Source organism: Pleurodeles waltl, chromosome 2_2 (genome assembly GCF_031143425.1).
Source record: "Pleurodeles waltl isolate 20211129_DDA chromosome 2_2, aPleWal1.hap1.20221129, whole genome shotgun sequence".
NCBI lineage: Eukaryota > Metazoa > Chordata > Amphibia > Caudata > Salamandridae > Pleurodeles > Pleurodeles waltl.
The window spans coordinates 490,422,841-490,567,019 of NC_090439.1; positions in this window are offsets into that span (position 1 = coordinate 490,422,841).

Here is a 144,179-nt window from a genome sequence, read left to right on the forward strand (position 1 = left end):
ATATGCTATTTACCATCAAACCATGCATTTTTTTGTACATAATTATAGATTGTTTTTTAAAGTTTACTTTTTATAGCTATATTTAGATTGTATTTCCTAATTTTTCACCATGTATTGTTTGTTACCTATAATAGTTTTGTATAGTTGTTAATGCTATAGGTAATATTTTTATTGTTTTATAATTATATACATTTTATTCATTTGGAGTTAGTATACTGAACATGATAATTGCAATAGGTTAAAGCTTCTATAAAATGGTGTAGACCGTAGTGGGGCTAGAGAATTAGATCCCTGCAATGTTTGAAACCTTCACCAAAATGGTCTAGATTGGAGTCAAAATAGTAATTTTGACCATTCAGTGTCAATCACTTTCACCAAAATGCTTTAGATTTGGGCAAGAGGAGTAGTGCTGACCCTTTCATAGTACAACACTTTGCCGAATTTGATGTAGGGTGGAGTGGGAATAGTAAATTTGATGCTTTCAGTGTCCAAAATATTTACAAAAGTGGTTTAGATTGCAGTGGGAATGGTAAATGCAACCCCTTCAGTGTCCAAAAGCTTCCCCAAGTAGGTTTAGATTAGGGTTTGAATAGTTATTGTGACCCCTTCATTATCCGTATCCCTCACATTCCCCAAAGTGATTTAGATTGGACTGTGAGTAGTAAATTTGAGCTTTTCAGTGTCCACCACACTCTCCAAATTGTTCAGATTGGAGTGTGAATGGTAAATCTGATCCATTCAGTATCCAACACATTCCCCAAAGTGGTTTAGATTACAAAAGGGAATATTACATTTAACTTGTTTAGTGTCTAACAGGTTCCCCATAGTGGTTTATATTGGAGTTGGAGAGGTAAATCTGACACCCTTGGTATACAATACATTCTTTAAAGTGGTTTAGATTGTAAGGGGAATAGTACATTTGACCATTTCAGTGTCCAACATATTCCCCAAAGTTGTTTGTATTGGAGTGGGAATGGTATGTCTCATCCCTTCAATGTGCAACACGTAATCCAAGGTTGCTCAGATTGGAGTATGAATAGTAAATTAGCAGATTGCGAAGGTGGCTACTTTAAACTGAGGCAAGGGAACATGTCAAATTTGGAAGGTCTTCTAGTTTATCGCTCAGCAGGGCACAAGAAGCAATTCTTGAAGAACTAGTTTCAAATCACTGAACCTTTAACTTCGATTGACCACTGCTTAATCCTTGGGGACTTCAACTTGCATTTGGAGGACAATAGAGATAGGGACACCCAAACCGTCCTGGACTTTATGTTCTGTTTTGGATAGAGTCAAATGGTCACCTCAGGCACTCACATAGCAGGGCACATTTTGGGTGGCATTTTCCACACACAGGAATTTATTACTGTTGGGGAGTGCCTGCAATTAGACTGGTCAGGTCATAGTCTTGTTCCTGTTTAAATTAAATGCAGGAGACAGAAGGACCACAGGCAGGTTTCTACCCCTCACAGCAGAAACTGGGGTTGTACCAAGAAGGACAATATTTTTCTTGCCCTAGAGGGGAATCGTGGGAGGTTAGAGGGAGGATAAGGATTGTGGGTGGAGAATTCTGATTCCTGTGTAAGGGAAGCAATTGAGGCAGTAGCCCCTTTGAGGGAAGTCAAGTTGAAGACTGACAAAAGAGTATGAGCCCCATGGTATACTAAACATCTTAAGGCACTCCAGAGGTCATGCAGAAGGCAGTAAAGAAAATGGAAACTACCCTGGACCCCTAGAAAAAGCAAAGCTCAGGGAACTATTGGGAACATACAATTGTGCTATTCAAGCTGCTAAGTCAAGCTTCTAGTCCCAGAAAATTAGAAGTGCAGGCAATGTCTCCAAAGAATTGTTCAAAGTGGTAAATGCCTCAGCTGCACCTACCCCTTCTCAGGAGCTTGAAAGTTCACAGACTTTCAGTGACAAAGTAGCAGAGTTGGTCTGAGACAAATTCTTAAAGATTCACTCAGAGTTTTCATCCCCATGTATAGATCTGGGGGAGCAGATGGTGGAGCAGTTGGGGGCCCATCCTTAGCAAAGTTTGCACTTCTAGGGACTAATAAAATTAAATCCCTTCTATTGAGGATTCACTCGGGGTCCCCAAATGACCCCCTTGCACCAAGAATGTTGCAAACTGTAAGCAATTCTATTGCAATGCCACTGGAGATGATGTTTGCAGAGGTGATGGAATCAGGGGTGTTCCTGGCCACTTGGAAAGAGACAATAGTTATTCCCATCAAAAAAATACAAAATGGGAGAGGACCCAGGTGATCTAAAAACGTATTGCTCTCCTGCCCATGCTTGCCAAGATTCTGGAAAAACAGATCACTCAAGATCTTGCCCCCCTTTTTTCTGGTACATGACTGTTTGGATACCTTCCAACATGGATTCCAGAAAAAACACAGTACTGAGCCTTCCCTGATAGCCACTACAGATATGGTTAGGAAACAGGGAGGTGGTGATATCTCAATCCTATTAGAATTATGGGTGGCATTCAACACCATTTCACCCTAGATTTTGGAACATCACTTATATCAGGCAGGTCTGAGGGACTCAACTTTGAGCATCTTGGAGTCATTCCTCGAAGATAGAACACTATGTGTGGGGATTTTAGCTCAGCTTCATTTCAGCCCCCCTGTGGAGTTCCCCAGGGATCTTCTCTCAGTTCGACCCTTTTTAATTCCTGTGTGGCCCCCATGCCTAAATTGGTGCAATCCTTCAATTTTCAGGTGTCCTCGTACGCTGGTGACACACAATTCATTGTTTCCATTCGAGACAATGTGCACATTGCAGCAGACAGATGTCAAACCTGTATGAGAGAAGTCAGTAACGTGATGAGCCAAAATTGGCTGAAAATGAATGGGGACAAAACTGAGGTGATCATCTTTGTGGCAAATACCTCTATCTGGAATCAAAACTGGTGGCCCGAGACTTGTGGGACCCTACCCATTCCCATCTCCGTTGCCAAGAACCTTTGGGTTATATGTGACTCCGCTCTAACCTTTGATGTCCAGATAAATAAGAGTCACCAATGCCTGTCTCTGGGTGATGAAAATCCTAAAAAGAGTTCTGCCAGTTATACCACAAAAACTAGGGGCGACAGGGCTTCCGGCCCTTATCATATCCAGATTGAACTACTGTAATACCTCATACCTAAACATAAACCAATAATCCCTGGACAAGCAGCTGCCTTACTCAAAATGCAGCTGCCCAGCTGGTGCTAGGGCTACCCAAGTTTGCCTCCACTAAGGAGGGCATGAGGGAATTGCATTGGTACCCATTGAGAAGCGCATCATTTTTAAGGCATTGTGTCTGACCCAAAAAGCCAATCACTCTCAGCGTTCAGGATACTTGCAAGCAGCTATTAATTGGTATGCGGCCAGTCGACCATTAAGATTGGCAGATCTTAGTTTGGCACAAACTCTGAGGAGTAAAAGAGTAAAATGGGGAGACAGGGCCTTCTAAGTGGCAGCTGTCAAGTTATGGAACTCACTACCAGTTAAAATTAGGGGTGCTGTACCCCTCCTGCCATTTTGAAAGCAACTAAAGACTTGGTTGTTTCACTGTAGTTCTCTGAACTGCATCAGCCTCTCTTACCTGCCTAGTGCTTCGATACCTCTGGTCTGAATGCACCTGGTAAGTAACACAAATAAATAACACTAATAAATCAATCGGACTATTTCAGTGTCCAACACCTTCTCTGGGATGCAGGAAGCTGCAAGCAAAGGGACTTCGAGTCCCTGAACCACTCTGCTGCCATTACTGATGTGACGGCTAGGGGAGGCGGGGCCCACAACTGACTCACACTTCAAAAGAGCTGGGCCATCTTCCGCAGCATGGGATTCAAGCAGCTGCAAGCAAAGGAACTTCAAGTCCCAGAACTGCTCTGCCGCCCTTGCTTCTGTGTCGACCAGGAGGGAGGGATAGGGGCCCGCAACTGACTCATGCTTCAAAAGTGCTGGGACATCTGCAGCGTGGGATGCACCAGAAGGAAACTCAGACCAGAGACAGGTCGGCCTGTACCCTTAAGCACCGGAAGAGGCAAGCAAGGACCAATACCCTTGGCTGTGCGCAAGGTTACCCTCCGACTGGTATGAGCTCTCCCACTGTTTAGGCCTACACCTCTACACTACAGCATTGACATTTTTACGTACTGTCTGCCAGTAGGCCATGTACCCTGGGTCCCAGAGTCTTTATATGTTGTTGCGTGAGGGTCTGTGTGGCGCAGAATATGGTTGTTCATCCTTGTTCATTCATTTAAGATCTTGCTTGAGTCCAGGCTTTTGGTGCTGGGTGCCTCTTGCCTCCATTCCCATTGCAAATTGGTTGGGGTAATCCAGAGGACAGTGTTGGTTCTGTTATGGAATGCTTTGGATAACGTTCAAACCTCCAGAGCTAGGATCAGGTGCTGCTCTTACTTCTCTGTGGGTTGGGGGACCCCAATAATGAGCGCAAAATGACTGCTCTGATTGGGTCCCAGTTAGCTTGCCTTATTTGGCCATTTTGTCTTCAGTTACAGGGTCTGGTAAATAAATTGAGAGGCTTTCCCCCACATGAACACCCTGCAGAAGAAATTCAGACTACGTTTTTTTACGGCATCATGGGTAAGAGACAAGGGGAGGCACAAAATGGCACAGAAAAATGCCCCTGAAAAAAACACACAATCTTGTCTTTCTGAAATAACACAGTGGGGGTGCTCACAGAAGAAATCTCTTGCGTGGAAGAGCAAATCATCCAAACCCAAAGGCTGACGGACTCTCTTGCAATAGTAGAGAAACCTGACCCTAAGGACTCAGTCATTGTTTCTCCTTCTGCAGCTCAGATCCCTTCCCAACCTCCCACCCCCATCACCAAGGAGGCTATGGAGATATCTGCTACTACCACCTCACATGTCCAAGGGGCATCTCAGAAATTAACTAAAGCTAGTGGAGAGGTCGGGGCAAGGCCAAAAAGAAAAAAGGGGCCATCTTCACATAATCTGACAGAAGGCAATAGAATTCAAATTTGGCCCAAAAGGCGGTCTTGGACAATTGAGAGTACCACACAGGAATTTCTACTGAAGATGGAAATTTTGTGCCTCCCCTTGTCTCTTACCCATGATGCCGTAAAAAAACGTAGTCTGAATTTCTTCTGCAGGGTGTTCATGTGGGGGAAAGCCTCTCAATTTATTTCCCAGACCCTGTAACTGAAGACAAAATGGCCAAAGAAGGCAAGCTAACTGGGACCCAATCAGAGCAGTCATTTTGCATTTGATGAATTTAGCCAAAGAACTGCCAATCTGGAGGTGACAGTGGGGACCTTTGGTACTTCATTGCGGACCATGCGGGAGCAGGTGCAAACTATTCTGTTAAAGTGTTCCCTTTCAGTAAGACCTAATTTGGGACCCTGTGTGCCATAACATCAACTGGGAAGGAGTGTAATAATTTGCCGCACCCACTAGATCACCCTGGGGGACCCAAGCTTGTGGTTAATAACACCACTGTCCCTAGCTGCCCCTCACCTACCATAATGACTTCCCAAGCGAACGGTAACAAAGCGCTTTCATGGCAGCAAAAAGATAAGTCCCTCCTGGCTTCTCAGGACAGGTGTCTGTAGACACATGCAGCAGGCGTGCACCCCCCCCCAAGATAAAACAATTTCAGGCCTCATTCACTGTGATGCCACCATTCAACTACCCCCAGCCTGTGACCACATGTTTTGGTCCTGGTCAATGTCACCCCATTAAAACAATCCGAAACAGAATCCTATGAACAACTTAAATATATTGGCACACTGGTTAGTGGGGAAGTTTCCCAACATAGTGAGACAGCAGAGGTTTGGGGAGATCATAATGATCAGAAGGGTGGGCTGGATTGGGAATATTTCAAAGGCACAGGAAGGGGACTGCATTGTGTGTTAACTTTTCCAACGCATACTGGGCTGGTTCCATTCTAAATGCGTCTTTGTTCCATCCAATCCCTCCAAGTAAGATTATGTTGCTACCTCTTGTTTTGTTTTTTAAATAATCCATTGAGGGGAGGATCTTCAGGGGAGCCAATTTAATTTTACAGGGGGGGGGATGTTCTATATAGCTGATATTCAGGGTCACCAGATACCTTTGAGCAACAGGTCTGAGCCCTTGAGCGGGCTGAATGAGCAAGACTGACTGGGCACACATTCTAATCCCACCATTTCTGGTTGTAACAATAGTAAAAAAGAGGGAGCTCAAAGTTTTAAGGTAGGACATAGCAAGTGTGCAGGGAAAATTGGGAGACCCTGATTGTCTTAAGGTATTTTGTCAGATGATATTAGTAACCTGCAGGAAACATGAAATTCCAGAAGAGACGTAAACCTAGATGGCTATGCATCCTTCCGCATAAAGCAGATTCCATCATCAAGTGGGAGAACCAGAGGGGAGTCGAGTTAACTTGGTTAAATTAAGCCTGGATTGTAAACCCAAAATTATGGCTTCAGATTCCCCTTTTCTCCTCAGCATTTTATTAACATTTGATTGCAAAGCCAGCAATCTTTGTAGAAATGTTTACAAGGCCATTAATGGGAAAGAAACTGGAGATGCAATGGAGGAGCTTGCTACTTTTTAAAACATTTTTACTACCTATCATCCCCCTCAGTATACAGCACTAATGATAACTGGGTATTTTACTCTTCATCCATGTAGTAATTGCTTTCAGTATGATCCTAAGGATGCTAAGGATGCTGAAAATGAGCAGGTACACATCAAGCATACCACACAAGGGAATCATTTGAATGACATGGTTGCAGACTTTATTTTGATAAACAGTTTTTATTGTTTTCAGGGGAAAGGGTAAGGGGAGAAAAAGGGTACAGAGCAGAGGACACATGCATCATATGGGATACCATCATGCGCTTGTTTCCAGTAGTAGTATTAACAATCGACAGCACTACGGACCACAGAGCGTACAACAGTTCAGGACCCATTACAACATTCTTTTCTGTGTTCATCTTCCGGTCTATATCAATAATTCTAGCCATCTTCCCCATATTTTCTCATATTTCTGTGGACAACCCCTGGATTCAAATACCAATTTTTCTTGATTAGCACACCAATCTACCCCCTTTTTCCACTTCCGGAGTGATGGGCCTTCGGGGGAAATCCAGGCCGCAGCAATATCTCTCTTGGCAACCAGCAGAGCTGTGGCAGCCAGGGCTCGCTTTGGGCGTGTTCCCCCCATCCCTTCCATAACTCCTAGTAGGACTAATTTAGCAGATTTTTGTACTTCTTGTCCCAGGGCCCTTTCCAGTTCTTGGAACACTTTATCCCAGTATTTCTGTATCACTTGGCAGGACCATACTGTTGGACCTGGCTCTTTGACAGGGACATCCCCAAACTTTTTGCCTCCTTCCTCCTATTTTTTCTGACCTGTTGTTGTTGGCTTTTGACCTCTGGGCACTTTACCGCTGCTAACCAGTGCTAAAGTGCATATGCTCTCTGTGTAAATTGTACTACTGATTGGTTTATCCATGATTGACTATTTAATTTACTTGTAAGTCCCTGGTAGAGTGCACTACATGTGCCTAGGGCAGGTAGAGTAAATGCTACTAGTGGGCCTGCAGCACTGATTGTGCCACCCACTTCAGTAGCCCCTTAACCCTGTCTCAGGCCTGCCATTGCAAGGCCTGTGTGTGCAGTTTCACTGCCACTTCGACTTGGCATTTAAAAGTACTTGCCAAGCCTAGAACTCCCCTTTTTCTACCTATAAGTCATCCCTAATGTGTGCCCTAGGTAACCCCTAGAGCAGGGTGCTGTGTGGGTAAAAGGCAGGACATGTACCTGTGTAGTTATATGTCCTGGTAGTGTAAAACTCCTAAATTCGTTTTTACACTACTGTGAGGCCTGCTCCCTTCATAGGCTAACATTGGGGCTGCCCTCATACACTGTTGAAGTGGCAGCTGCTGATCTGAAAGGAGCAGGAAGGTCATATTTAGTATGGCCAGAATGGTAATATAAAGTCCTGCTGACTGGTGAAGTCGGATTTAATATTACTATTCTAGAAATGCCACTTTTAGAAAGTGAGCATTTCTTTGCACTAAAATCTTGTTGTGCCCTTCAATCCACGTCTGGCTAGGTTTAGTTGACAGCTCCTTGTACATTCACTCAGACACACCCCAAACACAGGGTACTCAGCCTCACTTGCATACATCTGCATTTTGAATGGGTCTTCCTGGGCTGGGAGGGTGGAGGGCCTGCCCTCACACAAAGGACTGCCACACCCCCTACTGGGACTCTGGCAGACAGGATTGAACTGAAAGGGGGCTTGGTGCATTTCTTAGAGACTCTTTGAAGTCACCCCCACTTCAAAGGCACAACTCAGTATAAAACAGGGCCTCTGCCCTACCTCATCAGACACTTGCTGGAGAAGAAACCTGAACCAGAAACTACATCCTGCCAAGAAGAACTGCCTGGCTGCTCAAAGGACTCACCTGTCTCCTTTCTACAAAGGACTGCTGCCTTGCTGTTGCCCTGCTGCCTTGCTGAACTCTTGTCTGGCTGTAAAAGTGCTCTCCAAGGGCTTGGATAGAGCTTGCCTCCTGTTCCTTGAAGTCTCAGGGCCAAAAAGACTTCTCTCTTTTACTTGGACGCTCCGTGCGCCGAAAATTTCGACGCACAGCTTGTTCGGCGGTGAGAAAAACGCCGCACACCGACGCTGATCGACGCAACGCTCTTGGGACGATCGAAAATCCGACACACGGCCTCGCAAGTACAACGCCGCCCGACCTCTAGAGGAGAAATCGACGCGACGCCTGCCGTGAGATCGTAATTTCAACGCGCAGCCCCGCAGATCAACATCCGGAGGAGAAATCGACGCAACGTCTGCCGTGAGATCGTAATTTCAACGCGCAGCCCCGCAGATCGACATCCAGAGGAGAAATCGACGCGACGCCTGCCGTGAGATCGTAATTTCGACGCGCAGCCCCGCAGACCGACGCGCAGCCGGAGAACAAGCAGGAAAATCCACGCACAGACCCGGGACATCTGGTAATCCCCGCGATCCACAGAAAGAGACAGTCCGCGCGCCGGAAAACGACGCCGGCTTCCCCGCGTGGAAATTAACGACGCAAGTCCGTGTGTGCTGGGGAGAAATCGACGCACACACCCTTTTTCCACGCACCTCTTCTCTTGTGGCCCTCTGAGGAGATTTTTCCACGCTAAACCAGGTACTTGTGCTTGAAAGAGACTTTGTTAATATTCTAAAGACTTAAGACACTTTATATCACTTTTCAGTGATATCTTTACAAATTCGTATTGCAACTTAGATCATTTTGACCTGAAGATACCCAGATAAATATTATATATTTTTCTAAATACTGTGTGGTGTATTTTTGGGGTGTTATGCTATGGTGTTGTATGATTTATTGCACAAATGCTTTACACATTGCCTTCTAAGTTAAGCCTGACTGCTCGTGCCAAGCTACCGGAGGGTGAGCACAGGCTGATTTTGGATTGTGTGTGACTTACCCTGACTAGAGTGAGGGTTCTTGCTTGGACAGAGGGCAACCTGATGCCAACCAAAAACCCCATTTCTAACATTGGTGATCAGCGGTGAGGATAGGACTTGTGTTTGTGCAGTGACATACAGTAGCTAAGTATTTCACTACCTACCCACAGTTGAAGGTCAACTTGATTTTTCATCTTTTTCGCTTTTGGTTCTCTGATGTCCTCCAGGATATACTATTGATATTTTGGACTTGGGATTTTGGTTCTTGCTGGTAAAATCTTATCAGAATGGGATTGTGTACCTACTCATTCTTTGTTCGTACTGACCACCTCACTAAGCTTGACCTAAGAAAGCTTTGCAGAAAATGGGGCCTTCCTGTAGCAAGGAGATCTACTAAGGCGGAGATGCTACATCACTGCATAGTCTGGGGGGAGGAAAGATGGGCAGAGAGAGAGGCAGCAAGAAACCAAATGACTAAGTACCCCTCAGATGAGGAGGAGGACTACTCACACGAGGAGGAAGACTGCTCACATGAGGAGGAAGACTACTCAGATGAGGAAAGAGAACTAGTGGGAGATGAAGGGCTCCTAGCTCTACAACGGTGTATGGAAGAGCTAGATGAGTTTCTTGAAAGGGCTGAGGCAGCAAGTCTCTTAGCCCTGGAAGAAGAAAAGATTGCAGCTCAAGAGCTGAGCTGTAAAGAGCTGAAACTGGAGGCCGGATTGGCTGAATCCAGTTCAGATGGTGGCAGCAAAAATCTTGCATCCAGTACTGCTGAAGAAGGGCACAAGCCCAGAGATGTGGTGCCCAACTTGAAGAAGGTAGTTGACACACCCCAGGCGGTTCAAGGGTATGAGGTAGTTCCCGTTATGCACAGGGTCCCTGAGAAGGATTGGGGAACTGGCACAGGGAGTCATATTCCTACTGGGGGAAGGGACACTTTACTGACTCTAGCAGAGAGTGACAGAGAAAAGGGTTCCCCCCTGGTGGACGTCCTGGATATAGAGTGTAGAGACATCCCAGAAGAGTATGGGTTGAGTGTCAGGGACAGGCAGATACTGTCTCACCAGTCTCAAGAGGGTGATGTAGAGTGCTTTTCCAAGGCTGAGTCACTGGGTGGTTGGGTGAAGGGTACTGTGGTTAATACATGTGAAGGGCAGAGTGATGTAATTGCTGGAGAGCATATGTCTGGTCCTTATTTTCCAGAGGTACGCCAACACCAGGTGGAGTGTGAGTTCTCTGACCCCAGGGAACTTACAATGGAGGCAGACTTCTGGGTGAGTACCAGAGAGTCTGAAGAGGCATTTGGGGGTGCTCCTGAAGGGAGTGGTCTAGGTGGTTCCCGACCAAGTGAGGTGGGAGAGGATTGTAATGTCCCAGGTAGGTCTCAGAGCCTAACCTGTACCGTAGGGCCACCTTTTGAGGGAAGCCCCGCAGTGTCAGAAGAACTTGGGGGGATGACTGTAGACAGCATCGCAACAGTTCTGGTGTCTGGCAGTACCACTCCTAGTGAGGGAGTGCAGAAGTCCAGACATAGGGTTGAGAGGGGGTGGCAGACCCCAGTGGAAGATCTTGAGAATCAGGGGTCAGCTCTGAGAGCAGAGCCCCCCAGGAATGACCCAGGTGAGACCGTTTCTGGTTTGGGGGAAACCCAGACTCTGCCGGATGGGCAGAGGTCGGGAGACCTGCGCCAACCAGACTCTTGTGTGGCCCTTGGGGACGGTGTGTCCCTTGTGGGGGGGTAGGTGTGCCCCCCAGGAAGTCCTGGGATGCCAGGCAATGGTTCAACCTCAGAGTGGTGACTCTGGGTTGGATACCCCGGTTCAGAGGTTAAACTCTGACTGGGTGGGAGGTAGGTGTGCCTCCCAAGAAGTCCTGCTGTGCCAGGCAATTGTCCAACCTCAGGGTGTTGACGCTGGGTTGGATGGCCAGGTTCAGAGGTTAAACTCTGACCTGGTGGGGGGTAGGTGTGCCCCCCTGAAAGTCCTGGCGTGCCAGGCAGTTGTCCAACCTCAGGGTGTTGACTCTGGGTTGGATGACCAGGTTCAGAGGTTAAACTCTGACCTGGTGGGAGGTAGGTGTGCCTCCCAGAAAGTTCTGGGGTGCCAGGCAATTGCCCAACCTCAGGGTGGTAACTCTGGGTTGGCTAACCAGGTTCAGAGGTTAAACTCTGACCTGGTGGGGGGTAGGTGTGCCCCCCAGAAAGTCCTGGCGTGCCAGGCAATTGTTCAACCTCAGGGTGGTGACCCTGGGTTGGAGAACCAGGTTCAGAGGTTAACCTCTGATCTGGTGGGAGGTAGGCGTGCCTCCCAGAAAGTCCTGGTGTACCAGGCAGTGGTCCAACCTCAGAGTGCTGACTCTGGGTTGGATAACCGGGTTCAGAGGTTAAACTCTGACCTGGTGGGGGGTAGGTGTGCCCCCCAGAAAGTCCTGGCGTGCCAGGCAATTGTTCAACCTCAGGGTGGTGACCCTGGGTTGGAGAACCCGGTTCAGAGGTTAACCTCTGACCTGGTGGGAGGTAGGCGTGCCTCCCAGAAAGTCCTGGTGTGCCAGGCAGTTGCCCAACCTCAGGGTGATGACTCTGGGTTGGATACCCAGGTTCAGAGGTTAAACTCTGACCTGGTGGGAGGTAGGTGTGCCTCCCAAGAAGTCCTGGCGTGCCAGGCAATTGCCCAACCTCAGGGTGGTGACCCTGGGTTGGGGAACCAGGCTCGGAGGTTAAACTCTGACCTGGTGGGAGGTAGGTGTGCCTCCCAGAAAGTCCTGGTGCGCCAGGCAATTGTTCAACTTCAGGGTGGTGACTCTGAGTTGAATGGCCCAGTTCAGAGGTTAAACTCTGGCCTGGTGGAGGGTCTGTGTGCCCTCCAGGAAGTCCTGGCGTGCCAGGCAATTGTTCAACTTCAGGGTGGTGACTCTGAGTTGAACGGTCAGGTGCAGAGGTTAAACTCTGACCTGGTGGGGGGTAGGTGTGCCTCCCAGGAAGTCCTGGTTTGCCAGGCAGTGATCCAGTCTGAGGGTACAGACCCTAGGCTGGAAGACCAGGTTCAGGGTGTCCCCCCAGACCTGGAGGGAGGGGCTACTGATAACAGTGCCCCTACCCTGTTGTCTTCTGAGGAGGCCACTCCTAGTTGGAGGGTGCTGGACCCCAGAAGGGAGGGCAGGGGGAGGGAAGCCTCACCCCGGGCCCTAGTCCAACCTGAAGGTACAGACCCCAGGTTGGAGGTCCAGTTGCAGGTTAACAGCCCTGCACTGGTGGAGGAATGGTACAGGGCGACTTCTGTAAGCACCCTGACCATTTTAGACTCTGGGGGTACCGCTCCAGGAGGGAGGGTACAGAGCCCCAGAGGGGAGGACCAGGTTCAGGCTGTCATCCCTGACCTGGTGAAGGGGAGAGTGGTTGAAGGGTGCCCAGCACCTGGGGCTCCCGCCCCCCACTCTCCACAGCCACAGTGGTTGGAGAGCTTTGAGAGGCCTGGGGCCTGGCTCTCATCCCTGGCAGCTGTCAGTAATCACTGTGGCTTGCTGTCCGGGTGGACAGAGTTATCCCTGGGGAGGGGACAAGTGTCACACCCCGGGGGTAGAGTGGGCAACACCACTGTGTTGGTCATGGTGGTACTATCCTGCTCCTGGGATACATCTGTGAGCAAAGTAAGGTTAGGTGCTGCACAGATGGGATCCGCAGGTAAGGAGAAAGGTTCCCCATGGGTTGGCTTAGTGGGCCCTGAGAGTATGGACAGAGGGATCCAATTGGAGTCAGGAAGGCGAAGAACTGGAGCATGCCCCTGCTGTTGTGGGCCTGGGTCCTTGTTCTGTCGCCTCAAACAGGGAAGTACATCAGGATAGTGATTGTTCTCCCCTGGCTTTAGGCTGGTAGGGGGTCATGTTGGACCTGGCTTTTTGACAGGGACATCCCCATACTTTTTGCCTCCTTCCTCCTATTTTTTCTGACCTGTTGTTGTTGGCTTTTGACCTCTGGGCACTTTACCGCTGCTAACCAGTGCTAAAGTGCATATGCTCTCTGTGTAAATTGTACTACTGATTGGTTTATCCATGATTGACTATTTAATTTATTTGTAAGTCCCTGGTAGAGTGCACTACATGTGCCTAGGGCAGGTAGAGTAAATGCTACTAGTGGGCCTGCAGCACCGATTGTGCCACCCACTTCAGTAGCCCCTTAACCCTGTCTCAGGCCTGCCATTGCAAGGCATGTGTGTGCAGTTTCACTGCCACTTCGACTTGGCATTTAAAAGTACTTGCCAAGCCTAGAACTCCCCTTTTTCTACCTATAAGTCATCCCTAATGTGTGCCCTAGGTAACCCCTAGAGCAGGGTGCTGTGTGGGTAAAAGGCAGGACATGTACCTGTGTAGTTATATGTCCTGGTATTGTAAAACTCCTAAATTCGTTTTTACAGTACTGTGAGGCCTGCTCCCTTCATAGGCTAACATTGGGGCTGCCCTCATACACTGTTGAAGTGGCAGCTGCTGATCTGAAAGGAGCAGGAAGGTCATATTTAGTATGGCCAGGATGGTAATATAAAGTCCTGCTGACTGGTGAATGCGGATTTAATATTACTATTCTAGAAATGCCACTTTTAGAAAGTGAGCATTTCTTTGCACTAAAATCTTGTTGTGCCCTTCAATCCACGTCTGGCTAGGTTTAGTTGACAGCTCCTTGTGCATTCACTCAGACACACCCCAAACACAGGGTACTCAGCCTCACTTGCATACATCTGCATTTTGAATGGGTCTTCCTGGGCTGGGAGGGTGGAGGGCCTGCCCTCACACAAAGGACTGCCACACCCCCTACTGGGACTCTGGCAGACAGGATTGAACTGAAAGGGGGCTTGGTGCATTTCTTAGAGACTCTTTGAAGTCACCCCCACTTCAAAGGCACAACTCAGTATAAAACAAGGCCTCTGCCCTACCTCATCAGACACTTGCTGGAGAAGAAACCTGAACCAGAAACTACATCCTGCCAAGAAGAACTGCCTGGCTGCTCAAAGGACTCACCTGACTGCTTTCTACAAAGGACTGCAGCCTTGCTGTTGCCCTGCTGCCTTGCTGAACTCTTGTCTGGCTGTAAAAGTGCTCTCCAAGGGCTTGGATAGAGCTTGCCTCCTGTTCCTTGAAGTCTCAGGGCCAAAAAGACTTCTCTCTTTTACTTGGACGCTCCGTGCGCCGAACATTTCGACGCACAGCTTGTTCGGCGGCGAGAAAAACGCCGCACACCGACGCTGATCGACGCAACGCTCTTGGGACGATCGAAAATCCGACGCACGGCCTCGCAAGGACAACGCCGCCCGACCTCTAGAGGAGAAATCGACGCGACGCCTGCCGTGAGATCGTAATTTCAACGCGCAGCCCCGCAGATCGACATCCGGAGGAGAAATCGACGCGACGCCTGCCGTGAGATCGTAATTTCAACGCGCAGCCCCGCAGATCGACATCCAGAGGAGAAATCGACGCGACGCCTGCCATGAGATCATAATTTCGCCGCGCAGCCGGAGAACAAGCAGGAAAATCCACGCACAGACCCGGGACATCTGGTAATCCCCACGATCCACAGAAAGAGACAGTCCGCGCGCCAGAAAACGACGCCGGCTTCCCCGCGTGGAAAATAACGACGCAAGTCCGTGTGTGCTGGGGAGAAATCGACGCACACACCCTTTTTCCACGCACCTCTTCTCTTGTGGTCCTCTGAGGAGATTTTTCCACGCTAAACCAGGTACTTGTGCTTGAAAGAGACTTTGTTAATATTCTAAAGACTTAAGACACTTTGGCCCTCATTCTGACCCTGGCGGTCTTTGACCGCCAGGGCGGAGGACCGCGGGAGCACCGCCGACAAGCCGGCGGTGCTCCAATGGGGATTCCGACCGCGGCGGTAAAGCCGCGGTCGGACCGGCACCACTGGCGGGGTCCCGCCAGTGTACCGCGGCCCCATTGAATCCTCCGCGGCGGCGCAGCTTGCTGCACCGCCGCAGGGATTCTGACCCCCCCTACCGCCATCCAGATCCCGGCGGTCGGACCGCCGAGATCCGGATGGCGGTAGGGGGGGTCGCGGGGCCCCTGGGGGCCCCTGCAGTGCCCATGCCACTGGCATGGGCATTACAGGGGCCCCCGTAAGAGGGCCCCTACATGTATTTCACTGTCTGCTGCGCAGACAGTGAAATACGCGACGGGTGCAACTGCACCCGTCGCACAGCTTCCACTCCGCCGGCTCGATTCCGAGCCGGCTTCATCGTGGAAGCCTCTTTCCCGCTGGGCTGGCTGGCGGTCTGAAGGAGACCGCCCGCCAGCCCAGCGGGAAAGTCAGAATTACCGCCGCGGTCTTTCGACCGCGGAACGGTAACCTGACGGCGGGACTTTGGCGGGCGGCCTCCGCCGCCCGCCAAGGTCAGAATGAGGGCCTTTATATCACTTTTCAGTGATATCTTTACAAATTCGCATTGCAACTTAGATCATTTTGACCTGAAGATACCCAGATAAATATTATATATTTTTCTAAATACTGTGTGGTGTATTTTTGGGGTGTTATGCTATGGTGTTGTATGATTTATTGCACAAATGCTTTACACATTGCCTTCTAAATTAAGCCTGACTGCTCGTGCCAAGCTACCGGAGGCTGAGCACAGGATGATTTTGGATTGTGTGTGACTTACCCTGACTAGAGTGAGGGTTCTTGCTTGGACAGAGGGCAACCTGATGCCAACCAAAAACCCCATTTCTAACACATACCATGTGGAAATAGTTAGCTGGTTCTCTCGGGCATCGTGGACATTTAGTGGAGGGGCGGAGTCCCACCCTGTGTAGTCTGGACGGCGTCAGGTAAGCTCTGTATAAATATTAGAATTGCACTACACAAAGTCTAGCCGACACCGCCAGCACCCTGGGCGCCATCAAGGCCTCCCTATATTCCGTCTCTTCCAGGGCCCCAATCCATGACTCCCACCTGGTCCTGACTGAGCTTAAGCTACAGGGGGCGTTATTAATTAGCGTTTTGTAGATTTGAGAGATACCCTTCCCTTCTAGGTTCCCCATAAGCAGTTTGGCTTCGAGAGGATTAAATTCTGGTATGGGTCCCGCCGTGGGTAGATGCACCTTCAGGGCATGTCTTAATTTGAGGTATCTGAAGAATTGTGTCTGGTGTAGCTGGAAGTCTACCAGTAGGTCTTGAAATGATTTCATGGTTCCCCCCTTCCATATGTCTCCCACCAGGGAAATGCCTAGTAGGTCCCACTCTGCGAATCCTTCCAGTGCTGCAGGGGCGCTCAACCATTTACCCCTCCACAAAGGGGTCTGAAGGGTGACAACGGCGTTCCATTGGGTATACCGCAGAGCGGCACACCACACCACAAAAAACGCCCTAGTTGTTTCTTCCATGTCGCGGGAAGTGGTGATCCGTACAGGTCCAGGATACGCGGGAAACCTAAAATCCCCAGTTCCGTCCGATAAGCCGGGTCGTCCCAACCCCCAGCGAACCAGTCGTGGATCACAATCAGTTGGGTGGCTAAATAATATAGGTAGGGGTCCGAGGCGCCCAAGCCCCCGTCATACACCCCCCTTTGGCAGTGTTGTGTTTCTACTCGGTGACTGGCACCTCTCCAAAGGAACCTTCCCATGACGCTTTCAAGATTTCTGAACCAGGAGTGCGGGATTGGGAGGGGGAAGTTCTGGAAAATGTATAAGAGCCTTGGCAAGATCATCATCTTATATAGGGCTACTCGGCCCATCACATTTAGTGGTAAGGTTTGCCATCTCAGCAAGTCTGTTTTGACGCGTGTTAGCAACGGGAACAGATTTTTGGCCCACGTCATTTCAGGTAGGAGAGATATCCAGATGCCCAGGTATTTAAAAATGAGCCTGCGTAGGGGTATCGTATTTTGCCAATCAAAGCGGTCGCGTTGTCTCGCCAGCAGGATCAGGGCTGACTTGGTGGAGGTCATCTTGAGCCCCGACACCTGTTCATATTGCCGTTGGAGGCAGAGACTTCTCGGTCCCATTATACTGGGTTCTTCCATATACAACAGAACGTTATCGGAGTACAGCGCTATTCTATCTTCTCGGGAGGGGCCCCGTTTCCAGCCATGATATAATGAGTCTGTTCTAATCATCTGGTCCAGAGGTTCAATGGCTAGGGTGAATAGAAGGGGGGACCAGGGGCATCCCTGTCGTGTGCCTCTGCGAACCTCGAAAGTGGAGGCTAAAACCCTGTTGACCTGTACGCAGGCCGTAGGGTTGGTGTATAACGCCTGGACTAGACAGCAGAATCTCAGAACCATACCCACGCGTTGGAGCACCAAGAATAGGAACCCCCAATCAACTGAATCAAAGGCTTTTTCAAAGTCAATAAGTAAGAAGGCAAGATCTCTGGGTATTCAGTGTCTTTCCGCTAGGGTCACATGCAATCGACAGATACAGTGCCGTGTACTGCGGGTAGCCATAAACCCACATTGGTCTGGATTAATTAGTTGGGGTAGGACTCTCTTGAGGCAGGCTAGCGAGGATGGAGGCAATTTTTTTTATTTTGGTATTAATCAATTATATCAGCCTGTAATCTGCGCAGTGTAATGAGAGGGGTTGGGTTTTGGGAAGCACTACGATCGTGGCGGTGTCTAGCTCTCAGGGGAAGCATCTGTCTTTCTCTACTTCTGCAAAGGGGCACAGCAAGTGTGGAGTTAAGTCCTCCTTAAATGCTTTATAATACTCTGAGGGGAATCCATCGGGTCCGGGAGTCTTGCCCATACCTAAAGAAGAGACAGCTACCCCAATTTCCTCTATGCTGATGGGTTCTTCTAGGATCTGTATTTCTGCTGCGGGTAGTGATGTGAGGGAAATTTAGTCTAGTAGTCGGCGGGCCTGATAAAGGTCTATTTGTGTAGATGCCTGGTATAGTGTGCGGTAGTAACTGGCAAAGGTGTTTGCAATTTCGGGGTGGCTTGTAACAAGGTTCTCTTCCCCGTCATAAATTTTGGGGACAATCCTTGAGGCATGATGCCAGGAGACCAGCCAGTATAGCATTTTCCCAGTCTTGTTCCCCCACCCGTAGATTTTCCACATGCTGGCTCTCCATATGTGTTTCGCAGCCTCTAGGGATTGATCCCGGATTTCTTCCTGGATTAGGAGGAGTTGGTGTGCCACCCCCTCTCTTGGGTTTATTGCGCTCTTTTCTTCAAGGCATATTGCTCGAAGCTCTAGCTGTGCAATTTGCTGGGTTTTGGTACATTCTTGGATTTGTATCAGATTTTTGGCTGTGCCTCATAACACTGCCTTGCCCGCTGCCCATAGCATGCCTATTGAGGTCACTGACCCTTCGTTTAGTGAAAGTATTCTCTTTGTGCCTTTTGCAGCTGTTCTGTGTAGTTTTTATCTTGGAGGTACCACGCATTTAGCCGCCAGATAGGACAGGACCTAGACCGAGTGGGGCCCATGATAAACTGGAGTGGGGCGTGGTCAGAGACTCCTCTGGCAAGTATTTCAATGTGAGAAAGGGCGGTACAGTTTGTGCTTTGGAGCAGCACCAGGTCTATTAAGGATTGTGAGCCATGGGCCACCGAAGTGTGAGTAAATTGTCACCACCTCTGGTGCCAAACCCGCCAGGCATCACAGAGACCCGTCATGGAGAGCCATTCAGTGATTCCTGTTGCTGATGTATGTCTATATGTGGAGAGTGGACCGGTTACATCTAAGGTCGGGTCTGGGGTCGCGTTGAAGTCACCTCCCAGCATAGTGATTCCTGGGGGTAGGTCTGAAAGTAGTTTGGTTAGGGCCTGGAGAGTTCCACTGATTAAGGAGGGAGGAGCATATACACTAACTATGTTGATCGTGGCCCCCTCGACTTTGCCAGTGATCGCCACATAACGTCCCTGGCTGTCTCTCCATATCTGGATGTGTGTCATGGGGAATGTACGGTGTAGTAATATGGCTACCCCTTGTGATCCGCGCGTCAACCCAGCGTGATATACCCTATCAAATCCCCGGTGGGCTAAAAAGGGGCAGTTTTCTCCTAGAAGATGTGTTTCTTGCAGCAGGAGAATATCTGGTCAGTATCTATGTATAAAGGCGAACTCTGCGGTACGTTTAATCTAATCAAGGAGACCATTGACGTTCCATGAGATAACCTGTGTTTGATTAATGTGGGTGTGTGATCCGGAAAAAGATTTTTATAGTGGATATCACACCTCCTCATTGTTAGGCCTAGAAACATTTGGAATGTCTGTCTTTTGCCTTTGCCGTCTTGGAGTGTGTGTCCCCAGTGTGTCGACTGTGTCTCTGCGTCCCCTGCTCTGTGAACTAACAAACAAGTATAAACATTGTATTAGCATAAAATACATAACATTGGCCTCTGAAACTCGGCCTGAACTCCCTTGCCCCCCAACTCCCGCCCCTCCCCTTACTTCCCCCCAGAAGAAGCATCTGTCACCCATATGTGCTAGCTCACCCTTAGAACTGGTGAGGTGAACTGCCAACTGGTAGGGCAGTGGTAGTGGTGGTGGACCCCTCCATTGTATCAGATCAAATGTGAATACTCTGTAAGCAGTAAGCAGTTGGAGATGGCATAGCGTTTGCTCTCCCGATAGTCTGTTTCTTGTCTAGAAAAGTTACTCATTTGCAGGATCACAAAACCAGGCTATTGGACAAGTCTGTGTCTTCCAGTGGCCCCGGGTGAGCCCGGGTCGCATTCTGTGGGCCTTGGCCTTCTGGAGTGGTTTTGAGTTCATTGAGGACTGAGGGTCTCGCAATACCATCTGGCGGGCCTCCGAAGGGGATTCTGAACGAGATCCGTGCCACCCCCTTCTTCTCCGAGAGCGCGTACGCTGGCGCCGGTCTGATTGATGCCTTCCTTGGCGACTTGGCAGCGCCTTGGGCAATGATCCTGATCCCTGCCTGTATGAGCCCAGCGGGATCTCTTCTGTTAGCCAAGTCCACGCCTCGGCCGACTGTTCAAAGAAGTGGGTTTTATTACCATAGATCACCCAGAGTCTTGCTAGAAATAGGAGGCGATATTGAATGTCCATTGTTCTCAGTTTTTGTTTCACCTCTGTGAATGAGTCACGCTGCTGTTGCACTTCATACGTGTAGTCAGGGAAGAGGAGGACCTTCGCCCCGTTGCAGAGAAGGTCTCCTTTGGAGCACGCTTCTTGCAGCACCGCATCTCTGTCTCTAAAATTGAAGAGGTGAATTATTACTGGCCTGGGCGGGGAAACGGGCGGGGGTCTGGCCCGCAGCGACCTGTGGGTTCGCTCAATCGCCAACCATGGTGTGAGGCGGTCCACCGGTATCCAGGACTGGAACCAGTCTTCCAGGTATGTGGCCAAGGACAATTCCGCGGTGGTTTCAGGGAGACCCACCATGCGAAGGTTGTTGCACCTGGACCTGTTTTCGGCATCTTCGGCTCTCCGATGCAGCTCCGATGTGCGAGTGGTCAGCGCCAAGACTTGGGCCTTCAGAGTAGTCACCTCATCTTCCACCGTGGAGATTCTGGATTCGGCTTCTGTAATCCGGGCCGTGGCGTTGCGAAGATCTTGCCAGACTAAGGCCACGTACACCCTGACCTCTCCTATCTTGGATTCGACAGCCGCCTGGGAAGCCTGGATCGCTCGGAGGATCGCCGCCAAATCTCTAGATGTCGTCCGTGGTTCACTTCCCCCATTTGGGGCAGGGTCTTCTATCCGGGACCCAGCTGCGCCTGTGGTGAACTGGTCTATGCGTGTCTGAGCTGTCGCTTGTTTTGCTGACTTATCTTTGCCCATGGTGTCTGTCCACTGTTCCAGCATTACAAGAGAGGGGGGAGAAGGAAGAGGGCCAGTCCCTCGCCTTCAGCGGTGTGGCGTTCTCCAAGGTCAGAGGGGAGGAGGGAGAAGATCGCTAGGGTGTCTCCTCTTCTTTAATGGCACTGACCCCGTATCTCATGTCCAGGCGGCTGTCTCAGTCCACGACCCGTCTCTATTTAATGTTGTTCAGCGGTTTGGTCTTTAGTGGCACCCGGTTTTTCTCACTCTCAGCAGGCCAACAGGCGCGTTAGTCACGGTGGTGCCCTGTGCACTCCCGTGCCCCGTGACGAGGCACTTTCAAGACCGCGGGATTAGGGTTCTAACAGCTCTGGATCGTTGTTGCGTGGTCCACGTCTGGGTCACAGGTTGGATGCTTTCCTCGTCCCCCCTCTCCCTTCCGTCCCCGAGGCCTCGGGGGGAAGAAGGGGAAGAAGAAGAAGAGTAAAAAAGGGGGGAGGGGAGTGATATGGTTGTAGAATCTGGCCTTTTCAGGCCGATCTTTATCGCAGCATGTCCTCAGCCATGAGGCGCACCGCTCCGCTTGTGCCGAAGCGCCTCTGCCGCCCCTCAGCTTCCAGTAATTCACGCCTCACACCGGATCTCCTGTTGTTGTCCCATTCAGTCTCCAGCGGCAGCTCAGCTCCCTACCTTTCGGCAGCTCAGAGAGCATCCGCGCGACCCAGTGGTGTCCCGCCGTCTCTGCACCTCATGGGGAGGCATATATTCCTGGCCTGTGTCTCGGGCCTTGTCGTCCCCGGATTGCTGTTTGGCCCGTTTCAGGGCTTCGGTCGGAAGGAGTTTCCTTTCCTCTCTTCCGGGGGGGGAGAGGAAGCGATGAGGCCGCAAGTCCTTGGGCCCTTGTGGGCCGGTTTTGTCTGCAGCGCACCTCTGGCTGTGAGGCGTGCCGTCACCGCACCAAAGAGCCGCGGCGAGGCACGTGGGCGCACCCGGCTCCCACCACGGCCTGGCTCTCACAGCTCACCGGGCGCCTGTCAGTTTCAGCGATGCCCCGCTCTCTCCGCTTTCGGTGGGGAGGCACTTATGTGTAGCCCGGATTCCGGTCTCGGCACTCCTTGCTCGGCACGCTTCAGGGCTTCGGCTCAGGGGAATCTCCTCTCTTCCCCCCTGGCTCCCGACCCGGGGGGGGGGGGGAAGGGAGGCTACGAGGCCACAGATCTTCTGGCCCTCCGGGACCCATATCAGTTGTCGCACGCCTCCGATCATGAGGTGCGGCGCACCGGCGAGCTGCGTTCAGGCACGCGGACACCCCCGATTACCGCTGTATTATGGCCCTCAGCCATCCGCATCTTACCTTCATTTTCTGGGTGCCATCTTGGCCTGATCTGTTCGTTTTCAGCCAGGAGGGTCGGGAAGTTCACCACTTATTCTCTGATGGGGTTACAGAGTCCCGGGAGAGCAGTGACAGTGCCAATGGGAGCAGATGATGCTCCTTACAGGAGGTGGATGACGAAGGGGTCCGGAGCACTATAAAAGTGCGACCGCCATCTTGACGCCTTGGCCACGCCCCGGTTGCAGACTTTAAGCTAATTAACTTGCTCAGTGAAAGCACTTTATAGCTGGCGGATGTCGTCCCAACATACAAAGGGCCATGGGATGGCTCAATTATTGGCTATATTTATGTGTTCAGGAGTTTCCTTTCTACTTTATCTACTTTCATTTCTGAATAGAATGTTTATAGTGACTAATCCTTTGACTGCTACCTTTTCATGGGAGAGAAACCGGGCAGATAAGTATGTCTTATATAAGGCCTCTGGCATGTCCAAAGACAAAGGACGAATACTCAAATGGGAAAAGATTGCCCCAGAGACCTTTAACGCCGATATTATTCGATCGGGGCCTGCCAGGCAGATTTTAATATCTGTTTAAATTTAAGGCTCCGGATGATAGTATCCTAAAGGTGTTTGACGATATTTGCGGTTACATCAATTCAGCCCTTACTAAGTCTGGTGGGGCTCAGTAGCCCAGGCTTTGCAGATGGTTTGACAAGAGCAGCACAAAAACCGGGATGGTGGCTTCGAAAAAAACTCCACAGGTCAGGGAGGAGGTCAGAAGGTATAGACAAGCCTATAGAGTTGCATTCAGGGACAGGTTGTTTCAGTTAAGGAATGACTTGTGGGAAAAATTAGGGTCAGGGAGCAGTCTGAAGGGACAGCATCTCGTTCTGGAGGATTTTAAACCATTTATTTTTTAAAGATGCTCAGCTTTCCGACCAGGTGGCTACTGTCGTCGTGCAGGCCTGGGTAGACCACTTGACAGCCCTTTATGACTGTGTACGCCGAGAGCCTTCTACCCAGCCCACCACAGCCGATGATAAGCTCACATTTAGCTGGGACGACATAAGAGATGCCATTCTTTCCTTACATGGGGTCACAGATCTGTTGAAGCCTTTAGTGGAAATGTGGGCCCCACTCATAACATTGCACTTTAATGCAGCTTTTTGCGGCTCATTCCCTGAATGCTGCTGCCAATCAGTAATAGTTACAGTGCATAACAAGCATTTGCAATGCAATGGATCTCGCGTTTGCTCGAGGTAGAGCTATTAGTGTTGTAATTTCCTAACTAGACTTTTCTTGTTCTTTAGATTGAAAATAAAAAGTAAAAGTTGACATAAGTGAGTCGATTCAAAGCGCTGTGGCCACCATGAGCATAAGCGTGAAGGAGAGACACAAAAAGAAAAAGTTCGCTAGCAGTCAAACGTATCGGCAATTGTGCAATTATCAACGCAACGGGGTGTCTCCAAGGCGGTAACAAAACCACCCTAAGGAGGGACAAACGTAAAGCATTTACCAATTATATCAAATGATTTTTTAAAGGCAAGCCCAGGAACAAGTGAAAATGATGGGCGTACAGTGGGTGTGGTTGAAAGCCAACAATACTTAGAACAGGTCAAAGTACTTGCGCGCTCGACCTAAAAATGCCATCAGCGTAATTTATAGGCATACATTTGTAATGATGCATGCGCGCACCTACAAAATGATGTGAACACTTCGGCCAAGTCATTGCACCTTTTTTCTGTCTTTTATTTAATTTTGGCCATGCTGCACAGCATTTTGGCCATTACCAAAAGGCGTTGGTAAAGCCTACAGTCCCCCCACCCCCAAAAAAACTGACGTATTGGATTTGCTAATGCGTGTGCATAACGTGGCCTTGTGCAGAACCTCAAACCAGGCTCAAATCCCAACCACTTGTATGATCTGTGAAGGGTGCATGCGCCATAAAGGTATAACTACAAGGACAGGCATCTAACACCCAACTAAATTAAAAAGCAGAAGGGTTAAATAAAAGGAAGAGCAGCAGCGTTTTGGCTGCCAAACACATCCCTCCACCTCGATCGGCCACCTCGAAGCTTTCACAGGCAGATTAATTCCAACAGTTTTGGCCAACAGGGTCCAGCAGCTTGCTGCGCAAGCGCACTTCACTCAGCATCGAATAACACATCACACTAAATTAGGATAAATCAAATCTCGTAGGCGAAAACCTGCACATCAAACACGCTTTTCGTTTTACGTCTGCATTCCAGCATCTTACAATAGGCACAAAGTAAAACAGACCATAAAGCACAGCTGTCTCCCTACTTCACTTAGAATTGCAAGAAACTGCACACGCTGTAAAACAAAGATTTGATTTATTGATGTTTAAAAATATCCTGTAAGTAGGAAAGCACGTTCTTTTTTTACACCATATTACTGCTGCAGTTGAATTATGGTTTCTTTATGTGTTTTAGCAGTGGGGTAGTTTCATACATGAATTTAGCCATCAGTCGCACTGGTTTGTGCTACTTCCCCACAATGCCAATTGGATACTATTTCTTCTTCCTCTGACCCAAAGCCCACTCTCATATGCACGTTGTAAACCTTTACATACATTTTGGTAAGCGGGGAGGGGGTGCTAATTCTTTCAAATGAGGTAACTGTATTGCTGCATCAGGGTATTTGCCCCCGAAAACGCACCACGCAACAAAATAGCATGTTTTCATAGGGAACAGCAGAAAATCTAGCCTATGGCAGTTATAGCGACTCCAACCTTTGCTCATAAAGACTGTGACGCAGAATCTGAGCACTATTCAACTGCCGTTCACGGTAGTCAGCACTAACCCTTTTCTGTTATAATCAATCGCTGCAGTACTGAAAAATGGGAAAAAAGAGCGCAATCACGCTGCTACAGTTCACTCGTAGTGAAACCTATCGGCAAAAGTGCATAACATGGTCGATGTCATGCAAAGCGCTGGACTTCTACCAAGTGAGATTGCGCTGCGAAAAAACGATAAAAAGTAGTCCACAAACCTGACGGGAAACAGCGAGCCTTGCATGTTTTCAGTACTTGGTCGCTGCGCTCGAGGAGGGCTAACCACCGGAAAAGGCATGACATATGCTTGCCTTCCACTAATGAAAGCAAGCAGATTTTGAAAGGTAAGCTCACGAACCAATGAAAGACCCTGACGTGACTTGGACGGGGCTCCTAGCCCTTTTCTATCTACTAAAGCATCTCGCAAGTGAAAAGCAAGCGCATGCGACGCAGGCTCGACTCTAAAAAAGAAGTCAGAAGCAACCCGGCCTGTTACAGGCCAAATTCTCTCGTAGCTGTTGAAGTGAAAATCACTGGGAGAGTCATTCTGGAGAGATTGTGTAGTTGGACCGACAAGAATAATGTTTTATCCATGTTGCCATATGGGTTCAGGCCTGTAGTGGAACAGTGGAGCAGAATTTAAACCTGTATCTCCTGATCTCCAACTATACTAATACTAGATGGGGTTCTGTCCACTTGGCTGGGCTGGGGCCTATAGGGATTGATGCAGCTCCGATTATCTTTCTGAAGGATCTTTATACCAACTTGACTGGTGTGGTTAGATTTGGGTCTGATGGAGAACGTGCCCAGCCCTTAAAAAGAGGTGTGCATCAGGGCTGTATACTTGCTCCTTTTTTATTTATTAGGTACATTAACTGTTTGGAAGGGACATTGTCTAAGAGCGCCTAGATGTTTCTAAAGTAGATTCTAATAGTAATTGTATTTATCTGGTGCTTACTACCCCTGACGAGGAGTTGAATCGCTTTTCAGCAAGTAGTATGCTACTCCAGAACTTAAGAGGAATTAGTGGTGGATTAGTATAGGGAAATATGAGTACAGTATTAGTATTAGTATGAGTTAATTTCAGCAGAGAATCTGTAAGTTTGTTAGTTAAATTGACTAAAGTAATGGAGGGATAGAGGAGGGAAGAATCCAGAAGTGTTAATTCGGAGTTTAGAGTAATAGGATGAGGCTTGGGATGAGTAGAGGAAATATGGAGGAGGGGGAAGTCTGTGGAAAGGGGTTACGGAGATCATAGTAGCAGAAGGTGTTTTGGATGACTCAAAGATGAGATAAAGGATGGAGAATTTAGTAGGGTTGTCTGGGAGATCATAGTAGTACACTGAAAGCCAATGGCTTCTGTCCCTGAGGGTAGCTACATCCTTCCTGTGTCCACTCCCTTTGGGGAGGGGGACACAGACCTAACCCTATTGGACCCTGTCCGCCAAACCAAGATTGAGGATTTTGCAAGGAGGGGGTCACCTCACCTTAGGGGTGGTCCCAGATGAGGTGGTCACTCCTTGTTTTCCCTAATTTTCCAGCCAGACTTGCTGCCAACAGTGGGGCTTTGTCCGGAGGGCAGACGTCTCCACTAGTTGGAGTGCCCTGGGGCACTGGGACAGGAGGGCTGAGCCTTTGAGGGTCACCGCCAGGTGTTACAGTTCCTGTAGGGGAGAGGTGGGAAGCACCTCCACCCAGGACAGACTTTGTTTCTGGCCAGAGAGCACAAAGGCTCTCACCCCATGTGGTCAGAAACTCATCTGAAAGTGGCAGGCTGGCACAGACTGGTCAGTCCTGCGCTAGCAGTTTGGCTAACATACAGGGGGCTCCCTGGGTGCATTTCTCAATAAATCCAACACTGGCATCAGTGTGGGTTTATTGTGCTGAAAAGTTTGATACCAAACTTCCCAGGTTTCAGTGAAACCATCATGGAGCTGTGGAGTTCGTTATGACAGACTCCCAGCCCATGTCCTATATATGGTTACACTACACTTACAATGTCTAAGAATGGACTTTGACTCTGTAGGGGCACATTGCTCATGCAGCTATGCCATCACCTGTGGTATAGTGCATCCTGCTTTAGGGCTGTAAGACCTTCTAGAGGGGTGACTTACCTATGCCACAGGCAGTGGTTGGTGGGCATGGCACACTCTGAGTGGTGCCATGTCGACTTTGCCTTTTTCTCCCCACCAGCACACACAAGCTGTAATGGCCACAGGGTCCTTGATACCCTGGGTACCTTTCACAAGGGACTTAACTGGGTGCCAGGGGTGTGCCAATTGTGGGAACAATATTAAAATTTTTGTGAAAGAACACTGGTGCTGGGGCCTGGTTAGCAGGATCCCAGCACACTCTCAGTCAAGTTGGCATCAATGTCAGGCAAAAAATGGGGGGGGGAGTAGCCATGCCAACAAGAGCACTTTCCTACAGATGTTACCTAGAAAAGCCATAGAAGCACCCTTTTCCTAGTGGAGTGTGCTCTAGGGGTGGCAGGTAACTATTCGCTTTAGCATAGCAAATTTTAATATTTATCTCTCTTGCTATACCATTTGTTGATTTAGGGATGCCTTTGTGAGGCTTTGAAAATGCTACAGGAAGTTGTTTAGATTTACTAAACTGTTTGACTCTGCCAATATAATACTGAGAGCCCTTTAAACATCTAGGCCCTCATTACGACTTTGGCTGTCCTCGGGCAAGACTGCGATGCGAAATGCCTCCACCATACTGCCAGTGGTGGCAGTACAGCGACCTCCGTATTACGAGTCACAAAGAATAAACCGCCCAAATTCAGCCAACACCGCCAGGCCGACCAACACCCAAACAGTGACTGTTCTACTTCGGCCATTCCACGCTGACACCATTCTGACCGCCCTATTACGAGTCAGTTTTCAGCACAGTGGCACATACACAGCAGTAAACCATTGGTGGATCGCACTGTGGCTGTACAAAAAGGCACCACCAATAGTAGCCAACACCACATTGGACTGTTCGAGTACCCCACACCTGAAACATATATCCACACCACACACACCTGCTAACTGTACTATAAAACACACCCCACACACACCCACAATCCCTTGTGACTCCAACAACCAGCCACAGAACCATGAAGCACATCCAATACACTATAAACACCTTCACATTGCACACTTTGCACACACCACCACCACAACCCACCAGCACCCACACCCAAACACCCCCACACCACCAATCACCATGCACTGCACCCGGCCCACACAGCACCCCCCCCCCCCCCACAACATGTCATGCCAGAAGTACCCATGGTTCACAGACAATGAGTTGCAGGTCATGGTGGATGTGATCATCAGAGTAGAGCCACAACTGATGGGAGCCCAGGTCCAGCAAATATCATTGGCAAGGAAAACAAAGTTATGGCAGAGGATCATCAACAGCGTCAACTCTGTCAGTACCGATCCACACACAAGGGAGGATATCAGGAAGAGGAGGAACGACCTCAGAGTGAAGGTCCGTTCCATGGTGTCCAAGCACCAGATCGCCCTGAACAAGACTGGTGGTCGGCCCCACCTCCTCCCCTTGAGTTAACATTCTGGGAGGGCCTTACTAGTATCATCGGAGGTCTTAACCCTGTTATGTCAACAATATCCCACCGGGCACCAACCACTCCTGTCCAGCATCCCTCCCTACCACTCCAAATCCATCCTATCCCACACTACTGCACCCCCATTACCCAACACTCCTCCCCTGCATGCCACACCACCCCTCTCCCACCATCCCCACACACTGCCCACCCAATGCAAGGATAACAATCACAATGTGAAGAACCACAACTCCCACAATGCATCACTCCCCACACAGCAAAAAACCACAGTACTACTTCACAGTGGAATACCTGCATGGACAACCATACCACAGCCCACAGCTACTGGTTGCTACGACAGCGTCCCAACACATGGCAATGACAGCAATGCCAACCACCATCCACCACCCACCATGGCACATGGAAACCATGGAGCAATCCCCATACCTAAATCAATGTCTGCAGTCCTGCAGCTGTTATTGCCATCATTGGGAAACAAGTTGAGCCACTGCATGCACCACACCATAAAACTGTCAACTACAAATCCACATACAATCTCTCCCCCTTTCCATCCACAGGTAACTCTGCCACTGCCACCCCACAGAGGATTCCAGAGTCAGACAGCCCTCACCAGGATGAAGACCCCAGTGGATGTCTGGATGGGAACGACTTGCCTGGGCCAGCTGGGGCAACTGGTCAGTCCACTCCCAGCAGCCTCACCCTGGAAACACCAGACTCCCTCTTCCATGTGGCTACAACACCTCAGCCAGCCCCTCTTCCTCACACATGTGCCCCAGGTACCTCTCAATCAGAAGTGTGCCCCACAGTACAGGGGCCAGAGGCAAGCACAAACACCCCAGACAATGAAGGGTCTAGTGCTACGGGGAGTGGGCACACTGTGCAAGGGGCACAGGCACAGGGGAGTAGGGGTAATGGGAATGGATCTGTGGCCCAAGGGACAGGGCAGTAACAACACCAGACTGGCCAGGAGGCCCTCACCCAAGTCCTGAGTGCATACTACCAAACCCAGGACCCCATGGCCCAGGTCCCCGCCACTGTGCAAGAGACCCAGTAGCTGCAGAGGGAACACCACCTGGAGGCCATGCAGCAGTGGCAGAACCACAATGAAACATAGCATCCAAAGGTGCTGAAGGAGCTCACCACCATACTGCATGAGACCACCTCCCACCAGCAGGCTCCTTCCAATAGCCACATCCCATCTGAACCCTCCATATCAGTAGTAGCTAGTGGCATGGAGACCCTGCCACAGGACCCACAGGGTACCAGCACCCCTCCCCCTGTAGCTGAGGGGCCCTGACGCAAGTGAGGCTATCCAACCAGACATCCAGCGAGAACTGATGCCAAGACCAAGACCACCGCCAGGAAGTGACCCTCTCCTGACGATTCTCCCTTGTGTGTCACTGAGACACCCTGTTGACTGTCCACTGTCATCTCTCTGTTATCCCATGACTACCATACAGGACTTCGACTACCCACAGCTGGCCTAAGTACTCTGATGATCCCACCCTCCATGTCACCACTTGCACTTGTACCTCCCAAATAAACACCACTGAGCACAGTTACTGCCTACGTCTTTAATTGTTATGAGTACCAAAGATACTATCATTACATGTGCAACAGTCAACCCATTGTCCTGCCAATGTATGTGAGCGTAACAGAAGGGGGAGCAATATGCAGCAAGGATCACAGTTGAACAGGTAGTGGCTGGAGACATGTGTCAAGGGAGGCAACAGGCGAGGCAGGGACCAAAGTGCACCACTTCAATGTCCTAAAAGTAGAACAAGACAGGAATATCAATCACTAAAGGAGTCACATATGCCAACTCAACACAATTGCACTGTAAGTACAGGAAGCCAAGGCTGAGATGGCAAGTCAAGTCCCAAACCATATGCCCATAAAAAACCCACATTCTCAAAACATACCTCCCCAAGGGTCCCTCCCTCATAGCAAGCAGAGCAAATGTGAGGCAATTCCCACTGCCACGAACAGTAATGTTGCAGAGCCCCCAAAAGTCGACTCCCAGGATAGGATGCCATACAAAGGAAACCACCTAGTGTAGCACACATAGTGCACTGAATCTGCCAGTTCAGGGAACAATGGTCATGCACCTAGATGTCACAAGTGCAGCAACACAACAGCAGGCTGAGAATAGCACTGACCTGTGCACAGTAAGAACCCAACTCATGGGCACATGTAACCTACCCACCAATCTACCCAGAGTCAGAGTTGCACCCAATACCTCCAGTGATTACAGGTACCAGGTGATAGCATGGCACAAGAAAGACAGTTGTACAGGTCACATCCAATACATTTTACACATACCTGTATCTCAGTGGAAGTATTGTCGTATCATCTCTGCTCTGGAGTCAGCTAGATCCACATCATCTTCCTCCTCATCACTCCCCATGTCCCCTTCATCAGCCACTGGTAGAGCTGCCACCTCCTCTGCATCCAGCAATGGGATGTGACGTCTTAGGGCCAGATTGCGTAACATGCAGCAGGCAGTAATGGTCTGGCATACTGTCTGTGTTAGGGCACCTCGGGAGATGTACAGACACTGGAATCTGGCCTTCCGCAAGCCAAAGGTCTTCTCAATGTCCCATCTTGTCCTACCGTGGGCCTCATTGAAACTGCTTTCAACAGCTGTAGTCAGATGCCTCGTGGGTGTCAAGAGCCAGGGAAGGTTGGGATAACTAGAGTCACCTGTGTGCACGGAGGTAAGAGCCATGTCAAGTTCGGGAGGGTGATGGGGAAGGTCGTGAAGAGTGTTGAGAGCAGAGGGGCACACACATAAATGGATACATACCGATGAGCCAGGCCAAGTCCCTCTGTAGTGGTGCCATAATGTGTGGTGCACAGAACCTGGGAACTTGGCCCTCACTTGTGTGATATATTGGTCAGCGAGACACACCACCTTCACATTGGTGGAATAGAAGTTTTTACGGTACCTATACTCTTGTTCACTCCTCCTAGGTGGCACCAGGTCAATGTGGGTGCCATCAATGGCCCCTCTCACATGAGGTACATGTGCCAAATCATAGAAGGCAGCTTTTACAGTGCCCAAATCAGCACGTTGGGGGAACCTGATGTAGCTGGGCAGATATTTTAGCATGGCACATAGTACATCCTTCAGGACGTTGCTGAACGTGAGCTGTGATATCCGTGCTGCCGAGCGCATTGTAATCTGGAACAACCCTGAGTCAAGAAAGTGGAGGACTGAGAACACCTGTACTGTGGGAGGGATGGCATTGGGATGACGAATGGCAGGCAACAGATCCAGCTCCAATTGGGTCACCAGCTCCATGATGGTCTGACGGTTCAGAAGACAGGTCTGAATGATGTGTCGCGCTTCCAGGGTGGCAAGGTCGACTAGGGGCCTGTAAACTGGAGCATCCTCATCCACAACCTTCCACCGTATCTGGGAATAGGAGGAAGTAGGAATCAGGATGTGCAGCTCTGACTGTGTGGACGTAGTTGAGCTGTACACCTGTCACCATATGTCACCCATTAAGCACCTTCAATGTACCCTCAATAAACATTGCACATGTAAAATGGCAGCTGCCTGTCCTTCATGCACAGGACAGATGAAAGTGAGCCCATCCCACCAGCGTAACACGTCATGGCAGTATGCGGTTGCAACCACCTTGCAACTCCTCACTGGTTAACACGGTTGCCTGTGGGAGACAGGAGCCATTGGTGATCGCCACCGGCGGTGACGGTTATGTCTACGGCAGCCTTAACCACCATTTCATGTGCTCATGCTCACTTGACTCCTGACACTTGTGCACAGAAGACCTCCACTGGGTGTGCTGCTGTGTTCTGACTCTGGTAGCCAAGATGCCTCATCCTGCAGGAAACAGAGCCCCAGCCTTCGCCCAGGAGGAATTGGAGACACTTGTGGATGGGGTCCTACCCATGTATGGACAGTTGTATGGGGCACCAGAGAAGCAGGTGAGGCCAATGTCACTGTCCTGTCTGTGAGTGGTGTGTATGGGGATGGGGCCTTAGGATGAGGCAGTGTGACTGGAGCATGGACAATGGTGAGGAGTCTGAGGATCACTGGATTAATGACATGTGAGTATGGTAGTGAGATGTGTGCTGTCCAGTGCTGTCCCTGTGATGCCACGCTACATGAATTTGTCTTTCTGTTTGTATTACCCATGTAGGTTAGCACCCATCAGAAGAAAGGGATTTGGCGTGCCATCGCCAAGCAAGTGCGGACCATGGGGTCCATGCCCCGTGGAGCACCCACTTCCGAAAGAGGTGGGAGGACCTGGTACGCTGGGTCTGGAAGACCAGAAAGGCACAACTGGAGATGTCCTCACAACGAGGGAGGGGTGACCGTGGATCCTGACCCCCCCCTAATGGCCCGCATTTTGGCAGTGGCATACCCTGAGGTGGATGGGCGCTTGAGGGCAGCACAGCAGCCACAAGGAGGTGAGTACACGCTCTCACTTACAATATGTTTTGCCATAGTGGCTCTGGATCAGCACTATTGGAAGGCTATTGTGTGGGTCCTAGGTAGATACATGTCCACTATGGATATTAAACAAATGTGCAGGATTGGCATCATAGATGTGTGGCCATGCCATGCAGTCAGTGAATTGAGGGGCAGTTACCTCCAATCTAGTATCTGTGTTGTCACCTACTACCAAGATGAGCTAGGCAGCTCATGCCAACAGGATCATTCCATCTGGGGTGTCAGGCCATTGTAATCAGTTCTTGCCAATCACTGTGACAGGGGTAAATGTAGAGTCCTCAATCTGCTGGCAGGTACTGTATGTGTAGTGAGGATAAGTAGCCCAAGATGTCACTGTGCAATTTCACAATGGCCTAGTTGGCATACCAACTAACCATGCAGGATTCAGTTGGTTTGGTAGTCCAGGAATTGTGTGTCTCAACAGGCATGGGAAGTGGGCAGGTACTGGGCAGGTGTGAAGGGTATGCCTCTCATCATGTACATGATTGCATCTGTGTCACCATCAGCGGTACATGTGCATTTCTGTGGTTTCCCCCATGGTGTTCCATTGTTATAGCATGTGTAGGTGAAGGCATGGTGTGTCACGGCATGGCATCAAAGGATGTTGTGGTTACTGTGTGTGACTGTTGTGCTGGCTTTGACCAATTGCACTCTCTCTCTCCCACCTTCCCCTCACCTTCCCTTGATTCCTCTCCTTCTCTGTCTTTGTGTGCATCATCATCATCTGGCAATGGAGAAGGGGCACCATTGGGTGGGGAAGCTGCAGCCCATGGGAGCCAGGAGGCTGACACCAGCAGAGCCGAGGGGACCAGTGGTATGGAGGGCGAGGGGAGTGCCATGGGAGAGATAGAATCAACAACACCATCTTCAGATTCCTTCTCTGATGTCAGCTCCCTGGTGGTGGTGGACCCATCTGGGCCCATGCCTGTCCATCTCTGTGGGGCAGTCAACAATCGTGGATGCCATCCAGAGACTTGCATCCCAGATGCAACAGATCAATGCATTCCTGGAATGCATTCACGGTGCCCTGGCTGGCCTGCAAAGATTGTTCTAGGCTCTGGCCTCCTCCTTGACGGCAGCCAGTGTTCCTTCTTCTTCCGTCCCCCCTCCAGGCTACCTGTTCCCAAAGCCACATCCCTCTCCCCCCTCACCCATCCAAGGCCCACTTACTGACACACCTGCATCCACATCAACAGACGGTATGCAAGGACAGACATAAGCACTACAAAAGCCACACCGCCATGCACACAAACCACATTCAGATGCAGACATGCCAACATCCACTCTCCCCACTGACTACCCCACCACCTCCCCCTCACAGTCACAACACCACTCACACCTGCAGTCACCACCTCATCAGTCCCAGATCCTGTCACATGTGCTCACTGCCACCGTCACCCCAATGTCACACCTGCAAACATGCACCCCATGCACACCAGCGAACGCACCATGACAATCAACACCCACACTTGCAGCACATCCACCCTACCTGCATTCCAACATTCACTCACACATCCCCCACCATCTCCCTGCATCTACTTCCCCCTCCTCAAAGTACACCAAAATGCCCGCACTCACCCACCCATCAGTCACCCAGCACACACATGTCATCTACCCATGCACCTGCACCTAAGGCACCTCCACGTACACATCTCTCAACCATTCCCTCTCCCCCCCAAACATCCCTCCCATGACTACCTTCTGCCCCTAAGAAACGTTTCCTGCAAGTGTTTTCCCTGTTCCCCACCACTGGCCCAGTCCCTGTCCCCCCCATGCACCCTGCTACTCTTCCCAGACCCCTGCCTTCCACCTCCCAGTCCACCTCTCGTCCTCCCCATGCCCATCCCCCACCTAAGATTTCCACTCCCACCACGTCCACAGTTACCCCTCCCAATCCCAAGCCAAGCCCACTCCCTTCACTTCCAAAGACAAGCCCACTCCCTCCACTTCCAAGGCTAAGTGCAACCCAGCCTCCCAGCTAAATCTCCACCTTCCAAAGGCAAGACTAAGGACCCCACCTCCAAATCCACCCCAAGGCTTCCTCCAAGCGCAGACCAAAAGGACCCCCCTCCAAGCCCAACCTTTTCTGGCCCTCCCACCCCTGATGTGCCTGCATGCCGCATTGATGCCCCTGCCCGGTGGGGGCCAGCACTTTGCAGTCAGGAGTCAAGTTAGGGCGTCATTCTGTGCCCAGTGTGCTCAGGGCACTGCAAGACTTTTGGACTGACCCTTGGGCCTCTTTGTACATAGTTCTGCCTATTGTTGTTTTTTAATATATCTGTATCACTGCACCCTTCGTGGCAATGGTAACAATCTTGTCCTGGCTTTCTTTCAACATGTATGTGTGGTGAATGTGCAATTTTGTGAGTGTGTTGTGTGTGTGTACTAATGTCCTTCCCTCCAGTGTGTGCTAGGCTGGAGTACTTACAGTTTGTGTCTTGGTTGGTGTCGCTGGTCCTGGAAGATCAATGGCCAGCAGGAGCATTGGAAAGACTTGCAATTTGCGTCCCATGGCGCCTACGGATGTGCCTGTGTTCCTAAAGGTGAGTGTTCCCTTTTATGTTGTTTATTTCTGCCAGGCTTTCTGTCACGGTGAGACTGCCCCAAAAATCCTGGTGCAGTGCAGCCTCGTAAGACGGTCGTGGGAAACAGCCTGACTGCCATCCTGGAGATGCCTAACTCCGGATGCAGTTGTCCATCCACAGTGGCAGTTCAGACAGAAACTTGGCTGTGTTCTGCAGGTGCCTTCCCTGTACTCGTAACATGGTACTCTTTACCGCCAGGGCCAAGGCGGTGCAACTGCCACCACCATCTGCCACAGACCACCAAACTCATAATAAGCTCCCTAGTGTACTGTATGAAAAGCTCTTTCTGCAACCAAGTCTGGTTGTGGGATAAAGACTGTTAATTCAATTGACTGGTTGATAGTGTGAAACTACTTTGGAAGGAATTTAGGGTTTGTTTGAAGAACTACTCTAGCTCTGTGTATTTGGAAGAAAGGTTTTACGAAGGTTAGAGCCTTGAGTTTACTTACACTTCTTAGGGAAGTGATAGCTACTAAAAAAGCCACTTTCCATTAAAGAATTGTAAAGGTCATGTATTCATTGGCTCAAAAGGTGGCCATTGAGTCTAGTAAAAAAAACATTAACATTCCAGTATGGTGCCGGGGATAACCTGGGTGGAATGACTCTTTTGAGACCTTCCATGAAGGCTTTAATAACTGGAATTCTGAATAAAGAGATGTGTTGTCTGTTTTGGAGCTAAGCAGCTATGGCTGCTAAATGAAGACAAACAGACAAGTATGCCAAGTTTTCTTTCTGCCAGCCACGGCCCGTCCTCTAGGGCGTAGGGGCCATGCCCCCACCACCTTTAGCGCCTCATGAAGAGTGTCAGTCAGGCTGAGCTAAGGTCAGCTTGACAGACATTCTTCTTGTTTAGCTCAGGTAGCCAGGAGCGAGACATGCATGATTTGCGCAGACTCCTGGCTGCCTGAGCGGAACTTTGCTGGCTGAAGAGGTCACAGCTCTCATGGGTGTGACCTCCTTGGCTCAGCAAAGGTGCCTCAAGGCCCTCTCTCTCGGTGATGAGGGGAAGCGTCACCCATTGACTCCGACCTGGCACTTTAGGTTTAAGCCCTGAAGTGCCCAGGGCGAGTGTCAATCAGTGACACCTCGTCACAGAGTGGGGTGGGGTCAGCAGTCTCACTGACCGTATCCCACTCTGTGATGAAGTTGGAACTGCTGCCTTCCCTAATTGGCTGACCTAAGGTCAGCCAGTGAGGGAAGGCAGCAGTCCCATCCGTGCTGGGACCTCGGAGCTGAAGGTAAGTGTGTGTGTGTGTTTTTCTAAATGAATGTTTGGTATGTGCGTGTATGTTTGAATGTTGATGAGTGTTGTGAATGGATGTGCGTGCATGTGTGGATGAATGAGTATTAGTGCGCTTCCTGCTAGCCCCTCTCCTTCCTGAAATTACTGCCCGCCACTGCTTTCTGCAAATTTAGCAGATAATAAAGAATGTCTGGGACTGAAGCTTTGAGTGGGTCAATGTGTTTAGGTTGACATTAGCATACAAAAGGTTTCCATTTTGCAGCATAACACTGTCTGGTTGTAGGTTTACATGTCTCTTTTATAATGTCCATGCATTCTGGTGGCAGATTTAAGTAACCAAACGCTATGACTTCAGGAGCCATATCGTAAAGTTTAGAGATTTGGGGTCTGAATGCCTTATCTGTCCTTGATTTTGAGTGAGAAGGTCCAGCCTGTTGTGGAGCTTCTCGTGTGGAACTAGTAATAGATCCAGAAGTGTTGTGAATGAAGCTTGACGTGCCCATGTGATAGCCACAAGGTTCATGGGGAGGGATGGTTGCTTCAATTTGCGATCTGGAGACGTAATGAGTGGGAGAGGTGGAAAACCATAAACAAATATCCCTAACCAACTCATCCATAGAGCTCCTGGACTGAGGGTATGGGTATCTGGATGCAAAGGTTTGCCATTTTGTATTTTTTGCAGTGGTGAAGAGGTCTATTTGGACTGTTCCCCACTTTAGAAAGTATTGTTGAAAGACTTGTGGGTGGAGTTCCCATTTGTGGACTTGTTGCTGCACCCTGCTGAGGAGGTCTGCAAATTGGTTGTTCATGCCTGGAGATACTCTGCCACTAAGTGAATGTGATGGTGAGTTGCCCATTTCTTTATTGTCTCAGCAAGATGGGGCAACTGAGAAGAACATGCACGCCCCATTTTTGCAGATTATACATGGTTGTTATGTGGTCTGTACAGACTAGAACCACTGTGGGAGAGTTGTGGAAGAAAAGCTTTCATTGTTAGGAAAACTGCTTGAAGCTCCAGGTAACTGATATGTGAAGCTTGTTGAATGGGGTCCCATAGACCTTGTATTGTGAGGTTGTTGAGGAGAGCTTCCCAAACTGTCTGCGATGCATCTGTAGTTAGAGTGATCTGAGGCACAGGGTCCAGAAAGGGCTGCCCCTTGGAGAGGTTGGTAGGGTTCACCATTGCAGAGAGCGGTGAGTCTGGTGGTCCAACAACACTAGATCTTGGAGATGACCCTGTGACTGAGACCACTGATGAGACAGACGTTGCTGTAGGGGACACATGTGCAGTCTGGCAAGAGGTAAGGTGACAATGCAAGACACCATCATCCCTAATAGCAGCATCACTGTCTTCACTGTGTAAGTGTGGTCTTCCTGCAACTGGGAAAGTAAAGCTTGAAAAGTCGGAATTCAAGCAGGACTTGGGTATGCTAACCCTAACAGCGCATTGAGCACTGCGCCTAGATAAGGCATATCTGCAAAGGATGGAGATGGGATTTTGAGAAAATTGATTGTGAATCCCAGAGTTTGAAGGCGATCCACTGTGATCTGAATGTGACGCTGACAGTATTGTAACGTACTGGCTTTGACGAGCCAGTCTTCCAAGTAAGGGAAGACATGAATGTGTTGACGTATGAGATATGCAACAAATACTGCTAGACATTTTGTAAAGACCCGGTGAGCGGTTGTGACTCAGAAAGGTAAGACCTTGAACTGGTAATGTTTCCCTGCAATTATGAATCTGAGATGTTTCCGGTGTGCTGGGTGAATAGAAATATGGAACTAAGCATTCTTTAGATGTAAACCTACCATAAAGTCACCTTGCTGTAACAGTGGAATGAGATCTTGGAGAGTGACCATATGGAAATGCTCTGAGAGAATGCAGAGATTTAGTGGTCTGAGATCTAGAATTGACCTGAGTGACCCGTCCTTCACTGGTATAAGGAAGTATATGGAGTATACTCCTGACCCTTGCTGTGAGAAGGGGACTGGCTCTATAGCCCTTTGAGAGGAAGTGATTGTATATATTTGAAAAGAGTAAGATGTTTCTTTGAGAATTGGTGAGTACGAGGGGAGGTGTTTGGTAGAGTGGAAGTGAGCTCCAGACAATAACCATGTTAATTGAGAGAACTCACTGGTCTGTGATGATATCGGACCACTAAGGGAAGAAGTTTTTTCGTCTTCCCCCTACTGCATAGGGGTGAGGTGGTGGAAGGCGTAAGTAGTCACTAACATGCAGTGGTGGCAGATCCTGTACAGGTGGATGCCTTCCCTCTGCCTTAGTTGTTTGAACCTCTGTAGGATCCCATAAAGGAAATGGGAGCCTTGTTTGTAAACAGAGATGGAAAGCTCGGTAGAGTGTGGTTTTAAGCCTCCACTGAATTATGGGCGATGCAAATTACCACATTGTGTAATGGTGAGTAAAACCCCCAGTGCTTTTGCTGTCTCTGAGTCTTTTTAAAGTTATTCTATGGTGTTATCCACTTCATGGCCAAATAGGTGTTCTCTGTCAAATGGCATGTTGAGATCTGCCTGCTGTATTTCTGTCTTGAACCCTGGACACCTAATCCAAGAATGCCTGCATATAATGATACTGGTATTAATACCACGTGCTGCAGTATCTGCGGCATAACTTGCAAACCTAATGGAGATAGTTTGTCCTTCTGATGCTATTTCTTGTGCCCTTTTGCGAAGCTCCTCTGGAAGGTACTGAAGGAGATCCTCCATTTTGTCCCAGGAGGCCCTGTCGTAGCCTGCCAAAATAGACTGTGAATTGGCGATAAGCCACTGATTGGCAGCTTCTGCTGCGACTCTTTTTCCTACTGCATCTAATCTTTAACTTTCCTTGTCAGGAGGGGCGAATCTCCTGTGGATTGACTATTAGCACGTTTTTGTGCTGTATTGACCACTATTGAGTCTGGAGGGATATGAGCCTGTATAACTAGAGGGTCTGTAGGTGCCGCTTTGAATTTCTTAACCATCCATCGTGGTGATAACCTGAGACCATACAGGTTCTTTAAAAATATCATTAGCATGTCTAAGCATGTAAGGTAACATAGGGAGAAACTGACTCTCATTAAGTGTGATAGTCAGGGAGTCAAAGAGGAAATCCTCTTTAATAGGGTCAGTGTGCAGCAGGACACTGTGGTATGCGTCTGCCCTTGCTATGAGCTGCTTGTAGGAAAGTCATTCTCTTTGGCATGGTTACTCCACTTTGTTCGTGCTTGTCAGTGTGCTTAGACTGTTTTCACTGAGACTCTGCCAACCAGGACCCCAATGATTGTTCTCTCTTCTCTAAATATGGTTGCTTTGGTACCCTTTACACCGCACATTGGCACAGTGGTGTACCCCTGCAAGTCCCCAGTATGTGGTACTTAAGAACCAAGGGTACTGGTACATCAGGGGCCCCCCATGGGCTACAGTATGTATTATGCCACCCATGGAAGCCCATGCAAATTATGTCTGCAGGCCTGCCATTGCAGCCTGTGTGAAAAGGTGTATGTACCCTTTCACTGCTGGTCACTGCACCAGGTCACTATAAGTCACCCCTATGGTAGGCCCTCCTCGCCCAAAGGGTATGGTGCTGATTCCTGTGTGAGGGCACCCCTGCATGGGCAGAGGTGCCCCCGCAAACTCCAATTTCAATGCACTGGACTTCGTAAGTGCAGGAAGCCATTTTACCTGTGTACTGGCCACTGTGGTCCAGCCACATAATGGTAACTCCAAACCTAGGCATGTTTGGTATTAAACATGTCCGAAATATACCCCAATACAAATGCTTGTACTGGTGGTATTGGTGGCATGATTCCATGCACTCTGAGGGCTCCTTATAGGACTTCCAGTATTGCTCCTACCAGTCTTCCAGGGTTTGTGGGCACCCCATGCTGCTGCAGCCTTCAGACAGATGTCTGCCCTACTTCTGCTAGACCAGTTCAAGCAGGGGAAGGCAGAACTAAGGATTTCCTGTGTGAGAGGGGCTGCAACACTCTCTCCATTGGATATTGGTGTTACCTGGCTGGGGAGGGGTAACCTGCCCACACCACCGTCTTGCTTTGAAGGGCACATTTGGTACCCTCCTTGCACAATCCAGGTTGTACCAGTCCAGGGACCCCTAGTCCATGCTCTGGCACAAAACTGCACAAAGGAAAGGGAAGTGACTACTCCACTGTCCATCACCATCCCAGGGGTGGAGCCCAGAGCTCCTCCAGGTTGCCACTTGATTCTGCCTCCTTGGAAACAAGATGTGCAGAGAGCCCTGGGAGCATCTGGCTGGTCAAAACAGGTGACTGATGCAAGTGACTCCCTCTGATAGGTGGTCATCCTGCAGAATGACCAAGCCCCCTGTTAGGCCTATTTCGGGACTCTCTTGTGGGCGGGACCCCAGATTCGGTGTGCAAGACTCCCTCAGGACTTCTCTGCATCAACCTCTTCTGCTCTTGGCCACCGGAATCGCTGCTAGACTTCCACAGGAACCAAACAAGCCTGAAACTCTTGAGGCAAACTCACCTTGCAACAATGTTTCCCTGGTTCCTTCCAGAAATTGCAATATTTCCATGGCTGTGCATCCTCTGGGGTCAGCAAGACTTCAGCTGCACCAAAGAACCAAGGAGGAATCTTCCTTGGAGTGAAGAAGTCACTACCCTGCATCCGCAGGCCCCTAAGGCAATGACTTCCGATTGCTGGAATCTGCTCTCCACAGACACTGCGTGTATCCTCTAACACAGGTGGTGGTTCTGAGTGGTTCTTTTGGTCCTCTACGCCTTCTGACCAACTTGGAAGACGATGAGCCCTTTCCTCTTTTTGCAGGACAGAATCCCTGTGCACTGTGACTCTTGCAGCAATCAAGGCTTGTTGACTCCTGCTCTGAGGGATCTTCGGGCTTCAAGTAGCCCCGGCCTCCAGCATTTCATCCTTCCAAGGACAGTCTCTCCTCTGCTGCTCCAGCAACGTGGGTTTCTTCTCCAGGTGTGCTGACTGGGCCTCTCAGCAACTTAGGGGCATATTTATACTTTTTGATGCACAACACAGTTTTACATCAAAAATGTTAACGCCTGCTAGTGGCCATCCCTGAGTGCAAGCCGGGCACCATATTTATGGAATGGGGCTAGCCGGTGCAAAGGAATGGTGAGCGTCCAAAAAAATGACGTTAACTACTGCGCCTTCCTCGTGAAGAAATTTGACGTTAATGCAGCAAAAGTGGCACAAAACCATCCAAAAGGGTTACCATCATTTTCAGGCCACATTAGCACCAAATTTAAATGCACAAGCAGGAAAAAATGCAATTGCAACTGAAAATGGAAGAAGCTGGCCAGGAGAGACCACAGGGAGACCCAAATCCCCAAAGCACCAACAAGGAGGATCCACAGAAGTCCCTAGAGAATTAGAAGAAAAAGCACAAGTGTCACTTCAGTGAGGAGCAGCACAACATTCTTGTCAGAGAGGTGAGGGAGCACCAACACCAGATCTTTGTCACCTCCAAATTTCCAATTGGTTACAGAGAGGCTATTTGGCAGCAAATAGTGGACAAAATCAACTGTGTGCCAGAGGTGACGAGAACTGTCATTGAGTGCAAGAAGCGCTGGCATGATTGCAAGCGTAGAACTAAGGAGAAATTAGCTAAGAACAGATAGGCAGCACTGCAGACTGGAGGTGGAAGTCCTGACCACAGAAACACCTGGATGAGCTGGGCGAGATGGTTGCAGCTGTTATTCCAGAAGAGCTGGTCACAGAAATCCAAAGACAGCACAGACTACCAACTACCAACACAAACAGTAAGTTGCTTGGGGAATTAACCGAAATCTTACAAAAGCCAGAAGGCGGAGGTAGATAGGACACAGCCAACGCATGCTAAAGAAGTGCATGGGGACACATGCACCCAGAATCCAGATTCCCCATCCCCATACAACCAACACATGTACACACGCCTTGGATGTGCTATGCCCCCCAACATATACACAACGTGGATATACACAAATCACCAAGGCTATACTCCACTGCATAAATATGCAGCACATTGGCTGGAAGGGACATGTATATATTGTGCCTGGGGCTGGCCAATCACAACACCCCTTGCATATTGTCAAACTTTCTGTACCCACAAAACTTAGACATCTGACACTAGGACGGAAGTCAATACCATTGAGTGGGCTCAGGGTGGTGTATCTTGCCAAAATGCTCCCCTACCTCCTTGTAGCATTACCAGTACACGTGTCACATCTTGCAGCACACATTGAAATGCAACCTTATCTAACATTCCTTGTACATGTGCAGAAAGGGACACCACCCTGCACAGAAACAATTCAGTCCCTCAAGGCAGCCATACCTACATCATGTAGTAACAATTCCTGTTGAATGGTGAATGGACTGCCATGCAAAGGCTGGCGGGAAAGTGGGATAATAATCTGGAGGGCAGCACTGATTGCAGTGCTGGAATTGGAGGATCAAGAACGGTGGCACCGCCAGCCTGTAGGATGATGGCAACCTGGCAGTGCCGAACCATAGGACGGTGGTGCTTACACCATGGTCCTAATGTGCCTGTTGGACCTCTGCAGTTGGCAGTTGTCCGAGCACCATTGCAAGTCAGGTGGTCAGAGGACCACCAGACTTGACATGAGAGCCCAAAGTAGCTTCAATCACACCATCAAACAAGATAGAGGAGCTGATCAAGCTGGAAATGAAGGTGGTCCCTGTGTACCAACTTAGACTGGACCATGCACTGAAATTCAGTAAATGCATTCTTGACCCAAAATGTAAAGCATATGGGCCATTCTTGTGCCACCCCTGTGCCAGTGGTACATTAGCTGTCCAGAACCAACACTGCATCACTTGCAACATAGTGCAAGGAAGGCAGCGTTGAGGGGGAGAATATTGTTGTGTAGGAAGGAGGACCTTCCTGCACAACAAGAAACTGATATGGCAATCTGCTTGGTCCATGAGTGCAGTTTAATGAACCACACATTGACAAAGGAAAACATGAGGTGGAAATAAAGTACACGTCGACATTGCGCCCAGCTAATGTCACCCCTGTGGTGGTGATAGATATTGGCTCAGCCTCAGGTCTTACGTGAATCTGGGAACTGCATAAAAATGCACTGGGTGTTGGCGTGGGCCACCCACAGCAACAGGCAATACACCTCTCTTCCACACAAAGTGCAGCATGGGAATGGGCGGATATTTACATGGTGGTGTAAATGCACAAGAAGTGGTTTAATACCACCTAGTAAATATGACGCAGACATAGCGCCACTGGAGCGTCCCTTCATGTGGCACTCCAGGGCACTAGGGGATAAAAATATATGCCACATAATGTACAGTAACAACCTTGGGCCTTCAACTAGTCACTGAGGGGGTCATTACAACATTGGCGGTAAAAGCCGCTTACCGCCGTGCAAAAGCCGCCAACCCACCGCCGCGGCCGCGGAATTCCGCCACAGCTATTATGACCCACATCTCGGAATCCGACAAAATTCAGACACCCACACAAGTCCGCCACACCAAAGGTCAGTGATAAACTGGCGAAAACAAAACCTCCACCGCCACGCCGACAGAAATACGCCCACACTATCACAACACACAAATCCACGTGGCGGTCTTTCAACCGCGGTATTCCATAGGCAGTACACACCGCTGCACTCAAAATATACACACTCTTACAAAACACAGCCACATTGGACAATTTGAAATACACACACCTGAGACACATACACACTCCACTCCCACACACCCAATACAATATAAAACACACACCCACATCACCCACAAACCCCTACGACCACAATTCACGACCAAAGGCCAGAGAGAGACACCACCATCAACAAACTAGCATCCACAGGCACGCAACATCCATCACCCACACAACTTCCACGCACCTCACACAACACACCACTACATATCACCACACTTATCACCACACACACCACCCCACACATCACCTATACCACCCCATGGCACAGCAAAGACAGCCCAGGTTCTCGGAGGAGGAGTTCAGGTTCATGGTGGAGGAAATCGTCCAGGTAGAGCCCCATCTATTTGGATCCCAGGTGCAGCACACCTCCATTGCAAGGAAGATGGAGCTATGGCGAAGAATAGTCGTCAGGGTCAATGCAGTGGGACAACACCCAAGAAATCGGGAGGACATCAGGAAAAGGTGAAACGACCTACGGGGGAAAGTGTGTTCCGTGGTCTCAAGACACCACCAGGCGGTTCAGCGGACTGGCGGCGGACCCCCACCTCCTCACCCACAACTAACAACATGGGAGGAGCAGGTCTTGGCAATTCTGTGTCCTGAGGGCCTCGCAGGAGTCGGTGGAGGAATGGACTCTGGTAAGTCAAATCTTAACTATTACATCCCCCACCCTACCTGCATGCCAGCACATACCCCCACCCTTGCCCTCACCCCATCACTCCAACTCCTCACAAATGTACCAGAATCACAAACCACACATCCCAACACCAAGCCCTGCATGCAACAACAACGCATGGATACCCATCACTGAAGAATGCCCACTGCACATACCCATACACCCCCCTAAACCATCATCACACAAGCTCACACACAGGAATGCCAGCACTGGGGTACACGGTCACCCACCCATTGCACACCATGACATACACAGATGCAAGAATCATGCCTTTCCACCCCTGCAGGACCCCTACCCAACGTCACCGGACAGGAGGGTCCAGATATGTCCACTCCACCCACAGAAGAGGCCCACAGTGATGACAGCACCTCTGTCCAACTGGATCTAGATGACCAGCCCGGACCATCGTGGGCCTCAGGACAGTCGGTACCCCTCACACAGGCACAGGCCACCACAGACCTTCCCCCTCTGGAAACACCAGCACAGCACCCACCCAGCGGGTCCATACCTCCGTCCCCAGGACACGTTAATCAGCTGTGTGTCCACCACTACAGGGAACCCAGGATAACCCACCAACCCAACAACACCAGGGACCTGGGGGCAGTGGCAGTGGGCACACGGTCCAGGGGACGGAGGCCCAGGAACACAGGGGAACTGGGAGGGCTGCTGTGCGACAGGGGGCAGACAGGCCAAGGAAACCCACTCTCCACGAGGCACTCTCCTCCATCATGAGAGCCTACTACCACTCCCAGGAAACGATGGCAACGGAACTGGCCAAGTTCCAGGAGACCCAGTGCCTGCAGGAGGAATAGTATTTGGGCTTCAGGGAGGAACTCCGAACCATCAGCTCCACCCTGGGCACCATCGTAGGGGTGCTGAAGGAAGTACTCAACACCAGGAGGGACACTGTGGAACTACAAGGGGCCCCTGACACTAGCATGGACGATGAACTGCCCACCACCTCCGCCGGCGCTAGTGGACAGGAGGCACCGCCACAAGTCCACCACACCAGCACCCCACCCCCTGCAGAGGGAGAACCACCCCGCAAGCAGTCCCTGTGATCCAGGAACAAGACAGAGAACGATGCCAAGACCACCGCCAAGAAATGAGACCACCCTGATTGTCACCCCACTGTCCCACTTTGTCACCCTGTCCATATTGAAACTGCCCCAGCTCCACTTCCTATGCCCATATGGGCAATGCACCTGTGAGACTAATAGACTGGACTCTGCCATGGACACTCCTCCGCCATCACCCCTCACCATTTTACAGCACCCTCCAATATTTTATAATTAAATAAACACACCTAAAGCACCAAAAGATCTGGAGTCTGTCTGTGATTTTGAAATAGTGTATTTGCAATTACAGTGACAAACTGTTCTTGAAATAGTAATGTCAACATACCTATGTCACACAGCTCTAGTCCATGAGGAATCTAAGCAGATGAGACACGTTGGGACCCACACCTGTGAAACTGTAAGGGAAAGTGACAACTCAGTGACCATACACTGGGTGAAAACGACAGACAGGATAGAGGTAGAAGTGTAAAAGTACATGTAGTAGGCAGGAATGTATTCTCACCTGTGTTTCACTGGAAATATTGCTGGATAACTGAGTCCCTGTTCTGCATGTCTTCTTCCTCTGCTTCATCCTCATCACTGTCCACAGGCTCCACAGCTGCCACAACACCGCCATCTGGACCATCCTCCTGCAGAAAAGGCACCTGTCATCGCCAAGCCAAGTTGTGAAGCATACAGCAGGCCACGATGATCTAGCACACCTTCTTTGGTGAGTAGAATAGGGATACACCTGTCATATGCAGACACCTGAACCTGACCTTCTAGTTCGCCCATGGGCCTCATTGTAGCGTTCCTCTTCCCTTGTCCTGGGATTCCTCACTGGGGTCAGTAGCCATGACAGGTCGGGGTAACCAGAGTCACCTAATAGCCACACACGGTGCCTCTGGAGTTGACCCATCACATAAGGGATGCTGCTATTCCGCAGGATGTAGGCGTCATGCACTGAGCCAGGGAACATGGCATTCACATGGGAGATGTACTGGTCTGCCAAAAATACCATCTGTACATTCATCGAATGATAACTCTTCTGGTTTCTGTACACCTGTTCACTCCTGTGGGTGGGGACCAAAGCCACATGGGTCCCATCAATGGAACCTATGATGTCTGGGATATGTCCAAGGGTATAGAAGTCACCTTTCACTGTAGGCAAATCCTCTACCTGAGGGAAAACGATGTAGCTCCGCATGTGTTTCAGAAGGGCAGACAATACTCTGGACAATACGTTGGAAAACATAGGCTGGGACATCCCTGATGCCATGGCCACAGTTGTTTGAAAAGACCAACTTGCAAGGAAATGGAGCACTGATAGCACCTGCACTTGAGGGGGCATTCCTGTGGGATGGCGGATTGCTGACATCAGGTCTGGCTCTAACTGGGTACACAGTTCCTGGATTGTGGCACGGTCAAACCTGTAGGTGATAATCAAATTTCTTTCCTCCATTGTCGACAGGTCCACCAGCGGTCGGTGCACCGGAGGATTCCGCCATCTCCTCACATGTCCCAGCGGACGGTGTCTATGAAGGTCAACAGCGACCACAGAGTAAAACAACTGAGAGGTATGTACCCACAGTCTACACAGAACACCAATCATACACAAAATGTGGCCTGTAATTGTGGTGAGACTAGGCCTAGGTATGTGTGGCACATTTGGAAATTAGGCCATGTGGGCCCCTCCCTGACCTCTAAAGTGTGACAATGGGATGTGCGGTAACTGCGCTAGCGTTGTACACCGTCGCAGTAGGTGGTCGAAGACCGCGGCGCAATGCTGCCTTGGTTAACATTGGACCCTGTGGGTCCCAGGAGCTAATGACGATGTACGCCGGTGGTGACGGTACGCACCGCCGCGGACGTGACCGCCATTTTCTATCTGTTCAATCACTCGATACCTGATCTTCGACAGGAGAGGGCCTACACTGCAAGTGCTGCTATGACCTCGGTCTGGAAGAGACAAGAGTTGGAGAAGCTCTTCGATGGGGTCCTCCCCAGTACACGCTACTCTACGGTCCTCCAGACCAACAGGTAAGTATACAGGGAGCATGTTGTATGGGCTATGTCTGTGTGGAGAGGGCTGGTTGTAAGAAGGAAGGGGGCAGAGTTCTGCGTGCATGAAAGACGGTGGGTGCATGTGCCACATGGCAAGGGTAGGGATGAGGGCCACTCACTTTGACGGCACAGTTGGTAATGACTTCTCTTCTTCCCCTGCACATTTCATGTAGGTCAGCGCCCACAAGAAGAAGGATATTTGGCGTGCCATCGTCAAGGACGTCCGGACCCTGGGGGTCCACCACAGACGGAGCACCCACTGCCGGAAAAGATGGGAGGACATTCGCCGCTGGAGCAATAAGACGGCGGAGGCTCAGCTGGGGATGGCCTCCCAACGTGGAAGGGGTGCCCGTCGAAACATGAACCCCCTGATGTTCCAGATCCTGGTGGTGGCCTACCCGGAGTTGGATGGGCGCTTGAGGGCATCACAGCAGACACAAGGGGGTGAGTACACTCTCATTCAGCTGACTTTGCACGCAGTGGCGGTGTCTGGGTGGGGGAGGAGGGCTGTGGGTTCCCCTAGGCCAGGGCGAGTTCCATAGGCTAGGCCCCTCCGTAAGGCATGGCCCTGTGGCCCCCCACCCCACCTCTGTAGAGTGCCAACTACAGCTATTCATGCACCTGAGTCATCTATGTGTGCAGATGTCGTCCAGAGCCTTGTAGGCCATTTCCCATGAATTGCAATGTAGAGCCCAAGAGCGCGATGTAGTGTAGGATGCTTCTGTGTCTGTCTTGTCTGCCAACAGTAGCAGTAATCCATGCACTCAACATGTCTTTCTTCTGTTCCCCCCCCTTTTTTGTGGTCTCCCTGTTCTTGTGTGCATTAGTATCATCAGGCGGAGGAGCAGTGGCACCGGAGCACGAGGGAGCTGCATCCCACATGGCCATGGAGGGCCACACTACGGACTCAGAATTCACCAGTGGGACGGAGGGCGAGGAGAGCACCACGGCGGGGACAGGAGCTGAAACCAGCGACACGGACACGTCCTCTGATGGGAGCTCCCTTGTGGTGGCGGCAACATCTGTGCCCCCCGCATCTACAGGTACTGCTGCCACCCCCCCCTACCAGCACCACCCTCCCAGCAGCCCCTCAGCCTTCACCCTGTGCCCGCTCACCCAGGAAGGTGGGCATCACCTTCGCCCCAGATACCTCAGGCCCTGCCCCAGTCACCCCTGCTACCCTCAGTGAGGAGGCCATTGACCTCCTCAGGTCACTTACTGTTGGGCAGTCTACTATTTTGAATACCATCCAAGGTGTAGAACGGCAGTTGCAACAAACAAATGCATTCCTGGAGGGCATTCATTCTGGTCAGGCGACCTTTCACCGAGCCTTTACAACTCTGGCCTCAGCACTCATGGCAGCCATTGACCCTGTGTCTAGCCTCCCCCCTCCAACTTCCTCCACCCAGACCCAATCCCCTGTACCTCTGCATATCCCAAGCACACCATCAGACCAGCCTGCACACACCTCACCACACAAGGGAAGCTCAGGCAAACATAAGCACCACACATCCCACAGGCACTCACGCAAGCATCACACACATACAGACACACCAATATCCACTGCCTCCACTGTGTCCCTCTCCTCGTCGTCTCCCTCCTCCCTCCCAGTCTCATCTACACTCACACCTGCATGCACTACCTCTACAGCCACTACGTCCCTCACCAGCACACCCCGCTCACGTGCAGTCACCACCACCACTACCATACACACGTCCCCTGTGTCCTTTCCCAGTGTGTTTGTGACGCCCCTCCGAAGATACACAAACGCAGGCACACACCCACCCAACAGCCATCCACCTCACGACAGCCTCCAGCGCATGCACCTGCACCCAAAGCCACAAAACGCACACCTCCTACAACCACCACCTCTTCCTCCACTCCCAAACCCCCTCCAGCTACCCATCCCAGTGTGTACCAAAAATCTTTTCCTGGCCAGCCTTGACCTATTTGACCCCCCCACCCCTGTCCAACTCATAGGTCCCGAACTAGCACCTCAGCCACAACATCTCCAGGACCAGTGGTGCCTGTTGTCACAGGTATGTGGAGTGCACCGGCCACCAGGACAGCCAGTGTTTCACGTAGCCACAGCATAGCCAGTCCCCCCCCTGTGAAGCACCAGAAGTTGGCCAGTGCCCGGCGGGAGAGGGGGAAGACTCCAGCCACCCAAGCCGCTCCCAGGGGTCCCGGTGGGAGTGTGGACTCAGCTGTGACTCCTCCCAAGGTGGGGAAGGGCCACAAGAAAGCCGGCAAGTCTGGGAGGAGCAGCACGGCGGAGAAGACTGCCACCATCCCCGCTGCCCAGGAGGCCACCGCCAGCCCCATCCTCGCTGCCCAGGAGGCCACTGTCAGCCCCATCCTCGCTGCCCAGGAGGCCACCGCCAGCCCCATCCTCGCTGCCCAGGAGGGCGCCCCCAGCCTCAGCCCAGCTGCCCAGGAGGGCCCCGCCAGCCACAGCCCAGCTGACCAATGAAGGACCGCCAGCCCCAGCTGGGCAATGAAGGACCGGCAACTCAAGCACCACTGAACAGGGCAGGCACCGCCAACTCAAGCACCGCTGAACAGGGCTGGCACCACTGAACAGGGCAAGCACCGCCAACTCAAGCACCGCTGAACAGGGCTGGCACCGCTGAACAGGGAAAGCACCGCCAACTCAAGCACCGCTGAACAGGGCAAGCACCGCCAACTCAAGCAGCGCTGAACAGGGCTGGCACCGCCGAACAGGGAAAGCACCGCCAACTCAAGCACAGCTGAACAGGGAAAGCACCGCCAACTCAAGCACCGCTGAACAGGGCAAGCACCGCCAACTCAAACACCGCTGAACAGGGCTGGCACCGCTGAACAGGGCAACCACCGCCAACTCAAGCACTGCTGAACAGGGAAAGCACTGCCAACTCAAGCACCGCTGAACTGGGGAGGCACCGCCAACTCAAGCACCGCTGAACAGGTCAGGCACCGCCAACTCAAGCACCGCTGAACAGGGCTGGCACCGCTGAACAGGGCAAGCACCGCCAACTCAAGCACCGCTGAACAGGGCTGGTACCGCTGAACAGGGCAAGCACCACCAACTCAAGGACCGCTGAACAGGGAAAGCACCGCCAACTCAAGCACCGCTGAACAGGGCGAGCACTGCCAACTCAAGAACCGCTGAACAGGGCAGGCACTGCCAACTCATGCACCGCTGAACAGGGCAGGCACCGCCAACTCAAGCACCGCTGAACAGGTCTGGCACCGCTGAACAGGGAAAGCACCGCCAACTCAAGCACCGCTAGCCCATCAGTGGCAGGGGCACTGACGCAACAGGGACCGTCACGGGGTGAGTGATGCACTATGGGCACCAGTCCTCCTCCAGAACCAGTGGAGACATGCATCCACTCCATCTGTCCTTCCTAGGATGAAGCACTCTGGGCACCAGCCCCCCTCCATTACCTGTGGAGACATGCATCCACTCCGTCTGTCCTTCCCAGGATGAAGCACTCTGGTCACTAGTCCCCCTCCAGAACCTGTGGAGACATGCATCCACTCCGTCTGTCCTTCCAAGGATGAAGCACTCTGGGCACCAGTCCCCCTCCAGAACCTGTGGAGACATGCATCAACTCCGTCTGTCCTTCCCAGGATGAAGCACTCTGGGCACCAGTCCCCCTCCAGAACCTGTGGAGACTGTTATCCACTTGAGAGACTGTGGCTTTGCACTCCCCAGGTTGGAACAGTGGGCAACCCACCCACTGTAGAGACTTGAGAGACTGTGGCTTTGCACTCCCCAGGATGGAACAGTGGGCAAACCACCCACTTGGTAGACTTGAGAGACTGTGGCTTTGCACTCCCCAGGATGGAACAATGGGCAAACCACCCACTGTAGAGACTTGAGAGACTGTTGGTTTGCACTCCCCAGGATGGAACAGTGGGCAAACCACCCACTGTAGAGACTTGAGAGACTGCGGCTTTGCACTCCCCAGGATACATCAATGGGCATGGAGCCCCCTCGTTGATCTGGTGTTGTGCACTCATCCGTCTGAGGTGCCCCCTCTTCCCTTCCCCCTGAGGTGCCTGTTGCATTTCTATCTGATGCCCCTGCAGTGTTCTCTCTGCCTTTCATTTTGGGCCCAGTGGTCCACGGACTATGAATGGTGCAATACCTGGACTACTATTCTTGGTGTATATTTTGTTATTATTGTATATATGTATATTTTTGCTTGCTGCATTTTGATATATTACAATGGTTACACTCATTTCCTTTTGTCTTTGCATTCTTCCGGGGGGGCTAGGGGGTGTAACTATAATGTTTAGATATGTATTAGTGTGTGTGTTGTAGTGGGTGAGGGTGGGGGTGAGGGTGTTGCGTGCTGCATGTGTGTGTTCCTGTTTTTTCCCTCCCCCCTCCCCTGTTTCGTAGGTGCAGTACTCACTGTGGTCTTTGCCGCCGGCGTTGGTGCTCCTGGTACAGGAGCAGGAAGACTATTGCAGGTAGGATTTGGAGTTCCGGGTCCATGGTGTCCTCCTTCCTCTTGGAGTGTGTAGAGGTGAGCGTTTTCCTTTCGAAATTCCTGTTTCCGCCGTGTTTTTATCCGCGGTGAATCCGCCCCGGAAAAGGTGGTGGATTGGCCTGTCATAATACTGTGGGTGGTATACTGTCCTCCGCCTGTCTTTTGGCGGTGACCGCCACGCTGTTTGTTTGTACCGCCGTGGCGGTCGGAGTGTTAAAGTGGCTGTCTTTGTTGGCAGTTTCCGCCACAGTAGTAATTCAATTTTTTTTTCAGCCGGGCTGTTGGCGGTCTTACCGCCGCTTTAACACCATCTGCCAGGGTTGTAATGACCACCTGAGCCTCCACTACAGTATACATAATGTGCCATGTCTATTGCCACAACAATCTAGCATTGATTTCAAAATATCTCATTGCAGAGGATGATGGCTCTCCTCCTGCCAACCTGTCCTGGATTTCAAGGCAGATGACCAACTGACAATCATCAATGAACCGACTCTCCAGGAGGTCCTAGGATCCCTCCAGACATCACCTGCAGTTGCAAGGAGGACACACAGCGTTGTGGAGTCTCCACATGAACCACTCAACAACCAAAATATCCCTCCTGCCAGTACTGACACAGCCATAGACACTGAGGACCCAGAGACCACCTTTCAGACGGCAGTGGTAGGAGTCCAGCGGGAGCTGGCCAAGCAGGTGCGGGTGGGGATGGAGACCGTGGCAGGCAGCCTAGAGGGATTGCGCATGTGCCCCCAAAACATGTAATGAGAACACAGCTGCCATCTGAGGCACACACTCCCTCCGCGTGGAGTCTAGCAGTCCCTGGTGGACATAGCTGCTGCCATGAGGGAGAGGCAACAACAATTCCCCTCCCACACTGGCAGCAGCATAGCAGACAACAGCCTGGAGTCCATACAGAGGGAAGTGGACTCCCTCAGGGGAGACATGGCTGTCTACCACCGCCATGTTGCAGCTATATTGAAAAATCAGCAGTTCTTCCTTGCTGCAGTGATGCCTTATGTCTTACTATAAATGACAGCTGCTGGGAAGGTGGACTCCACATCTTTATCCCCTGAAGTGTGTGTGGCCCCCTCTGCCTTAACAACAGCACCACTAGTGGCACAAGAGGCACCACACACATCAGAGGATAAAGATGTGGAAGAAATTACTTTCAGTAGGAAGAGGACCCCGTAGCACCAGTATATGCCACAAGGACAATTCTTCTTAGTTCGGACCTCAAGATAATGCTAGTGTTGTGACAGTTGGAAATGTGCTCTCTTCGCCCACCCACTGTTGACTTGTCTGCTATGTACTGTCATTGTCTCTGACATACCAATTGGCAATTGTGTTCCTCCTCACTAATGGACACTACTCCTGAGCATGTCTCATGACATGTCCCTCAAACCTGGATTCTGATTGTGCCACATATTCATGACTTACAATAGTGGGGGTCTCTGACCTGGACATTGTAAATAAGTCACTTTCACACTTCCACCTGTATATAAACACCTTGTACCCATTTAGCATGTCTATGTTTTCTGTGAACCAACTACTCAGCTAAATGATTGAATTGTGTGAATCCATTGCAATGATCACAGTATAGCAGTACATGAGTGCAGGACTGTGGTACACCAAGCTTCACCCTGGGTTGCTGACATGAGAAAGCTGTAAGTTGCCTGATACAACCAACTCCTTGAGTACAGTAACTAAAATGTTTGCTTTAATCATTTGCTACTGATATGCAGCAGATATGGCTGAGAACCAAGTCAATGACAATATAGGCAGCTGGTAGTCCCAGAACAACTCATTTGTGTGGTACAGAGGTAGCTAACCTCATCAGTGATGGGCACCTATCATTTTTGCAGGATACAGTTCCAATTGTGCCTGTTGACAGATGCATCACAGTTCTCAATATAGAAACTATAGGACCCCACCAATGACAGCTGAAGTATCAGACTTACCTCTCCAAGATAAAGTACGCTTGGCCATTGTGAATGGTGGGTACACTGGATGGCAAATGCATGGACCAGAAGACATGATGTTGCAGACAAAGTGAAAGCTCCTTTGTCAATAGGGGAAACACATGGTCAATCACGGATTACAAGACAGTAACATTTCCATTAGCCATTCCCCCAAATTGCCTAGTGCACTCATGAGAAGACCCAGATACTCAGGCAACTGACACTAAATGAATGCTAATACTAAGAGGATTTATTATATATACCAATAACCTATATAATAACTAAAACCTACCCTATCCTAAGCTAACCTATACTAACTATATTCATAAAACAACTACATCTATCTAACCTAATCTAAACTTATCTTACACATGGAACACCATACTCCAAGCAATGGTCCCCCACCCCCTTAAGAGACAAGATACAAGTAGGTCAACAATTACTGAACTACACATGTACTAACTTATCCTATTTACTATACAAATATATATTTTTTTGTTTTTCCCCCAAATTGTTTTCATTTTTTAGAACTGTTTTATTATATGAAACACATTCCCCAACATTAGCCCCACCCAATCCCCACCAATAAAAACATTAGAATAAAAACCCACCCCTGACATACTTAACCTAACTAATGCCTACCCTACACTGACCTACTACTAACTATCTAAAACCCAACCCAAAACTAACAAAAACGCAATATAGAGAGGAAGGAACTGAGGGTAGTCCAAATTGTCCTATAGTTAATGTTTGCTATTTATTGATCTTCTTCTTAAAGAACTTCAACATTTTACGGTTGTCAGCTGTATTCCTCTTCCAGTTTGTTCAGGCACTTGAGGATAGCATTCAAGTCCCTCCAGAGATCCTGCTCAAACTGGGTCAGGGCACCGGTTGCTGGTAGCTGTACCTGTTGCTGTGTGCTGACGGGTGGTACTGATGTTGAGGGTGTCTGTGGAGAAGGGACCCCCTGCATCCCTGAGGTGCTGGCTCCTGTGTCCCTTGGTGCCTGCCTCGTGGGAGGCACGCCATTGCCCAGAAGCTCTCTCATGCCTGTAACACCTTCCTATCCTCCGGTATTCCACTTCCACTTCTAGGATGTGGCAGTACTGGTTTGCCCTCTTCATGAACACATGCCCATGCTCAAGAGTCATGTTGGCAGCTGAAATATGAGGACAAGCAAGCATCAGTATCAGCTTTGGGTGGGGTTTGTACAGAGTCAAAATTTACACGGCAACAGCAACTAACACATACAGTCCCTCACACATTCCACAACACTAACTTCATCCTCATCTATGTCTAAAACCAACCAGACATTACTACTATCATGTACATGTCAATGAGATGATGGCAATCCATGGAAAAGCAAAAGGGCGCAGGGCTGACATGAACTAATTCAACCCTCATCAACATTTGTATCATGTGACTAGTGAGGATCATGTGCCTTTGCAGGTCTGAAATAACTTTCTCCCTGGCCATTAGGGGGTGTTGGCATGCTATCTATTTCCTTAATACCCCTGGAGATACATCACGGTCTGATGAACCATTATGGAGTCAAGGTGTGGTCCATATCATTGTGGGGCTGCTAACTACCAACCTGCTATTCTGAGGTCAGGTAATTCTACATTCATGTGTCTTGGTGTAAGACCTGCCCTGAGTTTGTGTTACAAGGGGCCACCCCATATCCCATTATGTTCCCACATGTACACTGTTGCAATGTTGGCCGAAGAACTGTTGGGCAAAGTCTGAGCTGCACATTACAGTTGTCAGTTCATTGCAGAACTGAAGCCGCCTACACTGTGCTATGTAGTTCTACATGTGTACAACGGCACATACAAGATGGCTGTATGGATGGCCTTAAGCCCACAGTGATGTTGGTACAGCATTGATTGCTGCAACTGTATCCTGAAAGGTGTTACATCACTAGCACATGCATGTCATATATCATCAAGGTACCAGTTACATACACGTAAATCACGTAATTTGCATATGTGATGTGGCCTTCATCAGTCACAATTATCATGGTGGCAGGACCATGATGTGAGAACTACAGACATCTGGGCCCATATTCATGTGAAAATGACAGAACACGATGCACCTCCAAAATGTGTGTGCCGGGCTCCCTTAATTTCACCACACAGGGATGCGCCTTATTTAATTGGTTAAGGCACACACCTGTTTTGTCCCCTGCATTGGCCCTAAATGTATATGTCTGTGCCAACGCAGGCATCCTTGCATCGTGGTGTAGGATGTCTGTGTTGAAGGATGTTATGGTTCATGTGCGGGAAGGTGTTCCTTCCGGCACATAAACAATAATTTCTGGCAACTGTGCTCTTTCTATGTGTGCTGCAGAATGGAGCACACATAGGAGAAGGGAAGAATAAGGAGGACAAAAGTATTCCTCCTCGTAGCGCCTTGCTAACACCATCCTCAGGGTGGCAATTGATTTTGGCACTGCCTCAGTTTTACAGAATTTTGTAGATCTGAGACAGCATCAAAAAGCAATGGGTGTTGCTGTGGCATGCCACATCAAAACCCATTGCACACCTCTCTGAACTCTGTGTCAGAGGGTTCCGTTTGTACAAGGAGGCGTAACACCACTAAAAATGTGTCACACCTTCTTCTAAATATGGAGCAGAGGTAGCGTGACTGGAGCCTCACGGTGATGCTCCAGTGGCGCTAGGGGCTCTTACATATGGCACTTGTTGTGGGAGAATCATAGATTTTTCCCAAAAACCATCTGGAGTGGAGTTGTCCACAAATTGTGTACACTACTGCCTGTTGTGCAGCATATTATGGCTCCATTCTGTCCTACAAACACATTAGGTCTGAAGGTTACTTGTGCACCTCTGGTGTGTGTTTCCTACATATTCCCCCTAGTGACATCTGCAGATAGAACCCACATCTGCACCATCATCAAAATAAGTGTATGCTATGTGTGGCACACAGTGCTGACAATGGTGCTGTGACATAGTGGTTGTCAACAGCCATGCTATGTACATGTCGAGCTGCCCTATGACCCATGATGGAAGACAGCTATGAATATGTGGTCTGCCACAACTATTCCCCTTACACACAATTTCATGCTAGCAGGCCCGTGAACTACATGCAGCCCACCCTCATTGCATAACATTCCAAAATACATAGGCCCTCATTCTGACCCTGGCGGTCTTTGACCGCCAGGGCGGAGGACCGCGGGAGCACCGCCGACAAGCCGGCGGTGCTTCAATGGGGATTCCGACCGCGGCGGTAAAGCCGCGGTCGGACCGGCACCACTGGCGGGGTCCCGCCAGTGTACCGCGGCCCCATTGAATCCTCCGCGGCGGCGCAGCTTGCTGCACCGCCGCGGGGATTCTGACCCCCCCTACCGCCATCCAGATCCCGGCGGTCGGACCGCCGAGATCCGGATGGCGGTAGGGGGGGTCGCGGGGCCCCTGGGGGCCCCTGCAGTGCCCATGCCACTGGCATGGGCATTGCAGGGGCCCCCGTAAGAGGGCCCCTAAATGTATTTCACTGTCTGCTGCGCAGACAGTGAAATACGCGACGGGTGCAACTGCACCCGTCGCACAGCTTCCACTCCGCCGGCTCGATTCCGAGCCGGCTTCATCGTGGAAGCCTCTTTCCCGCTGGGCTGGCTGGCGGTCTGAAGGAGACCGCCCGCCAGCCCAGCGGGAAAGTCAGAATTACCGCCGCGGTCTTTCGACCGCGGAACGGTAACCTGACGGCGGGACTTTGGCGGGCGGCCTCCGCCGCCCGCCAAGGTCAGAATGAGGGCCATAATGTCGCTATCCATCCTCCCATGATATCAGATCATTAGTCATGACCAAATACTTCTGTCATTGCGTTCCACACCTCTGACTGACTCACAGCAATCCCTGGATTGGCTCACAGGATGCATGATGTGACACTTACTGGATGCTTTGGGGTCTTGTATATGCGCCACCTCTCCAATGGTGTAGGGGGCTGGTCTACCTGCAAGACATGAAGGGAAAACATTGCTTAATGTAAAAGGCAAGTTGCAGTACATGGACAACATTGTACAGTGTAAACTTGTTAGGCTGAATGAGATAGTCGTTCTAGTGGTAGATCACAGTAACTGACCAACTTCTATGATCACTCTATCACACATACCCTCAGATAAGGTAGACCCACCCACATTCAAACCATCACTGTCCCTGACACTCCTGTGGTGCTTCCCCCTGCACCATATATACTTGACATTGTCATGCAGCTGTCTAATAGCACAACACCTCCATTTCCATATGGGACTGCTTGATAATGTTTTTTCCTTCTGAGGGGCATGCAATGATTGTTGCAGTGCTTGGCCCATTATAATACCATGGCATTTCAGCCTGCATCTGATGTTGTAAACATCTACATAATTGTCACAGCTAACTGACAAACTACTACCCTGGCATGGTGTGGGTATTCCAAGGTCTTGAGGAATGGCACCATACATCCTTCAGTCAAGTAAGTAATCTGTGTGTGCTATCTATGGAATTGTACACATGTGATGTTGAGGTACCTGCACATTGACTGGATGAAATCATGGATGCAGTGCCAATAGTGTGTGGCCTGCCATTGCTGCCATGGTATACCTTTATCAGTTTATTGAGGAATTAGTACATGGGCATATGAATACTTCTCAACAAGGAAACACTTGATCAGTGGTCAGAGGATGTATGTGATGGTGCAGGTTAGTGAGTGGTATGCCGGTAATGGAGCTGATGCAGGACAGCCCCTTACTGTCAGTGACAAGCAGCAGGCCTATGGAACTGACTCAGCACATGTGTCTGGTTTTTGACATCGTGTAGGCTGTCTGTGATACACAGTGAACTGGAACATGGAACTACCAGTAGTCTGGACCATTGCATGTTCATGCACCCTTACATGGTCATGGCTAGTTACACAAAGGGCCCGATAGGACTAAAGTGGTGCATTACCAATTGCATCTGTACTGTCCTCGTGGCCCTTAGTGGACCCCTTACTCACTGCTATGTGTATGCGTATTCAGAAATATGTCACCCTATGTTGCATGTGTCGTCCAACATCATCTATTCATGTGAAGGTCAATGATGCACTCAGCAGGAGATGCAACAGATCATCAAAACTACTGCTAAGTAAATGGGGGCCCTTCTTATACATTTGTATGCCCACATTACACAGCTTCTCACAGCAACAATTCTGAGTGCTGGAAAATGATACCTTGGGAATTATCTACTGATGAAAAATTGGAATCACAACAATGTTTTGGGGCCTCCTTTCACGCATATTGCATGGCGCATGCCTCATTTGTAGCTGCTCATTACCCAGTAACAATATGCATTCATCACAACACTTGGAGATGGTTGAGCATTGTAATTTTTACACCTGTTTTGCATTTGCTTCCTTGTACAACTGAAAGCATGCCCTAACGTGGGGCAATGACTCTTCATACAGCTTGCATACAACATGTCCACATGCAGTGCATGCAGCACTCAAACGTAACAGCAACTGTCATGCAAATGCCAACAAATTTAGGTTGCATAGCAATGGATGGCTTGCCAACGGATCCACCAATCTCTACTCCCAGATGGTCGAGCAGATCCTGCTCCCTCAACACCATATCTGCCCAGATCGATTTGGTGGTCGTTCCTTCCAGTTTTGAAGATCCGGGTCAGATGGTAGAGCACCTTGCCCCACCACAGCCCCCTTGCTTCCTTGGATTAGCCTTGGATCTCCCGGCCACCGACTTGCGGCATCATCAGGAGGTAGTGTGCCACTAGCCAGATGAACCGCCCCAGCTCATCAGCAGACATCCAGCTCATCCTCCCTTTCTCAGACATTACCAGAGGTGAATGCAGTTCACACAAATAAAAAATTAAAGAAAACTTAACCCCTACTCCTACCCCAACTACCCAAACTACCCAAACTACCCCAACTACTTAACTACCCCAGATGAACTCCCAACAATACAGAGACAATTACAGTACACTCAAGCAAAATACAAGTATTGACACAATAATAACACACATTTTACACAGGACACAGCACAGTGCACACAACACACACTGCAAACACTCCACAAATTCACCAGCAACAAAACACAACCTCACACAGTCACAGGGAAACAGACAGCAAGTGAAAGTAAAAGTACACTGGCTGTAGCATGTTTGCAGGCAAGATGTCCTGGTACATGTGCATGTGAGTCACATTTTTCAGTAATGCGTAGCTTTTTTTGAAGCATGATGGTTTTGAGCCGTATTTTCACACCATTAGTGTGAAAAATGTCTGTGGACGTGCGCTAGACACACAGGGGCTTTGCGCCTATTAGCCTAGGGTAATTGTATGGCAAATGCGTATGCATGAAATTTGTTCTCGCATGACAGTATTGCGTGGATTTTTGCATTGTGACCGTTGAGTGCACCCTGGGTGTTTAAGATGTTACATGGTGTGTACAACTATGGTGTATATGTGTAATGGCAACATATGGGTGTATGTCCAGTAATGTCATTAAAATGGGATGTTGGACCTATGGATTTGTTTGTGAGTGAGCTGCATGCAATTACTGAATACCTCATGCAGATGTGCATGTGTGGCTACACTGTGTCCACAGACATGCTGGCACATGTGTGCTATGTGTGTATACATGTTTATGTAAGCTAATTTTGATGTGGACTACATTGTTATGTCTGAGATACAGATGTTCACATACCTACGACAACAAACATATTTGGTGGCCTATGTTCAACACCTGTCTGATCACACTCCTGTGCACATGCATCAGCCCCCTGACAATGTGATATGTACATGTAGCTAGAGCAGTAGTGTGTAGGTAAATTGAGCATGGACCTAGCCTCTTCATATTTGCCACTCAGCTGCACTTTGCACACCATCCAACAGACACATGCACATTTGTGGTCATACAGTCCTGGATCCCCCATTTAACACTGCCGTCATGGATGTCAGCTTTCCCCTCTCACATACATCACTCTGATCTAGGACATTTAGTACTTGTGACATGTTTTGATGTCCTTAGCATATCCCTTGTGCATCTTTTTGGCCTAATATCTCTGTTGTGACTTTAACATTTGAAAAATGCCAGGCTACAGATGGTGGTATCAGTCACAGCGTCCTGTCATGGCGGCATGCGAGGGGCAAATACCATGGTATTCAAGTGGACAACATGACTGGGTGATGTACTAACCCAGCCACCCTCTCTGTACAAATGTGTAACATTGACATAAAGACATTGATGTGTTGTACAGTCAGATTTGGTCTATGTGTGTCCCTTCTCCATGTATTCCTGCACTACTGGTGAGACATGTTTTGTCACTTACATTTCTCTTTAGTCTGTTAGCACTTTGTGCACATCTCATACTGCAACATTGTCTATTAATACATGGACATGATGCTATATGTGACTTGTGTCATGGAAGATGTTCACATCTCCTTCTCCTGCCAACTTGATAGGTACAGTTACAATGTCTGTATTTGCGAGTTGTCATGTGTTCCACACATACATGACATCACTCCTGCCAAACCAGTTCTGTTGTCGTTGTCTAGTTGTCTACATTTGACATCCCATGGTGTATATATAGGTATATGTTGGTGTCTGGAAGCAGTCCATCCAGTATGTCCATTGTTCATGTGTTAGCATTTCATCCAGCATGGAACAGCCAAGGTAACTCTTACCATATTGAGGTGTCACATCATCTCAGTGATGGAGTCAATGCTGGACAGAGTAGTACATCCCATACATGATTGCGATGTTGGAAGCCACAACATGTATGGGAATAATTGACCATATTGCCATCTTGCACTTGTCCTGTCATGTGAGTGACAATGGATGGTGTGTATTGCTTTGTGCTGTTTGATGTAGTTGTACACAGCATACTAGTTATACAGGCTGTCACATCAAGCATTGTTGATCCCGGCAAAACCGTTGCTACCTCGAACATACACCCTTAATCAGATGTTTGCCTAGATTTGGACTAGTCGTTGTCAGAGAAGTTAGCACCTTATGTACATTGTGATCATTTGCTACTCTCACTATATTCATCCCAGCTAAATCTGTGGTGGTGCATCGTCCCAAAATATCCATGGATGGTCACACTGGATCATGTGTTTGGATAGTGATTCTGCACCCATAGCTGCTTCTGTAGTCAATGTAAGCCATTGTGCACTCCACAGGCAACATGTGTGTGCCATATGTGAGGTACAGCCCACCATGTGCCCGGGTCCTGCACATTGGCAGTACTGGGACACATTTCCATGGTTACACTGTGCAGGCTCAGCATGGCACATTGGTTACAATCTCTGGCCTTCAACTGAGAGACAACAGTTCACAGTGATATACACATGTACCATGCAGGCAATGCTAATGTCACAATGAGTTGTGACAGTGTACTGTTCCTACATGACTTGTTATCCATTTGGTGACAGCCCCTACCTCATGTGTGCCCCCTTGCATTAATCCTGGTGTGCTTGATGTAAGTGTGGTGGATGGTCTAGGTATTAGCACCTTTCCCACTTGACGGGGACAATGTATGTGGTGCTGCATGGAGCTAGACCCTCAGGATTCCACTGCCCACAATTTGCGTGTCACTGATATTTCATATGGTGGCAGTAGACCCACTCATGTCACAAACGTTGTTGCAACCATACCGGGCACCTTTGTGTTACCTACCTGCTCACTATATTTAAAGTCACATTCCAATGGAGTATGTAGTCAAGAATGAGTAGACCAAGGAGATTCATGTGCTAAGTGATTTATTAGTGCTATTTACAAGGTGATGTGTAAAGTACTGTGCTCATGTGTAGAAGTTCTCCTCCATGTGGAGTGTCATATGAACTCCGGCTGCAGTGTTAATGTATTCCCCCTCCACATGATCTGCTCCATCATCATCCTTATCCTTGCTAGGAGCATCATTCTTTTTATCCCAGGGGATGTTTGCCCAGACACAAATAATATGCAGGATTGCACATGCCAAAATGATCTTACACACAAGTGGTGGAGCATATAAAAGGCTTCCTCCTGTTAGGGACAGACACCTGAACCTGGCTGTCCCAACATTGTGGGATTAGCAAAAGGGGTCATCACCCATGGCTGGATGCCATAACCTTGATCAGCTGCAAAGGATGGAGAGGAAATGTGTTGTTAGGTGTTGATAGTGGTTTGGACCCTCCCATGGCACATTTTCATTGGAGTTGTGACACAAAACATGCTTGTGGTATACTGAATGTTCCTGTTCTTGTGAAATGTTTTTTTTGAACTGTGTTGATGGACATGACTAACTTGGGTAGTTGCTCAATGGCCTCCGAAGTTATCATGTTGTTCCCAGAAGTGATGGTCATGATTTAGGCCCTTGTGTTGTGTAGTCCATATTTGGTGTGGTGTACTAGTCTTACATGGCACATACCACTACCTAGTAGCACAATGGTGTCAGATGTTGATACAGCATTGTTGCTCCAAAAAGCAAGATTTGGCCATCCTTTCTGACATGTTGCACTACGCATGCAGTATGACACTTAGGGACATATTTTGAGCATTTAGCACCATCAGAGCGCCACTTTTATAGAAGCTTTGGTGGCGCTATGCCCTGCCCCGTATTTCAAGGTGGCGTTACACCATTTTTGTTGCTTGATGCCATCTTGTGACTACGGCTCCTTCACATACAACCCTTTGCGTGGAAGGGGCATGCAGTGGGTGTTCCTGTGGGTGTGCAAAAGCAACACCCATAGCAATTTCTTGCTGTCTCTGATTTGGGAGTTTTTGTAAACCTGAAGCACCAGCAATACCTCTCCCCACCCCAGGGGTGGCGTTAGCAAGACACAACGAGAAGGAATAATTTGATTCCTCTTCCTGTTTTAGAAAATTTGATATATTCTGCATACTGCAGCACGCTTAGTAGGAGCAAAATGCCAGACATGGTAGTTTATGTTCTGGAAGGTGTCCCTTACCACACATGTACAATCAGAGCCCTCAACGCAGACATCCTTGCAAATGGTGCAAGGATTCCTGGGTTGGTGCTGGTAGCTAATTTTTGTGCAGTCACAGGCAACAACACAGGGGTGTGCTGTATACTATTAATTTAGGTGCATCTCTGCCTTGTGTACATGAGGGTCAGCTACGCATCCTATTTTAGCACAGTGTTGCACTCTGTCATTTCCATTAAATTAATGTGCCCTAGAGACCCTTTGTGGCAGATGATGGTTGTGCCAGCCATGAAGTGTATTTGAGTGTGTGTCCCACATTGTTAGGATGAAGTAATTTGTTGCAGAAGTTTTGCATGCCTTCTATTGCATGATTTCTGACAGAAACTTTCAACACCTGCACAGTGCAGGCTTTGGGAGGGGACACAGCTATTTTTTACATGTATCCCTTAGTACGGTGCATATAAGGTCAGGTATCTCCACTATACACCTAACATATCTGACTATGTAATCCATGAATGCTAGTAATTTTTTCACAGACACAAAACCATGGTTGAGCCCTTCTGGTAGTTGGAACAGACATTGGGGGTTATTACAACTTTGGAGGAGGTGTTAATCCGTCCCAAATGTGACGGATATACCACCAGCCGTATTACGAGTTCCATAGGATATAATGGACTCGTAATACGGCTGGTGGTATATCCGTCACTTTACCGTCACTTTTGGGACGGATTAACACCTCCTCCAAAGTTGTAATAACCCCCAAGGTGTTTTTACTGGGTACTTGGGCACATGTGAAGTGGCACTGGAGTAGGCGCTGCCCCATTCTTCCTGATTCATCCCCATGGTCTTCAATGGCAAATATTTTTGTAGACATATGTTTGGGATACAATGCAGCAGACTGGTGTATGTGACCATGACAGGTATGTCAGATATGTGTAGCTTATGTATACTTGTTTATGGCGCCACTTGGGTGACATTGGATTTAGGTTCTGCCCCAAGCTTACACACCATGAGTTACTGGGACTGTGCCTATGTGTGACTTCTTCAAAATTATCATAGCCTATGCCATTGAGATACCCGTGTGCTTCTTTATTTGGTGTGATGTGTGTGTGTGATTTGTATTTATTCATCAACCTGTGGACACTTGTAGTGATTTGTGAGCAGCTTCTGCATGCAAAGGAAACTTGGCTCCACCTGTTCACACGTGGTTTGCTAGTCAGGGTGTTGCTGTGTTATGTAGATTAGGGTGCATGTTTTTGCGATATGCAATGTGTGCAGTGTGGTGGGCATGTGGCTTATGTGTTGTTGCCTATACATCTCTGTGGCCCTGCCCATGTGTATTTTTTTTTTAGTTTGTCTTGTTTGTCCTTGATGGTTGGTGTGTTATGTGGTATGATTGGTATGGTGACTTACCTATAAGTAGGCCATTGCCATATTTGCCATTCTGGAACCGCTGGTTGATGGTGCAGTGATGAAAGATGTATGCGTGATGGACGCTGCCAGAATATTTAGCCAGGATGTTGTGATGTTTGTGAAGAGCCAACAGTGGTCCATGATAGCCTGCACATTGATAGAATGTGTGTCCTTGCGGTTCCTGTAGAGGTGTTTCATAGCTGCAGATGGCACCAGCTGGACATGGGTACAGTCCATTGCACCCAGCACATGTGGAAACCAAGCTCTCTGATAGAAATCTTACTTGGTCTGATGCTGCAGCTGCTGGGTGTTTGGTGGGCAGATGTGTTGTGGCGTCAGGCATAGGATTGCTTCCATGGCCTTTGGTAAGCAGATGAATAAGGATGACTGGGAGATACCAGCCACTAAAGCACTCATTGTCTGGCTTGATCCACATGTCATCATGTGGAGGACAGCAAGGAGTTTTGTAATGGGTGGGATGTTATGTGGAGTTTGCAGCCTTGCTGTGATGTGTGGAGCTATCAAGTACAGCAGGCATACCCGGTTAAGTCTGTACACACGGACCACATCATGTTCCATCATTCCTCAGATGGTGATTCACTGTTGGAAAATGTGCTCCCTCCTTCTGCACTGCCTCTGTGGCTGTTGTGGTGGGGTTTGTGGTTGCTGCAGTGGTGATGGTTGGATCTGCTGTCTTTGCAGATGCCTTCAGCGTGTGCCAAGCTGGAGCAGTAGCATTTCCATGTTGTCCTGGCAGTTTCCAAAGCTCTTTCTTTTTTTTTCCATGAGTGGTGGTGTGTGAGCCTCTCTTTAACGCCTGGGTCTGAGCAGGTGTTAATTTTTGGTGCTAATCGGACTTTGCACCATTTTTTTAGTCTGCTTCCTTCGTTAGTGCCATTTTGTGTCAGGGAATAAATATGGCGCTGGGGGTTAGCATTGTGTTTGGGATGGGAATGCCTACTTTGCATCTCATTAGCGCGAGGTGGTGTCACAATTCCTAAACATGGTGCTAATTTTTATATTTTGATGCTAGACGGGTCTAGCATCAAAATATAAATATGGAGTTGATTATGCGCCATTTTAGCATCAGATATTTTGGCGCTAATATGGCGCAAGCCAAGTGTAAATATGTACCTTACTGTTCCTGCTGCCAGTGGTTTGCCTGTGGGGGTTACAACTGCTTCTGCTGGCTCTTCTGACTGCTGATGGTTAGCCCGGACTTCGTCTAAAGGTTGAGTCTCCTGGACCTTGCTAGTCCTCTTCTCTGCAAATCCTCTTCTGCCTAGATCTGCATTTGCAGAGGCTTGTTGGTGGTCCTCCTGACCACTAACCCAACTGTGACCCGCGACTGGCATGGGGCATGTGCTGCATGACTTCAAGGACCTCCCTGCAGCTCCTGGGCTCCACAGCTGATCTTCATTTTCCACCATCAACCTGGATCTTCATTCACAGACTGGTGGGTAATGGCACCTGTCCCACCTGAATACCACTGCGTGGACTGGACTCAGTCCCCTTCTTCAGCAGGTCCTCTTCTTCCAGAATCCACTGTTGGGTTCCACTGGACTGGTCCTGTTCTTGCAAAGTTCCTTTTTCAAGTCCCCTTGTTAGTCTCTGGGAAGACCAGGTAACTTACCTCTGCTCTCCTGGTTGCTGGTGGTCATTTAGGTACTCACCTTTGGGGATCCCAAGCTCTCCCAGCTCCCTCCTAACAATCCCACATTCTTGGGCAGGGGACCTAACTTCGCATTCCGTTTGGCTGCCCTATAGGACCCTAGATATTTTTTTGCAGTTTCTTGCCAATGATTCTTATGTTTCAATGCTAATTCCTACTACAGTGTATTTATAGTCTGTATTTACCTCCAGTTGGGGGACTGTCCAAAAGTAATCTAGTTCAGAGTTACTGTAATAAAGTACCTTTATTTTTGCAATTCTGTGTGGGTCCTTTCATGTGAGATAAGTTACTGTGTGACTACTGTGGTGTTGAAAGTGCTTTACACTCCCCACTGGATAAGTCTTGGCTGTTCACCACAGCTACCACTAGAGAGCACCGGCTTTCTAGACACTGTCTCACTAACTAAAAGGGGTTGTCTGGTCCTGGTATAAGGTGAAAACACCATAGGTGTACCACATCAGGCCAACTTCTTACACTGCTGATAAGTTGATGTGTCTTCAGGAGGTGTTGGCCATGCTGAATATACATCTGGGTCATTTGGCAGGATAGGATCTGGATCCTATGAATGGGTCTATGTCATGTGGTATGTTACACAAATCACCTCCTTCAGGTGGTGGTGAACCCTGTGGTGAAAACTGACTGTTGTTCAATAAGTGGTGTAGGAGATTGGGGAGATGGTGGAGAGCTAGAACGAAGCACTGGCTTGTGTGATAGAGAAGGCTGAGGTCGGGCTGAAGCCTTGTGTTGGAGAGCTTCTTAGGGGGAGGAGTTGTGTTCAAGGCCTCTTCAGAGGTGAGCTTCCTGTTCTGTTATTTGGAACAGGGGAGGGTGGAGAAGCAATTATTTTCCCTGTTCATTTTGGGCTGACCCATTCCTGTGCTTTTGTATGCAAACAATGTGGTTTTAATTGCCCGTACAGCCAGAAGCCTCCAGGGACTTTTAGTTTTATGTATTGCTTTTATTGATGACCTAGACTTATCCACTAATCACAAAAAACTAATTTTATGGTGGTCGGCTGTAAGAACACTAAAACAGATAGTTTTAAAGTCCAGGGTCAGCCTTTGAGTAGGATGGATAATTTTTCCTATCTGGGGATTTTATTAAAATCCAGGATTAGTTGGCAATCACTTATAAATAAAAATGTACGGAGTTTAAAGAGCGGCATTTAAGGCTTGAATGAGTTTGCAAGTCATCTTGGGCAAAGGCCCCTAAAACAAGTGTAAGAGGTTTATAAGGTAAAATCAATTCCAATGACCACATTTGGTATTCAGATCACAGGCTACGCATCTCTTGATAGTATTCAGGTAACTGAAAATACGTTTCTGAGAAGTCTGTTGTCTGTGGGACAGTGCATTCCAGTGGAAGATTATACACAAAGAACTGGGCATGAATTTTATTAAACATTTTATTCGATTGCAGACCCTTTTATGCTGGTGCTCAGTTTGTTGCAAGGAGGAGCCAGACAAATAGACTAATTCTCATGGATTGTTTGTCTTTAGTTCATGGACATCTTATACCCTGGCTCCACTATACTAAATCCACTTTCAAGGACTTAGGGAAGCCAGGGTTATTTTTGGAACCAGAGGGCATTAGGAAAAAAGATATTTCTTGGAGTAAGCAGGCATAGGGTGGCAACTGAACGGGAGTCTGCTGCTTTATCCAAGCAGTCTATGTGTACTTATATCATGGGAAGATCCATGAATGGGATTGTTCCTTATTTCGCCCTGGACCTTTCAAATCATCATCATTGTCTTTTAACTTATTTTAGACATTTTCCATCAGCTTTTGTTCTCGAACGGGGTTTGGCATAAATTGCCTAAATTGCCACCTTGCATATGTGACAATGTTTCAGTGTGCTCATTATGCTCATTTGCCACTGATTGTCTTCCCTTCATTTTAAGTATATAAGGCCACTTTTGTTGCTCTTGAATCTCAGGCAAGTTAGACCTCCACTTTTATACGTGCAGTTTTTATCCACACCTAACGCGTTTGTATGTATCCAGGTTTCAGACTAGGGTTTTTAGTGCAAGTTTTTAGTTTCTCCATACCTTCTCCTGTATTTAGGCAGTATTCCTTTTGGGTGGACTTTTGTACAGTCTATGTACCAAGCACTTTATTCCAGAATGTTTACAGCATTTAGGGGGTCATTACAACCTCGGCGGTCTTGGAAAAAGACAGCCGAGGCCGTGGGAGACAGAATACCGCCATTGCCGGCGGTAATCCTGGCTCCCTATTATGACATTTCCGCTGGGCCAGCGGACGGTAACAGTGTTTTTTTAAATCAAAGAAGGTTTATTGACTGACTGAGTGGGCATAGTAAACATTATAATTTCAGTGTCCACCCCCTTCTCCAAAGAGGTTTATATTAGAATGGAAAGAGTAATTATGACCCCTTCAGTAGCCAACACCTCCCCCAAAGTAGTGGAGATTAGAATGGAAATAGTAAATAAGACCACTTCACTGCCTAACACCTTCTACAAAATGGTTTACATTGAAGTGGGAATAGTAAATATAACCCCCTATAATGTTTAACACTTTTTCTACTGTAGTTTATGTTGGGGGGGGGGAATAGTATATGTTATGTTTTTAATGCCCATCATCTATTCAACATATCTCTTGTAGTAAGTGTGCTATATTTCAAAGTTTTAATTTATAGTGTAAATAAATGATGTATTGTAAAGAGTGGTAGGATAAATAAATATGTTTTATTCAGGGATTGAATGTTTGGTAATGTTGGTTGGTTTGCAGTTATTTCCATTTTCATGCATAAATGCTACACCTGTATAGAAAACATGTTTTTTCAAATACTTTTGTTGTACAACACATTTCACATTTTTAATGTTAATACATGGTGTTCTGTAATTCTTCAGGTCACACACCCATTCACACCCACATATATTTCATTATTACATTATTTATTTCAATAAAATGTTACCATATGTATTTTTAAATGTACACTCATTAGTATTTTCGGTTACCTATAATATTTTAAAGTACTATTTAACAACTTTTTTTTAAAATAATTTCTAGAAATAGTTTCAAATACACATTTTATATTTTGTATTTATTTTGGATGCGCATTGGGGGAAGCGGAGTCTGGACAGCCGGAGCCAGAGCTCGGAGCTGCTTGTGTGGGTTGCTCCGCCTCTCCACTTTTGTGTTTTAGAGCTGTTTTTGAGCCCTTTTTTTACCTGTGCCCTTGGAAATTCGGCCTGCACATTCCGCTTGGCTCACTCAGATCTTCAGGACCCTCTGCCCTCCCAGGAGTCCATAGGGCCCCAGGCTTTAGGCCTTAGGCTCTAAGTGCTGGGCCCCTTCAGATTTGTTTTGGCCTGGGGGTCATTGTCAGCCGCAGCTGTTCCTGCTTCAGCTCCCTGTACCGCTGCCAGGTCACCACCCAGAGTGTGTTGGGAGCTGCAGGAGTAGTGAGGAGTTGGAAACCAGAAAGCGGAGCCAAGCTGAGGACGTGAGCCTTGGAGGGTGAAGTTGGAAACTTTAAGGCAAGTGCAAGGCAAGCAGGGGTGGTGGAGCGGGCAGAACATTAAGCTGCAGACAGTTCACATTGGGCGGAGGCGGCTGGCATTAGGCCAGCGTGGCTTGCACAGGCTGTTCTTTCTTGCCCTGTTCCCACTTGTCCCCCCAAACTCTCAAATCCTCCATCTGACATGCTGCTGCTTCCCGATACTGCCACTTAAAATTGGAGGGACTTGCAGTACATTAAACTCCTTTTTCGCAGCCCAAGCTCTGAAGGGGGTGGTCATAAGAACTCCGAAGACCATGAGGTCTGGTAAAGCAAGAAGGGAACCAGTTATCTCTCACAAAAGCGTAAGAAGTGCAGATGAGGTGATGCAATGCACAATGCCATAGCCCAACTGTTGCCAGATCAAGGAGATGGGCTTCAACCTTCACCTTTAGGCTTTACTGCACTAGTGGCCCTTTGGACCACTTTATCAGATGTTGAACTGTTTAATACTGCAGTTTTTAATCCCTTGGATTCTGCCGCAAATATGCCTCAACTGAGTTCATCAATGTTTCATGAGTCACCTTTGCTGGCTTATTTTTTTTTTTAAACTGCAGTTGGTAAAAAGGTGGATGGTGGTGCAGTCTGCATTTGACACGTTTGAGTGCATCTTCGACAACTGGCACCATGGAGGCATCAGTAAAGGTTCCCCAATCTCTTGAAAAACATGCACAAATACATTACCCTGTATTACCAGCTATTTTTGTGGATCATTCTGGCCTAGATTGTACCCTAGAGGTAGAAGAATTAGACATAGATGTGTCAGCCTTAAAAGAAAGAATAACTCACAGGTGGCTATCTCGGCTATAGTTCCAATGAAGCATGAGATTTCTTCAATAGGTATTTCAAGTGATCGTTCTTTTGACACCTTGGAGGGGGTCTCTTACCCACTAGTGCTAACATGGCAAAATGTGCAGCATCTTGATAGTCAAGTCTGCCAGCAGGACAATGGGATGGACCATTTGATTAGTTCGCTGACCGCACAATGGACTCGCAGTCCAACTGGCAGAATTTTACCTATGCTTCCCATGAGATTACCAAGTGGGGCAGTTAGGGGCAACTCTCAAACAGAGTTCAATGAGCGAGAGCCCAATGACCAATCGCTCTTGGATCTATCTTGTTTTCGAACGGAGTCTGTGGAGTGGCTAGATACTCAACCTAAGCCCATGCTCAATGTTATGGCCAACCCCTGTGGTCCTGTTTGGTCTATTTTTGCAAAAATTACAATTTACTGTTCTGGCCTTGAATTATCACTCTGACAAGTTGGATGTGGTAGTTGATTTGTTGAATGCATTGGCCACTTATGTGGTGGGGATTGATCATAAATTAGATAATTTAAATCAGTTAATTATCAGAGTGCAAGCAACCGCTTATTTAGTCCAAGCAGCCTGCTGTTGTTCTCCAATTATAGAAAGCCTTTCATCCCTTCCTTCCTTTTTAAGCTGCTCAGTGTCTTTAGCTACTTTGATGAATTTGGTGCCCCTCCAAGATTTGGAATGGAAAAAATTCAAAATCCAAACATTGGATGAATACTTCCTCACTGTAAAGAGCTTCACAAACATTAAACCAAGCCAGCATGAAGCTATCGGAGTTCCAGAACAAGGTACTTTGGCTAGCTCAGACTGTCAAAAGGGTTGCCCATCTGAAGTCGAATTCTTGGACCCAGGTTGATTTCCCCATTCTCACTGTGTTCCACAAGCTGGTTTATTAAAATCATCTTTATTAGACATAGATCCCTGCGTGCACTAAGCAAGAAAGACAAGAAAAGGCTCTGAAAACAGCAGAACAAAAGGAAGAGTCTCTCCTTATCTGGGAATGCAACTAAATGTCAACAACTGGCTCAATATGGTTTATGACAGCCCCAGGAGGCAACAAATTTTACTTTGCCAACTGGCCCACCTTTGGTTAAACAGGGTGGTATGTTACAATCAAGTGAGTCTTCACAAAGTTTATTGCTAATGTCCCTATTAACGGGGATGGAACCATATCCCAAAAAGTATTGGGCCTTCTCATAAAAAGTAAAGTGGATGGCTCTGCTGCATCTGTTACTGCAAGTTCCGGGGGGTGGTGTTGTTGATATCATAGTAATGTCAACGAATCATACTACAGCTTGCAAAACAGTTGTGATATAGCGAGACTGAGAGTTGATAGCTCTTTTAGGATGCTTCTTAAAATTCAAAGCAGACAGTTTCCCCCAAAAGTTCCAAGTGATCAAGATTCTATTTTCTTTTGCTGATCATTTGGAGATGAGGCCAGAGGATCCTAGAAGCATTTCTAGGCTGGCGGGCCAGCTACATCTAAGGCCACCATCCTGTTTTCCATTGTCGCCATCTGAGTGCCCAACTGCAAAACTACATTTTAAGCCGGAATACTGCTCGAGAGGTACCCATGACATCTTGAATAGAGGGAACATTTTAAGACTTTTCAAAGCTATTCCGGAGTTGAGTGGCATTGGATCTGGTGCCATCGTTTCCATTGAATTTCTTCCTCAAAAGGGCTTACAGACAGGGGAGGCCACTTTGGTGACATTGGTCTCTGTTGCCCTAGAACAGTAGTCAATTCTTGCCAGAGAAGATATATTTCATTCCTGGGGTATTACGACTATACCCACAAGAATCCTGACTACCCTTTATTATTGTCTGAACCATCAAGTTCTAAGGTCCCCCTCGAGTTGAAGCCATTTTCAATTTTGAAAGGTGCTCAGGACTGTCTTATTACACATAGTTTTATAGGATAGACAGATGTTGTTAACCAATTGAGTGGTAATTGAGATTGGTTGCCTTCAGCCTTACTACATTGGTGGTATGAATGATGTCTGTGTAAGGTGTCTCCTCTGCTAAAGTACGAACCCCTGAGATTATGTTCTTGGAATATCAGTGGGGTCGCTTAGAAGATCGAATTTGTTGACCTAATTTCGTTTTTGAATTGTTGTGAAATAATTGCTCTGTAGGAAACATGGGCGGAGGCAAGCTGTCTATTGCCAGGGTTTTTAGATAGCTCTGAAGTGCTTGAGGGTCCCGATCTTTGTATTTATCTGTCAGTTCTCGAAACAGTCAAGGCCAAGGGACTGCTCTCATAGCCCCTTGGTTGAGCATGTGGTAATGCATTTAAACAGCATGGAATTCAAAGTTCTGAACTGCTGTCTGCCCCAAGACACTCCCCGAGTTGGACAAGATCTGATGGGTGGACATGTTCCAATTTGGATTATACCATCTGTAATGTGGAAAAGTTCCCCTTCATTGAAAAATGTTTGATTTCCACTTGGTGTGAGAGTGATCATCTCCCCCAGACTGTAGTTATAAAATCTAACCTTCATTACCATGCCGTGGCTCAGTCAGTGGTTGGTGGCATATGTATTGAGACTTTAAAGCGCATACAATAGAGCTCCTCTACCAATGGAGCAGCAGTGGCTGAATGTGTTAAATACTTAGACTCTGTAGTGGCAGACAGTGTGTCTTCAATTAATGCATGGGCTAATTTTGTCTCCTTCTTATGGTTAAGATTTCATAAACATGCAAATAACTCTATTTCAACTATGCAGTTTGCTATTTCGAGGGAGACTCAGGAGTCAAGGAAAGCTCACAATAAAGCTGCTAGGGCAATCAGGAAGAGCCCTGGCTCAAAGGCCTTATTGATTAAGTTCAAAGAATTGCAGAAAGACTACAGGAAGGCCATTTATGAAGAAAAACAGAGACGCTTTGACCTTTTTTGGGCAAAGATTATATGCCCCAGCAAGGACTCAAACTCAAGAAAATGTTGGACCCTTATTAATAAATCAACAAATGGTCAAGGGGGGTTTGGTACTGTTAACATCTTAGAGGTGGAATGGGCATCCTTTTTGGACAGACATTTTTCTATAACACTGTCTGAAGAAAACCAACCGGGAGTGGGTTTGCAGAACTCCATAGTAACAGTGATTAAATTCCAACTTCAGCCACAGGGGTCACCATACCCTCAATCAGAAGTCATGACTTTTTCTTCGCATATTATCTCCAAGACTAAACGGGATGGCACTCCGGGTCCCAATGGCCTTCTGCAGGCACTGTTCAAACAGGATACAACCTTTTGGGCAGGTCAACTTGTGACCCTCTTTGACTACTGTGCCATTTCTTCAAGTATTCCTTAGTCTTGGCGTTGTGCTATAAGTCACCCACTACATAAAAGTAACTCAATGTCAGATCAAGCTAATTATAGGCCGATAGCACTGCTTGATAATGAGGCTAAGTATTATGCCAGCCATCTGTTAGAAGATCTACGATCCTGGGTGGAGTCGAAGGGATTAATTCTAATATGCCAAATGGGGTTTTCTGCTGTATCGGGCACATCCCCCAATTTATTAGCTCTATCTATTTTGATGGACAAGGCAATTTTATCAGGTTCTGTGCTGCACTGGTGTTTTGTGGATTTTAAGGCAGCACTCAATTGGGTTCCTAGAGGTTTCTTGAGGATCAAATAACAAAATTGGGGAATTCCATCTGTGCTCCTAGGGGCTATAATAGAGTTACATACTGACACCTGGGTCCGCATTAAAACTGGAGATGGCTTCTCCCTCTCCAGGAAAATGTCCACTTTTCGTGGTGTGAAGCAGGGATGTATGCTTGCTCCCTTGCTTTTAAATTTGATTATTGCATATTTGTCATTTGCTCTTGATGTTGTTAATTCTCATCCCCCAGTATTGGTGGTCTTCAGGCTAGTCACCTGTTTTATAGTGATAATCTGGCAAAGTTCAGCTATACCAGGGTACGGCTACAGTGGCTTCTTAACCAACTTGCACTTTATACAGCCTTGAATCATTTGAAAGTAAGCCTGTTAAAAACAAAAGTGGTTTCTTTTGGTAGGAAAGGCTCTATTAAAACAACTAGTATTATAAGAGCAACAAACTTATTTCAGACCAGTGTTACTGTAATATTTTGGGGTGCATTTTGATGCCAGGGGTAGTTTTGTTAGGCAGAGAAAGGAGGTTGAAGTCAAACCCGTTGTTCTGCAGGTGTCTCTTTCAAAATTATTTAAAATGCTTAGGGGGGCAAATTTGTTCCCACTTTTGAAAGTCATGAATGCAACAATTGCACCCTCAGTAGCCTACGGTCACAAAGTCATGTTGGGTAGAGGTCCATGTTTGCTAAATAGGTTGGTAAGCCAGATATATAGGAGTGTTTTCAATTTACTGCAATCCTTACCCCCTTCACAGTTTTGGCTGAAATTTGGCCTTTTAGATCAGCGGGCAGTAGGTGGGGGTCCCTTCATGAAACTTTGTCATAAACTACGGAGGGCAGAAGTGAGTAGTTTGGTGTCAGTTGTGCTGCTCGAAATTAGTACGACTGAGGCAAAAAGAGCACACTCCGGTTTTTTGGCTGAATGTAAACAATTATTGAGAGATGAGGATTTTTGGGCTATTAATCCATCACAGTCACCTTTTTAATCTGGTATTAAAAAGAGTGTTCAGCATTGGTCTTTCCACTCGGATCGAGCTCTCCTTGCCAAATGTAAACATGCCTGGGCGGTAATTAATACGTTCCAGCCAGCCACCCCAGCTGGTCATTTCTCCTGCTCTCATGGCATTTGTATGAAAGAGAAATGTATGGCCCTAAGGATGGGTGGTTGGGCTTCCTTGAAGCATTTACCCACTTGGCTGCTTAACCCTGGGGTGGGGTTGTAATGTGTAGGGGTTGCTGCGTTACCTGGGAAGAATCTTTTGAACATGTGGTCTGTCTGTGTCCAGCTTTGCGGAAGGAGCTTATACCCTTGCTGCAGAACAAGTGAAATGAATTGAGGGTCCGCTCCTGCCATCAGGCCGTCATTAAATCCTTGGATCCAGACAATGGTGGTCATTACAACCCTGGCGGACGGTGGAAAAGGTGCGGTAATACCGCAAACAGGCCGGCGGACCAAAAAAGGGAATTATGACCCTGGCGGAAACCGCCAACAAAGACAGCCACTTTAACACACAGTCCGCCACGGCGGTACAGACAAGCAGTGCGGCGGTCACCGCCAACAGACAGGCGGAAGACAATGTACCGCCCACACCATTACAAGCCGCCAATCTGCCAATCCGCCACCTTTTCCGGGGAGGATTCACCGTGGATAAAAACACGGCGGAAACAGCTTTTGCAATGGGAAAACGCTCACCTCAACACATCCCACGAGGAATGACGACTCCATGGACCCGGAACTCCAAATACTACCTGCACTTGTCTTTCTGCTTGTTTACGACCAACAGCGACGTAGGCGCAGAAGATACCGGTGAGTACTGCATCTACGACACGGGGGAGGCAAAAGTCAGGGGGACACCCACCAAACACCCCCACCCTCGCATATTACAACATACACACCAATGCAGTCAAAAATATCACATTAACAACCCACAATCCACCCGGAAGAATGCAAAGACAAAGCAAATTTCGGTCAAACATTGTAATGTGCCAATATACATGTCAATACAAAAATATACAGATATATATCTCTAAATCACTCATAATTATATATACAATACAAGAAGTAGTGCAGATATGTACACAACAATGTCCGTGCACCAACAGTCCAAAAATGCATGGGCGAGGCCCACAATAGATACCTGGCCAAAATCGGAGAGAACACTGCCGGGGCATCAGATTGAAACACTACAGGCACCTCAGGGGGAAGGGAAGGTGGGGCACCTCAGCCAGATGACTGCAAAGCCAGATCCACGGCGGGGCTCCATGCCCATTGATGTATCCGGGGAATGCAAAGCCACAGTCTCTCAAGTCTCTACAGTGGGTGGGTTGCCCACTGTGCCATCCTAGGGAGTGCATAGCCACAGTCTCTCAAGTCTCTACAGTGGGTGGCTTGCCCACTGTGCCATCCTTGGGAGTTTAAAGCCACAGTCTCTCAAGTAGATGCAGGTCTCCACTGGTTCTGGAGGGGGACTGGTGCCCAGACTGGATGAGTCTCCCCGTGAAAGTTCCTGTCCTGTCACTGTCCCAGCTGCACATGGGATAAGGATGCCTGATGTGGCGGTACATTCATTCCTACATGGTGCATGCCCTGTTCAGCGGTGCTTTGCCATGGCGGTTAAGGACTGTTCAGCGGTGCTTTGCCATGGCGGTCTTTGCCCTGTTCAGTGGTGCTTGGCCATGCCGGTCTCTGCCCTGTTCAGCGGTGCTTTGCCATGCCAGTCTTTGCCCTGTTCAGCGGTGCTTTGCCATGGCGGTTCAGGACTGTTCAGCAGTGCTTTGCCATGGCGGTCTTTGCCCTGTTCAGCGGTGCTTTGCCATGGCGGTCTTTGCCCTGTTCAGCGGTGCTTTGCCATGCCGGTCTCTGCCCTGTTCAGCGGTGCTTTGCCATGCCGGTCTTTGCCCTGTTCAGCGGTGCTTTGCCATTACGATCTCCACACTGGACATTGGTGTGTGGCATGACGATCTCCACACTGGACATTGGTGTGTGGCATGACGATCTCCATACTGGACATTGGTGTGTGGCATGACGTTACATCATTGGCCAGCGGGGCTGTGGCATCCTGTCCCCTCGTGGGCTGTGACTCTGGCGGTGGTCTCCTGACCAGTAACGATACTTGGGCCCTCCTGGGCTGTGACTCCGGCGGTGGTCCCTTGACCAGTACCGATACTTGGGCCCTCCTGGGCTGTGGCTCCGGCGGTGGTCTCCTGACCAGTAACCATACTTGGGCCCTCCTGGGCTGTGACTCCGGCGGTGGTCTCCTGACCAGTAACAATACTTGGGCCCTCCTGGGCTGTGACTCCGGCGGTGGTCTCCTGACCAGTAACGATACTTGGGCCCTCCTGGGCTGTGACTCCGGTGGTGGTTTCTGGACCAGTGACGATACTTGTGCCCTCCTGGACTGTGACTCTGGCGGTGGTTTCTGGACCAGTGACGATACTTGTGCCCTCCTGGGCTGTGACTCTGGTGGTGGTCTCTGGACCAGTGACGACGGTGCTGGCGGTTGTGTCTGGACCGCCGGAAATGATGGCGCACTTCTCCGCCGTGACACTCACAACAGGCTGGGGAGACTTCCTATGGACCTTCCCCACCTTCTTTGGAGTTACAGCTGACTCACCAATCGCCTTGGATCCCATTTCACTTGTTGTCCCACCAGGAGTCTTGACACGGTCCCGTCGTCCACTCCCCAATTTCAGAGACTTTACAGGGGGTGGGCTGCCAGTGCCTTGGCTCCGGGTCCTACTGCCTGCCCTGGTGTACGTTGCACTCCAAAAACCTGGAACACGCACCACTGGTACTGGAGGCTTTTTGGCTGAGGCGCTACGCCGGGACTGATGAATTGGAGGGGGGGTGCAAAAAGGTCAATTTGACATAGGGACAGTTTCTGACGGACACTGGGATGGGTAGCTGGAGGGGGTCTGGGAGTGGAGGAAGAGGAGGTGGCTGTAGGAGGTGTCACTTTAGGTGTTTTGGGTGCGGGTGCAGGTGCAGGTACTGGAGGCTGTCGTGAGGTGGATGGATGTTGGGTGAGTGATTGCCGGCGTTTGGGTACTTTGGGAGGGGGCGTCACAGACACCCTGGGAGAGGACACAGGGGACTTGTAAATGGCAGTGGAGGTGGTGAGTGCAGGTGAGCAGCTTGTGGTGCTGGGTGTCCTGGTGCGAGTCCTAGTGCCTGTAGATGTGGTGCATGCAGGTGTGTGTGTGTACACGAGACTGGGAGGGAGGAGGGAGAAGAGGAGGGGGACACAGTGGAGACAGTGGATGTTGCTGTGTCTGTATGTGGGTGAGGCTTGCGTGAGTGCCTGTGGTGTGTGTGGTGCCTATGTTTGCTTGAGCTACTTGTGTGTGTTGACTTGTGTGCATGCTGGTCTGTAGGTGTGCTTGGGATGGGCTGGGGTACAGGGGATTGGGTCTGGGTGGACGAAGTTGGAGGGGGGAGGCTGGACACAGGGACAATGGCGGCCATCAGTACTTAGGCCAGAGATTGCAGGGTTCGCTGAAGGGCAGCCTGACCAGAATGAATGCCCTCCAGGAATGCATTACTGTGTTGCAACTCTCGTTCTACACCCTGAATGGCATTCACAATGGTAGACTGCCCAACAGTGAGTGACCTGAGGAGGTCAATGGCCTCCTCACTGAGGGCAGCAGGGGTGACAGGGACAGGGCCTGAGGTGCCTGGGGCGAAGGTGATGCCCACCCTCCTGGGTGAGCGGGCACGGGGCGAACGCTGAGGGGCTGCTGGGAGGGCGGTGCTGGTAGGGGAGGTGGCGGCTGTACCTGTAGTAGTGGGGTGCACAGATGGTGCCGCCACCACAGGGGAGCTCCCATCGGCGGACGAGTCCGTGTCGCTGGTTGGTGATCCGGTGGCCGACGTGAAGCTCCCCTCGCCCTCCGTCCCACTGGTGCATTCAGAGTCTGTGGTGTGGCCCTCCATGGCCATGTGGGATGCAGCTCCCTCGTGCTCCGGTGCCACTGTACCTCCGCCTGATGATGCTGATGTACAAAAGGACAGGGAGAGCAGGAAAAGGGGGGGAGACAGAAGAAAGAGAGTTTTAGTGCAGGGCATACCGCTACCGTTGGCGGACAAGACAGATGCAGCAGCCCCATGCATAACGCCTTGCTCCTGGCCTCTGCATATGCAATTTCTGGTAAATGGCCTACATGGCAATGGTGGAAATCTGCGCACATGGATGACACAGGGGCAACTATACCTCAACTTGCCACTCTTCTGAGGTGGGGTAGAGTGCCACATGGCCTACATTACGGAGGGGCCTTGCCTACCTAACTCGCCCTGGCCTAGGGACACCCACAGACCACCTCCCCCACCCAGACCCCTCCACTGCACGCGAAGTCCGCAGAATGAGGTTGTACTCACCCCCTTGTGTCTGCTGTGATGTCCTTAAGCACCCATTCAACTCCGGGTAGGCCACCGCCAGGATCCGGAACATCAGGGGCGTCATGGTGCGACGGGCACCCCTCCCCTGTTGGCAGGCCATCCCTAGCTGAGCCTCCGCCATCTTCTTGCTGCAGCGGAGAATGTCCTCCCATCTCTTCCGGCAGTGGGTGCCCCGTCTCTGGTGGGCCCCCAGGGTCCGGACCTCCTTGGCGATGGCACACCAAATGTCCCTCTTCTGGTGGGTGCTGACCTACATGACATGCACAAGGGAAGAGGAACAGTCATTACCAACTGCACCGTCAATGTGAGTGGCCCCCTCCCTACTCTGGCCATGTGGCCCATTCATTCCCATGCATTACTGTTCAATGTACTCTGCCCCCTTTCCTCTTCCACCCAGCCCTCTCCTCCCAGGCCTAGCCCATACAACGTGCTCCCTGTGTACTAACCTATTGGTCTGGAGGACCGTAGAGTAGCGTGTACTTGGGGAGGACTCCATCCACAAGTTTCTCCAACTCCTGTGCAGTGAAGGCAGGGGCCCTTTCCCCAGACGCAGCAGCCATCGTCGCTTCCAGACCGAGGTCACAGCAGCACTAGCAGTGTAGGTCCTCAACCTGTCGAAGGTCAGGTATCTAGTGAGTGAACAGATAGAAAATGGCAGTGACGTCCGCGGCAGTGCGCATCATCGCCGCCGGCGCACCTGTTCATTGGCTCCTGGGACCCATAGGGTCCACTGTTAACCAATGCAGCATTGCGCCGCGGTCTACGACCGCCTACCGTGATGGTGTGCAACGCCAGCGCTGTTACCCCACAATCCCATTGTCCCAGTTTAGAGGTCAGGCAGCCGCCATTTCAGGGCCACATGGATTCATTTTCAACTGCGTCACACATACCGAGGCCTATACTCAACACACATACAGGAAGGGTTTATTGTCTGGTGTAGTCTTGTGTGTAACTGTGGGTACATACCTGGAGGAATAGTGACTGTTTCTTCGCTGTTATCCTTCTTTGGCACTGTCAGCTGGGACATATGAGAAGATGGTGGAATCCTCCGGTGTACCGACCGCTGGTGGACCTGTTGACAATGGAAGAAAGACATTTAATCGTCACCTACAGGTTTGACCGTGCCACAATCCAGCAACTATGTACCCAGTTGGAGCCAGACCTGATGTCACCAATCCGCCATCCGACTGGAATCCCCCCTGACGTGCAGGTGCTGTCAGTGCTCCATTTCCTTGCAAGTGGGTCTTTTCAGACAACAGTGGCCATGGCATCAGGGATGTCCCTGCCTATGTTTTCCAACGTCTTGTCCAGAGTGTTGTCTGCCCTGCTGAAACACGTAAGGAGATACATCATTTTCCCTGAGGTGGAGGATTTGCCTACAGTGAAAGGTGACTTCTATGCCCTTGGACATATCCCCAACGTCATAGGTGCCATTGATGGGACCCATGTAGCTCTGGTCCCCCCGCAGGAGTGAACAGGTGTACAGGAACAGGAAGAGTTATCATTCGATGAGTGTCCAGATGGTCTGTTTGGCAGACCAGTACATCTCGCAGGTAAATGCAATGTTCCCTGGCTCTGTGCATGACACCTACATCCTGCGCAATAGCAGCATCCCTGATATGATGGGTGAACTCCAGAAGCACCGTGTATGGCTATTGGGGGACTCTGGTTACCCCAACCTTTCCTGGTTACTGACCCCAGTGAGGAATCCCAGGACCAGGGCAGAGGAACGCTACAATGAGGCCCATGGGCAGACTAGGAGGGTTATCGAACGCACCTTCGGCCTCCTGAAGGCCAGGTTCAGGTGCCTACTTATGACAGGTGGGTCCCTATTCTACTCACCGAAGAAGGTGCGCGACATCATCATCGCCTGCTCCATGCTCCATAATTTGGCATTGCGACGCCAGGTGCCTTTTCTACAGGAGGATGATCCAGATGACGGTGTTGTAGCAGCTGTGGAGCCTGTGGAGCCTGTGGACAGTGATGAGGATGAAGCTGAGGAAGAAGAAAACAACAACAGGGAGTCAGTCATACAGCAATATTTCCAGTGAAACACAGGTGAGTACATTTTCAGGTTTAACATTATATTCACTTTCACACGTCTACCTCTATCCTGTACCGAAATTTCACTCACCATTTGTTAACTGAGTTGTCCCCTTCCATTTCAGTTTCACAAATGTGGTAACCTACGTGTCAACTGCTTGCATCCTTCAAGGGCTTGTGATGTGTGACATTGGTATGTTTGCCTTCCAATGGGTAACCCATTATGACACTGTAATTGATAATACAAAATTACAAACATAGACTGACTCCATTTTATTTAGTGTTTCAAGGGTGTTTATTTAAGTGCAAAAAAATGAGGGGGGTTGTAAAATGGGGATGGTGGAGGAATGTCCATGCCAGAGTCCAGTCTATTAGTCTCACAGGTGCACTGCCCATCTGGGCATTGGAAGTGGAGCTGGGGTAGTTCCGATTTGGACAGGGTAACAAAGTGGGACAGTGGGGGGACAATCAGGGTGGTCTTATTTCCTGTCGGGGTCTTGCCATCTTGCTCTGTCCTGTTCCTGGATCTCAGGGCCCGCTTTCGTGATGGTTGTCCGTCTGCAGGGGATGGGGTGCTGGTGTGGTGGTCCTGTGGTTGGGCGTCCTGTTCACTAGCGCCGGCGGAGGTGGTGGGCAGTTTGTCGTCCTGCCTAGTGTCAGGGGCCCCTTGGAGTGCCACGGTGTCCCTCAAGGTCTGCTGTATGTTCTTCAGCACCCCTACAATGGTGCCCAAGGCGGAGCTGATGGTCCTGAGCTCCTCCCTGAACCCCAAATACAGTTTGTCCTGCAGACGCAGGGTCTCCTGCAACTTGTCCAGGACCGTGGCCATCGTCTCCTGGGAGTGGTGGTTTGCTCCCATGATGGAGGAGAGGGCCTCGTGGAGAGCTGGTTCCCTTGGCCTGTCCTCCCTCTGTCGCACAGCAGCCCTCCCAGTTCCCCTATGTTCGTGTGCCTCCATCCCCTGGGCCGTGTGCCCACTACCACTGCCCCCAGGTCCCTGTTGTTGTTGGGGTGTTGGGTTAGCCTGGATGCCCTGTAGTGGTGGACACACCGCTGATTGACCTGTCCTGGGTAGGGAGGTTTGGGCCCGCTGGGTGGGTGCTGTGCTGGTGTTACCAGCGGGTGGAAGTTCGGTGTTGGGCTGTGGCTGGGCAAGGGGAACCGACTGTCCTGAGTCCCAGGATGGTCCGGGCTGGTCATCAAGATCCAGTAGGGCAGAGCTGCTCTCGTCACTGTGGGCCTCTTCTGGGGATGGAGTTGTGTTGTCTGGACCCTCTGGTGTTGTGACGTTCCTTCGGGTTCCTGCGGGGGTATAAGTACATGATTATTGCATGTGTGTGTTTCATGGTGTGCAATGGGTGGGTGTGTGTGAACCCCAGTGCAGGCATTCCTGTGTGGGGGCTTGTGTGCTGATGGCTGGGGGGTGTTCTGGGTATGTGCAGTGGGCATGCTTTAGTGATGGGTGTCCATGCTTAGTTGTGTCATGCAGGTCTGGGGGTTGGGATGTGTAGTTGGTGTTATGGGTAGATTAGTGAGGAGTTTGGGTGATAGGGGAGGGTGTGAGAGTGGGGGTCTGTGATAGCATGCAGGTAGGGTGGGGGATATGATAGTGAAGATTTGACTTACCAGTGTCCGTTCCTCCAACGACTCCTCCGAGGCCCTCAGGATGCAAGATGGACAAGACTTGCTCCTCCCATGTTGTTAGTTGATGGGCAGGAGGTGGGGGTCCGCCGCCAGTCCTCTGTACCGCGATGTGGTGCCTGGATACCGTGGAACGCACCACCATCCTGATGTCCTCCCTATTTCTTGGGTGCTGTCCCACTGCGTTGACCCTGTCCACTATTCTTTGCCATAGCTCCATCTTCCTGGCTCTGGATGTGTGCTGTACCTGTGAGCCAAATAGCTGTGGCTCTACCCGTAGGATTTCCTCCACCATGACCCTGAGCTCCTCCTCGGAGAAGCGGGGGTGTCTTTGGCGTGACATGGGTTGGTGTGTGTGATGTGTGGGGTGGTGTATGTGTTGATGAGTGTGGTGAGTGTAGTGGTATGTGGTGTTTTGTGCGTGGATGTTGTGTGGGAGATGGTGTTGTGTGCCTCTGTGTGATGGGGTTCTCGATTCTGTGTTCTCTCTCTCGCCTTCTCTCTGAATTTTTGGTTGTAGGGGTTTGTGGGTGATGTGGGTGTGTGTTTTATATTGTATTGGGTGTGTGGGAGTGGTGTGTGTATGTGTATCAGGTGTGTGTATTTGTAATTGTCCAATGTGGCGGTGTTTTGTATATGTGTGTGTATTTTGAGCGCGGCGGTGTGTACCGCCAATGGAATACCGCGGTTGAAAGACCGCCGCGTGGATTCGTGGGTCGTAATGGCATGGGCGTGTTTCTGTTGGCGTGGAGGTGAAGGAATTGTTTCCGCATGTTTATCGCTGACCTTTGGTGTGGCGGTATTGTGTGGGTGTCTGAATTTCGGCGGATTCCGTGATGTTTGTCATAATAGCTGTGGCGGTCTACAGCCGCCGCCGGGGTGTATTGGCGGTCTTCTGCACGGTGGTAAGCGCCTTATACCGCCAATGTTGTAATGACCCCCAATATGATGTTGAATGTTTTGTTTCCCAAATGTATTAATGTTGCTCAGGTCAAGTTTGCTGAGGGCACTGCGAGCAGTGATAAATGGCTTATGAAAACTTTTTTTGGCTCTCGCTCTCTTTGAACCAATTCTGCACGTTTGCTGAGTTTTTAATTTTTTATGGTTCTTATCATATAGATGGCTGTTATTCTATGATGGATTAACCAAAGCACGTAAGCACTTTGAGGTCTTATGCAGTCGTCTGCTCCATGTTTAAGCATTAGAAATTGAATATGTCTATTGCTTATGGGGAGGGTGTATGGAATGTAGGAAAGCACTTTATGGATTCTTGAAGTCACATTAGTAACAATTATGTGCAACTCTTATTCTGTACTTTGGATCTCTTGCTATTTTTGGAATGTTCCCGTTTTGACGCTAATGTATTTTCTTTTCAGCTGATGAAATTTGTTTTGAATTATATTTAGTGCAACTGAGTATTTTATTGTGATAATAATGTCTGATATCAGCATTGTGTTTTATTGGGAGCATGGGGTTTTCAATTTGTGTATGTGTGTTTTTGAATTTGCACTATTCGATTGCCCTGGTTTTAAATCGTAATAGATTTAAATATCTATACAATGAAAATTTACACCATTATTCATTTTGTTCAACTTTTCGTTCATTTGTACACAACAACGTCCTTTTTATTTTAGATTAACAGCTACATTTTTCCTCTCTCAACATTTTCTGCTTTATTAACATCATTGTCGGGCGATTATGGTACCTTTTAGTAATGATCCTTGCTATACAACGCAGTAAGTACAAAGCATGCGTCATTCCCATACATGCGCTTACAACAACATGTTTTACCACGCATATGCCTTTACCACGTATGCCTTCAACAAGAAAATGTTGTTGTAAAGGCATGGTTGGTAACGGCTTATGCATGGTAAAAAGTAAAGAGGAAATATAACCCATTTAAAAAAAAAAAAAATATATATATATATATATATATATATATGTATATATATATATATACCTTTCCACCCAAAAGCCCTAAACTTAAAAAATTCCCTTACCACCCTAAAATTCATACCCACCCTAAACACCCCTTCCGACCGCAAAAATCATGCCCACCCTAAACCTTAAAAATGCCCTTACCTCCAAAAATTCCATACCCACCCAAAACCCTAAATACCGATTACAACCCAAAATCCCTTACCCACACTAAACCATAAACATCCTGTATCCCCCAAACACCCATACCCACCCTAAAGCTTAAAAATGCCCTAAGCATCCCAAAACCCATACCCAACCTAAAACCTGAAACTGCGCCTGCCTACCCCAAAATCCATACCCACCCTAAAACCTAAAACTGCCCTAACCACCAAAAATCCCAAACAACTATAAACCCTAAACAACCCTTATCACCCAAAAAAACATACCCACCTTAAACCCCAAACAACCATTACCACCCCAAATCTGATACCCACCTTAAACTCTAAAAATGGCCTTACCACCCTAAAACCCATACCCACCCCAAACAGCCCTTGCCTCCCAAAAACCCATGCCCACCCTAAAACCTAAAAATGTCCTTACAAGTCAAAAACCCAAGCCCACCCTAAAATCAAAAAATTCCCTTACCACCCCAAAACCCATAACCACCCTAAAACCTAAGAACATCCTTACCACCCAAAACCCATACTCAACCTAAAACCAAAAAAATGCCCTTACAACCCCAAAACCCATATCCACTCTAAAACATAAACACCCCTTACCACCCAAAAATGCATACTCACCCTAAAAATAAATCTTACCACCCCAAAACCCATACATCCGTAATACCTATAAATTGCCCTTACCACCCTACAACCCATACCCACCCTAAGCCCTAAAATGCCCTTACCACCTCAAAACCCATATACAACCTAAAACCTAAAAATGCCCTTACCACCCCAAAACCCATACCCACCAGAAAACCTAAAAATGCCCTTACCACCCTAGAACCCATACCCACCCTAAAACCTAAAAATCCAAAATATCTATCTATCTATCTATCTATCTATCTATCTATCTATCTATCTATCTATCTATCTATCTATCTATCTATAGGAAAGCCCTGGTCACACCAAATGTTTTGGACAGATAAGGTGGTTACTGACTCTTGACTTTGCCCAGGATACTGCTAAACAGTACCAGGGTCAGTGCTCTGTGTAAAATGGATTATGCAAATGTATCAACCTACATATCAGTCCCTAGTATATGGTAGGGCACGTAGGCTTAAGGTTCCCACCAGAGGTATTGCACACATAGATACACTGCTGAGGTGCCAGTGTCATTTTAAAGGCAGGCCTGCCTTGCTCGCTGCTTTTAAGTTAAAATTAACCATAAATTCAACTTTGGAATTAAAATTACTTCCAAAGTCTAAAAGTACCTTATGTTTACATAATTCAGCTCTAGGGTGTGCCCTAGGTGCCCTGAGGGTTGGGTGCAGTGTAACTATAAGCATAAGCAGGGGCCTTATAAAAGATGTTTTCTAAGCCCTGGTGAGGGAAAAATAGCTACATTTGGTTCCCCCCATTGTAGTGAATGGGCTCTATTGGCTAACATGAGTAGACTTTTTTTAAAATAAAAAGTTGTATTTTCCATAGAAAGGAACAAAGGGCCTCATTACGACCCTGGCAGCTGGCGGTAAGCTGGCGGTAACACTGCCAATAGGCTGGTGGTGTACCGCCAGTGTATTATGACCGTGGTGCATTAGCCACGGCCATACCACCGGCCTCTCCAAAATACCGTCAGGCTCCCGCCTGGCAGTCATAATCCCCAGGGCAGCAGTGCAAGCACCGCTGCCCTCGGAATTATGAGTCCCCAACCGCCAGCCTGTCTATAGACACCGCCATGGAAAGGCTAGCGGTAAGGGGGACTTGGGGGCATGGGCAGTGCAGGGGCACCCAGGCACAGCCCCATCACGCATTTCACTGCCCGAATTTCGGGCAGTGAAATCTGTGATGGGTGCTGCTGCACCCGCTGCACATCAATATTGCAGTGGAGCCAGCTGCAATGTTGATGTGACTTTTCCGCGTTTCTGTCCGCTGGCCCAGCAGCAATGTTATAATAGAGAGCCACAAATACCGCCTGCACTGGCGGTAAAGTGGCACCCGCGGCTTCGGCGGACTTTTTGGAAGACCGCCGAAGTCGTAATGAGGGCCAAAATATGGTCTGTCTAGTATCAACTTAAAAGTTATAATAAATCCAACAACTTGCCATTGCTGAGTTTAATATATGTTGCACCTAGAAAGTGTTTAGAACTCTTTCTAAAAGTTACCAGTTTCATCTCTGTAGTAGCCTCTGGCAACCTGGCCAAGCCTCCTTGATGAGGTGTGAAGTAGTCTGGGCTGAACATAAAAGAAATACCTGGGGGAGTGGAACTGCATGTGCAGATGGTGAAACAGGATAGGGGAAATCAGCCAAACTATACTTCAAAGGAGGGAAAGACATTTGGGCCAGCAAGTGGACCTCCCCCATTTCCATCAAAACCAGACAGCCAAGTGTCCCCTTAGATTAAGAGAGGGCTGCAAAGGGGTGTGCCAATGGAAGCTTAGCCACACCAGTGGGTGGGCCCAGCCAGATCTAACCTCAGAGACTGAATTTTTGCTATCTTGGATTTTTGGAGAAATTTACTCCCTGGGATTGATTTTTGCCACAGTTTCCAGGAAGTGGTCATTCAAGAGGGTGATGGCCTGCACGTGATTGGACAGAGCCCCACCCCTATTTTCCACCCCAAGAGCAAAGATAAAACTGGCAGAGCTGTACCCCATCTCAGATCCCTACAAGGAACAAGACAAGAAGGACTGCCCTACTGGACCCCTGGCCTGCACCTGGACACTGCACCAGCTGCACACTTGGGCTTCACCACTAAAAGGACTTTGCCTATATTCAGCTGCTTCAAGAAGGGGCTCCCTGTTGATGCAGGTAGAAAATAGCTGACAAGAGTCCCCAGCATCAAGCCCTGAAGAAACTGACCAGTGGTCATTTTTGGATTTGAGCCAGGTGTATTATGGGAGTTGGAGTCCTAATCCCCAGGGAGCAACTCAGAGCTTCTGGAACCTGGGGGTTAATTGTGGACTTCAAGGACCTTCACGGGCCTTCTCAAAGAATATCCAGAAGTTTGGAGAAGATTGGAGCAACTTTGAAAAAAAGCTCCATAACTGGATCTACCTGACGTCGTGAGTCAAGCCGGCTCACGTTGACTGCTACCAAGCTTGACTTGCATGTTCGTTCCACTGAAAAGCTCCAGAGCCCCAGACTTCCATGATTCCACCGGGGGCTTGTGGAAAGGCAATCCGTTGACAGCGACTCAAAATTGGCTTGCTGTAGAGGGTCCTCCGACATCAGCGAGAAAAAGCTCCAAAAACTTCTCTAAGTCTGAACGTTAAAAGTTGACCAAGACTTCCTGCGCAGCCTATCTAAAGAGTGTTCCAGGGAGGTGGGCTTCAATTTGAAGTTCATGCCGGATGAAGATTTCCATCATGAAAAATCATCTAAGTCCGAAAGTTGAATTCTTCTCTGAGCTCTCCTGTGACGCATACCTAGAGAGGGCTCCAGGGAGATCAGCTCTGGCTTGTGACTTCGTCCCAGTTAGAAAAATCTTCTAAAAAAAAAAGTATGAGTCAGAAGGTAAAACTTTGATAGCAGTCTCCCACTCACTGTAGGCGAGCAGGGCTCCATCAAGGATGGCCTCAAATTTTCATTTTGCCCCGATCGAGTGCAACCAGATGTCTAGATTGGCACTTTTAGTTTCTATGCGTTAAAAAATAGCTATTCTTTAAAAATTCACATCTCTGGTTCCCTTTATTTGTTTTTTGTTGATTTAGTGTCGTGTTAAAGATAGAAATGTAATCTACTTTTATAAATTGGTGTTGGATTTTTGTGTTTTACTGATTTACTGTTTTGTGATTTTTAAATGCTTTACACACCTGTCTTTTAAGTTAAGCCTAACTGCTTGTTGTCAAGCTACTAAGGGTTGAGCTGGGATTAATTTATTGAGACCTTATTGGACCTAGTGGGGGTTAGTGGCCTATTGTTGAGTGTAGGTATTTACCTGCCCCCACCAACAATCCACTTTCCAACATTTTCGATGCACAGTGGTGGGAATTAGTACTTGTGTTTAATATCACACTACAGTTTTAAGAGGAACACATTAAAAATCATCTATGTTGTCCTAGTGCAAAATAGGTTTTATTTTTAATTTAGACTAATTTCAATTTTTATATTGTTTGTGATTTTTCTAAATTTGTTTGACTAAAAACTCAAGGGATACCATAGAGCTTGATCTGGCTAGCCTACCCACATCTACAGTAGTCCAGCTTAGGTGGTTGTGTGCTGAGAAGGGTTGCCTGCAGCCACTAATCCCAGGAAGAATGTATTGATCAAATCTCTGACAGCCCGGGCTGAGGCCCAAGAAGTAGGCACAGAGGAAGCTCCAGTGGGAGATGAAGGGGAGGACAATAGGTCCAACCTCTCGGAGAAGGGGGCTACAGTGAGGAGGAGGAAGATAGGTCCTCACTACACACAGTAAGGAGAGCACCGGTCCCTCAGGGAGAGAGAGAGAGCCCAGCTCACCTAGATAGCTTTGGAGGCAGAAAAGTTGGCCCGGAGAAGAAAAAGTGTCAAGAGCGAGAACAAAGAGATGGTGGCAGCGGAGAAGAAATGGAGATGTCCAAGGGTGGTGGGTTTTGTCAGAGGTAACCCAAGGTGGTGGTTCCTGTATACCAAGAGGGGAATGACAAAGCTAAATGGCTGGCAGCCTTTGAGGGGGCTCTCAGAAGGAGAAGGGTTAAGCCTCAGTACTGGGGTTCAGTCCTATGGGATTGATTCCAGTATCTTGGAGGGATAGGCTCCTGACCCTAGGGGAAGAGGAGACAGACCCCTACCCCAACATGAAAAAGTATCTCACCCAGAAGTTTGGTCTGACCTCCAAGCAATATAGAATGAAGTTCAGAGGCACCCAGAAGGTCACTATTCAGTCCTGGGTTGACTTTGTGGACATCTCACAGAAGGAACTAGAGGGATGGGTACCAGGAACCAGGTGAGTACCTATGAGGGGCTTTACTATTTGATTATGAATGAGCACCTTCTAACTAATTTGTGCAAGAGAGATTAGGCCAGTATCTAGTTGACTCTAAGTTGACCAAACCCAGAGAATTGGGGGAGGCAGCAGATGAATGGTTAAGAACCAAAGTAAACCAGAAACTCCCAGGGGGTGATCAGAGAAAAGGACGACAGGGCTCCTCTCCAGGGAAGACCCAGAGGAAAGGAGATAAAAAGTCCAAGGAGCCCTTATTAGAGTCCCCAAAACCTGCACAGGGAGGGGGATCCCCGAGCCATGCTACTTCTAAGGGAAAGGGGTATCAGGCGAAGAACTATGATCCTGCTAAGGCTGGAAAGTTCCAGGAACCTGCCAAGGCAGGAAAGTGTTTTGAGTGTCACCAGCCTGGACAAGAAAGAGGGGTTGCTGTTTGCTCAAAGAAGCCCCCCGCTGGTGGGCAGTCCCATGGGATTGCTAGTGTTGGTGTATGGGTAGAAGTTGGTCTAGGGTTGGGATCAGGATACACAGAGGTCACCTTAGTGTTAGTGGGTGGGGTGGACATTGGTGCCAGGGCCACCATACCTCCCAGTATGGAGAGGTATAGGCAGAGGCATAAAGTAAATGGGACTGAGGTGGAGGCTCTGAGAGATACAAGACCCAGTGTGACTCTGGTCACCAACAAACTGGTTTCTCCAGAGCAGGTATTACCTGGTGTATTCCACCAGGTGACTTATGCAGACAGTAGAATCAAGCTCCATCCCATGGCAGTGGTGAGCGTAGAATGGGGAGGTGTGACTGGCCCTAAAAAGGTAATTGTAGCTCCTGTCCTCTCCGTAGAGTGTCTGCTGGAAAATGATGCAGAAACATCTGAATGGTCAGAGGTGGAAAGAAGAGTCCATGCACAGATGCTGGATCTCCCTGAATGGGTGTGCGCTGTAACCAGGTCACAGGCAGCACAACAGTAAAGTGCTGGACACTTGTACCTTGGAACAATGGGCCAAGCCTCCAAGAACAAGAGAAATGGCACAGGGGCTGGCCTGCCACCTGTCAGGCCAGTGGCAAGGCAGAGGACAAGCCAAAGGCTCCCTTAATACTACTGCCAGTGGTTGGGACTCCCTCTGAGAGGGTGGGGATTGACATTGTTGGTCCCCTAGACCCACCAACTGCCTCAGGTAACATACATTTTGGTGGTAGTGGACCATGCTGTCAGGTATCCAGAGGCAAGACCATTCAGGACAGTCACTTCTCCCACAGTCCCTAGAGCCCTACTTATGTCTGCCGAACTAAAGGCGTTGTGGGATGAATTTTGTGTTACTTGCAAGTTCACTACCCCATATCATTACCCAGACCAATGGTCTGGTGGAGAGATTTAGCAAGACTATGAAGGGCATGATATTGGGTTTGTCTGACAAACTCAGGAGATGACATGTTGTCCTCCCATGCCTGCTGTTCACTTATAGGGAGGTACCCCAAAAGGGATTTGAATTCAGCCCCTTTGAGTTACTGTTTGGGCACCCTGTAAGAGGCCTTTTGTGTTTGGTAGGAGGGTTTTGGGAGAAGCCTCTCAAAGAGTCCGAACAGAATGTGCTTGATTATGTGCTGGGCCTGTGGTAACATATGGCTGAGTACATAAAGAAGAAAAGGAGCAACCTGGAGGCCAGTCAAGAGCACATGAAGCTCTGGCATGACAAGAAGGCCACTGTGCCTGAGTATCACCTACATCAATTGGTGTGGGTTTGGAGCCTTTGGCTCCTCGGGCCCTCCAGGCCAAGTGGAATGGGCTCTATCCCATTTTGGAGAAGAAGGGTGAGGTCACCTACCTGGCAGCCCTTGACACTCCCCATAGGATCCTGCACGTAAACAGACTGAAATCCCACCAAGACAGGGCAGACATGACCATTCTAATGGTCACAGATGAGGTGAAGGGGAAGGAGAGTGAACCTATGCCAGACCTCCTTTCCGCCAATGCACAAGATGGGTCAGTGAAAGGAGTAGTACTTTCTCCTAAGTTGACAGCACAGCAGCAGAAAGACTGCAGACAAATGTTAGAGCAGGTTGCTGGGTTGTTTTCCCTGACCCCTGGACTCACTAATTGGTGAGTCCTTGACATTGACACTGGTTACAGCTTACCTGTCAAACATAAATTGTACAGGTGGGAAGAAATAGCTAAGATTCTGTGTAGTCTACAGAGATTTAAATGCAGTCACTAAGACTGATGCTTACCCCATACCTAGAGCTGATGAGCTCATTGGTAGGTTGGAGGCTGCTAAGTTCCTGAGCACATTTGATTTGACCTCAGGTTACTGGCAGATTGCCTTCAGTCCATGAGCTAAGGAGAGGTCACCATTTTCCACTTCTGAGGGCCACTTTCAATTCAAGGTGATGCCCTTTGGCCTGCAAAATGCCCCTGCCACCTTCAAAGGTTGGTAAACAGAGTCTTGCCTGAGTTGGAATCTTTCAGTGCAGCTTACCTGGATGATATAGCTGTTTTCAATTCTACCTGCGAGGATTACCTGGTCCACCTGAGGGAAGTGCTTAAGGCCCTGTTCCAGTGGCCAACTGCTGAGTGTAGGTACTTACCTGCCCTTACCAATAATCCACTTTTGAACAATATATATATATATATATATATATATATATATATATATATATATATATATATATATATATATAAATTGAAAACACTTAATACTTACATGTACTTACCTTTAAAACCTTTATCACGCACATTCTCCTTTACCATTAAGGCCTTTACAAAAGTTAAATAAAATACATACCTTTAAAACTATTACCATGCATATACCTTTATCATTCATGTCTTTACAATGAAATTAGCTGTAAAGGTGTGTGTGCTAAAGGTATATTCGTGGTGAAGGCATGCACGGTGAAGCCATTGCATTGTATTCGCTGCATTGCAAGTGATGTTTTCCATATATATATATATATATATATATATATATGTATATACATATATATATTTATATATATGCGTGTGTGTGTGTGTGTGTGCGTAACCTACTGAGGATCTCCAGTAGGTAGTTATAGTTAGGACCTAGTTATCATTGAAAAAGTGTTTTTTTACTCCATTTGAAGAATCTTTTCAACATTTTCCAGAAAAAGTGTCAAGTTGGGGCTTGGTGTGCATGGAAAGTTTTGGAGTCATCCGTCAAGGGGTGGCTGAGGGAAAGGGGGGGGGGGTTAAATCCCATAGATTCTTTAAACATGCTTGCAGCCTGAACTTCTAGATGGAATTACACCAAATTTGGCAGAAAGGTCGTTTCTGGTCTGCAGATCACACTTTTTGTTATTTGGTGTAAATCCGTTTAGTAGTTTTCAAGCTATTAAATGAAATCCAAATTGTATATCTAGAACAACAAATTATTCGCAAATAGTCCTGATCTCGTGTGGAGATCTGATTGGCTGCCAACACTTCAACCACGAAGCATTGGCAGCCATTTTGGGACTCTGCTTCCGCCGAATCTAAAAAATCAAAAAACTAAAAAGAAAGAAAAGGTAGAGGGTAGGAATACTCTGAGCCCCTAGCCTTAATCCAGGGACCCCACAAGAGCAAAACATTTTTTTTTTAATTTACAGCAAAATTCATGAAGATTTGTGAAATTTGCAGTGAATTTAAATAAAAAGCAAGCGCAGTCTCATGTGCTTGCTTTTATTTGTACCCCTGGGTGGGCCTTGTTCCGGGGGCATTCTTATTATTATGAGTAAGATGGGGGTTGCTTGGGCCCCCTTCCTATTGCATTCAAAAGCCCCGGGTACCACCACTTCCCTGGGGCTACATGTAATAGAAATGCAGGGTGAGGCACAGACCCCCCAGGCCCCAGGGAATACCACCTCCTAGGAGCAACAACAAAGAAAGAAATCCTGGGAGCCACACAGACATGCCATGGATCGCCACCTCCCCGGAGCAACAACAACAAAACTGATGCGAGTGCCGTGCAGACCACCCCATGCACCGCGGACCACCACCTTCCAGGGGCTACAATAATAAATGACGCAGGGTGCACGGACCCCCTGACCGCAGAGACCACCACCTCCGAATGGCAACAACAAAGAAAGAAATGCAGGGGCGGTGGGGAACCCCCAGGCCCTAAAACAAAAGAAACAAAACGGAGCTGTGAAGACCACCCCATTCCCTAGGGACCGCCACCTCCCTGTGGCTACAATAAATAAATTGTGCAAGGGGAAACGTGCAGACCCCCTAGGCCCTAGGGGCCGTGACCTCCCAGAGGCGAATTTATTTTTAAAAAGAAGGTGGGGACCATGTAGCCCCCACTCCCAGGCAATATACGCCCAGGGGGACCACCACCTTCCCAAAGGCCTGCATGGCACGGGGTTGGGTGGTTATAGGGGGTGCCCAAAACAAAGGCCATACATGGCAGGGTTTGGATTAACATAAAGTAATCAAAATTACTTTATGTTAAAAAAACATAGAAACTCACAGAAAAAAAACAAGGGTTACTGACATTTTAATTTGGAAATTGAATGTTAAAAAACATAGAAACTCACTGAAAAAACTAAACCCTCGCAATGCACTGATAATTACCCCAGGTATTACAGCTCTCATGACATGTTTTATAATATCATTGATAACATCACTGTAACATTTGCAGTAACAATATTGATGAGAAAACTCTGCATGGTGGGTGAGTGAGTTATAGTTACCTTAGGGCATGAGTTGTAGTTACTTTAAATAACTTTAACTATAATAGCCAAATTTCTATGGCTTTGTATTTAAAATGTGAGCCTAACTATAACCTCCCTGTAACCTTTCTTTGCTTCCTATTTATATATATATATGTGTGTATTTATTTTTATATTCAATTATTTATCAGTCTTATTAGCTAATGTTTAATTTAAATGTTTAACTTAGACTGAATAATAAAGATAATTTAGATGTTAATTATGCATAAATATAATGTTTTGGTTGTTTTATAGATGTCAATTTAAATACATTTTTATGCGGTTTTCAGATTTGTTTTGGCTATGATTTCTAGGTGGTAGTGGCCTTTATTAATAATAAAGAGTTTTACTTTGTATTGTACCATTTCATGTATTCCTTTGGTCTGTTTGGATCTACATTCTTTGTAGCTCTGCCTTTTTTAAAAAAGTTCTAGTTAGTGGTACAGGTTAGGATGACTTTGGCCTAATGTGGCTTGGATGGACATACACCATCTGTCCACTGCATGTTTTTTTTTGGCTTCTTGGACCATGGTGATGTGATATACATTCCACCATTGGTTTTTTAAACTTTAGTTGGTGCCTGTGGCCAGAAAAGTGCAGTGTGCCAATCCATGCGTCTTCAAAATAGTCTATTAGGTGATTTAGCCTTTGCTTGTGATTTCAAAAGTAGGTGAATTCTAAGAGGAGATGCTAGTTGTTAGCTACTTCTGTGAATGATACCTATGTTAAGACATTGTTATTGTATTTCACAGGAAAATTGACTGTTTGGTGCATATTCTTAACTTGGTGCCCAGTTTTGGAGGTTGAAGTGGTAACAGTAGCCTCCTATGGCTGTGTGGGGTAGATTGCTAAGATTGTTAGGGTTATTGCTTGCTCCAAGTCTATTATGATTTGGGGGGGTTAATAATTGTTATTTTTTATTTAAATGTGTCATAGGAGTCCATAGTAAGTAACACTTTGTTTGTTGGGAAGCAAAGTGTAACTATGGATGTGTTACTCGTATGATATTCACCATGTAAAGTGCCATCCATTACCCACATTTGTTTTGGCGAAGACTGAGGAGGTTGTTTGCTATTGTATATTTTATTATTCACTTGTCATTATTTTTATAGTCATACAGGAGAAAGGGTTCTTCATATGTGTAGTGCTTGTATTTTCAGGAATGTGTAAGTCTTTGCATCTTTTGGGGAAGGTAGGCGGTCTTTTGTGGGCCTTTTCATGCATGATATTGATCTTCTTAAATTAGGGATTGCTGGCATTTGCTTTTCTGTGTTCTCAGGAATATTTGAGTGTATATTTTTTGTGAGATTGCTTCTGTGGGTCGCTGGGTGCTGCTGCAGGCTTCTCTCACGTCTTACAAATCAAGTCTTAGAGCCTCCTTACAAGTTTGGTGATCTGTGCACTGCCATGGCGGTAGTGGCCGTCCAACTGTTATCAGCTTGGCGGTCGGACATTGTATCATGAGCCATGTGGGTATATGGAGCAAAGACCGCTGGGGTCCCACCTGCACTGCCAGGCAGCTCAAACAGGCCGGCTGAGCCTGTGTTGCAGATGAACACATTGTGAGGATGCTGACCGTCAATGGGCTGTGGTCGTCCAAAAATGATGTCTCAACAAGTGGAAACAGACAGTATAAAGGGAGCAACTCACCTGCAGGCAGCCTTACACGTCCTGTGCCACCATGGAGACCATCGCACCTGACCTTTCGCTATTGTTGCTCATTGATGGAGCCCTAAATCCTTGCTGCCATGGACTCAACTGACCATAAGTACACACACTTACCTGTGTCTTTACGCTCAACAACAGGTCATCACACCATCATCCACATGGTATGGTGGTCACACTACATGGGACAAGTACACTTGTCATTGAGTACACAATTAGAGTCATTCACAAAGAAGGACACATTCACAGCCACAAAACGCCTCCTTTGGGCAGGTCACTCACACTGCACTGCAACACTACATAAAAACACACATCTGCACATCTTAGGCAAAGGGAACGTGAAGAGTACACAACATTGTGTCTCACAGCACCAACAACACAGCAACATCACATCTACAAATTCAACTGACACTCTCACATTGCACACATTTCATGGACTGTCATCAGCTACAACACACATATGTATGGATGTGTTATGGAACACAAACACCTCTCTTATGAACCAGCTCTGCAATGGACCCATACATCAACCACACTGCAACACAATGGAAGGATAATGGGATACACAATAGACAGAGGGACACATATACAAATCCCACCATGCACACAATACCTGCACAATAGTATGCAGCATTAGCAGCACTCAGGGAAAGATGCTACACTAGGACACATCACACTTTGCACATGGCCAAGACAACATTTGCACAGTAACAGGCCCTACATGTATCTCATGGACAAACAATAGTAGAGACAAGTGACATGCCTATCTGCACATTGTAGAAGTCCAAGTCAAGAAACCAAATACAATTACAACTACATGGGACATACATCTAGGTGAAGTAGCTGCACGGCACACACATCAAAAATGGACACATGCACAATCAAATGAAAACAAAGGTAGCACAATTAAATACCCTCCATGTCTGCACAAACAAAGCTCAGGCTGTCACACATGAGATGAATCTACAATCCATATCAGAGGGATAAGTCTAGCATCATACATGCTCACATCGGACCACACAAGAATGAAATACCTACCATACCAAACAGAACACAATGCAATGACATCACAATTGCATTAACAAACACATATCCATACAGTCAACATATACCCTTGTCTTTTGGTCATCAGCACTGCCCACAAAGTCAGATATTACAAACAACAACAAATGGATCAGCAAGCAGGCTAAAACACACTCAACTATAGGCATACAACACAACTCAGGAACATCATAAATGTAGAAAAGTAATTGCAGGACAAATGCATACCCAAAAAAACAACAGCTATTTGGATTTTCTTTAAAGGAAATGCAAAATGTCCAAGGCTATTGGCCAGTCTATCAGTCTTTCATTTCACAGTACTGTGCCCACCCTTGACTTTTATTACTGCCATGGAATGTCCACAGAAAGGGGAATCAAGTGGGCAGGCAGGTACCTCAGGGATCATCTTGGGGGTTGGTCGGATTTGGGATGGGTGGATTTGGGAGAAGTGGACTGTTTCTTAGGAGGGGTGGGTGTCTTCTTGGGGGGAGAGGTATGAGTGCTTGTAGTGGGGGTAGGTGTGACTCTGGAGGACTTTGTGGTAGAAGGGATTGAATGGGATTTGGGTTGGGTTCTCTTGTGTTTGGGACGGATGGTGGGAACAGGGGAAAGGGCAAGGTCAAACAAAAACTTTCATTGGGAACATGGGGTAGTTGTCAGAAGGAAGTGGGCATTTGGATGTTGAGGGAGTGGTTGTCTGGTATGTCAGTAAGTGCTCGGTATGCGTCAGTTTGGGTGGTGTCTGTTGCATGTGTTAGTTTGGGCGTTGGCGTGCCTTGGGGGGCTGGGAGGTGCTGGGTGATGTGGGAGTTGTGGAGATGTGTGTGTCTGTTGGGGTGGTATCTGCCGGTATGCTTGCAGTGGTGAATGTGTGTTTGTCTGTTGGGGTGGTGTCTACAGGTATGGTAGATGTGGTAGATGTCTGTGTGTCTGTTGGAGTGGTGTCTGCGGCTACAGTGGGTGTGGTAGGTATGTCAGTGCCTGTTGTGATACCTTTGGGTATGCTGGATGTGGTGTGTGAGCTGGTGGGGTGAAGAAGGTGTCTAGGGAAATGGTGGCTGAAGTTGTGTGTGTGTATCTATGTTGAGTGCTTGCATGCCAGTGTGTTTTTTGGTGTATGTGTTTATGTGTGCTGCTTTTGTGTTTCGAGGTGGGTGCATGTGATCTGTCTGTGTGCTTGGGATGGGTAGGGGAATGGGGGATTTGGATTAGGAAGAGGGAGGTTGAGGTTGAGGTGGAGAGGGTATGGAAGGTGGGGGGTGACTAGCTGCCATCAGTGATGAGGCCAGAGCCTGAAAAGATGTCTGTAGGCCAGACATGGCACTATGAATGCCTTCCAGGAAAGCATTGGTCTGCTGAGGTTGTCAGGCCAGAACATGGATGGAATTCGCAATGGCAGTCTGACTCACAGAGATACTCCTCAGGAGGTCAATAGCCTCCTCACTCAGGGCAGCAGGGGTAACAGGGGTAACAGGGACTGCGGCATAGGTGCCTGCAGGAAAGGAGATGCCCACCTTCTTGCATGAGTGGGCACGTCCATTGTGTGGGGAGCAACAAAGAGGGTGGTGATAGGACTGGCGGTGGTGGACAAGTATGGTACTGGAGTATGTCCTGATTGGTCCACCACCTCAGGGGAGTGGCCACAGGAGGAAGAATTCAATGATGATGATGTAGATCAGGTCTGTTCGGTGGCACGCCGTCCATCTTCCAGGCCACTGGGTCCCTCTGTGTCGGTAGTGTCTTGACCCAAGGTCTTGTGGCCAGAAATGTCTCCATTTGGCTGTGCCCTGTCTCTTTTGCTTGCCTGGGCTGATGCTGCAAATATGAAGAGAAATAGGGTCATCACATGTCCATGATCACACTTGAGAAATAGCTGTGATTAGCAAACATTACCATGATGTCAAGTAGGCCCCAGCAACAATTTCTACTTAAGTGGACTCTACATCTACCATACCATATCCATGCATGCCATCTGAACTGTCAACAGTTGCCCACAAGAAAATCAGGATCTTAGACAACTACAATTGCATGGCTGAAGTTGTGCAGTCACAGTAAACACTGAATAAGTAGGAGACCTCATCACCTTCAATGCTTTGCCTCATGGTGTCACATTGGCTCTCATTATTCTAATGAGACTACTGGATTTTGAGCGGCAGAATCGCCAGCAGTGTGGGAGACTAAGTCTAACCCACTGCGGGTGACACCTGTCACTCCAATCCGGGTTTTGCTCCGGCTAACTAGCAGTGCCCCATCTCTACCCAAGGGCAGGGATGACTGGGCAGCCGAGTGCATGACATAATTGGTTTCTCAGGGAAGCCCTGGTCACTCAGGTCTCATCCGTTTCTCTCATTTACCTTAGTCTCATATATAAATGACACACAGAGGCAGTATATGTTTCAATAATGACTTTCCTAAAACAACTGCATCGTAGATAGCAAAGTGTGAACTGCAATAACCAGGACGACACAGCATATCAATATTAAAATTGTGACTAGTAGAGTGAAGCATAGAAATAACGCTATCATGTTGTCACTATGGTTAATAAACTAACTCCTACCTAGGTTTTAACAGAGCACAGCATGTTAAGCTCTAATTCTGCCCTTCAGGTTCCCCTTGGAAGACATCATCCCCCATACCTTAGCAAAGGCCTGCGGTCTGTGTTAGCATCTGCAGCAAAGCATTCAGCAATCAGCATACAGTTGTGGTTCTCTGGGTGGAATCTCCCTCTAACGTGTAAGGGACAAGGAAGTGTTTTTATAACAACACAGCTGATGTTCTAAGAAAATGTCCCTACGTAAGGATGTGTATTTTCTAAGAATGTTGGTGACTAAACTTCTACCACTTTCACCGGCAATGTACCATGCTGTAGCCTTGGAAGAAGCACAGAGTGAGCAAGAATGTCTTGTTTGAGAACAGAGTGCTGGCCTAGGCAAAAACAGTTAGATAAACAGAAAATAAAACAAGACCGTAAAAGTGGCTATTGTAACAATAATAAACAAAGCCAAATAAAATATATCTAGGTTAAGGTGTACAGCGGCTTGGCCTAGTGAGTTAAAATAACGTGCATGGAGCTATAGCTAAAATGGCTACACAGCACCCTCCCCTTATTGGTTGAAGGTTGTTCAAAGCCTAAGGACATACAAAATTGCTAATAAAAGCTCAACCTAAGATATATATGTAAAAGCAGTGCCCATTATGACAAGTCGAAAGGACACGTGAGCATGTAGAAGGGCAATTTAAAACATAAACATGTGGCATAAAACCGAATTTCAAAAGGCAAAGTTATTTTTGATAAGTTCCAATCGATTCCGGGACCATAGAGGACAGGAAATCTTCCACTTCAGCAGATGGTAACGTTGGAAAGGCATCGCCAAGAAGGATCAAGGAGCAGTTGTGTTACATAGCCTCACCCTCAGCCAAGGCGGCATTCCGTGGTGTGCCCAATGATGAGTCACGAGCCACATCCTCCAGAAAGGGCAACTCTTAAGTAGCTTCCCATAGCAAACGCAACCTCAAAGCGCATGTCAGGTAATGAGTCCTCAGCAAGCACATCAACAGATCAGCATCCAATGAAAGCAAGCGCTACATAGAAAGACAGACTTTCAGTGCGTGTTCGAAAGAGCACCCGAGGCACCGAAGCACGGGCTGCACACAATGTAAAACCAGTCTGAATGACAGAGACCAGCCACACTCCAATTGCTCCAGGAGTGTTGCTCCAAAATACTGCATCATGCGTTCACAACACAGCTGCGCAGATGGGAGTGCTTTCATTCCTCCTTGTTGTGGCGGGACAGCCATTGCGCATAATAAAATAGCAACAGCAAAATGCCAGCTAATAAAGCCAAAGTTATTGGAAATCCCCTGAAAATACTAGAGAAAACTGAGTGGATGGCTGATGGTATGAAACCGAATATGGAGGAGAAGGTGTGAATGAAACCAGAACCAACAGCCTGAAAGAAATGTGTGATTCCCGTTGTACTGGATGCATTAAATATCCGTCCCACGAGTTCACCAAAGTGTCCCGAAAAGTTTGTACTTAAAAGGGACTGTATTTCCGCTGACGACCTTGCCACATGAAGTGCGTAGGACTTGCGTGCAGATGTAAGGGCCACATGCTTTTGAAACAATAAAGCCTTGAGTCTGCTCAACTTGTCAAAATTCACATTTGAAGGAGCAATGTGAGGCCAAATGTCAGCTACCTCTTTTTTCTTAGGGAGGGAAGTATGTTCCTGCAGCATATAATGATCTTAGAGACTGAAACAACATAAACTATTCCTGGCTCGCATCCCACAACAGTCTTCACCGTTGAGGAGGACATAGCTGCCGTTTGAAAGCACCTGGAACATAGGTCTGATCAAGGGGACCGGAACTCCCTTCAGAAAACATGCTAAATTTGCTGCAGATGCATTACACACCCCATGCAAGGACAGCTGTTTACAAACCATCGAATGGCTGACTGAAGTCTCGCATTTACTACCACTAAAAAATACTTCTTTCATGCCACTGAGACATTTGTTCAAGAAGGGAAGCTCCCACACCTCATGGATGTAACTATCTCCCAGTCTTTCATATCTGCCTACCGGAATGTGTTTTAAGCAGGAGGTGAATTGAAGTGTAGAAATGGGCAGATTGATGACCCTGTGTAACAGCCACTGAGCAGATTGTATTTCAGCCACAGTAAAAGGCAACTTTTCTAATTTCTCGATGTTTGGCATGACATAAGTCGCTTCTTTCTTAGCCATTAGTTGTTGTCGCGTTAAATTAAAGGAGGAAAATATCTCCCTTGTACTGACATGCTGCCAGGGAACGCGACCCTTCTTCAATGTTTGAAGTGTCCAACCCAACTGCATAATGGACCTTAGCTGACTCTGTCCATGGTGTAAAGAAGACATATCTGTTTGTATAATAATGTCTATAGCAGAAGAGACAATGGGGGTCATTCCAACCCTGGCGGTCGGTGTTAAAGCTGCGGCCAAACCGCAAACAGGCTTGCGGGAAAAAAAATGGAATTCCGACCCTGGCGGAAACTGGCAACAGCGACTGCCACAACAACACACCGCCCGCCACGGCGGCACAAACAAACAGCGCAGCGTTCACTGCCAACAGACAGGCGGGAGACAATGTACCGCCCACTGTATCACAACCTACCAATCTGCCACCTTTTCCGGGGCGGTAGCCCCGCCGATAAAAACACGGCGGAAACAGCCATTTCGAAGGGAAAACGCTCACCTCCATACAGCCCACGAGGAATCAGGACAGCATGGAACCCGAACTCCACATACTCCCAGCGATTGTGTTCCTACTCCTCTACCAGGACCACGAACGCCGGAGCAGAAGACAACGGTGAGTACTGCACCTACGACACAGGGGAGGGGGAGGGGAAATTATTATGGGTACACACATACGCGACACACCCACCCTCACCCTCACCCACTACAACACACACATCAATGCATAGCAACACATCAGAGTGACACCCCCCAACCCCCCCGGAAGAATGCAAATACAAAAGGACATGATTCTAAACATTGGAATATATTGTATTACTGCCAAAAAAGTATATATACACATCAAAAACTCCTATATACATAAATGTACAAGTCCGAGCATTGTAGCAGGCATTGTTCGTGGACCACTGGGCCCAAATCACATGGGCAAAGCTCACACAGGATACCTGACTCCAACGGAGAGAACACTGCAGGGGCATCAGATAGCAAAACTACAGGCACCTCAGGGGGAAGGGAAGGGGGGCACCTCAGCCAGATGAGTGCACAACGCCAGATCCACGAGGGGCCTCCATGGCCACTGTTCAATCCTGGGGAGTGCAAAGCCACAGTCTCACAAGTCCAGACAGTGGGTGGGCTTCCCACTGTTACATCCTGGGGAGTGCAAAGCCACAGTCTCACAAGTCCAGACAGTGGGTGGGCTGCCCCCTGTTACATCCTGGGGAGTGCAAAGCCACAGTCTCACAAGTCCAGACAGTGGGTGGGCTTCCCACTGTTACATCCTGGGGAGTGCAAAGCCACAGTCTCACAAGTCCAGACAGTGGGTGGGCTTCCCACTGTTACATCCCGGGGAGTGCAAAGCCACAGTCTCACAAGTCCAGACAGTGGGTGGGCTGCCCACTGTTCCATCCTGGGGAGTGGAAAGCCACAGTCTCACAAGTGGATAACAGTCTCCACTGGTTCTGGAGGGGGCCTGGTGCCCAGAGTGCTTTGTGCAGCCCTGTCCGACACAGATGCGGGCCAGCCCCTGCCGCTCATGGGCCAGCGGTACTTGAGATGAAGGGCCTAGTTCAGCGGTGCTTGAGACGGCGGTGCCCAGCGCACCGGTTCTTGAGACGGTGATGCCCAGTGCAGCGGTACTTGAGATGAAGGGCCCAGTTCAGCGGTGCTTGAGACGATGGTGCCCAGTGCAGTGGTGCTTGAGACAGCGGTGCCCAGTTCAGCGGTACTTGAGATGAAGGGCCCAGTTCAGCGGTGCTTGAGACGGCGGTGCCCAGTTCAGCGGTACTTGAGATGAAGTGCCCAGTTCTGCGGTGCTTGAGACGGCGGTGCCCAGTTCAGCGGTACTTGAGATGAAGGGCCCAGTTAAGAGGTGCTTGAGACGGCGGTGCCCAGTGCAGCGGGACTTGAGATGAAGGGCCCAGTTCAGCGGTGCTTGAGACGGCGGTGCCCAGTGCAGCGGGACTTGAGATGAAGGGCCCAGTTCAGCGGTGCTTGAGACGGCGGTGCCCAGCGCAGCGGTACTTGAGACGGCGGCGCCCAGTGCAGCGGTACTTGAGATGAAGGGCCCAGTTCAGCGGTGCTTGAGACGGCGGTGCCCAGTGCAGCGGTGCTTGAGACGGCGGTGCCCAGTTCAGCAGTACTTGAGATGAAGGGCCCAGTTAAGCGGTGCTTGAGACGGCGGTGCCTAGTTCAGCGGTACTTGAGATGAAGGGCCCAGTTCAGCGGTGCTTGAGACGGCGGTGCCCAGTGCAGAGGGACTTGAGATGAAGGGCCCAGTTGAGCGGTGCTTGAGACGGCGGTGCCCAGTGCAGCGGGACTTGAGATGAAGGGCCCAGTTTAGCGGTGCTTGAGACGGCGGTGCCCAGCACAGCGGTACTTGAGACGGCGGTGCCCAGTGCAGCAGTACTTGAGATGAAGGGCCCAGTTCAGCAGTGCTTGAGACGGCAGTGCCCACTTCAGCGGTGCTTGAGACGGCGGTGCCCAGTTCAGCTGTACTTGAGATGAAGGGCCCAGTTCAGCGGTGCTTGAGACGGCATAGCCCAGTGCAGCGGTGCTTGAGACGGCGTTGCCCAGTGCAGCAGGACTTGAGATGAAGGGCCTAGTTCAGCGGATCCGGCCATGGCGGGGAGGTCATTTGCCACCTGTCCTGTGGCTGGCGGGGCCCTCCTGCCCATCTGTCCTGTAGCTGGCGGGGCCCTCCTGGGCTGCAGTGCCGGGCCTGTTGGTGTCCTCCTGCCCACCTGGGATGTGCTGGCGGGGCCCTCCTAGCCAGCTGGGCTGATGGCGGTGTTGTCGGGCGTGCTGCCCTTCCCAGCCTTCCCTGATCGCCTGTGGCCCTTCCCCACCTTGGGCGGTGTGCCAGCTGTCTCCACACTTCCTGCCGGAGCCATGGTAGGGGTTTTAGTCCCTGGTGTTTTCACCCTCTCGCGCCGGCCACTGCCTATCTTGGGATGTTTCTCCGGGGGTGGGCTGCCCGTGCCTTGGCTTCGTACCGAACTGGCTGCCCTGGAGGGAGGGGCACTCCACAGTCCATGGTAGACTGTGATGACAGGGGCCGGTTTTGTCGTGGCTGAGGTGCTGACTGTAGTCCTATGACATGGACGGGGTGGGGGAGTTGGTGGAAAGAGGTTGAGTTTGGACAGGAAAAGCTTTTTAGGAGCAGTGGGACGGGTAGGTGTAGTGGGTATGGGAGTGGAGGAAGAGGTTGTGGTTGTAGGAGTTTTAAGTCTGGTGTCTTTGGGTGCAGGTGCTTGGGCTGGAGGCTGTCGTGAGGTGGATGGCTGTTGGGTGGGTGGCTGCCTGCGTTTGTGTATCTTGGAAGAGGGGGTCACAGACACACTGGGAGAGGACACAGGGGATGAGTAAATGGTAGTGGGGTGGTGACTGCAAGTGTGCGGGGGGTGCTGGTGTGTGTGCTGGTGATGGACGTAGTGGCTGAAGATGTTGTGCATGCAGGTGTGAGTGGAGACGTGACAGGGAGGGAGGAGGGAGACGAGGAGGAGGGGGAAACAGTGGAGGCAGTGGGTGTTGGTATGTCTGTATGTGGATGTTGCTTGTGTGAATGCCTGTGTGATGTGTGGTGCTTATGTCTGGCTGAGCTTCCCTTGGGTGTTGAGGTGTGTGCAGGCTGGTCTGATGGTGTGTCTGGGATAGGCAGAGGTACAGGTGATAGGGTATGGGTGGAGGAAGTTGGAGGGGGGAGGCTAGAGACAGGGACAATGGCTGCCATCAGTGCTGAGGCCAGAGTCTGGAACGATCGCTGAAGGGCAGCCTGACCAGAATGAATGCCCTCCAGGTATGCATTACTCTGGTGCACCTCTCTTTCGACACCCTGGATGGCATTCAAAATGGTAGACTGCCCAACAGTGAGCGTCCTCAGGAGGTCAATGACCTCCTCACTGAGGGCAGCAGGGGTGACTGGGGCAGGGCCTGAGGTGCCTGGGGCGAAGGAGATGCCCACCTTCCCAGGTGAGCGGGCACGGGGCAAACGCTGAGGGGCTGCTGGGAGGGCGGTGCTGGTGCAGTGGGTGGCGGCTGTACCTGTTGTTGCGGGGGGCACCGATGTTGCCGCCACCACAAGGGAGCTCCCTTCAGAGGACGAGTCCGTGTCACTGATGTCTGCCCGAGTCCCCGCTGTGGAGCTCCCCTCGCCCTCTGTCCCACTGGTGAATTCGGAGTCCGTTGCATGGCCCTCCATGGCCATGTGGGATGCAGCTCCCTCGTGCTCCGATGCCACTTCTCCTCCGCCTGATGATGCTAATGCACACATGAACAGGAAGACCACAAAAAAGGGGGGGGAGAAAATAAAGACATGTTGAGTGCATGCATTGGCGACACCGTTGGCGGACAGGACAGACACAGAAGCCCCCTGGACTACGCCGTGCACTTGGGGTCGACTACTCAATCCGTGGGACATGGCCTACAAGCCTATGGACGACATCTGCACACATAGATGACACAGGGCCATGAATAGCTGTACTTGGCACCCTACAGAGGTGGGGGGCCGGGGCACAGGGCCATGCCTTACGGAGGGGCCTAGCCTACAGAAATCGCCCTGGCCTAGGGATACCCACAGCCCTCCTCCCCCACCCAGCCACCTCCACTGCGCGCAAAGTCACCAGGATGAGAGTGTACTCACCCCCTTGTGTCTGCTGTGATGTCCTCACGCGCCCATCCAAATCGGGGTAGGCCACCGCCAGGATCCATGACATCAGGGGGGTCAAAGTCCGACTGGCACCCCTCCCATGTTGGGAGGCCTTCCCCAGCTGAGCCTCCGCCGTCTTCCTGCTCCAGCAGCGGATGTCCTCCCATCTCTTCCGGCAGTGGGTGCCCCGTCTGTGCTGGACCCCCAGGGTCGGACGTCCTTGGCGATGGCACGCCAAATATCGATCTTCTGGTGGGCGCTGACCTATGTGAAATGTACAGGGGGAGAAAAATAGTCATTACCTTCTGCATGCTCAATGTGAGTGGCCCCCCATCCCTACCCTCACCGTCGTTTGATGCATGCCTCAATCGCTCCCCTCCCCACCATCTTTCATCCACCCCACTCAACACAGGCATTGCCCACAAAGCATGGTCCCAGTGTACTTACCTGTTGGTCTGGAGGACCGTAGAGTAGCGCATACTGGGGGAGGACCCCATCCACAAGTTTCTCCAATTCCTGAGCAGTGAAGGCAGGGGCCCTTACCCCAGTCGCATGAGCCATTGTCTCTTCCAGACCGAGGTCACAGCAGCACTTGCAGTGTAGGTCCTCTCCTGTCGAAGATCAGGTATCGAGTGATTAAGCAGATATAAAATGGCGGGCACGCCCGCAGCGGTGCGTACCGCGGCAGTGCGTACCGCGACCACCGGCGAACATCGTCATTGGCTCCTGAGACCCATAGGGTTCAATGTTAACCAATGCTGCTTAGCGCGGCGGTCTTCGACCGCCTACCGCCACGGTGTGCCATGCCAGCGCATTTACCTCACATCCCATTGTCGCACTTCACAGGTCAGGCAGCCACCATTTCAGGGGCCCACATGGCTTACTTTCTACTGCGTCACACATACCTAGGCCTTGCATCAACACTCATACTAACCATTCAATGGATTGAGAATCGTGTTATGTGCAAGCTGTGGTTACGTACCTGTGGGTTGATTGACTCTGTGCTCGCTGTTGTCCTTCATAGGCACCGTCCGCTGGGACATGCGAGGAGATGGCGGAATCTTCCCGTGTACAGACCGCTGGTGGACCTGTCGACAATGGAGGAAAGACATGTCATACTGACATACAGGCTTGACCGAGCCACTATTCATGAACTGTGTGCCCAGCTGGAGCCAGACCTGATGTCACCAATCCGCCAACCCACAGGGATCCCCCCTCAAGTGCAGGTGCTGTCAGTGCTCCATTTCTTTGCAAGTGGGTCATTTCAAACAACAGTGGCCATATCATCAGGGATGTCCCAGCCTATGTTTTCCAAGGTGTTGTCCAGAGTGTTGTCTGTCCTGCTGAAACACATGCGCAGCTACATTGTTTTCCCTGAGGTCGGGGATTTACCTACAATGAAGGGTGATTTCCATGCCCTTGGACATATCCCCAACATCATAGGTGCCATTGATGGGAACCATGTGGCTTTGGTTCCCCCACAGAGGAGTGAACAGGTGTACAGAAACAGGAAGAGTTATCATTCGATGAATGTACAGATGGTGTGTTTGGCAGACCAGTACATCTCCCATGTTAATGCCAAGTTCCCTGGCTCAGTGCATGACGCGTACATCATGCGGAATAGCAGCATCCCTTACGTGATGGGTCAACTCCAGAGGCAACATGTGTGGCTAATTGGTGACTCTGGTTACCCCAACCTGTCATGGCTACTGACCCCAGTGAGGAATCCCAGGACAAGGGCAGAGGAACGCTACAATGAGGCCCATGGGCGAACTAGGAGGGTGATCGAGCGGACCTTCGGCCTCCTGAAGGCCAGGTTCCGCTGCCTCCATATGATAGGTGGATCCCTATTCTACTCACCAAAGAAGGTGTGCCAGATCATCGTGGCCTGCTGGATGCTTCACAACCTGGCTTTGCGAAGACAGGTGCCTTTTCTGCAGGAGGATGGTCCAGATGGTGGTGTTGTAGCAGATGTCGAGCCTGTGAAGAATGAAGACGAGGAAGCCGAAGAAGACGACATAGACAACAGGAACACAGTAATACAGCAGTATTTTCAATGACACACAGGTAAGGATCCACACCGGCATATTACATATACTTAAACACTACTACCTCTCTACTGTCTGTCCTTTTCCCCCAGTGTACTGTATGGTAACTGAGTTGTGACTTTCCCTTCCGATTTCAGAGATGTGGGCCCCACTGCGTGACATCTGCTTTGTTTCCCCATGGACTACAGCTGTGTGACAGTGGTATGTTGGCATCACAATGTAAATAAGCATTTTGGCACGGTAATGTCTAATACATTTGTACAAAATCACAGCCAGACTCCTGATTGTTTTGTGCAATAACTGTGTTTATTACAGTGCTCTATATTGGTGGGTGGTTGCAAATCGGTGAGGGGTGATGGTGGAGGATTGTCCATGGCAGAGTCCAGACTATTTGTATCACAGGTGCATTGTCCAAATGGCTGTGGAAAGTGGAGCAGCGGCAGTTTAAGGATGGACAGGGTGACAATGTGGGACAGTGGGATGACAATCAGGGAGGTATCCTTTCCTGGCGGGGGTCTTGGCAACTTACTCTGTCTTCTTCCTGGATCTCAGGGCCCGCTTGCGGGGTGGTTCTCCTTCTGCAGGGGGTGGGGTGCTGGTGGCCTGTTGGTCCTGTGGCGGGGCCTCCTGTCCACTAGCGCCGGCAGAGGTGGTAGGCAGTTCTTGGTCCATGCTAGTGTCAGGGGCCCTTTGTGGTGCCACAGTGTCCCGCAATGTGGTGACTACCTGATTCAGAGCCCCTACAATGGTGCCCCGGGCGGAACTGATGGTTTGTAGTTCCTCCCTGAACCCCAAATACTGTTCCTCCTGCAGGAGCTGGATCTCCTGAAACCTGGCCAGGACCGTCACCATCAACTCCTGGGAATGATGGGAGGCTCCCATGATGGAGGAGAGGGCCTCGTGGAGAGTGGGTTCCCTGGGCCTGTCCCCCCCATCGCACAGCAGCCCTCCCAGTTCCCCTGTTTCCCTGGTCCTCGGTCCCCTGGACCGTGTGCCCACTACCACTGCCCCCAGGTCCCTGTTGTTGTTGGGGTGGTGGGTTAACCTGGGTGCCCTGTAGTGGTGGACACACCGCTGATTGACGTGTCCTGGGGACAGAGGGATGGGCCCGCTGGGTGGGTGCTGTGCTGGTGTTCCCAGAGGGGGGAAGGTCTGGTGTGGCCTGTGGCTGTCTGAGGGGAACCGACTGTCCCGAGGTCCACGATGGGCCGGGCTGGTCATCTAGCTATAGGTCGACAGAGGTGCTGTCATCACTGTGGGCCTCTTCTGGGGGTGGAGTGGACATTTGTGGACCCTCCTGCGCAGTGACGTGGCGTTCGGGTCCTGCAGGGGTATAAATGGATGGTTATTGCATCTCTGTGTGCCATAGCGTGCAATGGGTGGGTGCCCGTGTACCCCAGTGCTGGCATTCCTGTGTGGGGGCTTTTGTGACAGTGGTTTGGGGGGGGATGGGGATGTGCAGTGGGCATGCTTTGGTGATGGGTGTCCATGCTTTGTGGTTGCATGCAGGGCTTGGGGTTGGGATGGGTGGGTTGTGATGGTGAGACATTTGCAAGGAGTAAGTGTGATGGGGTGAGGGTGGGGGTATGAGTTGGCATGCTGGTGGGGTGGGGGGGATGAAGTAGTGAAGATGAGACTTACCAGAGTCCATTCCTCCAGATACTCCTGCGAGGCCCTCAGGATGCAGGATCGCCAAGACCTGCTCCTCCCATGTTGTAAATTCTGGGGGAGGAGGTGGGGGTTCGCCGCCAGTCCGCTGCACCGCGATGTTGTGCCTGGATACCATTGAACGCACCTTCCCCCGTAGGTCGTTCCACCGCTTCCTGATGTCGTCCTTATTTCTTGGGTGCTGTCCCACAGCGTTGACCCTGTCGACTATTCTGCTCCATAGCTCCATCTTCCTGGCAATGGTGGTGTGCTGCACCTGTGTCCCGAAGAGCTGTGGCTCTACCCGTACAATTTCCTCCACCATGACCCTGAGTTCATCCTAAGAAAACCTGGGGTGTCTTTGCGGTGCCATGGGGTGGTGTGGGTGATGTGTGGGGTGGATTGTGTGGTGCTAAGTGTGGTGATGTGTATTGGTGTGTTGTGTGAAGTGCGTGGTAATATTGCTGGGTGAATGTAATATGCACGTCTGGGTGCTCGGTTCTCTATTTCTCTGTGAGTGGCCCCGATTCTCTAGGAGTGAAGGTTTGTGGGTGATGTGGGTGTGTGTTTTATATTTAATTGGGTGTGTGGGAGTGGTGTGTGTATGTGTATCAGGTGTGTGTGTTTCGAATTGTCCAATGTGGCTGTGTTTTGTAAGTGTGCGTGTATTTTGAGCGCGGCGGTGTGTACCGCCAATAGAATACCGCGGTTGAAAGACCGCCGCGTGGATTCGTGTGTTGTGATAGTGTGGGCGTATTTCTGTTGGCATGACGGTGGAGGTTTGGTCATCGCCAGTTTCTCCCTGGCCTTTGGTGTGGCGGACTTTTGTGGATGTCTGTATTTTGGCGGTTTGCCTGTTGTGGGTCAGAATGACCGTGGCGGTTTACCGCGGCCGCAGCGGTATGTTGACGGTCTTCTGACAGCGGTAAGCGGCTTTTACCGCCAGGGTTGGAATGACCCCCAATGTTATTTAAGGTGTATATTCGGTTGGACAGGGTATTAATCCCATTATCCACAACAGCCAATGCTTTTTTTAGATTTTACTGGTCTATTTGCCTTAACCGGGCAGCTGGTTCTTGTTGGGAAAGCTTCCAAATTTCATTATATACTTCATATAAGAAACACTTTCTGCTGTGTTTTCTGGTGCCTAACAGGAAATCCTGTAAATCAGTATTATTAGACAGGAGACTGAGGTGTTCTCTATCCGCATCTAGTGAGGAAGCTCTGAACCATTGCTGGCATAGTTTCCTTTCACTGTATGTTGTAATTATACCCGGATGTTCGGATGATATATAGCGAGGGTCCGGCCTATTAGTTCTAAAACCCCCCGAGCAGTTTATAAAACGTTGATGACACCCGTTGGTATCTACCTGCCACAATAACCACCCGCCAGGACATGTCAGTGACGCATTAAATGTACCATTCTGGACCCATTCGTTGAGCTGATCTTCTTTTGCATTTGTATATTTCTGCCATTTATAAAATTTTGCAGGGACAGGTATACTGGGCGTGTTTAATTCCTTAATCTTTGCTAAGCCTAGGTAACTTGTTTGTTGTACAGTTTCATTTAAGAATATCATTTGTACAGGTATCAGGCATGATCTGAATAAAGCTTCCATCCCCCTTATTTGCCAATGTCTAGTTCCCCATACACTTTGTAAGTCAATCGACTTCAGCCAATATTCATAGCCTTCTATAGACAACCGGGAAACAAAGGATTCCAAATATATCAATTTTGTATCCGTCAATAATATATGTATATCTTTAGTAGGTGGCAATTTAAAATAATACTACTCAGCACTTTTTACGTTATGCCCAGGAAAATATGTAAACTTTTCCGAGTATGTTTTGGAACTCCCTTGTGGCGGAGTCGGACAATGTTCCCATTGTGTATAATTAAAAACAGTTTTAGGGCTGCTCGCTCTATGTATGAAATGGTGGCCATAATAATTATAGCAAAACATATCACCATAATTTTCTTTAGATTGATAAACATCTTCATTTTCAAATACAGTATTATTCTGCACTTTAGTCATCATAGAATCAACTGTTTTCACATCCCAATCATCAGAAACAATGCCTGGCATTACTATATAATTCATTGACAGTTTGAACACATATGGTATTTGAATTAGCTGCATGGGACCGTATATATATAATATTACTTTATCCCAAACAACCCCATCAGGAATTGGTATTGCAAAAATTTTCACAAACGATAAGTCTCTTTGGACCTTGTGTGATGAAAAATGTGGTTTTAGGAGCACATCCACCAATTGAACAGTTGATTTTTCAGGAAGAAAATGACCATGTATTAATAAAAAGAAAGTGATAACAAAACCAACCCAAAGTTGGAAAGCTAGTACAGTCAAGGAAAGCCATATATAGTTCCATGGAAAAATAAAGTATGTTATTTTAAGCCAGTTCATTAGCTTACATGTTCTGGACAGTTCAGGTGTCAAAGACGTGAATGAGACGTCATCATTGATGTCAGCAAAATATCCAGAAGCAGTTCGTGCAAAAGCTGGAGGTGTGTTCATTGGTGGAGTTGGTGTTTCTCGTGGTGACACAGAATAAATAGCACCATCCGTTTGTGTTGAAACTGTATCGAATCGATCAATCATCTCTGTATTACTTGATGTTAGTGGAACCAATGCAAGATCATTTTCCACCCTCCCCAAGGTTGGAGAGGTGTCAGTGTTGCTGCTTACAACTTGTAGAGGAACTTCTTGACCAGTAGTGAGAGGGATTTGGGAACTACTGGGTGTTCCTCTTGATCTGTTGTGCAGGATCGGCCACATGGTGTAGTTTGACATTGTCGATGGAGACAAAACGATTTTCTTTGGCACCTGCCAACGGCGGTAGAATTATAGTTCTGGTATCGTGTATCCCCAAGAATGGGACTGATGCTCGATAGGAAGGACCAAATTCTTTTTTCACAGCACCTTTTCACGTACTAGATCCCTGATTCTACGAATCCATCCCATATGCATTACAGGTACATCCTTGATTCCTGTGGAGGCAGCACTAATAGAAGAATTGTCATCACGGAACTGTTGCAATTCCTGTAAGACAGTGACACATTCATTTATGTCAAAAGGTGTTTCTGCCGCCTCCACGCTGACCATCAAGATCTGGAACATACATTCAAGTTCCGAACAAGCACTCATATGAAATATGACCCCCCAGGGACCTTCTAGGCAGATTGTTAAGTGCTCTCTGAACTCCATACAGGTGATTAAGCCAACTACGACCCGTACCTAAGACTCTGGCTGGTAAGGATTGCTTTAAATCACGGATTAATCGCTCCACGACACTAGTTCCCTTGGGATGAAATGGAGACGAGTACTGGAGTTGGACCCCCAATGGAGCCATGACGTCCCTGAATGCCCTTGAGGCGAAAGCAGGGCCCTGGTCTGAACGGAAATCTGCAACTGCATATGTTCTGATAAAGACTCGCAAATCTTTAATAACAGTCGGAGCGTCAGCAGAGCGTTGTGGCCACACTTATAAAAATGCAGCAAGAGTCAACAGCGACTAAAATATACTTGTATGCACTATTCGGTGTTAGGGGACCGCAATGGGCTAAGTACACACATTGTAAGGGTTTATTTTAAATCAAGAGGGGTGTCTGCAGCGGGCATTTGGCAGTTGAAATTTTAATTTGTTGGCAGATGTCACAGCAAAGGACATACCGCTTGGTCTCTTTGTAGAGGCCTGGCCACCAATAACGGGCTTGTAAAATTGAGATTGTAGCCGCCACACCAGCATGGGCAGATGCCACCCCTTCATGCGCTGCTTTAATCAATTGTGATCTTATATCTCTGTTGGGAATATCTCGTACCCCTATGGGTAGTATCTTAACCTCAGCATTCAGCATACCTCTGATTCGGTAGGAATATTTGTCAGGAAATCCTTTTGGATAGGGCGTACCATCTACCATAGCAGTCACAGCAGCCCATATGTCTGTGTCCGGATTTGAACTCAAATAAGTTACTGCAACAACAGCAGCTACAGCCACTGCTGACTTTGCGGCTTCATCAGCCAATGTATTCCCAGCAACGTGCATTTCAATGCTCTGGTGTCCGAGTGTGTGTACAACACGGACATTTGGTAGCATTTCCTTCAGATCTGCTACTTTCCCCCACAGAACTCTGTGTTTAATGGTGTTGCCTTTAGAATCTCTGAACCCATTCTGGTGCCAGTAATGCAGGTATTCATTGAAGGACTGGACACAATAGTACGAATCACAAACAATCAGCGTTGGCTGTGCAGGATCTGTATGTCCCAGTGCCATCAACAGAGCTTTTAGCTCTGCCAATTGTGCTGTGCAATCCCCTAGGGTTTGCATAAATGTATGTAGGAGACAAAACGTATTGTCCTCCATATAAAAGCTTACAACTGCTCTAGCAGCAGAATATTGGTGCTTTGTGGCAATTGCAGGCTGTGCAGAGCCATCGGTATAGATGACTCTATGGTATTGTTCGATAGGCAGTGTGTTTGCTGGAACTGGGTATTCTAGTTCATACTGCAAAAATTGTTGAGTTTGTAATTTTGGGTCTACATTTGTGGCTGTCAAAGACGTGGCCCATTGTATCCAGCGTGGATGTAATGCTTTTGCGTTTGGAACACTGGCTTTTGTAACAGACTCTAGGGCTGGGATTGGAGAAACAACAATAATGCATTTGCGCTGGGCTAGAGATCTTTCTTTAATGACAGCCATCTGTACAGCAGTGAGGATTTTCTCAGTGGGAGCAAAGTGTTGTTCTGCTGCTGAGTAGAAGTGTGATTTGTATGCAATTTGGACTGTCTCATCTTCATTAAATGTCACATAAGTGAAACCGATGGCACCAGCAATTACTCTGATGACCAAATGTGTTTTGTTGTCCCTTGTGTGTAAATGTTGTGCTGCAAACATGTCTCTCTGCAGTTCTCTGAGAGCGCGTATATGTTCAATTGTCCAAAATTTACTTGAAAAATCAGGACATATCAAATCATATAGAGGTTTTATACTTGAAGCATAATCTGGATGTAAGTTCTGACAAAATTTAGGAAACCCAATACAGATTGGAGTTGTTTGATCGTGTTTGGGGGTTGTAGATGTGCGCATTTTTCTAAGAATTTTGGTGCTAGGCTCTTTCCTTCACTTGACAGCTCATTTCCCAGAAACCCGACGCTGAGGAAGGCAATTTTTGTTTTTTTTAAGTTGAATTTGTAGCCAAATTCAGCAAATCTGACAACAATGCAGGCTACCAGTGTTAAATGTTGCAGCAATTCATCATCAGTAAGAAAACTATCGTCTACATAGGACAATGCTTCAGGGTCAATCTCGTGCCAGATTGTAGTAGCACGAGCTGCGAATAGTCCTGGGCTGTTCTTATACCCCTGGGGTAAACAACAGAATTTTTTTCTGGGAGCCTAGTGCACTGAAACTTGTTAAGTTTCTACTCTCAGGCGTTATATTCTGGCAGAAGAAACCATTGGAAATATCCAGTGTTGTTTTGTATTTTTTACGCACTATATTGTTCATTAGTGCTGTGCTATGTGACTTTTGCATAGCATATGTGCGTGTATGACTGTTTAAGTGTCTGTAGTCTAAGACTATTCTGTACTAATGATCTGGTTTAGCTACTGGGAATAATGGATTATTTATTGGAGAGACACAGGGTTCAATTACGCCCTGGTACTCTAGTTGTGTGAGTATTTCCCTGACAGGTGCTTTAGCATCATGTTTTATTGGATACTGAGTGTGAGAAAACAGGGCTGATTGCAGAGGCCCCCTAAATTTTTTTCCCCATTTTTCTCTTTTTGCTGGTGTTTTCCTGACTCTGATGGTGCCCTGGGTATTGCTAACCAGTCCCAGGGCCTGTGCTCTCTGTAAAATGGATATGCAAATTAGGCTAATTATAATTGGCTAAGTTAACCTACCTATAAGTCCCTAGTATATGGGAGGACATGTAGGTTTAGGGACCACAGAATAGTTGGTGCACCCATAGGTGCACTGCTGAGGTTCCCAGTGTCATTTTAAAGGCAGGCCTGCCTTGCTGGCTGCGTTTAAATTAAAGTTATATGCAAATTCGACTTTGGAATTAAAAGTAGTTCCAAAGTCTTAAACTACCTTATTTTTACATATAAGTCACCCCTAAAATGTGCCCTATGTGCCCCTAGGGCTGGGTGCCATGTAACTATAAGCAGGGACCTTATAAAAATAGTTTTATAAGCCCTGGTGAGGTAAAAACAGCCACATTTGTTTTTACCTTAATTGTAGTGAATGGCCTCCATAGGCTAGAATGGGGAGACCTTATTTTAATTTTTAAAGTCCCCTTAAATGATGAATACCAAGAGTTTGGTATCAAATTAATTGTTATAGTAAACCCCACAACTTCCAGTTGTTGGATTTAATATAACCTGATCATGTAAAGAGTTTTAGACTTTACCTGAAAAGTTGCTAATTTCAGCCCTGCATTGTTTTTGCTGCTGTGCCCTGATTGGCCAGCCTCTAGCAGCCTGGCCAGGCTGCCTTGATGAGGTGTGAAGTGGCCTGGCTTTACACAAAGGAATGTGCCTGTGGGAGGGAATCTCCCCTCAGCAGATGGTGAGGCAGGAAGGGGGAGGGCTGCCAAACTGGTCTTCAAAGGCAGAGAAGGACATTTGGAGCAACTAGCAACACCCCCACACCCTGCAACCCCAGACAACTAGGTGCCCCCTTGATTAGATTAGGAGAGAGCAGTAGAGGGGTGTGTTTATGATTTTTAGCCACACCAGTGGGTGGGCTCAGCCAGATGTAACCTCCAAAAATCAGATTCAGCCATGATGGATTTTTGGAGAATGTTGCCTCCTGGGATTGATTTTTGCCACACTTCCCAGGAAGTGGTCATCACAGGGGGAAGAACCCTGCACCTGATTGGAGAAACAGGACCCCCCTGCTTTTCACCCAGGAGCAAGGATAAAACTGGCAGACCTGCACCCACACCTCAGATCCTTATCAGATTCCAACAAGGAAGAACCAAAGGAGAAGAAGGACTGCCCCGCTGGACCCCTGGCCTGCACCTGGAACCTTCACTCAGAAGGACTGCACCACAGCCAGGCAAAAAAGGACTTTGCCTGTCTTCAACTGGTTCAAGGGACTCCCTGTTTGCTACAGGTGAAGAAATCAACCAGTTGGCCACTGCCCAGTGGCCAAAAAGGAGTTTGCACCAGGTGCATTCTGGGAGTTGTAGTCCGCACCCCCAAGGATCATCTCATCTCAGAGCTTCTGGACCCTTGGGGTGAGCTGTGGACCCCCCAAAAAACTTAAAAGAACATCTGGGAGAAGCCCCAGAAGTTTGGAGAAGTTTTGAGAACTTTTGAAAAAAAGCTCCATAGAGGGACCGACCCACCGCGGCAACTCTAGCCGGCTTGCCTCAACCGCGACCTGGCCTGATTTGTAGGTTCATCCCGGTAAAGAAAATCTCCAAAAAAGAGACTAAGTCCGAAGGTAAAAAGTTGACTGGGACCTCCCAACCAGCGTATCCGAGGAGGGCTCCAGGGACGTCGGATCAAGATCCAGGTTTACCCCGGTCGAAGGATTTCCACCTCAAAAAAACAACTAAGTCCGAAGGTACAAATCTCCACCAAGGATTCCCGCAACGCATATCCGGAGAGGGGTTCCAGGAGGTCGGATTGGGCTGGCAGGTTCGTCCCGCTGAAGAAAATCTTCAGAAAAAAAACTAAGGGGGTCATTACAACCCTGGTGGACGGTGTTAAACCAGCAGTAATACCGCAAACAGGCCGGCGGAACAAAAAAGGGAATTATGACCGTGGCGGAAACCGCCAACATGGACAGCCACTTTAACACTCCGACCGCCACGGCGGTACAGACAAGCAGCGCGGCGGTCACCGCCAACAGACAGGCAGAAGACAAAGTACCGCCCACAGTATTACAACAGGCCAATCCGCCACCTTTTCTGGGGCGGATTCACCGTGGATAAAAACACGGCAGAAACAGCTTTTTCAATGGGAAAACGCTCACCTTAACACACTCCACGAGGAAGGAGGGCACCATGGAGCCGGAACTCCAAATACTCCCTGTGCTTGTCTTCCTGCTCCTCTACGAACATCAGCAACGGCGGCGCCGAAGACAACGGTGAGTACTGCACCTACGACATAGGGGAGGGGGGAGGCAAAAGTCAGGGACACACACACGCAACACCCCCTCCCCCACCCCGACCCTTGCACACTACAACACACACACCAATGCATTTCCAAACATCACAGTAACAACCCACAGACCCCCCCCGGAAGAATGCAAAGACAAAAAGGAAGTCAGTACAACCATTGTAATGTATCAAAATACAGTAAGCTCATATATACATAAATATATACACATTCAAAATATATACATCACGATTAGTAGTGCAGGTATGCACATTTCAATGTCTGTGGACCACTGGGCCGAAAATGCATGGGCGAGGCCCACACACGATACCTGTCCAGAAACGGAGAGAACACTGCAGGGGCATCAGATAGAAATACAACAGGCACCTCAGGGGGAAGGGAAGGGGGGCTCCTCAGCCGGATGACAGCACCACGTCAGATCCTCGTCGGGGCTCCATGCCCATTGATGTATCCTAGGGAGTGCAAAGCCACAGTCTCACAAGTCTTTTCAGTGGGTGGTTTGCCCACTGGACCATCCTGGGGAGTGCAAAGCCACAGTCTCACAAGTCTTTGTAATGGGTGGTTTGCCCACTGGACCATCCTGGGGAGCGCAAAGCCACAGTCTCACAAGTCTTGTCAGTGGGTGGTTTGCCTACTGTACCATCCTGGGGAGCGCAAAGCCACAGTCTCACAAGTCTTTTCAGTGTGTGGTTTGCCCACTGTACCATCCTGGGGAGCGCAAAGCCACAGTCTCACAAGTCTTTTCAGTGGGTGGTTTGCCCACTGGACCATCCTGGGGAGTGCAAAGCCACAGTCTCTCAAGTGGATAACAGTCTCCACTGGTTCTGTAGGGGGCTTTGTGCCCAAAGTGCTTCATCCTACCAAGGACTGAGGTAGTGGATGTATCTCTCCACTGGTTCTGGAGGGGGACTGGTGCCCAGAGTGCATCACGCTCCCCGTGACGGTCCCAGTTCCGTCACTGCCCCAGCCACTCATGGGCAAACGATGCTTGAGTTGGCGGTGCTTGCCCTGTTCAGCGGTGCTTGCCCTGTTCAGCTGTGTTTTCCATGGCGGTGCTTGCCCTGTTCAGCGGTCTTTGCCCTGTTCAGCTGTGCTTTCCATGGCGGTATTTGACCTGTTCAGCGGTGCTTGCCCTGTTCAGCGGTGCTTGCATTGGCGGTCTTTGCCCTGTTCAGCGGTGCTTGCCCTGTTCAGCGGTGCTTTCCATGGCGGTCTTTGCCCTGTTCAGCGGTCCTTGTCCTATTCAGCGGTGCTTGACTTTGCTGTCTCTGACCTGTGCAGCGGTGTGTGCCATGGCGGTCCCTCATTGCTCAGCGGGGCTGTGGCTGCTGGGGCCCTCCTGGGCACTGACTCTGGCGGTGGTCTCCGGACCAGTGACGATTGTGCTGCCCTCCTGGGCACTGACTCTGGCGGTGGTCTCCGGACCAGTGACGATTGTGCTGCCCTCCTGGGCACTGACTCTGGTGGTGGTCTCCGAACCAGAGACGATTGTGTTGCCCTCCTGGGCACTGACTCTGGCGGTGGTCTCCGGACCAGTGACGATTGTCTGCCCTCCTGGGCACTGCTTCTCGCGGCGGTCTCAGGACCAGTGACGATGGGACTGGCGGTGGCGTCCTGGGCAGCAGGGAGGATGGCGGCCTTCTCTGCCGTGCTGCTCTTCCCAGACTTTGGAGACTTCTTCTGCCCCTTTACCACCTTGGGAGGAGTCACAGCTGACTCGACACTCCCCCCGGGACCCTTGTGAGCGGCTTTGCCGTCAGGAGTCTTCCCCCTCTCCCGTCGGGCACTGTCCAACTTCTGGTGCTTCACAGGGGGTGGACTGGCAATGCTTTGGCTCCGTGTCACACTGACTGCCCTGGTGCCCGGTGCACTCCACATACCTCTAACAGGCACCACTGGTACCGGAATCTTTTTGGCTGAGGTGCTAGTACGGGACCTATGAATTGGAGGGGGGGGGTGATGGGACAGAGGTCAAGGTTGCTCAGGAAAAGTTTCTGACGAACACTGGGACGGGTAGCTGGAGGGGGTCTGAGAGTGGAGGAAGAGGAGGTGGTTGTAGGAGGTGTAACTTTTGATGCTTTGGGTGCAGGTGCATGTTCTGGAGGCTGTCGTGAGGTGGATGGATGGTGGGTGTGTGTGTGCCCGCGTTTGTGTACTTTGGGAGGGGGCGTCACAGACACACTGGGAGAGGACATAGGGGATGTGTAAATGGTAGTAGGGGTGGTGAGTGCAGGTGAGCGGGGTGTGGTGCTGGGTGTTCTGGTGCGAGTCCTAGTGGCTGTAGTGGTAGTGCATGCAGGTGAGAGTGTAGACGACACTGGGAGGGAGGAGGGAGACAGCGAGGAGAGGGACATAGTGGAGGCAGTGGATGTTGCTGTGTCTGTATGTGGATGATGCTTGTGTGAGTGCCTGTGGGTTGTGTGGTGCTTATGTTTGCCTGAGCTGCCCTTGTGCGTTGACGTGTGTGCAGGCTGGTCTGATGGTGTGCATGGGATAGGCAGAGGTACAGGGGATTGGGCCTGGGTGGAGGAAGTTGGAGGGGGGAGGCTAGACACAGGGACAATGGCTGCCATCAGTGCTGAGGCCAGAGATTGCAGGGTTCGATGATGGGCAGCCTGACCAGAATGAATGCCCTCCAGGAATGCATTAGTGTGTTGCAACTCCCTTTCTACACCCTGGATGGCATTCACAATGGTAGACTGCCCAACAGTGAGTGACCTGAGGAGGTCAATGGCCTCCTCACTGAGGGCAGCAGGGGTGACAGGGGCAGAGGCTGAGGTGCCTGGGGCGAAGGTGATGCCCACCCTCCTGGATGAGCGGGCACGGGGCGAAGGCTAAGGGGCTGCTGGGAGGGCGGTGCTGGTAGGGGGGTGGCGGCTGTACCTGTAGAAGTGGGGGGCACAGATGGTGCCGCCACAACAAGGGAGCTCCCATCGGAGGACGAGTCTGTGTCGCTGGTTGCTGATCCAGTGACCGCTGTGAAGCTCCCCTCGCCCTCCGTCCCACTGGTGTATTCCTAGTCCGTGGTGTGGCCCTCCATGGCCATGTGGGATGCAGCCCCCTCATGCCCTGGTGCCCCTGTACCTCCGCCTGATGATGCTGATGCACAAAAGAACAGGGAGAGCACAAAAAGGGGTGTGGAAACAGAAGAAAGACAGGTTGAGTGCATGGCTTACCGCTACCGTTGGCGAACAACACAGACACAGCAGCCTCCTGCACTACGCCGTGCTCTTGGCTTCTACAGATGCAGTTCCTGGGATATGGCCTACATGGCTATAAGAGTTATCTGCCCACATAGATGACACAGGGGCATGTATACCTGTACTTGGCAATCTACAGAGGTGGGGTGGAGTGGCACATGGCCTGCATTACGGAGGGGCCTAGCCTATGGAACTCGCCCTGGCCTAGGGAAACCCACAGCCCTCCTCCCCCACCCAGACACCTCCACTGTGCGAAAAGTCATGAGAATGTGAGTGTACTCACCCCCTTGTGTCTGCTGTGATGCCCTCATGCGCCCATTCAACTCAGGGTAGGCCACCGCCAGGATCCGGAACATCAGGGTGGTCATGGTGCGACGGGCACCCCTCCCACGTTGGGAGGCCATCCCCAGCTGAGCCTCCGCCGTCTTCTTGCTCCAGCGGCGAATGTCCTCCCATCTTCTATGGCAGTGGGTGCTCCGTCTCTGGTGGACCCCTAGGGTCCGAACGTCCTTGGGGATGGCACGCCAAATATCCTTCTTCTGGTGGGCGCTGACCTACATGACATGTACAGGGGAAGAAGAGAAGTCATTACCAACTGCACCGTCGTAGTGAGTGGCCCACATCCCTGCCCTTGCCATGTGGCACATGCATTCACACTCCTTCATGCTCGCAGAACTCTGCCCCCTTCCTACTTACATCCAGCCCTCTCCACCCAGGCATAGCCCATACAACTTGCACCCTATGTACTCACCTGTTGGTCTGGAGGACTGTAGAGTAGCGTGTACTGGGGGAGGACCCAATCCACGAGCTTCTCCAACTCCTGTGCAGTGAAGGCAGGGGCCCTTTCCCCAGACGCACGTGCCATTGTCTCTTCCAGACCGAGGTCACAGCAGCACTTGCAGTGTAGGTCCTCTCCTGTCGAAGATCAGGTTTCGAGTGATTGAACAGATAGAAAATGGCGGTTACATCCGCGGCGGTGTGTATCATCACCGCCGGCTCCCTTCGTCATTGGCTCATGGGACCCATAGGGTCCAATGTTAACCAATGCAGCATTGCGCTGCGGTCTACGACCGCCTACCGCGACAGTGTACAACACCAGCGCAGTTAGATCACATCCCATTGTCCCACTTTAGAGGTCAGGCATCCGCCGATTCAGGGGCCCACATGGCTTCATTTACAACTGCGTCACACATACCTAGGCCTGGACTCAACACACATACAGGAAGATTTTTGTATTTTGTGTCGTGTTCTGTGTAGCTGTGGGTACATACCTCAGAATTGATTGACTCTGTGGTCGCTGTTGTCCTTCCTAGGCACCGTCAGCTGTGACATGTGAGGAGATGGCGTAATCCTCCATTGTACCAACTGCTGGTGGACCTGTTGACAATGGAGGAGCGACATTTAATCATCACCTACAGGTTTGACCGTGCCACAATCCAGGAACTGTGTACCCAGTTGGAGCCTGACCTGATGTCAGCTATACACCATCCCACAGGGATCACCCCTCAAGTGCATGTGCTATCAGTGCTCCATTTCCTAGCAAGTGGGTCATTTCAAACAACAGTGGCCATGGCATCAGGGATGTCCCAGCCTATGTTTTCCAACGTGTTGTCCAGAGTGTTGTCTGCCCTGCTGAAACACGTGAGGCGCTACATCATTTTCCCTCAGGTGGAGGATTTGGCTACAGTTAAAGGTGAATTCTATGCCCTGGGACATATCCCTAACATCATAGGTGCTATTGATGGGACCCATGTGGCTTTGGTCCCCCCCCACAGGAGTGAACAGGTGTACAGGAACCGGAAGAGTTATCATTCCATGAATGTACAGATGGTATGTTTGGCAGACCAGTACATCTCGCAGGTAAATGCTATGTTCCCTGGCTCAGTGCATGACGCCTACATCCTGCGGAATAGCAGCATCCCTTATTTGATGGGTCAACTCCAGAGGCACCGTGTGTGGCTATTAGGGGACTCTGGTTACCCCAATCTGTCATGGCTATTGACCCCAGTGAGGAATCCCAGGACTTGGGCAGAGGAACACTACAATGAGGCCCATGGGCGGACTAGGAGGGTGATCGAACACACCTTCGGGCTCCTGAAGGCCAGGTTCAGGTGCCTCCATATGACAGGTGGCTCCCTATTCTACTCACCAAGGAAGGTGTGCCAGATCATCATCGCCTGCTCTATGCTTCACAATCTTGCTTTGTGATGCCAGGTGCCTTTTCTGCAGGAGGATGGTCCAGATGATGGTGTTGTGGCAGCTGTGGAGCCTGTGGACAGTGATGAGGAGGAAGCAGAGGAAGAAGACATTGACAACAGGGACTCTATCATACAGCAATATTTCCAGTGACACACAGGTGAGAATAATTTTTGTACTATTACATTTACTTTCACATTTCTACCTCTATCCTGTCTGTCAATTTGAAGCAGTATTTGCTAACTGAGTGGTACATTTCCATTACGGTTTCACAGGTGTGGTTACCAACGTGTGTCATCTGCTTGCATCCTTCATGGGCTAGTGATGTGTGACATAGGTATGTTGATATTACATTTTCGAACGGATTTTGTCATTGTCATAGATAATACACATTTTCAAAATCACAGACTGACTCCAGATTGATTTGTGGTTCAAGGGTGTTTATTGAAGTGCTAATTATTGGAGGGGTGGCAAAATGGTGATGGGTGATGGTGGAGGAATGTCCATGGCAGAGTCCAGTCTATTAGTCTCACAGGTGCACTGCCCATATGGGCATAGGAAGTGGAGCTGGGGCAGTTCCAATCTGGACAGGGTAACAAAGTGGGACAGTGGGATGACAATCAGGATGGTCTCATTTCCCCTGCGGGGGTCTTGCCATCTTGCTCTGTCCTGTTCCTGGATCTCAGGGACCGCTTGCGGGGTGGTTCTCCGTCTGCAGGGGGTGGGGTGCTGGTGTGGTGGTCCTGTGGTGGGGCATCCTGTCCACTAGCGCTGGCAGAGCTGGTGGGCAGTTCATCGTCCAGGCTAGTGTCAGGGGCCCCTTGGAGTGCCACGGTGTCCCTCATGGTGTTCTGTATGTCCTTCAGCACCCCTACGATGGTGCCCAGGGCAGAGCTGATGGTTCTGAGCTCCTCCCTGAACCCCAAATACTGTTCCTCCTGCATGCGCTGGGTCTCCTGAAACTTGGCCAGGACCGTAGCCATCGTCTCCTGGGAGTGGTGGTATGCTCCCACGATGGAGGAGAGGGCCTCGTGGAGAGTGGGTTCCCTTGGCCTGTCCGCCCCGTCGCACAGTAGCCCTCCCAGTTCCCCTGTGTTCCTGTGCCTCCGTCCCCTGGACCATGCCCACTACCACTGCCCCCAGGTCCCTGTTGTTGTTGGGGTGGTGCGTTATCCTGGGTTCCCTGTAGTGGTGGACACACAGCTGATTGACATGTCCTGGGTACGGAGGTATGGGCCCGTTGGGTGGGTGCTGTGCTGGTGTTACCAGAGGGTGGAAGGTCAGTGTTGGGCTGTGCCTGTGCGAGGGGAACCGACTGTCCCAAGGCCCACGATGGTCCGGGCTGGTCATCCGGATCCAGTTGGCCAGAGCTGCTGTCATCACTGTGGACCTCTTCTGTGGGTGGGGTAGAGATATCTGGACCCTCCTGTCTGGTTACGTAGTCATGGTGTGCAATGGGTGGGTGAGCGTGTGCCCCAGTGCTAGCATTCCTGTGTGGTGGCTTGTGTGATGATGGTTAGGGGTTGCTATGGGTATGTGCAGAGGGCATGCTTTAGTGATGGGTGTCCATGCTTTGTTGTGTCATGCAGGGCTTGAGGATTTTTTAACTGTTTCCTGTGTTTTATTTAATTACTGTTTTGTGATATTTTAATGCTTTACACTCTGTCTCCTAAGTTAAGCCTTGTCGCTCATTGCCAAGCTACTAAGGGTTGAGCTGGGTTTATTTTACTGAGACCTAGCTGAACCTAAGTGGAGGTTAGTGGCCTATTGCTAAGTGTGGGTACCTACCTGCCCTTACCAATGTCCCATTTTCCACCACTGAGGTTGTGGCTGGGGTGGATTTTTTATAGGAATTACATTGTAGGGGGATTCTTTATCCCACCCTACATGATTACGATATAACGCAGGTGCCTGTGCCAAAGCCCAATCAATGGCATAGGATTCAGTGAGTTCCTCTGTAACAAGGGGCGAGAAGGAAGGTTTAATAACGTCGTCTCCATATGGGCAGGTGCGGAAATATTCAGGTGGCCAATCTTGTTCGGCCAACGAGACATCATATATGTTTACTACGCGATCTCAAAAGGTTGCGTCTATTATGCGTTCAATGTCTCCTTCTAACTGTAGCATTACTTTATATACCCTATCAGGCGTGTAGACATGCATGTCCGCAGTTTCTACTTGTATAAAGTCATCAGTTGCTTTCACCTCCAGATGCTCTAGAATACTCTGGTGAACTATTGTGACCTCTGCCGCGCTGTCTAGCAGTGCTAGTGCCCACTTCCTTAGTGGCATGTCGAACTGCGACTGCTGCCACTTTTTTCTTTTTGAATTGGGGTTTTTGATGGGCAAGTTTCTCTTCCTTTTTAACAGAAGCCTCCGATGAGCATTGTGACTCCTGTCTCGGTTTCACGTACTCTGATCTCCGCTCAGATAACCCACCTCTCTCATTTCATTTTTCCGATGAGTCCTGAAAGGAACGAGGTTGGCGTGTATCAGTATATTGATATCTTTTTTATTTTATCTCTATTTCTGAGTTTATATCTATTCTGTTGGGTCTCCATACGTGGAGATTCTCCCCTCTCTTTTTTAGGAGTTTGTTGTTTTTTATCCCAGCATTTCTCATTACCCCCAGGAGCTTACTTAGATTTGCCCCGAAATTGTGGTTTAGTTGGTCTGGCCCCTAAACTATCGCGACCAATATTAGAATATATCTCTGCGATAATCTTAGGTAGCTTGCGTTCCTGATCCTGTTGAAGAACGTCACGGAGCCGAATGCGCACTGCTAGTGTGACTGCTGCCCCTTTAAGGTTACTTAACATAATTGAAGATACTGTGGCAAAATTGCCCATCAGTTGCATCCGCAAGTCCAGAGCCGGGGCAGCCCCGTATTCATCTTGAATTTGTTTCAACACTTCCGATAAATTTCGGTGTACCGTGTGCGGCTGTATAGAGCGTGGCAAATACTGTGCCCCAAATATTACAGTTATCTACCATCCCAAATGGCAAGCACATTGTTAGAATTCTATGTTTATCCTGAGGTCCTGTATGGGGAAATACTGCTTCTAGCACATTTCTTTTTTTGTGCTAACCAAAACGAAGTTTCCTCTCGTTTGGCGGGTACTTTACCCATGATCGAATGTACAGTCGCAGGGTTTATGCCTGGCGTCACTGCATGTGGTTGTGCTGGCCCAGCACGTGCTCGGTTTGTATTTAATGTTTGCATCACAAACTGTACTGTCAATTCAGGAAATAAGCGACGAACCTCAGCTACCGCTAAATTTGCTACTGCAGAATGTGGTGTATAGGTGGCCAATACGGGCCAGGTAGGACCATCGTTACTTAGAGGACCTAGCCTTACTGGCAATATCTTGTGGGGTAGGATGCCATCAAGCCAATTGTTATGTTCTTGATAAGATAATGGTATTTCTAAATATGCATATGCCCTGTATTGTCCAGGTATGTTTGCAAGTGTATAATGATGAAATGTGTTTGTGTTTCCATCAACTGCTGGAAATGTGACCCAAGAATAGAAGAGCTGTGTTCTATAAGCTGAATGGGTGTCCATCACAAATGTGACTGGACCCCCCTGGGCTGTTAGGCCATTTGCTAGTAAGTGTGCAGTCAGAGGTTGTCTCATATTGACTGCTATTGCTACCTGCTTCGGATTCGCCATGTTAGATAGAAAATATGTTCAGAGAAGGCACACCAAATAGGGTTTTACCTTTTAAAGTTCAAGCTTGAACAGCCTCCAGCCTCAGATAGGATAGCCTACATAGCTGGAGCGGAAATCCTCAGTACCACGGACATCTCCGTACACGATACTGTGGTATTATTGTATATAATGAGACAGAGATACTCCGGAGTACCCGAAAATTAGAGCCTGACCAAACGTTGGGGGTGCCATGTCACGTAGGCTCTCATTATTCGTGGACTACTGCCTGCTCTGAAAACATGAAAAGAAAACTTTTCATTTTTGATTTTGAAATGCATCTCGTTTTCCTTTAAGGAAAACGGGCTGCATTAAAAAAAAACAGCTTTATTTAAAAGCAGTCACAGACATGGTGGTCTGCTGTCTCCAGCAGGCCACCATCCCTGTGAGGGCGGCCATTCCCAATGGGGTCGCAAATTGCGACCTACCTCACGAGTTTTCATGAGGTAGGTCATTTGCAACCCCATTGGGAATCGCAAACAGTGTAAAGTACACTATTGTATATCCGGTATTGCGACTCGCAAATTACGAGTCGGTAAGACTCGCAGTTTGTGAGTCGCAATACCGGATCTTTGTACATGTGGCCCATAGTCCCTACAGGCAACTGCCATAGTACAGACTTCACCATTACATTTGAGTAACATTGAAGGGGCTTGCATAATAGGTACAGAAAGTGTATTCCTTGTAAATGTTTGGACATGTGGCCTACCAATGCAGACTCATGCCACTTCAGAGGGTGGGTCCTGTAGTAAGTATCTGTACCAAGGAACACTCCTTTGGAGATATGTGTTTATCCCAAAGAGATGGCATCCAACATACAAAGGTATACATTGTATAATTTCTGATATGTGACCAAGCTACCAAGTCACATGTCATGGTATTCCAGAAATCTACAGACTATCTGCACTGTGGGACTGTCATCAGTGCAATTAGCCTCTCCAGGAAAAATGTGACTTATGTGAACATGTCAACAGAGCTTTGGGATTAAGGGACCTGTCATGAGTCAAAATCACACATTGACAATGATGCTAATTGCACAGATGGACTAGTTCAGGGATAAACCTCAGTACCCATTCCTAATCCTAGTCAATGTGCTGAGTCATTTAGGGTAACTTTTGCCACTAGAGTCTCATATTGGCCACACAACAGGATCTCGTGGTGTACAGAGAGTGGGCACAGTGCCACTGTTGCATAGCCACAGTGACGCTAACCCAGCTTGGACTATGTCCCATACTGGGAGAAACATTTGACACGCCCTGTTCCCTGCTGGCTGAGAACACAGAACCTACATGACACTCCATTTCTATCCCTTCAGTGCATTACAGTACATTATTTGGCCATCAGCAATTTGGCATGAATTGTATGTGACAACCTGAAGGGCAGATTGAGTCAGGATATGCCTTCCAGACTACAGATTGTCAGGGCCAGAAGTGGGGTGAAAGATCTGTGGTACTATACACATTGCTTACAAGATATTCAAATGACTCATACAAAATGCGTATACAGCTCATGCTGTCATGCACATACATGTTGTTTAACATTTACAAACAATGTAAAGAAAAAGATGTCAGTGAATGGCAATAAAGTCTCCTTACCTAGTTATAGGCATCCAACACAAGGAGGATCTAGGACCCCAAAACAGGTCACACAACACAATGTGACTGAACTTAACATATGTTACTGGTCACCAATACATGCACCATGCACATCAATCAATCAATCTATCAATCAAAGCATTTGTCAAGTGCACTACTCACCCATGAGGATCTCAAGGCGGTGAAGAGAGGTGGGGGGTATTGCTACTGCTCGAACAGCCATGTCTTGAGGTGTCTCCTGAAGGTTAGTAGGTTCGGTGTCTATCGCAGGTGGATAGGAAGAGTGTTCTATGTCTTGGCCGCGAGGTGGGAGAATGATCTGCCACCGGCAGTCATTCTCTGGATGCGTGGGATGGTGGCGAGGGCAAGGTCAGAGGAGCAAAGCTGTCAGGTCGGGGTGTAGGAGAGCCGTCTGTTGAGCTATTCTGGTCCGGTGTCGTGCAGAGCTTTGTGAGCGTGGGTGAGGAGTTTGAACGTAATTCTTTTGTTGATGGGGAGCCAGTGGAGGTCTTTCAGGTGGGCTGTGATGTGACTGTGGCAGGGGATCTCCAGGATGAGGCGTGGGGAGGTGTTCTGTATGCATTGCAGTCTTTTCTGGAGCTTGGCTGTGGTTCCTGCGTAGAAGGCTTTGTCATCCCATAGATGCCACATAGACTGCAACAACAGGCACACATGAGGTCTATCTGGCACACAGGGGCACACTGTAGCCTGTCAGCATGGAAAGAATGGTGTTGAACAGTATCCGTGGTGCCTATAAGATGTTTACCTGCTCCTCAGGTGAGGCATAGAGCTGGTAATACAGGGGTAGGACCTCATCAACTAGCCTCTCCATCTCCTCTGGAGAGAAGGCAGGCACCCTATCACCTGCTGGACGTGGCATGATTGCTTCCAGAGGCGGAACACAGTATAGGAGGCTGGCCTTCTATGCAGTGTGCAAAGTTAGGCTCACTGTGCAGGGGGTCCAGGCAACTAAATGTTGGTTTCCAGAGGTAAAAATTAGACCACCTAGTGCCCCAATTTTGGAGATAGCTTGGTCGAGCTGTTAGGCTAATCTGGGAGAAGTGCAAAGTATTTGTTGTACTACAGTATCAATCCCGCATCTCACACACTCAAAGGAATAACTCGAGACCAATTGACATAAATACTTCAGATTTTTATGTAATTTTTAAGACCAAGATTATCAAAATTGGTGAAGTACTTTTTGAGTTTTCGTTTTTAGTGTTTTAAGTTTTATTAAATGCAGTCTTTTGGTGCAAAATGATGCACCATAGGAATTAATAGCCAGTCTCTTTTAAAAATGCATATAAAATTGCACAGTTATTTTATCATGTTCCGCTTTTGCAGTTGGTCGAGGCCGACGGTGGGCATTTGTTGCAATTCAAGATACATTGTGTGCATATCCAGGAGTCTTTGAATTGCCCTGGAAAGCAGAATACACGCTCATGACTCACCCTGGCATGCTGAATGTAACACCATCAGCTTTACCTGATAAATAAATCAAGCCCGATATTTTATCGCCGCTTCGGGCCCCTTGTCCGCATACCATCTACTGGATAATTGTAGACCCCCAGATCTTGGGTCACTTCCATTACCTGAAGATGACCCTGACCACCAGATTGTTTTCTTACACTGGAGTTCAGGTGCTACCAACTGGAATCTTTTTGTCCTGATGATGACCCTCTTTTGATTCACCATTACTACGGGGTCGAAACGTCGACATATCTCTAAGAGTGGATGATATAAATATAAAGAAATCTTGTGAGACTTCAGGGCTTCCTGGATTAAAGGAGTCACTAGAAGTTCATAATTTTCTTAATACCACCCTTTGTACATACTGTATATATCACCTTCACTTACCTGCACCTTTTCATCACCTTCACTGTTTTTATTTGGAGCACCTATTTAGACGAATCCAAACTTTATGTTCAGATTAACATGTTCAAACAATATTTACATGCAAATGTCTGGAATAATATGTCCAAAGAAATATATGACTTAATAAATGTCTATTGATGTTACATTAGTTGTACACAGAGAATTTCTTTAGTCATTTAATCACTGTGGAAGTCTAGGTTACTTCCCCCTTGCATTGACCTTTTAATTTAACCCCATGGAAGAACACAGCAGCCAGTGAAATGGACTTATGAGCTCCTGAGGCCCAGATTCCACTGTCTGGACCGGGCTAGTAGAGCCCTCCTCTACTCACCCGGGAAAGTGTGCCAGATCACTATAGCATGCTGCATGCTTCATAACATCACCCTTCAGAGGAATATCCCATACATCCCACAGGAGTGGGATCCTGCAGTGCCACTGGGTGAGACTCCTGAAATGACGAGTGAGGTTGACAGTGGTTATGAGGAAGCAGGTGACTTGCTGGAAGATCTCGTCAACAGCTACTTTTCATGAGTGTAAGTATGTCATGTGATGTCATGACTGTGACTGTACGATGAACTGTATTTGTGAGAATGTGTGGAGTTGAGTGTTTTAGAAACAGCTAGGGAGCTGATACTTTCCAATATTCAGTCAAAGGCTGCTTGATAAGATATCTTTTGACACATCCCCACCTTGATGATATTGCTTTGTTTGTGTCCGTTTCCTTGCAATGTATTTTATTTTTGATTTGCTTGCTCTGTGACTTATGTCACAGGTATGGTTTCAAGCCTATACTCCTTGTTTTATACTTTGTGTAAGTACCTCCTCCATGGCATGACATTGGCAGGTATCCGATGCTGTTCTGACATACAAAGTGAGCATGTACTGTTCCAGGTAATTCAGGTTGCAGAGTTTGGATATATGAGACCTGAACCAAGACAGTGGGCACAGTGGTTGGGTGGAGGTACAGAAGTGCACACTGTGCTTGTTTTGTGTTTTGTGGTGGGCATCATGCATCATTTGTGTCAACGTGTGGTCTGAAAACATGTAGTCCTAGCTTTTGATCAAGTCATTTTCTGTTCATATTGTCTCAACACTTTTTTTGTATGACCTTTATCTAGCTGCAGATGTGGTTCATCATTGCATGCACCAGTGCCTGTGCCACAACACTGACATATGTTTGTGTCATACCACGAGATGTATGGGAATTAGATTATAAATGGCCTGTGATCAGGGACTATTGTACAGCCATCTGTCTGTATCTTGGACTAGGTGTGTTGGATTACTTTGGTGTGGTATATGATAAGGCTCAAGCTGATAACATCAACCACTTCAATGTTTGCCTATTCCACCAAAGTCTAACAAATCCTTTCCTTCCGTGGTCTGGGGGTCTGTACAATGAAATATGTACTTTGACTCAGTATGAGTCAGACATTCTTGTTCCTAAGAGTCCAGACATATTGACAGCCTATCTGCTGTAAACTAGAATAAAGGTTTTGGTTTGACCAGACACTTGTACCGATGTGTTGGTGTTAGAAATGGGTTCTCTGGTTGGCAGTTAGTTTGCACTCGGTCCAAGCAGGGACCCTCACTCTAGTCAGGGTAAGGGAGAGACACACCTACGATAACACTTGCTCACCCCCTTGGTAGTTTGAGGCAAGCAGTCAGGCTTATCTCAGAGGCAATGTGTAAAGTAATAATACCAACACACACACAGTAATATAGTGAAAACACTACAAAATGGACACCAGTTTACAAAAATAGCTAATATTTATCTATATCAAGCAAGACCAAAAAAGCAAAAATCCAACACACACAAGTAAAGTTATGAATTTTTTATTTAAAAAGAGTCTTACTCCAAAGGAAACAATGGATGTGTTGATGTTACACAAAGTAACTGGTTTGCGTAAAAAATAAAGCCGCACACTCCGCGGTGCATCGGAAAAGTCAGTGATGCAATGATTTCTTACACGCAAGTGAGGCCATGTGTCGTTTCTTCTCTGGTTGGGTAGGCGAGAGAGCGATGCGTCGATTTCTGGATGACACCTCAGGTTCAGGCAGGTTCATGTCGAATTTGACGTCCAGCAATGTTGCGTGCAAAATCTGGCTACATGAGGACGAGAATCAGTGCTGCGTGGGGTTTGCGTTGATTTCAGCAGCCGCAAATTAGTGTTGTGTCGTTTCCCCAGCTGCGATGCAGGTGATGCATCGATTTCCCAGCTGCAATACAAGTGGTGCGTTGATTTCAGCTGCGATGCAGGTGGCCCATCCTTTTTACAGCTGCACTGCAAGTGCATTGAAATATTCCCCACTCGACTCCTGTGCATGAATTTCCAACTTGGTTCCACCAGCTTCAGCTTTCAAGGGCCCAGGGACTGGATAGGGCACCACTTGGCAGGGTTGGAGTCTCAGCAGAGAGTCCAGGTGCTGGCAGAGGAAGTGTTTGATGGCCCTGAGACTTCAAAACAGGAGACAGGCTCAATCCGAGCCCATCACGCCTTGGGACTCCTGATAGACCCCTAAGACGTGGCTGATGGTGTCCTGGCTAAGATCAGCCCCAGTTGCTTCACCCGGCACACCCACAGCATCCCTCCCATGCACCCTACCCCCCACAGGTCTGTGCCCTTGCCACAGTGTGCCCTCTCCAACTTGTTACTGGACCCGCTTTGTCCAAAGTGTTCCACTGCAACTCAGGATCCAGGACTGGGGTGCACGAGATGGTAGACACTGTGCATGGTACACAGTTTGGGGAACGAATGGCTGCCTGTAATATTGAGGCAACCGGGTTGGGAGGTGATGTAGAGGCAACAGTGAGACTCACTATTGCCATCTGACCAGGTTGCCCAGATGGGCCAGAACCGTCCAGTAGTGTCTTCTTCACTGAGGTCTTCTTCCAGGGGGCACTATCAGTCTCTTCTGTGGCCCAGTGGCAGCTCAATCTGCTCGACCTGTTGATGTGGAACATACAATGTTACTGGTTGCATTGTGACATCTACCTCCAATGGTTTAGAACTACAGTAATCAGAGTCCTTGTGCGAAGTTAAGTTTCAGTTAATCCTATTGTGGCAGGTAACCATGGCATTTAGTGTATGGACATGCCATGTGTGAAGCATGCCAATTAATTTTTACTCAAGCTGCTGCTGAAATGTACAGATCATTAGCACTAGGGAGGAAGGCCCGAAATCCAACCTTGCCACAAATGCAGGCAAAACAGTGGCTAGGCAAGATATGGCTTTGCCCATTTGGAGGCATAGTTGAGTGTGATGCAGGCAGCCCAGGACTTTGCTGTATATGTGACTGGAGTCATCATGTGCCTAGTGCAATGTGAATGTGTCTACTGCCAATACCAATCTGGTGATTTATCTTGAGGCCTTATGATACTTGTTATAAACAGTGGTTAAGATGTCATTCGTGTCCTTCATTAATTCATCTTGTGTTTGCAGGTCAAGATTGCGCTATGTTGACAGATACGTCTGAAGCCAAGTCCCAAAATGGCTGAATCTCAAAAAGGCTGCCAACAGTTCCTGGTTGAAGTGTTGGCAGCCAATACGATATCAGCACCGGAAATGTAGGAAATGCAGAGGATCGGAGTTCCTATATGTCTATTTTTTTTTACTTTAATAGCTCAAAAACTACTGATTAGATTTTCACCAAATCACCAAAAAACACAATCTGAGCACCAAGATCAGTAAATATATATATATATATACATATATATATATATATATAAGAACTGTGCCCAAGGGTCTTGCTGTGCATAGAAAGTTAATGGGTGATCAGTCAAGTGGGTGCTGAGAAAAAGGGGGGGGCAAAAAAAGTGTGTTTCCCATTTTAATTCCCTAAGGATTTAGAACACTACTACATCTCGAACTGCTGGATGGAATTACACCAAATTCTCATGAAGGTAGCTCATGGGCCAGAAAGAGTGCTTTTTGTTATTTGGTGTAAATCCGTTCAGTAGTGTTTGAAATATTAAAAGAAAACCAAATCTGTATTGTCGCATTGGCTCTCATTGTACAAATGAGGCTACTGGATTTGGGCAGCAGAATCACCTGAATTGTGAGGTATTGAGTGCAATCCCACACCATGTGACAACTGTCAGCCTAATCCATTTCTTGCCAGCCAGTAGTGCCTCACCTATGCCCAAGAGCAGGGGTGATCTATGGCAACCGGGCACATGACATTGTGACTTCTCAGAAAAATCGTGATGGATCAGATCACATCCTTTGCTCTCAGGCACATTCGTCTTACACATGCAATGACAAACAGAAACAGGGAATGGTTCAATCCGATTTATTGAATCAGCTGCATCTTAGACAAAAATAACATACTAAAAGCAGAATGGTGACAAGAAAAGTGAAACACAAAAAAAGACCCACCATACTGTTAATATGCAAGTTGTGTAATATATATATATAACCTATTTGTGGCCAACCACCTCTCTGGGTTAAAACTATAAATTGACATGGAGGAGGCCTGTATGGCCTCCTCAAGAGCCATCAGGATCTCCACCTCCCCATGGGTGAAGATTAATTTAACACAGGGAGCCGCTCAGCCTCCCTTGCAGCCCTAGGGGGAAAATGGTGATTGAAATAGAGGGGGCTGTGCTGCCACACGTAGCCAGGGGACCACTGCCTCCCTGGAGCTAAAAATGAAGGACTTAAGGGGATCCATTGCGAAACCCTGGGGACTGTCACCTCCCTGGGGCAAATTCTAATCGTGAAAGGGGGCTGTGCGCCCTCCATAAGAAGCCAATAATAGCCCTGGGAACCACCACCCCCTCAAGGCCGGCTCCTGCTATGTCCTGGGGTGCCCATCCCCAGAACATAGCTGTTTGCTCTGACTTTGACAGCTCCTGCCAAGTCAGAGCAAACACTCCTGTTCCAGCAAGTGAGAGCTGTCAACAGCTGCAGGCAGGGAAACAAAGGAAACGATTTCTCTCACAGAGAGTGAGCTGTATCTTTAGCAGCTCCCTCTGGCTGGGACCGCAGGGGCCTTCAGGCACTCCCGTGATCCCATTGCACACTGGGTACCCTGGAGGGCACCCAGGAGAGATGGCCAGGCCCCAGGAGATGGAATTATAGTGGGAGATGGGGTCCCCAGGGCCAAGATCGGCCATGGGAGGGGGGCCACGCAGCCAAAGGCTATAGGATGTTATAGTTAGGGTTCGAATTCACTCGCACAAAACCAGAGCAATTCAGCACTTAGAGTTATTCCTCACACCCTAAGGTAACTGTAACTCACAGCCTTCGCCATGGACTGCTAACTACCCCAGATATTATAGATATATATAAAGTTAGAATCTAGTTTCCATTGACTTGGCTGTATCTTTGGTGACGTTTGACAAATCTTCACAAAATGTTCCAAAAGAATTGTGCCCAAGGGTCTTGCTGTGCATAGAAAGTTAATGGGTGATCAGTCAAGTGGGTGCTGAGAAAAAGGGGGGGGCAAAAAAAGTGGGTTTCACATTTTAATTCCCTAAGGATTTAGAACACTACTACATCTCGAACTGCTGGATGGAATTACACCAAATTCTCATGAAGGTAGCTCATGGGCCAGAAAGAGTGCTTTTTGTTATTTGGTGTAAATCCGTTCAGTAGTGTTTGAAATATTAAAAGAAAACCAAATCTGTATTGTCGCATTGGCTCTCATTGTACAAATGAGGCTACTGGATTTGGGCAGCAGAATCACCTGAATTGTGAGGTATTGAGTGCAATCCCACACCATGTGACAACTGTCAGCCTAATCCATTTCTTGCCAGCCAGTAGTGCCTCACCTATGCCCAAGAGTAGGGGTGATCTATGGCAACCGGGCACATGACATTGTGACTTCTCAGAAAAATCGTGATGGACCAGATCACATCCTTTGCTCTCAGGCACATTCGTCTTACACATGCAATGACTAACAGAAACAGGGAATGGTTCAATCCGATTTATTGAATCAGCTGCATCTTAGACAAAAATAACATACTAGAAGCAGAATGGTGACAAGAAAAGTGAAACACAAAAAAAGACCCACCATACTGTTAATATGCAAGTTGTGTAATATATATATATAACCTATTTGTGGCCAACCACCTCTCCGGGTTAAAACTATAAATTGACATGGAGGAGGCCTGTATGGCCTCCTCAAGAGCCATCAGGATCTCCACCTCCCCAGGGGTGAAGATTAATTTAACACAGGGAGCCGCTCAGCCTCCCTTGCAGCCCTAGGGGGAAAATGGTGATTGAAATAGAGGGGGCTGTGCTGCCACACGTAGCCAGGGGACCACTGCCTCCCTGGAGCTAAAAATGAAGGACTTAAGGGGATCCATTGCGAAACCCTGGGGACTGTCACCTCCCTGGGGCAAATTCTAATCGTGAAAGGGGGCTGTGCGCCCTCCATAAGAAGCCAATAAGAGCCCTGGGAACCACCACCCCCTCAAGCCCGGCTCCTGCTATGTCCTGGGGTGCCCATCCCCAGAACATAGCTGTTTGCTCTGACTTTGACAGCTCCTGCCAAGTCAGAGCAAACACTCCTGTTCCAGCAAGTGAGAGCTGTCAACATCTGCAGGCAGGGAAACAAAGGAAACGATTGCTCTCACAGAGAGTGAGCTGTATCTTTAGCAGCTCCCTCTGGCTGGGACCGCAGGGGCCTTCAGGCACTCCCGTGATCCCATTGCACACTGGGTACCCTGGAGGGCACCCAGGGGAGATGGCCAGGCCCCAGGAGATGGAATTATAGTGGAAGATGGGGTCCCCAGGGCCAAGATCGGCCATGGGAGGGGGGCCACGCAGCCAAAGGCTATAGGATATTATAGTTAGGGTTCGAATTCACTCGCACAAAACCAGAGCAATTCAGCACTTAGAGTTATTCCTCACACCCTAAGGTAACTGTAACTCACAGCCTTCGCCATGGACTGCTAACTACCCCAGATATTATAGATATATATAAAGTTAGAATCTAGTTTCCATTGACTTGGCTGTATCTTTGGTGACGTTTGACAAATCTTCACAAAATGTTCCAAAAGAATTGTGCCCAAGGGTCTTGCTGTGCATAGAAAGTTAATGGGTGATCAGTCAAGTGGGTGCTGAGAAAAAGGGGGGGCCAAAAAAAGTGTGTTTCCCATTTTAATTCCCTAAGGATTTAGAACACTACTACATCTCGAACTGCTGGATGGAATTACACCAAATTCTCATGAAGGTAGCTCATGGGCCAGAAAGAGTGCTTTTTGTTATTTGGTGTAAATCCGTTCAGTAGTGTTTGAAATATTAAAAGAAAACCAAATCTGTATTGTCGCATTGGCTCTCATTGTACAAATTAGGCTACTGGATTTGGGCAGCAGAATCACCTGAATTGTGAGGTATTGAGTGCAATCCCACACCATGTGACAACTGTCAGCCTAATCCATTTCTTACCAGCCAGTAGTGCCTCACCTATGCCCAAGAGCAGGGGTGATCTATGGCAACCGGGCACATGACATTGTGACTTCTCAGAAAAATCGTGATGGATCAGATCACATCCTTTGCTCTCAGGCACATTCGTCTTACACATGCAATGACAAACAGAAACAGGGAATGGTTCAATCCGATTTATTGAATCAGCTGCATCTTAGACAAAAATAACATACTAGAAGCAGAATGGTGACAAGAAAAGTGAAACACAAAAAAAGACCCACCATACTGTTAATATGCAAGTTGTGTAATTCCTACCTATGCCACTAATATTCTATGTTAGAGCACAGCAGGATAAGCCCTAATCTACCACCCCACCCCCGGGAAGACATCATCTCCCACATCTGAATATGACAGTAGTGGGAAGCCTGTTGTTTATTGAGACACCATCCTTATATAGATCAGGGAATCAGCAGTCTCAGCAAGCAACTGTACCAAAGTCAGACATTATGCGGTAGTGGTCATCTGGTTGGAACATCTCTCTACTTTTTAGGGGACAAAGAGATGTTTTTATAATACAAAAGTGTTCTGAGAAAAGTGTACAGATGTAAAAATACGTATGTGTCTGTGACATGCTAGTGGCCCGATGTACCACTTATGCCAGCAATCCTATCTCATTGCAGCCTTAATAAAAGCACAGAATGAAAGAATGTTGTGTTAAGAAATGTAAATGCTTTCCTAGGTAAAAGGACAGCAAGGTAAAGAAAAATAAGACATCACCACAAATGCGGCTGTTTCTAAAATAATAAAATTAATGAAAATGAAACGTTACTAGGCTAAAGGGCACAGGCAGCAGTCTTAGTTGCTAAAATAACATCCCCATAGGCATCACTAAAATGGCTCCACAACACTCTACCCTTGTTGGTTCAGAAGTGGTAGAGCATCCTAGTCCCTAAATTAAAAGCAATTAAAATCCAATACTTTAAAACATATATACATAATTGTCAACTGTGACAAGTCAAAACATACTTGAGCAGGTATATTGATAAAAAATTGAAATGGACAATTTAAAATCTTAGCAGTGGCACCAATGAAGTTGAATTTAAAAGTAAGTGTATTTTTGAAAATTCGCCAATCACGGCCAGGACAATTGAAGCAAGGAAATGTTCCACTTTGGCAGGTGGTAAGGAAAACCAAAAAACACTCATGTGCCAAAGCCTAAGCTCCAGCTGAGGCAGCGGCATTCTGTGTTGTGCCAGATGTTGAGACAAGAGCTGCATGGTCCCCAAAGGGCAGCTCATAAATGGCTTCCTGTAGCAAGCACACCCTCAACGTGCATGTCTGGTAAAGAGCCCTCAGCAGGAACATCAACAGATCAGCGTCCAATGAAAGTAAGCACCGTGTAGAAAGGCAAACTTTTAGTGCACATTGGAAAAGACACCACTGGCATCGAAGCATGGGCTACACACAATTCAAAGCTGGTCTGAATGACAGAGACCAGTTACATTCCAATTCTTCCAGGAGAGGTGCTCTGAAATGCTGCATCATGTGTTCACAACACAGTTAAGCTGTTGGAAGTACCATCAGTACTCCTTGTTGCGAAGAGACAGCCATTGCGAATAAAAAACAGCAACAGCAACATGACACCTATTATAGCCAAAGTAATTGTAAATCCCCCCAAAATACTCAAAATTATTGAGTATATCGCTGAAGGTATTATGCCAAATATAGAGGAGAAAGTGGTTATGAAATTAGAACCAACAGCCTTAAAGAAATGTACAATCCCTGTAGTACTGGACGAGTTAAAAGTTTGTGTCACTAGTTCACCAAAGTGTCTCAGAAAGTTTGTATTTAGTAGGGACTATACCTTTGCAGATGACCTCGCCACTTAGAGTGAATAGGACTTGCGTGCAGATGTCAGCACCACATGTTTTTGGAACAATAGAGCTTTTAGTCTGCTTAACTTGTCAAAATTCACATTTGAAGTAGCAATGTGAGGTCAAATATTTGCTACTTTCATCTGTTGAGAGGGGCGAAAAAGAATGTTACCACAACAAGTTACAATTTGGGAGCCCAAAACTACATAAGCAATTTTGACTCTCGTTCTGCAAAAGATCTCACTATTAAGAAGCACCAAGCTTTCATTTAAGAGCACCTGTAACGCTTGTCTATTCAAAGGTCCTGGAACTCCCTTCAGATAGTAAGCTAACTTTGATGCCGAAGGGTTCAATGCCCCATGCAAGGACAGCTGCTTACAAATAATTTAATGGCTCACAGAAGTCTGCTGCCGCTAAGAAAGACCTCTTTCATTCCATTGAGACATTTGTGCAAAAAAGGTAGCCCCCAAACCTCATGTATGTTACTACCCCCTGGCCTCTTATATGTGCCCACTGGAATGTGTCTTAAGCAGGATGTGAATGCATTGTTGGAATAGGCAGATTGTTAACCCTGTGTATTAACCATTCAGTAGATGGTATTTCAGCCACAGTAGAGGGCAACTTTTCTATCTTTTTGATGGTTAGCATAACATAGGTTGCTTTCTCCCTAGCCATTATTTGTTGCTGTTGCATCAAATTAAATGATGAAAGAATATCCCTTGTGCTTAACCATTGCCAGGGAACATGACCGGATTTCAATGTTTGTAGCGTCCAACCCAACTCGGTAATGGACCTAATTTGGTTCTGTCCATGTTGTAAAAATGACATGTCACTTTGCACAATGTTTATTGTAGATGAAACAATGTTGTTGAAAGTGTATATGCGGTCGGACAAGGTGTTAATCCCCTTATCTACAACGGCTAATGCTTTCTGTAAATTTTCTGGATCTATTTTCCTTAACCAGGCAGCAGCTTCTTATTGGGATAGTTCCCAAATTTCACTATAAAATCCTTAAAAGAAATACTTTTTACATTATCTTCTGGGGCCTAACAGGAAATCCTTCAAGTATGTGATGCTTGACAGGAGACTGAGGTGTCCTTTAACAGCATCTAGTGAGGAACATTTTAAACATTGCCGGCATAATTTCTCTACACTATATGTTGTCACTATAACCAAATGTTCCGATGACACACAGCAAGGGTCTGGTCTGTTTGTTCTAAAATCCCGGTAGAGTTTACAAAACACACATGAAAACCATGTGTGCCCTCTGGCCACAATAACCACTTGCCAGGACATGAAAGTGATGTGTTAAATGTTCCCTTTTGGACTCGCCTATTGAGCTGATCTTCAGTCGATTAATGTACTTTTTGCCATTTATAGAATTTAGCAGGGATACTGAGCACATTCCATTTTTTTATATTTGTCAAACATAAACAACTTGTCTGTTGTACAATTTCATTTTAAAATTTAATTAGAACATGTATCAGGCATGCTCTAAATCAAACTTCCTTTCCTCTTATTTGCCAATTTTTAGTTCCACATACAGTCAGTAAACGTCAGCCAATAT